We start from the raw sequence: 108433 nt of genomic DNA on the forward strand, positions 1-108433 counted from the left end.
CTATTTCTTAAACCTAACGAGAAAATGCGAAATTAATGTTTACACTAGGTATATCCCGGGATTTCTCTTTCATAATCTGCTGTCCAATTTTTTTAGAATGAGAAAAAAAAAATCGTGGGGACGAGATTGTATGGAATGCTTTCGAAATCGAGGGAATTGTTGACAAAAAGTTTGAACAACGTTTGTTGGTATATTACAAGGTGGCCAATATATAATCCAATATATATCGAGGGGGGTTCAAACCTCATTTTACTAATGTCATCACTTATTTTTCTGATATTTTTCGATAAAAATGCCTGACTTTTCCCTCATTTTTTCACCTTCTTTGGAACGGAACAGATATTCTGTTAGAACCTTGGGTTACCCCCAGGCCCTGGGTTCCAGGTTGAGGAGCAACGTTTTTGTTGTAGCACGTTTCCTGGATTTAATGCTGTCTCTTAAATACTGATTGGGTCAAGATTGATCCACAGTTAATTTTTTTCGCTATCTACAAAATTCCGACACACTGAACAATGTTTACAATAAAATTTAAATTTTTTTTTGGTCCATCCCCAACTCTCTTAATTTTCAGAAACATATAACAGAAATTGGGCGTGGATTTAATTCAGCGATCGACCGAAATGGTATTTCGTCACGTGGGTAAAATTTCGCGATCAGTTTTAGAATTTAGCGTCAAATTAATTTAGGACTGATAAAAAGAACATTACATTTTTTGCAAACTAGTATTTTTTTAGAAAGATGCAAATAAAAATATCTTCAATATTATATCGAAAGCATTTCGCTCAAATCATCGAGTCTAAGTTCCTTTTCTATTTTTGATTTTAGCGTCGATATGTAATTGCGCGAATGGTAAAATATTTTTTATTCAGCGAATTTGTGGTATTTGTCACAAATTCGCCACATTTTGTCTACGCACAAGTTTGTCTTTGTCTTATTATGTTTAGTATTTTATCTCTAACCTGTAAAATAAAATTTAGAAGCAGTGTGAACATGCCAATCTGGGCGTTGGCGAAAGCTTGCTGAAAGATATATTTGGATATGTCGTAGATTTTGTCGTTCTTATTATTTTTTAAGTTTGTCTTTATTAACCTTTTTATTGCTTCAACTTTCCTTGTGTTTAAATTTGGCAGCGTGTTATTGCGTCAATCATTTTGTACACAGTGTAGAATAGCAACTGCTCGCCAAACACAATTTTTTGCGCCAAAAGTAAACTTTCATTACAAAATATATTAATTTTCCCTTACCAAAATTATTATATTATACTTCCGTTTTAAAGTTAATGTTGGCCTGGCGAATACATCTAACAGTTTTTTTTTGTTACACGACCAATGAAAGGTTTCTTTTACTTTTGTTAGAAATGTCAATAAATGCACGTTAAAAGATAAAACCCAAGTTAAATCCACTTCAAGTCCATAAAGTGTTCGCCTGTGCTAAATTAAACCCAGGCAAACATTTGTGCAAATAAAGTAGCTTGCTAAGTATTCAGTAGAACTTCTTTCCATAGCTTGCATCAGAGCAGGTCTTGTTCGTGACAAAAAGATTAACAATCAAATTAAATGGCTCAATTTCATAAAAAAAAGTCATTTTGAAACAACGATAACAATCTATTGGATATATATACACTAATCTTTTTCCTACTTCAGCTCCTTTCTTAAGAGATACTCAGTACATCACCTGGAGCAGCAACTTTCAACCTAAATAAAAAAAGTTATAACAACTAGTTTGTTTTGAAAACATCGCCATATTGGATTGATTCACAGCTTTGATTAAAGAGGGGTTGTTTTCACAGTTCTCAGGGGTTCTGTTTGCTTTTGTTTAGCTCAGATTTCATGCTAATGATGAGGAAGAAAGATGAGATGACGATAAAATTTTCGTGCTTTTACAGATGTTTAAGAAGAGCAACAACTCAAAGTTTACCTCCTATTTTAAAAAAACTTAATCACATACTTTCCACTTCACAACTTCAACTTACTTTTCTGCTGCTATCATACTACCACTCTCACCACTGATTTGCAATACTGTTGGTGTCATCAGGGTAGGCGGTCCATGATCACGCCGAGTGTCGCGTGTCAACCCGTAATAATTGTCACTTAGTTTGTGTGCAAACCCATCCGGTAGATTAGGATCTGGCATTGTCCTATAAAAAAACCCCACACGATGACATTTCAGTAAAATAATTACCTGAAAATGTTTCACCTAAAAAAGAAAACTTCGAATTGATACATCGGTTTCCCACTTTAGGATCAAAGCATTCGCGAATAGAATGGTTGTTACAAAGGTTTACGATTGACGAAAATCTTCAATTGGCGGATTCATTTTACCCCATTACAAGGTTCTTGTGAGAATTTACTGATGTTTTCATTTTCGTAAATAAATATTGCAAACACAAAAGTAAGTTTCTTAGTAAGTAGATTAGCTTTTTTTCCTGCTAAAAATATTTTTCAGACTTCTCAATACCAAATTAAACAAAAAATATACTCTGAGGTCAACGTTATTTTATTGCTTACTAGCACATTAGACATTAAAAATACTGTGGACCACCCAAAAAATTATTATTAATGGTGTAGAAAATCAATCCTTTTGCGTTTATAATCGTTAAATGCAAAAAACCTGTAAATTTCACAAAAACTGGCACCAATTTATTGTTTAACAGTAAAAAAAGCACGTGTACCTCTTTTGAAGTTCATATGGATATCTAACAGCGATATTGTATTCTTTCTAAACAAAGGAAAAGTAATAATAATAAACAGGTGGTCAAAATTGTTTCAACTGACAACATGCTGCATATATATATAAAACATAATTTTATTTAACCGATACAAAAAGAACAAAAATTGCATACTTTCGACCAAAGTTTTTAAAAACTGTTTATAAAAATTATCTAAAAAAATATTCAATTTCGCAAGTTTTTAAAATCATATGCAATTAAACAAGTCATAACTTAAAATAAAGCCAGCAATTGTCACATAGAATCGTCATTTGCACTTCTCGCTTGCTGGCATAGTAAAAAAATACAAAATCAAGGAAGGTACAATCTGTAATACTGCTTTTATTTAAAAAGACCTGTGCATAATCATGAAGCAATATCTACATCACCCTATAGCTACACAATCTTGAAATCAGTGTACCATCTCCTTGAAATTCTTTTAGTGAGGGATTGATCTGAAAAATCCCATTACTTTGAATTCTCGGTAGCAAAGAATGCCAAAAGTGTGAAAGTAGAGGTTCTTTTGAGAGATTTATTGCCCATATTGGCAACTTTTTCAGATTGCATCAATGTCTTGTCGATTAAGGCGTTTTAATACATCAAGTAATTTTGCATAAAATAGCTAAGGTTTTATCCAACAATGGTTTTTATTAAAATTTAAATAAATTTTTTAGAAGCACGTAAACCATAAAATTAATTAGAATCATGACAAGGTTGGTTGAGTCACAAAACATGTATACATAGAGAGAGATATCCGTTTTTTAGAAACAATAAAAACAAGTTTAAAAGTATATATCTTAACAACATTTATAACAGCGATTATCCTTAAGAACTATAAATATTGCTATTGATGACCAATGTAAGATGTATATTGTGCATAATTAGGGTGAAGTGGCCAGGGTTGGGTATTTTTTACCATATTGTTATTTTCGCTGCATACCTAGGGTCTATTTATGCCAACAAGATCTGTAGTCAGTGATTTTGGAAACACTGGCCTTACAGTACTGTGAAAAGGTTTGTTAACAAACAAACATTCAAACATTATATCGTGGTCACCACACTAATATTATTATCTCCACGAAGAATCGTGTGTCCCACGATTTTTTCACGAGCTCCACGATTTCTATATCCAGTATAACTTAATTTTTTTTCAAAAAGTCTTTCATTAAAGTTAATTTGTTTGTTTCAGGTTTTATCAAGTTCAACAAAGTTTGTAGTTCTTGCTTGGTGATCTCATTATAAAAGTTTAAGAACGAAGAGTGGCGATAGAAATGCTTTTTTAGATCGCGTTTTGATTCACGAACGATTAAAATCTATTATATATAGCTAGCCTTATGACAACGAATTAAAACAAAAAGTGTTAATTTATTTTTTTGCCGTCGGTTTTTGATTTAATTGATAAACTAACGGTCTTTGTTGATTTACAATAGAAGTTATCTATCGTGGATACCACGGTGTAATGTTAATTTTTGTTCGTGTAGTCAACGAAACTTGATCGTGAGCTCAAACCATTGTTAAAAAAAAGGCGTCGTGGGCTGTTATATTTGATCTCATGTCAAAAGCGTACCCGCTGCCCCGGTCTTTAGCTATGTACGGAGCCGATAAACTCTAGATATAAATATATATACAATACAACCTGGGCTATCGTGGTTCATGCATAACATGAAATAAACACGAACCACGATGTCAAGAAATCTTTTTACAGTACTGTATATGGGAAAACCCACTTTAATATATTGAGGAAAAATATGTCCAATGTTTTATCATATCTGACACAAAGTTTGTTAGAGAAATATTCATCCACTTGCTGACTACCCTACTTCACATTTAATGGCCCCCACTTGTGTAGCTATTATAGACAAGGGTGCTGACTCACCGGAAAAGCGGCAAAAACCATGGGGGCTGTCGGACAAATTCCGGCGTTTTAGAAAAAAATTAAAATTTCGCCCGGAGAAACCCGAATCAACCCGAAACAACATTTTTTTAAACATTTATTTCCATGTAGTGTAGCAGTGGTAGTGGAAGACTGATTTTATATCATTTATTTCATAAATAGCCGTAATAAAATCCCACAAATAATAAACTGTAAGTACGACGGCAAAATAGCATCTCCCTTCTTCTCAACAAAATGTAAATGAGAACCTTCTTCTCATAAGAATTTAAATGAAAACAATGAGCTCGTCCCGCGTTACATTACGGGCGCAATTGGACATGTTCAAAAATATGAGGCAGTTTTTGGCCAATTGTGAACATTTAGGGTGTATGTTAAATAATTATCCTTTAAAGTATCTTAGTCAATAATGTAACAATTTGTCATGTCTATTTCTTCAAGGAAGATAAAACTGTAACAATTAGAAATTCCCATGAAAGTTGGGTAATCTGTCAAAGAGAAATTAAGTGCAACATAACAAAAAAATGATAATAAAGTAACAAGCTTTTCTTTTGAAAAAATGATACTAGTCTAATAAAGTCAAGAAAAATAATGGAAAAAAGACCGGTTTTCGGCCTAATGAAAGTTCCGGTTGTTACTACCATAAATACAACATTATTTGCTTCAAAAACAAACAAACAAAAAATGAAAATTTTCTAACACTTTGAAAGAAAAAAAGTTACTTTTTTATCAACATTTATCCAAGAAAGCATAAATGTTGAATTTAACTAACTGCTAAAATAACTTTTATGAATTCTCACTTTTCAGAATCTTCAAGGGAAATCTTGTATATCAAAACAAAAATGTGATAATAAAGTAAAGCTTGGTTCCCACTGTGGTTTAACTTGGGTTTAAATATACAACCTAAAATGTGGCGCCGTAGATTAGTGGTTATACTCGTACTCTGTGCGAGAGACTAGGGTTCGATTCCTCTTGACGGCGATTCAACATGGGCGAGTGAATGTTACCATAGCACCGGGTGAACCCGAGCCATGTGAGGAAAATTGGGGAGATGGCTCTATGTGTGGGCCGTTGGATGTTGCCGGGACTTGTCTAGTAGAGCGCAGGTCCTAATTGGGTCTGCGTAGTTCAAAATGAGCATTAAATACTCTAGGACTCTCCATCTAAGCCATGGCTCCTCCTGGACATAATAGTCAGGGTATATCCCTCCATATTAGTGAAGCTAGCTTTGTAAAATATGCACATCTATCTCTCTAAAAGGTTTTAAATGTGTTTTTAAAATTAAAATAAAACCTGAGCATTCCCACTGTGTTTTAACCAGTGTGTTTTAAAAGCAAAAACATGTAGCGTTTCTCTCTTTGTCGCCCTGTGTGATTTATCAAAAATCACTGGATATTGGCGAATAAGTTTGCTAAAATTCTCTTCCTGTACCAAACTTGTTTTTTTTTCTGCAATTGTTTATTCTTTTTTCTGTCTTAACGTGAAAATGCGCAAAATGAGCCCTAAAATTGTTGAAAACTTCTTCGGCCTTTGAACTTTAAACCACAATATCAAAAATTTTTGATCTAAGGTTTTATTTTATCTGTGGTTTAAACAGGTTTTATGGCGAAAATTTTAAAACACGAACACGTTCACATTATGCCTTAACTTTAAAATCTTATTTAAAACATACCTAAAACACACTTAAACTACAGTGGGAACCGAGCTTAACAGAAATCACGCCTCGTTAGAAATCTCCAAGATCTGTATATGTTACAAAATCATCATTAAAAGCAAAAGTAGATTGCTTTAATTAAGACATATCTCTTCTAATGGATGCCTAACACCTTGCAGTACAGAAACAAAAAAATCATTTCTGAGTTCTTAAATGACACAGAAATGATAATTTTGTAACAAAAAATTGAATATTGTGTCTTATATTATCATTTTTTGCTTTGAACAAAAAGGTTTTTCCAAAAGCTAAATCTATATTTAAACAAAGCAATTATCAATTGAGACAAAAGCAGAAACAGATAAATTCAAGAACGCAGAAATGATCAGAAAGTACCGAAAAAGATATTCCTGGCAAAGTCCAAAATATTTACTAAGAAATACGAAATATTTTATAGTTCCTTAGAATTCCTGAAGATCTGTACTTGTTACAAAATTGTCATTAGGAAGTAAAAGTAGATGTCTTTATTCTTATTCTTTATTGTATCTTATATTATCATTTTTTTGCTTTTGAATAAAAATGTTTTTCCAAAAACTAAAATTAAACTTAAAATGATTAATGAAAGTTCGGTCCACGAAAGTTTCTACATCTAAAGTAAGGTAACTAAACGCTATCACACAACCACAGGTAATTCTCTATCGATAAACTATCGTCATCAATCATTTCGACAATAGGATTTACCAATGGAGCAGGAAGAACATAAACAACATCTGAAAAAACCTTGTAACTTTTATTTTTCTGAAAATATTGGCATTTGATGTATTTGCACCCGATTGGAACAATGTGATTGTACTATCTATTAACTCTGATGTTGCAGTTCCATAATCAATCACTTTACAAAGGTAAAACAGTTCAAGGGAGTTTGGTGGGAAATACAGAGCAATGACACCACCACGGGAAATTACACCAAAAACACTATCTGCTCTCATTTCATATAATTCGTATTCCTCAGAATTAATGTCCAATGTCATCTGCTTTAAACTCATTATCATCCTCATCATCATCCTCATCACCATACTCATCATCATCCTCGTCATCATCCTCATCATCATCCTCATCATCATCCTCATCATCATCCTCATCATCCTCATCCTCATCATCCTCATCCTCATCCTCATCATCATCCTCATCATCATCCTCATCCTCATCATCCTCCTCATCATCCTCACCCTCATCCTCATCATCATCATCATCATCATCATCATCATCATCATCATCATCATCATCATCATCATCATCATCATCATCATCATCATCATCATCATCATCATCAAACGGTCAAGATCTTCCTGCTTCACTGCCCATGTCTCAACAATAAATGAATTCTCTAATTTTTTATCATTATTAAGCTTTTTAAGCTCACTCAAAAATGCATAGCATACATAACCTTGAAACAAATCATCACAATTTGTATAAGCTATAATTTCATTAAATGTACTCTGTTTCTGTAAAACATTATTCACAACTTTGCCCTTTATAGGTGAAGGTAATTCTTGTATTATATTTCCAAGGTGTTCTGATTTGCGTTTTGTGTCACTATACTTTTCCTATAATTAGTGACTGATAAATCTTGTTTAACAGTGTTTAAATTCCACAGTATGTACATACCCCCATTGAGTATCCTAATACTCCACTCCATGTGGGTCAGCCCTACTCCTTCTAGAAGGTTCCTCCCAGAATCCCTTGCCTCAGAGTATATATATAGTTGGCACATTGTTTTCATTTTCCTCTTCAGTGCTTCAGCCGAATTTGCTCCTCCGCCCTGCTAACTATTTTCTAGATATTCGCATTACCTACTATGTATATATTTGTAATATAGACTCAGCTTTATATTAGCTACTTCGTCTTTATATAGTAGTATGCTCACTCATTTATCGTTGTATATATTTATTTGTTTTTGTGTATGCTCGCTGTTCTTTGTATTTATTTGTTGTTGTTTTTAGTATTCTTGCTAATAGAACTGTTTACTGCATATTTGCGTTTTTACTGTGAGTTGAACTATTTGTTACACTGATTGTTTCCATTGTTTCTTTTGATGGAGTTAACCATTCCAATGGTTAAATTCGCTCATCATTATTGTCCTAATGGTTCTGAAATGAAATGGTTCTTCAGAAATGTTGAAATCAACAAATGATGGGATTAGAGTAGAGCAAACCAATCTATGTTTCTATAAAGGACCTATTTATCTACATATCTGGCTGGAAACTTCACAAGTTTGTTGTTTTTTGTTAGCATGTAATTTGCTGTAGCTTGCAAGTTTACTTTTGTATAAAAACACTTTTTTACATTCTGCGCATTGAAGATTTTTGTCTCACTTTTTGTGCAACCCTCCTTGATGTGCATAAAATGTTAGGTTTGTGCTTATATGTTTTTTTACAAGTACTGCAATGATACAGATCGTCTTTTAGAGTGTATTTTTCAACTTTTGATGGTGTTGGTTTTAAACATTTTTTTTGCATGTCTTGTAACTTGTGTTCTAAATTTGAAACTATCTCTGCAGCCAATATTCTTACAACTAAAATTACTCATTTTCTTGTCTAAATAAAAATTATGAAAACTTTTATCAACTGTCAAAATACTTTCAAGGCTATTTACGCAACTACATTTTATTCTGTTGAGGATATTTTTGCAGTAATATTATAAATTAAATACATTTACAAAACTAATTTAGCAATCCAGATGATAAGTCCTAACCAAAACTAGTTTTCTCTCATTACCTAAATAATTTAAAATCAATATTATATAAACACAGTAGTGACTTCAAGATCAACAGCACAACGTCTTTTTTATGAGAAAAATTTACTAAACATTCTATTCACTATATACATCCTGTGCAATGGCTTCTTTTCAAATACAATGCAACGGTTTCTCTTAAAGATCAAATCTCCATTATCAGATATACTATATTTCTGCTTACTGTTATAAACTTTGTTACATCTTCCTTTCGAATGTTTATAAAAAATAAAAATTATTCTTTGTAATGACTTCTTCATTCATGCAATGCAATGGTTTCTCTGAGAAAACAAATTGATTTCTTCCATCTGTTATGTGTATGTATGTGTCTGTACTACTTATATTTATACTGCACCAAAATATGAAAAATAAGCTACTTTATGAACTTTCCCATTACAGTATCACCTTCTATATACATTTCAATCAATGATTGTTACAAGGTTATATATATCATTCTTACTTACTTATGTTTTGAAGTTGTAGCTTCACACCTGTCGTAGACGACCAACGTCAGTCACTTCTTTCTCTTCTTCTACTCCATCTCTAAGGAGAGGAGGATGAGAATTAGATCAAACTACAGTGACTATACTGTTTTCTGAGGCTTCATTTGTCCGGGGATCGGAGGTTCATCTGGGAGAGTTTTGAGAAACTTGTCGAGGGCTGTTTTAAACTTTAAAACTGGACATGAAGTGATGCTTTTAGGGACTTGGGCAGGGCGTTGAAAGTTCTTGGAGCTTGATAACGGAAGCTGTTGTGTAGTTTAGCGAAGCTTGTGGAATTGTTCAGCACCGGTGGTAGTTGAAAGAAACGCCCTTTTATTTGTGTTGCATGGGTTTGCATGGGTGGGTGAAGGTTTGGGACAATGCCTTCAGCTATTTTCCAACTGTATATGGCTTGATAGCGTTCACGTCGTCGTTGTAATGAGCACAATTTGAGCTGTTTAAGTGCGTTGTTGTAAGTCATTCTGTGTACACAGTTGATCTTTTTCAAGTAGCTCCATTGCAGAGCTTCTAGTACCTTGATTTGTCCTTTACTAGCAGAAGACCAGAGTTGAGAGGAGTACTCGAGTCTAGGGATGACAAGGGATTTCCATAGTGGTAGGAGAACTTTTCGTGATCGCGATCGAAAGATTTGAAGAATCCAGCTTGTAAGTTGTTTTGTATTTTCTACAATTTTATTTATATGCGATTTGAAGGTAGCATCATCTGTCATTAGTATTCCAAGATCTTTGTCTTGTGTTTTTGGTTGGATTTGTGTTGATACTGTTGTTATGTACTTTGACTTCAGATCCAAGTCTTTTCCATACTGCAGGAGTTCAAACTTTGTATTGTTGAACATCAGTTGTTTTGTTTACTCTATTCGTAGACTGAGTTTAGGTCTGCTTGCATTTTTTCAATGTCACTTTCAGACCTAACCTTCATTATATAAGTCTTGAACCTAAAAAAGCTTTCTGTTACTCAAAAATCAATCTGATTTAATTCAAATATTGTATAGTAACCTTCAGGTTTTGGATAATGTTGGTTATATACATAAAATGTTTTAAAATATTTTAAAATTTTTTGCTTGTTACTTTATTATCAGCATTTTGCTTTCCAATGCCGTTACAGATTTGTGCAATGAAGAATAATTGGTATGTTTAAAGCCATTGTATTATGATTATTTGTCTTTTAACCACTTTTTTCCACTATTAATGCAGATTATGATACAAATGTAACATTGTTACTTTTTTATCATAAATGTGCTCTGAAAGCACATATGCAGAATAAAAGTAACTTGACCTATTCATAATGACTAGTTTTACCATTTACAAAACTTCCCTTTATTTTGTTACATAAGTATCATGTTATGATAAAAAGATGTTTTTTCTGATTTTAGCAATGTTCACATTGCTGCCTATCTTTTTGAACATTCACCAATTCCGGCGCAACGGGTCTAGGCTTTTCTCTGGGTAGTTAGCTACAGAAAAAACCCTGAAAAAAAACCCGTTTTCGGCGAGTTGGCACCCTTGTTATTACATCTGCACTGTAGTAGCTCTATTCTGACCCAACTTAGAACATGGCCCGACTTAAGACGGGACGGACCATCTTTGGACACGGTGGCCCATCTTTTGACATGCTGCCCTGTCAATTGACGAGCCAGGACTAACTTGCGACATAGCGTTAAAATATGTTTGCATACTTAAGACCTTGTATTTAACGTAAACTAACTACAATGAAAAAACTGAACTGCTTCAACTTTCGCCGAGGTATTGTTGTATATGGCTTGCCGAGATTAAATCGAGCTATGAATTTTAAGATTGTTGTGGGTAGCAAAAACAACACTATTTGGCAACTCATGCAAGACCATATCTGCGAATGCGTTTTAAAAGCAGTTAGAGACTTCCTTGTTAAATTATCGGAGATGTTTGTGTGCATAATGACTAGCTAAATGACTCAGATATGAAAATATAACATTTAGTTCAGTGTAATTTCATATTATATATATATTCACAGGTAGCTATAGTATAGCTAAGCTGTTGTTTAAGCTATTTTGCTATGTTTAATTTTCAATATAATCTTTGATGGAATTATTGCAACTTGACCTATTAAGTAACTTGAGAGCGAGAATCGTTTTGGCTGGGGCATCCATGAATGAAATATTGTGTTATATATTCAAGAAACAGAAAGATTGACCATGATTTTAAAGAAATATTATAAGTTAATTTATATTTTATGTGATCAGTGAGTCCTTAAGCTGCCATTTGAGCTACAGAATTTTTTTTTAAAAATTCTTTCCCGACTGGACAACAGCAGGATCAAACCCACAACCACTTGGAAAGGAGTCGTAAGCTCTACCGACTGTGCTACTAATATTTGTGAAAATATGTCTGTGTTTGTTCAATTTTTAAGAAACAAATTATGACATTATATTTGTATTGCTCATTACTTTAGCTATATTTGTAATATATTATATTTAGAGAATTTTAGATTTATTTTCTTCCATATATTTTTTGTTTTCTTTTGTCCTCTCCTATAGAGATTAAGTGTATTTGTCCACACCTGTCTTCATTTTTTTCTTAAATTTGAAACATTGTGTTTCCCATGTTACAAGGCTTAACTTAGTCTGGGAGTCTTCAAACTGACCCATGTGTGGTTGTTTCTGAAATGTGTGAAAAGTTGGATCTGTCCCTTTTTTACTACAATTTTTGTCCTTTGTCAATAGTTGGGCCTGTCCCATCCTATGACACAGTCTTTTAAAAGCATGGGAATTGTTTGTCAATAGTTGGGCCTGTCCCATCCTATGACACAGTCTTTTAAAAGCATGGGAATTGTTTGTCAATAGTTGGGCCTGTCCCATCTTATGACACAGTCTTTTAAAGGCATAGAAATTGTTTGTCAATAGTTAGGCCTATCCCATCTTGTGCAACATTTTCTAAAATTGTAAGAGACCTTTGTGTATAGTTAAGTTTGTCCCATCTAATGAAACGGCTTATAAAAGCAAGAGATTCTTTCGTCAATAGTTGGGCCTGTATCAAACTTAAGACATATTACGAGGGTGCCGATAAGCCGCATACACCGTAAAAAGTGCAGGCGTTTTCGGGCGAGTTCGGCGTTATAAAAAAAATTCAAGTATTCGCCCGAAAAAACCTGCATAGGCCCGAACAATGCCCGAACAAAAAACAGACCCTAATATATGATTCAAAAAAACTATAAAAATTAAAATAAACTTACTATGTGGTAGCAAAGTTCTTAGAAGAACTGTTTTTGATGGTTTTTGAAAAAGTTTACTTTATAAATAACTTATAGCTATATAAACTTTATTAACTCCTTTCTCTTCAAGTGCCTTCTTCCCAACCATCGTCCGCGTGGTTTGTTACAAGGAATTGCATTTCGGGAATGTTCCGGGCAAGTTCGGGAAAGTGCGGACGGTTTCGGGGAACAACCGCCAATTTTATTTGAAAATTCACCCAAACTCGCACGTATATATGCGTGCGTTTGTGGCTTATCAGCACCCTTATGACATATTTGCATACATTTGTCCAAGGTTGGGCCAGGTCCGTCATTAGATAGGCTATCCTAATTGCGGACACACCGACCCGTCTTTTGACGGGACAACCTGTGTAAAGACGGGCCAGTCCTGCGTCCAAAGTTAGGCCGGTGTCCGTAGTTGGGTCAGAACAGCTCTACACTAGCTGGCTAGCTAGAGAAAAATGTCTAGCTATAGCTATAGCTAGCTAGCTATATATATTTTATTATATTTTATATAACTGGTTTAGACAAGAACAAGTTCTTCTAGCACCTTTGTTGGTTCGTTTATTATTCAGACTCACTCGATTGAGCGGTCATGAACATAGCATTACGGTATTAAATATAGCTAGCTAGCTAGATAGCTACACACCTTACACTCAACTTAGAAATCCATTCCTTTGAAATAAAAAGTGCTGTCTACAAGCACACTGTTCGAAAATTTTCCCTAGCTACAGCAAGCTAAATCTAAATATTTCAATTCACTATTGTTAATGGTCCACAAAAAAAGAACTTACTCCCATCAGAAAATTTCTGAGACGTTGAATTGTTTTCGTTGCAGTCGCCATTTTTATTTTTGGATGACGAGTGTTTAAAACGTGATGTTAAGATGCGAAATGCTAAGAAGATGTTAATGGATTAAAAACGTTTTAAGGTAAAGATAAGTTCAATTTTAGGCCAGGAAATAAGTTTTATTTTTCTTAACATCAATATCTTTAGATTGTAATTTGTTGTTAATGTAGAACTTTTGTTCCACATTAATTTTTCTACAAACACATGTCTATTTTGTGATGTCTTTATCCACTGTTTCATGTACCATGAAACACGAATTTTAAAAACAAAAATTGTGGCAAAAAAGGAGAAAGAAAGCGACAACACATCAACAAATAAAATTGTTACAGCAACAGCTTACTAACGAATAAAAATGGATGACTGGGACGAAGCAGATTTAGTACCAAGTCTGTTTGAAAATGCAGCAGAAATGAAGCTTTCGAATTTTTGTATCGCTGCACAAGAAGGGAATATTGAAAAGGTAGCTAGCTACACATTTTAATGTAATTTAAATGAGATAAAACATCAAGATAGGTGTGTTTATATTTTTTATATAGACATTTTACCAAAGCAGGAACAGGTTGCACCAACGAAAGTACACCTCTTCACAGTTTAATATTTCTTTTTACGGAAAAATTGTTGAGGCTTTTAACTAGCTAGCTATATCATTGAGTGTAGATAGATAACAAGGTGCTGACTCGACGAAAGCGCCATATATAGCAAGGGCAGCCATGGGCGTTTTTTTCTTTTTTTCAAGGTTTTTGTCTGTAACCACCCAAGAGGGTGTCGATAAGGCGCAAACGCCCGCACTTATTGGCAGGGTTGTCCCCCGAAACCGCCCGCACTTTCCCAAACTCGCCCGGAACATTCCCGAAATGCAATTCCTTGTAACAAACCATGCGGACGATGGTTGGGAAGAAGGCACTTGATGAGTTAATAAAGTTTATATATAAGTTATTTGTAAAGTAAACTTTTTCAAAAACCATCAAAAACAGTTCTTCTAAGAACTTCGCTACGGCATAGTAAGTTTATCATATTAGTGTCTGTTTTTTTTTTTCTTTCGGGCATTGTTCGGGTCGATGCAGGTTTTTTCAGGTGAATAAATGAATTTTTTTCAAAACACCGAACTCACCCGAAAACGCCCGCACTTTTTACGGCATATGCGGCTTATCGGCATTTTATGATAGCTAAATATTTATCGAATAAATGATATAAAAAAACAGTTTTTTTAGAACTCTTCCACTACCACTGCTCGATGTTAAAAGATTAAATTATACATGATAATAAATGTTTAAAAAGAATTTGTTTTGGGTTGATTTAGGGTTTCTCCGGGCGAAATTCATGGGGACGAGGATGATTGAAAAACATAAACATTGTTTTGATTTTTTGTTGTTGTTGTTATGTTATTCATTGATAACGCCAGCCCTGGCTGTGAGAAAAAGTGATGGTGTGTGGTACATCAAACTCCAAAATAACACATGGCTTGTGATGGTCATCGCACTCCATCTTACAATCACGGCGTGTGCCCCACACCATGAAAAAATGGGATGCAAGGTGTAGAAAAACAAAGCTATATGATTATCAACACAGAAATGGTACATGTATACTGCCATAGTTGTCAATAATTTATTTTCTTCATCTCCAAGTTACGTAAGAAAGCTGAGCACCTAAAATAAATATTTTACCCATGACAATCATTATAATTGCTAGAAATGACCGGTGAGAGAGAGAGAGAGAGATTTATTTTTTATTAGGAGTTTACAATGAAAATATATAATATGAAAAATATATTGAACATTTACCTAATAAAAGGATAACTAGCACAAAGCACTTTATGTGCTTAAATAGGCAGTTGGGCAGTTGAAATTTCATGGCAGCCAAAAAAATTAGTGTTGCTCACAATGAGCCAAGTCTGAAAATTTTCCTATACATTATAATAATTTTTTCATTTATCCAGACGAACAATGGGAAAGATAGAACTGTTGTTGAAATTTTGATGGTGTCACCAGTGCAAACCTTTTGTTTTGAAAATATTTAACATGTTGCATCTATTGAAACTCTGACCAAAATAAGGTATATGATCATGTAGATGTAAGGGTTTAAAAATGTTGCTGATCTCAGCAAAAACCTGTCATTATGCAAAAATATTGCCTTTATTGTGTATAGCCTGAACTACTGATCCAGAAAATGTATAGGATTGTGTCCTTTTGACAAACAGTCAAAGAGTTTTATGGCCTGTGTTAAATAAATTGCACATGGATGTGGTATATACGATACAGAGATGTTAATTGGAAAGATGTCCTTTGTGTTAGGCATTTATCTGAAGAAGATTTGATCCATATTGAAGCTTTTCTGAGATGTACAATGATTTAAGCGTAATTGCGTAGTTAATCAGTATTAAACTTCTAAAGTTTAGTTATGTCATGATGTTCGATGTTACAAATGGAGTACCAGTGCTCCAGAGGGAAAGTAACGAGTTTGTTGAAGCAGAAAATCTGAGTGACACTTTTGTTTCTCAATGATGTCACATCGGGTGGTATCAAAAATTGCCAAAGGTTCAAAATTGCAGCCAAACAATTGGAAATCCATGTTTATCAACTCTCTGGATATTGTGCGAGCCATGATTTAGTTGGGATTTAACCCCTTCCCTCATTTAAAATTAGTTTCAAGTGACAGTTTTTCTAAAAACTTCTTGGTGGGCTCTTGGTGTTTTTTGAACATTTCTTCACTCCAGGTTAAGTTCAGAGTTAACTTATACATTGATTTATTCTCTTGTAGCTACAACAAATGCTGGATCAGAAACAAGTCAGGGACATCAACATGCAAAGTCCTAAGAAAAAAGAAACAGCTTTGTTATACGCATGTAGAGGTGGACAATTAAAGGCTGTCAATTTTTTAGTTGAGCATGGTGCTGATGTAAATTTAAAAGGTATGTTTATCTTGAACTTTACCTTGAATATCTTTCTGTTTCGAACAACAATGTCCTGGTCCCTTGCGAGTTTATGTGCAAAAATGCCAAAAATCAGAATATAAGTGTTGGTCTATCTGACCTCAATTGACTCATAATAGCTAGTACAACAAACTACCACAAAATTTGATATATCGAGTTGAAATGTCTGATACATATTAGACAAGAGACAAATGTTTTCTGTTTGATTTAGACATTCGTGGCAAACATAGTCTTCACTTAGCTTCATCAGGAGGATTTTTGGAGATTGTAAAATATTTGATTAATCAAAAAGCAAAACTAGACGTTGTGGACAAATATGGCCGAAGTTGTTTACATTGGGCTGCAACAAACAAACATTACGATATTGCTGTATTATTGCTGGAATCAGGTAAATAAACATTTTTGTTTATTTATTGCAGTCAAAGCAAAAATATATTTTATTTATTTTATTTACAGAAATAAATTAAATTGAACACGCACTTTATTTAAAGGAATCTATTGTCATGCCAAAGAACTTTATTGTCATGCCAAAAATGGTGTTTCGTTACTGAATTGAGTTCTTTGATGCTACTCGTTACTTGTCAGTCACTCTTTAATATTTTTCCTATCTAAGAGAATTTGCTCAGTGTATCTATTTTTTCTTTAACGTGACCAATTTTAATATCAGTTAGGAAGCTGAAATTTTAATCATGTAAACATGCTATCAAACAAACAAGCAAATAAATGGACAACATTGTAAGAAATTGTTTTAAAGTCTCTATCATTGCTTGGGTTTTTAAAATTACCAAATCATTTAACCAGTGTAGTGCAGAAAAAAATGGTGTTTTTTATTAATCATGCTGCAATAGAAAAGAGCTGAAACCGTTAATAAGTGGCCACTCTTGCATAGACAATCTTCTACAGTGTGTAGGTTTGCACTTCCAAACACGCATCAGTATTTTACTATCAACTTTAATATACTTAGGTGCTCCAGTCACATACAGCATATCCAACAATTGGCAACCGTTACACGAAGCAGCGAAAAGTAATGAAGTGCAAATTTTACAATTGTTGATGAAGAATGGTGCACATATCAATAACCCTGTGACAGGTCAGTTTTGAGATAATAGTGTCACATTTAGTTTCAAAGATGGCTGATTTACAACTAGTTTTATAGATGGATTTCTTGGTTAGTGTGATCATGTTCTCTGATTATATGCATCTTATTCGTAGACAATAAGCCTCAGCCATTCAGCCCACTTCATATTGCTGCGCGTGAGGGAAGTGTGGAATGTTTAAAGTTATTGCTGGAGAACAAAGCTGTTGTAAACGCTGTCAACCGGGGTGAGTATTTTCGTGATGAATAAAAGTTATTTTAGGTGGTTAATTCTATAAAAAACCTGTATAAAAAACTTTTTTTCACCTTCCTCCTTGTTATGTGTTTAATGATCAAATATTTTATTTACATATACTGTTTCTATTCGGTCTGGGGCGGAATCCTGATGGTTTTTTTTTAATAACTCCCTACCGCTAAGCTGCATGGCTATGTACTTATTGAGTGTCAATATTTATCTATTAGACACTTGTATGCTAAATTTTTAGGTCCCATGCCTGTCAGAGGCTTTGATATTGGCTATTACTCGAAACTACCCCTAAAAATCTCTTTGAAACCCTTATAATAATATAATAACTCTTGTTAGGATTATAGTTAGAACTTGAAACTTACATACAACATTGTTTCATCAAGAAGAATTATTTTCCATGTTTGGACACGTGATTAATCCGATTTTTTCGGATTTTACCCGAAAATAAAAAAAAACGGATTTTCGGGCAATATTTGGCAATTTTTCATACGACCTATGTAAAAACCGGAAAATATGTTAAATAAATTTTATGTAGGTTTTAGAAACCTCAAACAGAATGTAAAAATTCGCTCTATAACTAAAGTAATTGAATTTTAACCAGCTGGTGGTATTTTGAAGAAATTTCAAGCTTTTGATTGCGTCACAGAAATTGTGCTGACGCAAGCAAAAATTTATTACCGTCATTATGAATTATGTTGAATATATTTTATTTGGTTATTAGAAACTTTAAACAGGATGTTAAAGTAATCGAATTAGAAGCAAACAATGTTTTAACAAATCTTATGCTTCCGAAGACGTCACAGGAAAAATGCTGACATAAGCAAAACGTTTTTCTACCATTCTGTTGCTTTTATGACATACTTAACTCTGCAAGCTTACGTCCAATTGTTTATGGAGGCGAGGGGAAAGAGTAAGGACAGAATCCTCCCGGTCACAAAATGTTCGAAAAAAAACCGGACTGAATAAGGTTAAAAACACTAAATTTTTAAATTTTTTTTTAAATTAATTATCTAACTTCCTTGTTTTCCATTGGTAAACTGGTAAATAAATAAAAATACATCTTTTCAATAAAACAAAGAATTTTCTCTTTTGCCAAAAAGGTTTATATCAAAATAATAGCTAAAGCGATTTTGGAAATTATATTTTTTTTGAAAATTTATTTTCCAACTGATATATGTGTAACATAGTTTTATTTGGTTTCAGGTAAATCAACAGCTCTACATGAAGCAGCTTTCAAAGGATCGAAGGAATGCTGTCGTGAGCTGATTCTACATGGTGCTGATCCGCACGCAAGAAATAATTTAGAAAGAACTCCATTATTAGAAGCTTGTAATCGAGGTGTGTAATTGTTTTCAGCTCTTTTTCACTTTTGGAACAAAAAGTAAATTTTTAATGTCCAATCTGTCTACACTGTATAAAAACCTATCGTTATGCTTTCAACTTATGCTTTCTTTATTAGAAAACACTTGTGATTATCGAAAGATTAAAAGTTGTTTTTACGCATAGGACTTCAAATAATAAATTTTAAAAAGTCTCTATGCTTCATACAATGACCCTTCAATCTTGCTAGTTGTTCCCCCTTCTCCTCGTCCTCCTCCTCTTCCTCCTCTTCCTCCTCCTCTTCCTCCTCTTCCTCCTCCTTCCTCTCCGCAGAAGTGTCACATACAGAGCGAATCTTCTGTCCAACGATAACGATATTATAACTTAATTCGAGTACCGTTTAGTAACTGCTTGTTTTTACCTTTTGTTTTGTCTGTAGTTAACTTCATGTATGTGTGTTTAAATTTCGACTACGTAAATTTTAGGCAACTTACAAGCCGCCATATTGCTGCTTGATGCCGGCTGTTTTGTTAATCGGCCCGACAGAGTGGGAGACACAGCTCTACATCATTTGCTACGTCACAACCAAGAACGGTTGACTGCGGAACAACTGGCAGGATTTACAGACATTTTATTACAATATGGTGCTAAGATGAATACTGTCGGCACCGATGATGAAACTCCGTTGATGCTGACTCAGCGTATGATGGAGAAAGATGTATATGATGTTATGTGCACAGCGATGGGTAAGCAGAGTCTATTATTTATTACAATGTTTTGTTACCGGAGAGTACGGTATGTATTGTATCTGATATGGAAATGAACTGCACAGAAGTTCAATTTTAAAATGCTTTTACTAAAAAAAGAATTCATGGATGCGCAAATGTTAAAAAACATTTGCGCATCCGCTAAAGGTCGTTTTTGCGGGTGTTTTTGTGAAAACAAGATAATAAGCTTGTAGAGAAAAAATAAAACAATGAACAGTGGCAAATTTTTTTTATTTATTTATTTATTATTATTATTTTATTTTATTTTATTTTTTTGCTCCTGCAAGTATTAACAAACAAAAAAATTCGTGCGAAAAATAATCGTTCGAGGAAAAGTAACAAACTGATCTGTAGTCAAGAGAAGAATTGCTTACCTTTAGTACAATACATTTTACGTTTCCCTTTCATCTTTGTGAAAGTCAGATTTAAAACATTTGTTATTTTTTTAGAGAAACCACGTTCGTTACTTCACTGTGCGAAGATAATGTGTCGTAAGATAGTTTGTTGTCAATATGAGAACATCAAAAACTTCCCTATCCCGAAAAATTTACAAATATATTTATTACAAAATTCAAAATATTATTCTGGATGGTAAAATAGTAGTTGTAATTTCGCACGTGTACAATGTTATTTTTTTACTGTTTTTATTATTAATTAGATGTTTTATTTATTGGTATATTTCTAAATATTTTCCTTATTTTTATCTTCTGTTTAACGTTTTGTTTAAAATCTCTCAATATTTTCAAAGTTTTATAAATTGAAAAAGAACATGGAGGGTGAAATGGCTGAAAAAATAAGAACAAAATAACAAGAAAGAAAAACAATGGCGATGGTAAAATTTTTGTGAATAATGCAACAAATATGCGAAAACCTAATGTGTAAAAAAGTTATTAATTGTTGTCTCGATAAGTGATATTTTCATTGCTTTTTTTAACGATTTTTACCAACATTTGTCACCTTTTTTTGCTTCTTTTTTTTTGGTGTCTAAAACTCTATTTGATATGGAAGTTAAATTTTTAAAATTTTCTGAATTACTTGCTCAATTCTTACCAAAATTTAGTGACTGTTAATATTTTTTACGACTGGCATATTTTCTAACAATTTAGACTCTGTCTGTTGACGACGTCATAAATTATTAAACATTGCTCAAAACTACCATAACAAACTATTTGAAACGGAAAATACTATAAATTCTGACCTATTGATCGAGCGTGAAAATTACAAAGTCGTGTGATACGAATAGGGGGTAGTTATTGAATAACTTATAATTTGCTATAAAATTAATTGGAAACCCGCGGACCGCGGATCTATTCCTGCTCACTGCTAGGTAGTGTGTTACTTATGCACAAAGTAGTTCTTCTTCACTTCATATATATGATCACTACCATAAAAAAGTGACGGAGGTGTGCAATCGACCGTCACTTATATTGACCGTTATTGAAATTCACCTATATCAACCGGCATTAAAATTCACTTAAATCAACCGTTATTGAAATTCACTTGTATCGACCGGCATTGAATTTTACTCATGTTTAGATGTATTGTTTTTAACGCAATTAATTTTATTTTTTTTTTACATTTTTTTTTGGTAAAACTTTAAATTATCAAACACTAACACTGCTTGTCAAACGTATTTTATCTGATCAAAATGGCTAATAAATTGCGGCTTTGTGCTAACAATGCTCCAAAAATATACAACTTGTACTTTGTATTACTATATACCAACCTATCCTATATTCAAATATTTCCCGCCCTCTAGTGGGCGCTACATATGTAATCAAAAAGGCGGAAGTTTATTATATGAAAGAGTCGCTTATGGTTCTGGTTTTCCACCTATTATATTCCACTGTTTATATCATCCAGTTTTGTCCATAACTATTTTGTAACCTATTTACAAATGTGTGTGTACGTGTGTGTGTGCAACTTTGTATTGTATCTAGCTTTGATTAAAGGGTTGGGCAGCAGGTTGCGAATCACGTGCCACCTGCTTCGTCAACTGTATTCATATTTTGTAAAACCAAATTGCGTGAAAACTTGTGTCCTTTCGGCGTTTGTAATTCTATAACGAAAAGTGAGAATCCGCTGTATTTTTGAAGATGATAAAGCGAAATTTCATGCATTCAAATGTTATGCTTTTTGTAGGAATGTCACGGTTAAGCCACAAAACTGCAACCTCGTTTCCACGGTCTTTTTTAATATTTAATGGCAAGAGAAAAGACGCTCTGGAAACGAGGTTGCACAAAACAGTTCTTAAATCTGTATCAAAAGAATTTGAAACAAGTCAAACTTGTGATATTATTTTTTTTTTCATTTACAAAAAAACAATTTAAAGCTCACCTTTTCTTTGTTTTCGCCTCTGATTGGCTGCGCATACTTTGGGGACAGTCAAACAAATACAGAACAGGAGAAGAAGTCCTGGTAATATACCAGCAGCAACTATCAAACTTGCTCGTTTCGATTCAAAGTCAGGATCATCTAAAATTTTAAATAAATCACAAATTAATCGTGACTGTACTTGAATCATCGAATCGAATTTTTTTACGGGTCTTTGTAAGTTTTAACTTGCTTAGCATGTGTCTGTAGAGAGGTCTTAAGTTCATTGAAATCTCCTGTTTGAACCACAAAAGCCATGCAAGCACAGCAACTGCCTAATTAAACAATAACTTTTGAAAAGGCACTGAAGATATCAAACCTATTCTGATCGCTAATCAGAAAAAATCGATTGGAACTTTTGCTGTGCGTGGCATGACTCGTCGGGTTCGAACCCAAGACCTTTCGCACTGAAAGCCAATGCTCTACCACAGTGTTACACCGCATATAGTATAATTCTAACGAATGCATTGCAGGTAAATGCATTATCGAATGCATTATCGTTGTAGCATAACCAACTTTATCACATAACTGCGTCAATATTTATGAGTCTTATGCGTTTCTTTTAAACATCATATAGCCTAACCTCACTGCATTGTCCAAGTATTTAAAAATTCGCGCGCTTTAACAACTAAAAACTGATAGAACATTGATATTTAATTGCAGAAAAGAGACTCGTTCATAATGGTTACATCATCGTGTTCTCACATACCTTTACATTTACAAGAAGGACATTTGCTCGTAAAGTTTACGTAGCCGTGTTCACACGAAGAGCAGTCGTACGATGGACACTCTAAAGAAAGCAAAAAAAGAGAAACTGGAAATGAAACGACTTTTAATTTTTTAAAACAGGAGTTAATTTGTGCCTCAAATGTTGTTAGGAGTTAATTTGTGCCTCAAAAATAAGGATGATGAAAACTGATTTTCATCGAAATGGCTATGAATAAACTCTTTTTGTGCAGGATACAGAGTTTTAAAACTTTATGGAAGGAATTTCGAAATACCTTTAATCTTACTGCGCACATAACAGATACCAAGGTGGGGAAGATACAGGATGGAGTACTAATTGTCTTAAGAGCGATATTGTTTCCCCTCTGTTTTGTTTTTCAAAATAACTTGAAACACACTGCAGTTTTTAACGGCTTTCGAATGAATGTCGTAAGTCAATAAAGTTGCAAATGAACAATGCATTTCGTTAGAGACTTTTGAAATAGTTACAAAATTTACCTGTAGGTTTTATAGTGCTGGTTCTTACTGTCTGTGTGGTTTGCGGTAACTGCGTGGTCTGTGTGAACTGTGTAGTCTGTGTAAGCTGCGTAGTTTGTGCTAACTGCGTGAAATATGGGTACTGCGTGGTCTGTGTGAACTGTGCAAACTGTGTAAGCTGCGTGTACAGCGCGCGATGTGTGAACTGTGTGAATAGCGCGGACTGTGTCAACAGTTTGGAATATGAGTTCATTTGATATGTTAATGGTGTTCGTCTCTCTTTTGTGCTTGTGCGTTTAATGTCTGTTATAAAAATTGAATAAGGTACCGGCAACGTGGTTGCTACATTTGACACCGCAACATCTGTAGCGACCACTGTAGACATCGTTAAATTTGTCGCCATCCCTAATAAAATCGTTGTTTTTGTCGTATTAGTTGACGTTGTTTTTGTCATTTCTGAACGCGTTAGTTGCGGTGTCGGTAACACTTCTGTTGTGATTGCCGACGTATTTGAAAGTGTCAAGAAAAATAAGTTAAATAACGCTATAAAATACGTCTTTGACAGTGTATTGAATTTTTCTGACATGTTACTTCGGCTAATGCCATCAATTGCTATAATAAAACGAAGAAGAAGCGAAATACAATTTTTTGCTTCAAAACTATGTGATGCTACAACACGCACGATTACAGCACAAAATATCAGCGCGGGAAATATTCACGATGCGCGAATAACCGCGAATTTTTTTCATGGGCTAACGACAATTTTCTATAATAAAAGCCATCATTTTCTGTTCGCGCGAAAAGACCACGTGGTGCCAACTCATCTCCAGTACTATTCTCCACCTATTATACTTTAACGGGACGGCTATTTAAAATATCATAGGCGTAAAATACCCCAGTGTAACGGGGAAGTAGGAATTCAGGGAATTAAGACCCATGAGTCCTAAATCCCTGGGGAGTTTTGACATGGGGAGTTTTAATACCCTGGTGAATCAGGAATCCATTGAGGAATTAGGACTCTACCAGAAATGCAACTCGTTGGGGCCTTACGAGGTGACGAACTTTACCGACCATGGCTTAGTTTCATTAAAGAAACAAAATGGAACCGTTTTAAAAATGAAGTTTAACAAGCTCCCTCTTAATCTTTATATAGGAGGTAATACGGATTACATCAACGATGACTACGTCATTATAACTGAAAAAGAAAATGATGTTAACTGTGATAATAACCTATTTAAACGGATGTAATGCGGCAAACCATGTCTAAACGACGAGCTAACCGACTCAACTAATCTATGGTATAAATTACCAGATGAAATCGTGGAAACCATATTATTAAACGCAATTTCCAGCTCTAAAAACCCAATACAAGAATACCATTCAATAATTCGAATATGCTTTAGATTTCAAATCGTAAAATAAAAAGGAATACAACTGCTTCCACGTGTTTACATTCAGGCGCATGAAGCATTCAAGCACTTTTAACGCCAAAATCTGTTGTTAGTATCAGAAAATTGAAAGTATTTGGTCAAAATAGCGAACTTATCTTAGACATATCAAATCTTATCAGCGAAAAGAAATGAAGATCAGCTTGCCTTATTCTTTGTTAAGAAAAGTATTTACTGGAATTTACTGAAAAAGTGTTGTTGAATCACTTTCTAAAAACGAAGATATCGCGTTCTGGTTACAAAATGAGTTTTATTACTTAAAAGAAAAAGTTCAAAACATTTTGATATTTAAAGATGCCTGGCTTAACGATAACATGATGGACGCTGCCTAAAAACTAATATGCAAAGCTTTAGGCAAAATAGACCACTTCCAGTCAGGTCTCAATTCACAAAAGAAAACAAATTATCTTTTCAGCAGTTAGTAACGAGCACATACAGTTGCCACATGACGGAAACCAACATAGGCTACTCTCCTTCTGTTCCTGTGACCGTGTTCAAATTTGCGACAGCTTGAAAAACAAAGCTGGTCGGTATACATTGAGGAGTTTAAACGCACTCTATCAAAAATTCAAAGACACCTCAACTAGAAAACTCACAATGTCATTTCATCCTGTTCAAAAGCAAGAAGACGATTTCAACTGTGGGGTATTTGTCATAGCTTACGCAGCCGAAATTCTGGATGGGAAATCGCCCATTAAAGCTCGATTTGATGTGCAACAGATGAGAAGCCATCTAATTTCGTGTTTAGTGGAGAAAGAATTGCGACCATTTCCAAAAGTACAACGAAATAATGTACCTGGAGCAAAATAACTTTCAGTTATACTATTTTTGGAATTCGTTGAAATATTATTGTTTCCATTGTTAATATTATTTTTAAAGCACATTTATATATTTTTATACTTCGAAATGTATGTATACACACACCCAATACTAATATCGAAACCTCTGGTGCATGGAATATAACAAATGAAAATTGAATTAGACGCAGCAGCCGTCAAAATGTACAAATAATTAAAGACCGTGAGGCGCCGATCATAACAATATTATTTTTGTCAACACAGATTTGTATACAACAGTGTATTTTGTGTGCAGCTCGGGTTTTTTCAAATATAATGCTTCAATGGTGTTATTACTCTCTTTGATTCATAAGTACAAGAAACGCGTTTAAATAAAAAAGACTAATTGTTATACAAAGAATAGCATAGGAATGACATAATTGACATTAAATTGAACAAATTGCTTTGTAGTGACAGAAGTAAAAACATTGCGTTGTAGCTCATATCGTGAAAGTCTGAATGAAGAAGAAAAAAGTTAAATAGAATTTTGTAAAAATTAAAGCAAATAATTTCAATAGTTGTAATTATCAACCCATCAACTTATTGAAACTTGCTTGAAAATTTTAACTTCCTAGATTGAGTAAAAAACGCATCCTCTACACAAATCTCCCCATATCATTAATATTTAACGAAAATGTTTTTAGGGCCTAGCCTCCACCCAGCCACTAGGTTGCTACTGCTCTGAAGGGAGATCTCCTTCTTATCAGAAAATGCAAGCCTTGTAATTCCGCTTCGTTTTATCGAACAATCGTTGGAACAAAACTTAAATTTTAATGCATTAAATAGTACAACTTTGAATTTGATAGTCAAAACAAACTTTCAAACCATAGAATTACCTGCTCTTTGCCATTGAAAAGTTATAAAATAACAAATAAGATAACCAACATACAAATTTCCGAGTTTAAAACGCACTCTGTTCTATCACAAGTTAAGTGTCTACTTTCGATTTGCAATACAGCATTATAAAATCGTGTATTGACATGTTGATTTTGTCACGTTTGTTTTTAAGAAGCAATAAAAACAAATCATCACTCTCCTTCTTAGGGCTTTTCCAACTAATTAACAACGTATGTATTTAATACCTATAACTTCTCATAGGGAGAGTCTGTATTTTTAAACAATTTGCTTATGCTGCATCTCGGAAATCCGAATAAAGTCAAAGCTGATACTACACATCCTACTGGACATTTTCCTGGTGAAGTAATATATCAAACAAAAGTTCCCCTTTAACTCCGGTAGAGTATACTTACGGCCATTGTCACAACGCGTTTACAAATGAAGCTAATTAGAACAAGAAAACTGTCCGGTTTGATCACACATTTATATTGTATACATACTTTATACTTCAATATTGGTTATGTTTATATATCTTGTATCTATGGCAGTGTTCTTGTTTATATAGACCTGTTGTATAATTTTTTTTTTACTTGAAAATGGGTGTATGACACCCGAAACGTCGTAAAATGTTGTTTTAATTTGTACACATACACATGATGTCCAAGTTTTAACATAAAATATTGTCAATCAAATTTCTTATGTCTAATGTAAAAAGCGGTTTAAACATTTACACAACACTATGATGATAAAAAATTAAAATGTATTTGCAGTGGACTCTTCATAACTCGAACAGCCACGGGGAATCAGAAACCGTTCGAGTAATAGAGAGGTTCGGGTAATAGAGAGTTGGGAGTTTTTCCAAGTTTTTGTATAAATTTTGTATAAATGGCCAATTAAGCGAGAATTTTCTCCGTTATATGGAATGGGGCCGAAATCTTTCTTTGTACAGGATAAAATCTCGACCTTGTGGGCTAAGAACAGACTGAAAAAATAAAAACTAGAAAATATTTTATCTCAACGATTTATTCTTGGGAAGAAAAGAAATCCGAAATTAGAGTTTGCAAGGTTGACAAGGTACTGGTAGGTACACCGAATCGGGCAGCAACATCTTTTGGAGCAGTTCCTTTCTCCAACTCCTAACGCTTTGTATTTTATTTTGTAGGACTTGTTTTCTGCTTTGCGTTTTGTCCCAGCAACAGATGCCATGATTGTAAAACTAGAAAATATTTTATCTCAACGATTTATTCTTGGGAAGAAAAGTAATCCGAAATTAGAGTTTGCAAGGTTGACAAGGTACTGGTAGGTACACCGAATCGGGCAGCAACATCTTTTGGAGCAGTTCCTTTCTCCAACTCCTAACGCTTTGTATTTTATTTTGTAGGACTTGTTTTCTGCTTTGCGTTTTGTCCCAGCAACAGATGCCATGATTGTAAAACTAGAAAATATTTTATCTCAACGATTTATTCTTGGGAAGAAAAGAAATCCGAAATTAGAGTTTGCAAGGTTGACAAAGTACTGGTAGGTACACCGAATCGGGCAGCAACATTTTTGGAGCAGTTCCTTTCTCCAACTCCTAACGCTTTGTATTTTATTTTGTAGGACTTGTTTTCTGCTTTGCGTTTTGTCCCAGCAACAGATGCCATGATTGTAAAACTAGAAAATATTTTATCTCAACGATTTATTCTTGGGAAGAAAAGAAATCCGAAATTAGAGTTTGCAAGGTTGACAAAGTACTGGTAGGTACACCGAATCGGGCAGCAACATTTTTGGAGCAGTTCCTTTCTCCAACTCCTAACGCTTTGTATTTTATTTTGTAGGACTTGTTTTCTGCTTTGCGTTTTGTCCCAGCAACAGATGCCATGATTGTAAAACTAGAAAATATTTTATCTCAACGATTTATTCTTGGGAAGAAAAGAAATCCGAAATTAGAGTTTGCAAGGTTGACAAAGTACTGGTAGGTACACCGAATCGGGCAGCAACATTTTTGGAGCAGTTCCTTTCTCCAACTCCTAACGCTTTGTATTTTATTTTGCAGGACTTGTTTTATGCTTTGCGTTTTGTCCCAGCAACAGACGCCATGATTGTAAAACTTCAATCAAAGAATCAATCAAAGAATCGTGTTTACATTTTGTTCGAATGACACATGTAGATACAAAACATTCGAATCAGTTAGGACTCTACTTACGTTTACAGAGCCAATACAATGCAAAAAAAACTGGTTGTGTCATATAAAGTTTTAGATACTGTGTCATATAAAGTTCTAGATATCTGATACATGAGACGTCCGAGTTATAGAGAGGAAGTACCCGAAGAGACAAAAAAAAACGCTCGAGTTAAGGAGAGATTCAAGTTACAGCGTAATTCGGGGCAAGACGAGTCAATTAAGGGAAGAAACTTAAAAAAACTAAGAAGACAATTGTTTTTTTTAAGAAAATCTAATACAGGCTTAAACAATGATACAAAACCTAAAAACAAACCAAAAAAAAATTACAGAAGAAAAGCAACATGGCTGCCATTTTATTTGTACACAATAGTGTGCTGACTCATCTTACCCCAACAGTTGGGGTAAGATGGGTTAGAAATCCAGGAACAAAGGAGAAAATATCGAGTTTTTAAACTTCTATTAAATGTCTGACAAAAGTAAAATTTAGTACCACTACTTAGTAGCAACAAGTTAGCAGGTTAAATGAAAATAAAGTACTAAAATATAGCTATAAGAATCCTAACCGTATATAAATCGTGTATAAAATAATTAAAATAAAAAACAAATAAAATTAGTCACAGAAGTCACAAATAGGTTTATCTGAAAACAACATACCTTACTTGTACTTGGATTGGAGTCGTACTATTTTTCACTCAGTTTTAAATTCGCGCGACTTAAATTCGCGCATCCTAAAGTGGAGATATTCGCTCAGTTTTAAATTCGCGCACCCCAAAATGTCTACTCTCGTTAAAAACTCTGCATATTGTTCTAAAACGATGGTCGAAATGTCTTTCAATTGAAATTTATTCGTCAAACTAAAGCAAACGTTGCAAATCAAAGGAGATTTTAAAAGCTATTAATTACAGTACAGTTTGGTAGATCTTTTCTTTTTCTTCAAACAGTTCTTTTCAACAGCATAAAAAATAATACAAAAATTATTCGAAAGGGTCCTCTTTGTGAACTTGCTCTCTAAGTGCATCGATGATTCCCGATCTGCGCCAACCGTTTATTATGATTTCTTTTCTTGTACGAATATGATCATAGTATTTGGTGACCCATTTAGCATGTAGAGGCTTGAGAATGCTGATTTTCAAGTCGACAGAAACATTTTCTGGTGCAATTCCATTAGCGATCTGGGCTTGCACTTGTTCAGCATACCACGTCTGTGCTTGGTCACGTAAAAATGATTTACATGATCGATTGACAGTAAGGTCAAGTGGTTGGAAGTAATTTGTCATATTATGAGGAACTGGAACCATCTTTCCATGATGTTTTTCGACTAGATCTTTGACCTTGTCAGTCCATTGTGCTTTGAATACATCTGCAATCAATAGCCATTTCTTTGATGAACGAAAACCAAGCTCTTTTTTCTTCTTTTGGACGTAAGGTACGAGAACCTTGTTGATGAGCTCAATTGATTTTTCTTCGTCTGACCAATGATTAATGCTATGTAAAGAAGTCTTCCGAAAAATGAAAGGGTTCATGCTCGAAAATTACCTTGAGCCAGAGAAAATCCCGCTGGAGATAAAGGTCGAGGAGGAAGACGAAGACGAAGAAGAAGAGGTTTCATTGTAATTTTAATTTTATTTAAAACAGAAAAGAAGTCACTATACCAGCTGAAAACTATCTCAAATTTTTACTTACAAAAACTGTTACTAAATTACATATCAATTTAGGGTTTCTTAAGCGACTTCCAAGTTTGTGATAGGAAAGCTATTCGCGCGGATTATTTTTCGCTCAGTCTTAATTTCGCGCACCTTAGGTCTGCGCGAATTCTAGTACAGCGCGAATTTTAATACAAGTAAGGTAGTTCATGAAGCCATACTGAACACTTTATACACTGCATCCAGTTTTCTCCTGGCAATGACTCGTGCCACCAATCACCGCAAACTAAACATTCGCAATCTTCTACAACTGGTGGTGTCGTTTTTTTCTTTTTTAATGTTTCTTTTTTCGCCTTTGGTTGTTTCTTCGAATTTGATGGTTCCTTTGTCTCTTTCTCAGATTTCTCCAAAGATAACTTGTATGGTAATCCTGTAATATTTTCTGATTCTTCACTTCGCTTCGTTTTTTTCTGTTTAACAATATCGGGAACTTTAAAATTTCCCTAAAACTCACTGGCGTTGAATGAACAATCATGTCTATGGCATCAACACTCGATCCAGCTTGCGATGAAGATGCAATAGCGGTTGGCTCTTCTGTAATGGTGCTAACATCTGGGGTAGCAAGTGGTTCTCTCGGATCTGACAAAAATTCTTTTTCTGCCAAAATTGATGCATCGTAAGGAACAATTCCAGTGCATCAAAAACCGGATATCGCGTTTTCGATTGTGGCTGCCTTAAGATATGCGGGTGATTCTTCGGCCAGGATGTAGTCGCATCCAAGAAGTACAAGCTGTATTAAAAGCAACTTTGAGCGGTTTAAAAAATGTCCGATCAAGAGGTTGCAATTTATGCGAGGTGTGTCGTGGAAGGGAGACAATCTCAATTGATATCAATCTCAATCTAAATCTCAAATTGTTCAAAGATGGGTGAACGACAATTGTTTGCTACTTAACCTTAAAAAAGGAAAAACTGAATTTGTATTATATGGTTCCCGTCCATCCAAACAACCAAATTGTTTGATCAATATCAATACTGTAGAATTGAACCGACCTGAATCGTACTAATATCTTGGAGTAACATTAGATCAACATTTGAATTTGAATTTTCATTATAAATCGGTTTACAAGAGAATATGCTCACGTGTTACATTGCTCAGTCGAATTCGTTATACTTTACCACCAACGATCTAGAAATCCATGATAAATCCACTGTTTCATTATTGCTACCCTCTATTTTCTGGCTTGAACTTAACCTGGAAAATCAAGTTTCAAGCGCAACAAAATAGAGCAAAAAGGATCATTGGCACAGATTCTGCAATGTCCTGGCCGGAAATTGATCTACAAAGAAATCGAAAAATGGTAACCGATGTATTTAAATCGATTCACAACCTGGAACCAATTCAAAATGTTCAATACGAATTTATAGAACATCGAATCAACACACGTGGTAACAAATCGTTACTCAGAGTACCACGTGTTCGAACCGAAGCTGGTCGCAAAACCACTGCTTATCAAGGAACCTTGCTGTTCAATAAACTTGATTTACCTTTGAGAAACGAAAAGTCATTTATTATTTTTAAAAGAAGCATCAACGTAGTTAATTTGTCTTAGTTATTCAATTTATTTTTACTGTCTGTTTGTTTTTCTAGTTCAAGTGATGTTTATCGTTACTATGTATATTTTGTTTTGATTTTTGGTTTTCTTGCATTGTTTAATTTCTTTCCTCCATAACTTTGTTTGTCTCATGCTATTTGATCCAATTTGAATCACTTTTGTATCCTAATTGCCTTTCATTTTGTTCTAGGATTCTCTCTCTATTGATTTTGATGCCTGTATGTGAGTGTTTTGACTAAGCAGTGTAGAATAATTTTCGTGCTATCCCATTCTTACGTCATCAGTGTACCAGTGTCATCAGTGTACCAGTTTGCTTTTTTCCATCTCACCTATCTAATTAATTTATTTATTTTCGATACCTTATTTATTTATTTGTTTTTGTATAATATGTATAGAAAAAAAAATTTACCTAAATTATTACCTATTTTAAAATTTCATTTATTACTATTCTTTGTTTCAACAGGTCCTACATTGATACCAGGATTGTTATTATTTCTGACGTAGTCAACCTGTAAAATTATAATTGTTAATAATGCCATTATCTCGTGTGAAGTCTATAAGTCCAATATTTTTTGTATGGCTTTTGTGCCTATCTAAAGTTAAGAGGACACGATCATCCTTTGTCGGTTTAGCATGCTCAGCAAAATGGCTAAGGTAGACCATAAACAATTCCGTATTTATCCACCCACTATCAGAAACTTCATTTAGTGTTCCAACTGGAGCACCTTCTGTTAGATCTTGCCTTTTTTCTTTTACGTTTGAAAATCATCATTGGTGGAACATAACTGCCCGTAGCACTGCAACAAACAACAGCGGTTACACCTCTTTCGCCACTTGTTGCGGTGGCTACAATACGCTTGCCCTTTGGTGCCAACACCAAATGAAAACATGTTAAACCAGATTCATGAACATTTAATATTCGGTGTGGCGTAATGTTAAATTTCTCTAAGACTGTTTTAAGATTTTTAAAATATCGGTCGATGGAGGTTTTGTTTAGTCCGAACACTCTCTTTAATGAAACAGCCTCTGGGGTTTCGTAATGACAATGTCTGCCGGCGTTTAAGAAAACCTGACACAAAATCACGTCCTGCCATTTAATGAACTTTATTAAAAGGGTGCTTAATTTTATTGCTTTCACAATATTCATATATAACCCTTCTTAGTTCATTTTTGGATAATCCATAAAAAGAATTGTCTAGAGCAAGTATATATGATCCTAGATCAGTCTCTTGTTCTTCAGTCAGGACAGTACGGATAGGACCCAATTGTTTTTTATGGTTTGAGTAATAGAGAGTCCACTGTATTAAAATATAAAATATACAATGATAAAATTTGGTATAAAATAGTAAGGCATAAACTTAGAGAAAGAGATGATGATAAATTAAATCATATTAAAAGTTGTGACTATTTTTCGATAACTGAGATATAGCTGGAGAGCACACAACTCGAGTCAATTTCGAACATTATAATATTATCAGTATTGATCAGTATTGATTTATACAGTAAATCAAAACAACCAATTTCAAAATGAACACCCTCATTTGATGCGAGATTTCTCGAAATTCAAATAGGATATATATCTACTGGTTTCATTATTTTGGGTATGCTATGTAAAGCTACACGATTAATAAAAAGAAAACAAAAAAACGCTGCTACACGCACAAAACAATACATAAACACAAATTTTTGGTCAATATAGCACGCTATTTGTGGTGGCTTTGATTTTGATACCATTCGCCCTCCTTTTAACTTTTCGTTACCACCATGACAGAACGCGGCCCATACCAAATCACACATTTCTACGAATGTGTGAAATTAAAAAGTTTTTTAATTGCTTCAAAGATAACCACTTCTTTGCAATCTCGTTTCTAGTTTTTCTTTTACACAATATCAAAAATTCAAAAAAAAAGCCCTGGAAACGAGGTATTATCATTAGGACATTTATTATTTTATTTATTTTGTCTTATTTATTACGTCTCCATGAATTTAAAGCTGTTCCTTTTTAAGACGAAACCTTTCTAAGATGTGAAAAAAAATAGCTAAATAGAAAGCAACCCGGCACAAGACTAGCCTGGTATCAACATTCTTTTATATTTAGGGGGTGCAGAGGCGGCAATTCATGTTATGAAGGAAATTTTCAAAACTGTTGCAGTCCTACTTATAGAGCGCTTTTAATTCAATGAATCGCTCAGTAGCTTTACACAATATTAGAATAATATGCCCGGTACTATGTGCTTACATTATCAATACGCATCGTAAACCCTCACGACTATTTATATCAGGTTGTGCTAAAATCGAATCCAGAGAGGGAACCACCCAAGGTGATCCCTTGGTCATGCCATGGTACTCTCTATGTACAGCTACTATCATCAATTATATGCAGATCGCTGAACCCGAAATCAAGCAAGTATGGATCGCTGATAGCGCTGCTGCAGCTGGAAAGACATTGAATTTACATAGCTGGTATGAAAACCTTGTAAAAGAAGGAGAAAAATCAGGATATTATGTTAACGGATCAAAAACATGGTTAATTGTAAAATCGCAGAAACTAGCCCAGTATGTAAAAAGTCTATTTAAGGAGTCCTTAAGTATTACCCTTGATGGAAAGAGACACTTGGGTGCTGTAATTGGTTTGAAAACTTTCAAGGATACGTACTGTAGTGATAAGGTCGAAAACTGGGCAAAAGAATTAGCTAATTTGTCTAAGATAGCTCAAACTCAACCACGTGCAGCTTATACAGCACTCACCAAAGCCTACAAATCGAAGTTTACTTACTTTATGAAAACAATACAGGGTTTCGAAAACCATTTGAAACCAATTGAGAACGTATTGAACGATCACTTTCCGCCGACAATCTTTGCGCAGGATGAACCGCTACCAGAATACTTTAAAGCATTGCTTTCGTTATCACCCAGCGATGGTGGCTTTGTCAAGCAAACTCGTGACAAAGGGGCGAGCTTATGGTTAAACGCCATTCCTATTGAACAATAAGGGCTTGACTTGAATAAAGAGAAATTTAGTGACGCTTTAAGACTGCGTTACAATTTACCATTGAAAGGATTACCAAGTTTTTGTACATGTGGAGATTACTGTAAATTTACTGTACATTTACTGTAAATCATGCTCTTTCGTGCAAGAAAGGTGGATTTGTATCGAAAAGACATGATAACGTTCGTGACTTACTCACATCGTTACTTAATCGTACATGTCACAACGTAGAAGCTGAACCACACCTTATTCCATTCACAAACGAGCATTTTCGTTTGAAATCAGCAAACAGAAGTGACGAATCTCGACTGGATATAAAGGCGAATGATTTTTAGCGACATGGACAAACGGCATTTTTTGATGTTCGTAACACGCACATAAACTCCAAAAAATCAATCCACAACGAAAACCTTTTATGATCAAGAAAGCGAGAAGAAGAGATCATATAATGAAAGGATAATAAATGTTGAACATGGTACCTTCATACCGCTTGTGATGGGTACAAATAGAGGTATGGGAAATGAATGTCACGTTTTTTTTTCAAGAACTTGCAAAAAAAACTCTTCATAACAAAACGAAGACTACCCAACATTGATTACATGGCTCCGAACAAGACTTTCCTTCGAAATATTGAAGTCAACAATTTTATGCGTAAGAGGTTCGAGAATGCCATGGAAATACCAAAAAAAACAGACGTTGGTGTAGATATCATGCTAAATTCTTTTGAAGCAACTTGTTTTGGGATTTGAGCTAATTTTGACACAAGTGATAGTGGTAGTCTCTCTCCTATACTCATCATCTTGGCTTATTCGATTTTTGTTTTTAACTTGTCTATACTTTGCTTCTGTTTTCTTTTTTGTTTGTTTGTTTTTGAATTTCCGCGCCCGAAGGCGTAGGAAGATCTTTAGAACTGTCGTTTTTTTATTTCGGAGCATTTTTCGAAAAAAAAATCGACCCTGGGATTTCACGTTGGTCCGTTTCAGATGTAAACTTCGTACCCAAGCTCCTTAACTACTGGGAAGTCTAGTATTGACGCTTCAGGCCAAAATTTGTATTTGTTTTCGACAAAATTTGGCACAGTTAACAAAAAAGTATGCTGAACATAATGGTGACATAATAATTTTGATTTTTGTCACCTAAATGTCATTTTAGGCCAAAATTGGTCCAAAAATTAGAACTAATTTTTAACAAAATTTGGAACACTTAACAAATAAAGTATGGTGAACATGAGGGTGACATCAAAATTTTGATTTTTGTCACCTAAATGCCATTTTAGGCCAAAATTAGTCCAAAAATTGAAATCACTTCATTTTCGGCTAAATCTGGCACAGTTAACAAATAAAGTATGCTGAACATAATGGTGACATAATAATTTTGATTTTTGTCACCTAAATGTCATTTTAGGCCAAAATTGGTCCAAAAATTAGAACTACTTTATTTTCAACAAAATTTGGAACACTTAACAAATAAAGTATGCTGAATATAATGGTGACATCAAAATTTTGATTTTTGTCACCTAAATGCCATTTTAGGCCAAAATTAGTCCAAAAATTGAAATCACTTCATTTTCGGCTAAATCTGGCACAGTTAACAAATAAAGTATGCTGAAAATGATGATGGTACAAAAGTTTGATTTCTTCTTGCCTAAATGTCATTTCAGGCCAAAATTTATCCAAAAATTAAAACTGCTTTATTTTCGACAAAAATTGACACAGTTAATAAAAAAAGTATGCTGAAAATGATGGTCACATCAAAATTTTGATTTTTTGTCAACTAATGCCGTTTAAGACCATAAACGTTTCAATCGCAAGACTTTCAACCATGAATGATAGGCTGTATTTTTTGTTAGCAATTTCTTTTAAAATGTGAGTTTATTATGACACGTTTCGTTTTGTTTGCGTTTGTTGTAAGATATGTCACTGGTGTGCTTTATCTTCAGAGGTTCATGCACCAAACCCCTTCGAATGTTTGGCACAATAACACAACGAATTAGCAGGTTTTCATCAAATATTTTGGTAGCGCGCGGAAATTCTTAGAGCCCCCAGGGCTTCTTGTTGTTTTTAACTTTGTCTTCTTGAAGTTTTCAAGTGTTTATAAGAAATTTTTTTTAAGTATATTATTTTCTTTTTTTCTTTTTAAGTATATTTTAAATAGGTATATTTTAATATTTTCACGATTTTATTTTATATTCTATATTTTTATGCTACTTGTATTATTTTGTTTTATAAATATATAAAAATCAATTGATAATTTTCAGACTATTGTAATCTTTTATATTTACACCTGTATCCACTACTCCGTGCTAAGAATGCATAAAATAGTGAAGCTCCGGTTATACGACGGACGAACAACGAGTAGTAGAATTAGAATCGTTAGACTTAAGCAGTTGCGACATTTAACAAGTAGATTCAAATGTCACATGTAACACACCTTAATTAAGCGAGCAATGAAAAATATGAAAATAAATGTTGCTGAATTTATTGATTGGACTTTTTGTAAATTGAGCGCCAGTCTTGCAACATTTGCTTTGTTTTATACACATTTTGTATTTGAGAAATAAGTTATTGAACAGAAAGATTTCACAAGCATACGCGGCACAGTTTTATAAATTTTATATCACTGAAATATTAAAATTAAAGATTGTCACAGTTGTTGTTGTTTGTTTGTTATTCGAAAGTTCAACAGCTTCTAGAATTTTCCCTGAACGAAAAACTTTAAAGGAGATTTTCTGATACTTTATGAAATAACACCCAGTGTTAAATTTCTCAATATTTTGTGAGTTAGCAGTTAAAATGATCTCAGTTGTACTAAAATTCTAAAAAATAAAATGGCAGACAACAATAAAATCATCCACTTTTGAATATAAAAAATTAACTTTTAACACTTAGCTCTGTTACAAAAATTATATTCATGAAGAGAAGAAAAGTTTATAAACATGATAATCTAAAATCTATTAACAAAACTATTACTAACACATATTCTTCAACTCTCTTTGCTTACAAATTCATAGTCTGAGTCGGAAATCCCGATATCTTCGGACACCAATTTAGTACCCATAATGTCAGTTGATTCCTGTCTTGGGGCGCTACTTGCACCATCTGCGTATTCCCTATCAGATCCACTGTTCTGGTCTGGGTTTTCATCATGTTCACATGGCACAGACGATAAGCGTTCCATCGATGGCGAAATAGAGGAAACATTGGAGCCTTGCATCGATGGCGAAATAGAGGAAACATTGGAGCGTTCCATCGATCGCAAAATAGAGGAAACATTGGAGCATCCGGGAAAATCTACATCTTCGTTGATGGGTGCCGCAACGTCATTAACTGTGATGGGCGCAGCAACGCCCTCCGCTGTCTCGTTTAAATTCAGACTTTCCAGGCATTCTATCATTTCGCTGGATTCATCAACGCTTTCATTTGTACTGCTTATGGGCGTGTTTTTTACAGATTTTCGCTTTCTCGTTCCGCCTCCAACTCGATCTCTGGGTGGACTTGCTTCGTTGTTATAAGGGCGTTGTCTTACATTTTGTACGCCCCTGTCATATTCGATTTGACCGATCCTTAATTGGTTTTGTTCCAACATATTCTGCTGCAAAGCCAATCGCTCTTCATTTAATTTCCTCACTTGTCCTTCAAGCTGCAATATGCGCTCTCCTTCGTTTCCACGTACGTTTTGTCGAAACCCGACTCTTAAAAGTGGTGAAGAGATCTCAAACCCGGTCATTGCCATGACAACGAACACAACAATGAGAACGATGACAACGAAGAGCACAGGCTGCCACTGCACAGGTACTTCTTTCATTAACAAGCGAAAACTTACACCGAGAGCGCTGCTAAATTGTTTCATCGGTTCGAAAATAAATCGTGAAGCACAAACAGCTGTCGCCTGCGAACGAAATACAAGTATACTTATTTCGTGTATAAACAGGGAGGGAGAAAGATACATACTCCACTGCTAACTATTTTGGATTAAGAGGAAAACATTACCTGTAAGGGAGAGACCTCCCAAACTGGATCCACCAGAATGTTTTGATGATACTTCGCGCAAGCGTCATCAGATGTTGTGAATGTATCTTTAAACCACAGCGTCACTGATTTCCACGGGGTCAAATTATTTGGAAAGCAATCTTCAGGTACATCTTTCATGGCCTCTGATGTTTTCTTTGCTAGCTCAACTTTGTACATACTAAAAATAAGACAAGCTAACTAAAATTAAATAAAAATTCTCAATCCCTTCAACGTTTTATCATTCGTTTCAATTAAATCGTAGCCACTACAAATAGTGGGGATACTTTTTCCTGATCGTATATCGTAGTGGAAATCTCCCCTAACAAGCCGTCATTCCACCTGTAACATGGACACTAAGGGGTGAGTTAAGCTGGCAGCAATACCTCTATGTGACGTGAGATTTCCAACCATCAAAGATAGAATTCGAAACAGGAACCCATACCTTCTAAGCATGATATTCTACCACTAAGCCACTGCTACCTTTTGTGAAGCGACACCGAAACAAATACTACATCAACAACACTTCAATCATTTTTTGTTGATTCCACTCACACTAACCCTAGTTAGCATTGTGGCTTCGCATTATCACAAGGGTCAGTGTGGAAAAGGGAGGTGGTAAAACGAGTTTTGGACAAATATTGCAAGACCCTAAACAAAACGGAAGGCGTGACTTAGAGATGGCGTTGTAAAGCATACACAAATGCAAAACGAGAAGCGCTTTTAACACTGCGTACACATCGTCGAAAACATCACTGCCATTATTGATAGTCACGTAACGTAAAAACAAAGTACCAAAAGTCTTACCGGTGCCATTCCCAGGGTATACTGCACATAAAACAAAGCAGGAATGTGATCATTACTGTTCTCTTCCAACTCTGAGTCAACTGCACCTGTCTTGTCACAAATAATAACAAAAACATGAGCAGATTAATACCGACAGCTCCGATTATAACGCGAGGTGTAATGATTTCTGACGCCTGTTTCCAAGGCGACGTCGATGAAGGCTGAAATGTAACAGAAGACGATATAAAAATCTAATATATGGTAAGTATGTTTTGATTAGAAAACTTGAAATAAAACGACCGCAGCAAAGATAATAACCACGACAAAGACAATAAACACGGCAATAATAACGGCAACTACCACGACAATAACAACGACAACAATAACGACGAAGACGATAATTACGACACCCTACCACAACAATAGCTGGGACGATGACGATAACTTACTTGAAAAGCATCTTGCAAAATATCTAGGATTTTCTTAGCTTCACTGAGATCAGTTTTCCCTAGCAACGACAATGCAAGATTCCGATTCTCTTCACTAAGACTGAAGTAAGCTGCATAAACATCGCCCTGGTCACCTTGCACTTCTGCTAATTTGACGAATGTGTTAACGAGATGTTTAAAGTATGTGAGGTCATTCACTACAGGTGAACGTTCTTCGAACTTGCAGTTCAGTAATTCATTCTTCACTTGTTGTAGCGATTCGCGACACGTGCTAGCCTCATCTTGAAAATCAGCCAGCTTTTTAACCTAAAGTAAAAAAATAACAAAAATATAATAAAAAATGATAAAATCAAATCAATAAAAACAAATAAATATACAAAAAGATACCAAGACAGAACATAAGCTTAAATGTCAGATATTTTATTCGTGGGTTAAATGTTACTTTTTTTCATAATTTTTTTTTTAAGATCATACCATTTGAACTGTTCATAATTTTAGAGACACAAGATCGCAAGAAAGCATTGTGCAATAAGACGTAACTTGCAGATTTACTATTAAAAAAAACCCTTGTGATTCGTATAATGTAATGCAGCATTCCTCGAGGCCAATTTAAGTTCTTCAGTCCAGTAAATTTTTGCTTTGATTTTGGCGCTAATTCGCAACCACTGGGTGTACTGCACTTTTCACACTTATTCATCCAGAAAAATACTCTGCTACTTTGAAATTTATACTTTTTAAATTTATATCAAATGCAATTTTAGGTTTTAAATAAAAGCTCATTACATTTTAAAAAAATATAAATTAAAAACCAACGCCCCTTTCAAAAATAAAAAAAGATTAAAATTAACCGCCACAGGCGTTCCACAAAAGCGCCCTTACGTTATATCTTGACATACCTACCAACTCGTCACTATCCGAAGTCACTCTTTCTTGTTTCTTCGCTGGTCTGCTTGTTGTCAAATCGTACGGGTCCACCCATCCGCTCTCATCGTAGGTGTTATAAACGCCTCCATTCTCATCAACAGTATCACTTGATACAACCACAGTGAGGGAGAGTAAAAAAACAACATCGTGGAGAATATTTATATTTTTTATTGTATACATTCTAAAAATAGAAAATAAATTTTTAGATGTTGATTTGTTTTAGAATAGTTAAAGGGGAGGGGGATGAAAGTAGAACATCACCCAGTCTCAGATCATTCACTGTTGCAAATCTATATTATAATACCCGTATACGTCTGTACGTCTGTCTGTCTGTCACGCAAAATGATAGCTTAGCTAGTAGCGAAACGCGCCCAATGCGGTATAAAATGACGGGCGAACCCGTGGATTTTTCCACGGCTAACGACTAGTATGATTAAAGAATGTTGAACCGAGCTGGCACACAAAACTTGAACGTAGTTGTTTCATATTTTCAAAATTAAATAAAACTAGAGTCAAATAATTCGATTGTGTAGGTTTTATACCTCCATGCAAATCCAGGATTTTTATGAAAAAAATAGAGAAAAACAACAACATTTTCTCTAATCATATGACAATAAATAAAAAGAATCAGAAAAAATATATTATCCCGGACAGCAACTTTTAGCGAAAGTTTAATGGCGACATTAACTTTCTGGTTTTCCGCGCATTTGAATTTAATCATTTAAAATCTGTGAAAATAGTGTTGACGTTTTCAATATTATAAGCAGGAGAAAGAAGCGATATTTCCGAAATGATGATTTTGTGATGAGAAATAAATTGTTTGGAATATATCTAACTTGTCTTCTCTTTTTTAGCAACTACCCATGTCTGCCGTCTCTTTTCATAGCAACCATCGGTGGCTGCCGTCTTTTTCATAGCAACCAACCGTGCCACCTGTCTTTTTCAAAGCAACCGTCGGTGGCTGCCGTCTTTTTTTCATAGCAACCACCCAATGACTGTCACCCACGCTTCTGCACGCACCATAATTTATCCCATCAGGTAACGAATTCAACGTGTCTGATGTTTTTGATATTTTTTTTCTCGATTTGTGATCACCTTTTTTTGTCTTTTACATCCAATCCTTTCAAATACTTTTTCGGGATTTTATAAGTTTCTAAAGAATAAAAAAAAATTCTGTTATAATCGCTCAATGACTATTTAAAAGATCTAAAACAGTCATAATCCAATGTGGACTACCAAATCGACAGAAATCAATCAAGTTGTACCATTCTAACTTTCAACCAATCAGTTTGTACCATTCTAACTTTCAACCAATCAGTTTCACTATTATATTATTTAACCAATCAATTTGCACCATTTTAATTTTTTACCAATATGTTGTAAGTTATAAGTAACGGTAAAAACTTGTCATAATGACGCAAGTTAATTTTAGAACATAATCACCGACATGAAAAATGTCAAAATATTACTTATCAATATATACTAATGTGAACTATCAAGTAAAATTTACAAACAACACCAAATCAAATTTCTATGGACAAAAGCTTTTACCTAGCAAATTCTTAATATGTTTAGTTTGAATGCCTTGCACCAAAACAAAATGGGTGTTGCTATTTTTGCCAGGCGATAAATTCACTACAAAATAAAAAATAAACAATTTCATTAAAAAAAGATAAGGTCAGTGAACTTATTCATCCCCAGTCTTTGTTGTCTTGATTTTTTATTTCAATAGTTGCTAAAAATATTACTTCATACCAACTTTTCCTACCTGTTTCGCAAACTCACGCAGTCGATGATATATCGCTACTGGGATAGCAGCACGCTATTGGTAGGTTTAAGGACAAGGACAAATGAAAATCAAATTACGTCATTGACTTACCTGAAGTACTAGAAGCAGCGGCTTGCTGCAAGTCTTGTGCAAAAGCTTTGACATCGACACCAAATGATTCCAGGTTCTTCACGATAGTTACCTGAGAAAAATATACACTTTAGTTGCCATCACATGTCTTGTTGTGTTGCGAAGCAGAGACTACCAGAATTATTGTGAAGGAGTGATATTACAGTCTCTGTGAAGGACAGATTTTACAGTTTCTGCGGAGGAGATCTCGCCATAGTTGAAAAGAAAAAATAAATCCGTTGCCTTTAAACTTAAGCAAGTACGGAAAAGAAACCTTTTAAGCAGTCTCTGTAGAGGAGCATAAGAAACTCATTGTGAAAAACAGATGCATCCTCAATGGAGGAGAGACTTCAGGCATTCTCAATGGAGGAGAGATTTCATGCATTCTCTATGGAGGGAAGATTTCATGCATTCCCTATGGAGGAGAGATTTCATGCAATTTCTGTTGAAACATTTTCCATATTCTTTCCAGAGAAGTTTTAATCTGAATAATTTACACAAGCCGTGTGCAGGTAAACGAGTCTTTCATCTTACACTGCAATAATGGAAATAACTGACGAAGTATTCTTGCATGAAAAATAAGATAAAAGCAAGGGGAAAAGACAATTACGAAAAGATTGCGCATCATAGCAAAAGACAATAGCCACTTCTGGATAAGTTTACCTACACAAAAGCAAAAAGAAGTAAAAAACAGGGAGTAAAATAAAAATGTAAATAAACACGCTATTGTAACCTTTTTATTTCCCATCCTCTGTTCAACTGAAACTTCAATCATTCCCATCTTTCCTTTTCTAAACAAAATCATCATAACGTTATTGTTTTAAGGCTATATATACACTGTATAATTGTAAAGATAATTACGGCTGGATATACACTGCATAATTGCATTACGGATAGTTAAATTTAGTTTGTCGAATTAAATTTTAAAATAGAAGAAATTGAAACGTGAAAATAAATTTGTGGACAGACAGATTGCTTTTTTATCCCTTCTCTTTTAAATATATATATATTAAATATTTGTAAAATTAAACTTCCACAAAATATGCGCAGCGTAAAAAATTACGCATCTCTTCTGTAAATGAAAAATGTCCCCTTTATTACCAAGAAAAACAAAATTATTTTTGATTAAAACTTTTCATATTCCGAAGCAGATTGTCTTTGCAAACAAAAGATGGCACCCTGTTTACAAGTTGTAACGACTGAAAGAATTACAAATTCGTTGGAATTTCTAAAAAGCAAAAACTTATTTTCACGTTGAAAAAACATCACTTTAAATTTTGCTGTTATTTGACAAGAAATGGTAGCATGTAAAAAAAGGGGAATACCCGCACTGCATACGCACTTCGTCACAAAACACGCTCCCCATTAAAGTTTAAATCTCTACTTCTTATAAAAACTAGTAGCGACATACTGCTAAATAATTAATTTTTTGCTCAGTCATCACAACGATCCAAAATGGGGCGGGGAGTACATTTCAAAACACAGTTGTCTGAATACTGAAGCAAATAAATAGAAGAGAATGATCACGTACATTCATTTTATAAAAAAAGAAACATAACTTAATAGCAACCTGTAGCGAAAATGCATTATTAACATTTCAAATTATTTCCAATATGGTTTTTTCTTAAATTTCTTAACGACAAATACATTTCTTTTACATTTAAAACAAATCTATTTTTACAAAAAATGTCGAAGGAAGAGCGTAAACACATTCCAAGTTTTTCAGAAATATTTACAAAGTTTGCGGACAACACAACAGCGCATGGTTTTGCACATATAGCATCAACGAAGAAGTGTTTCGTCAAGTTTTTTTGGTCTCTCCTCATCATCGGCTGTTTAGCCTACTTATGCTATCAAATCCGAATTTTAATTTTACAATGCTTGAAACGACCAATAGCAACAAAAATATGGCTTGAAAATGAAGATGGCCAAGATTTCCCGATTGTCGCCATCTGCAATCGGAATTCGATTAAAAAGGACAAACTACCGGAGCTTTTGAACACACCGGCGTTCAAACCGAAGTTACAAGTGTTTGCTAAACTACGCAACACAACTCATGTGACGTCATTGGCTCGGCATGAATTGTTCACGCATTTAAACCAAGCCACAAGTTTGATTGCGACACAAAATGGCTCGATGGTTTACCAATATAGTAACAGTTTTAACGAGACCATACTGTCGTGTTCATACGCTCAAACATACGACTGTAAAAAACACGTCCACTGGAGACAATTCTGGCATTGGAAGTACGGAAGCTGTTTCGCTTTTAACACTGGCGTTGACCAAAATGGGAAAAAAGTCAAATTATTCACAAGCAAAGCAGGAAAAGGGTACGCCTTATCTCTAACCATTGGCGTCAATCAAAGTCAGTACATTAATCAAATAACCAATGAAGTGAGCGCTATTATGTACGTGGGGGCGCATGGCGTGAAAGAGTCCTTGTACAATGAAGGTGTTTCCTTCCAGCCCGGTCAAATTTACTATGCGGTTATCCAGAAGAAAAAGCGCATAAGGGTAGATCGTTTTAACAATAAAAGTTGCATTGATCACTACAAAACAAAACGAAGCTCACTTGACGCTCAGCCACTCCTCACAAAACACAGTGTAGATTTGTGTCAAGAACAATGCTACGTCAGCAACTATCAACGATTGTGCAACTGCACAACCACATACAATCCCGCAACAAATAACTATCCCCCATGTGGCCACGGAGAATCATCTTGCATGGGGGACGTATCCGCCATGTTGAAAAACGAATCAATCTCATGTCTAAAGAAATGCCGATACGCGTGTGATAGCACGCATTACTCTGTGGTGTTGACATCTGCGGGATATTTAGTTGGTAGCGAGAAGCAAAGAAATCGAGATGATCTGTTAGACGTGCAGGTTTATTTCAAATCACTCGAAGTGGAAGTTACAGAAGATCACGTGATTTATACGCTGACTAATCTTCTTTCGGATATTGGTGGCCAACTTGGTTTATGGTGTGGCTATTCCGTTCTGACAATCGTTGAAGTGTTGGGTTTGTTGCTGTTGACTCTACTGACGAGTGTGAAACATTGTCAAAGAAACTGTTGCAATAAGAACAAATAAAATACTGAACAGTCTGTTGTTCTGTTGTTTATTAGTGAGGAGCATTAAAAAACAAAACCGTTACAATAAAATTATCAAACAGTATATTGTTCTCTCGTTTGTCTTGCCTAACTTTTTGTTTGTTTTTTTTAAACTATTTTGTGAAAGAAGCAGCCATAAATAGAAAATTTTGTTTTATACTTATCGCCGGAAAAATCACTTCATAATTTCACTATCACTTGATGATATTTCTATTTCAGTTTGCGCCTTAATTTGATTGTTTATAGCCTGGAAATTATAGGGTTTAAATTGTCTTACAGTATACATTGTTACTTGGTGAAACCTACGTCAAAACAGAAAAAAACAAAAACGCCGCCGTAAAGGTGGCAGAAAAATGTCACACCAAAATATACGCGTTCAGAATATTTTTACTAATTTCTCTCATACTTTATTTTTAGCATTGGTATACATGTTACACGGTCATATAGTAGTAGCTGAAACATAACATATTTGACTTTCATAAAAATCCCGGGTAGATGTTATCGGTGACTAAACTGTTAGGGAACGTTTATATAAGAGACCAGAAGGATCGATTGCCAGGGCGGGACGTTTGCTGGGATATCACCCTCACCAATAATTTTACTAAAAATCACTTTGTATTTTAATCGAAATTTTTGTCCCTATACAATTTCGCCCCATCCTGGCTAAGCGGGACAACTTCTCAGAGAGGACGTTTTTCTTCATATAAAGACACCATGCAGAACAAAAGAGATATTTATTGCATATTTTAATGGAAATAAAAAAGAAAACATTCCAACAATTTTTTTCTATAAAAAAGGGCAGATCAAAATCATCCTGGAAAACGTCGTGCCCTCCTTCCATGTAAACTCCCCCCTAGCGTTAGACTTAAACAATGAATTTCTCAAGCTATCCAAAAAGGAAAACCATATGTTACAAAAACATAAAAAGTAAGTTTGATCCGCCCTCGTTAGGTTAGTGTGTACCGGTATAGAATCACTTTCTTGGCAATATAGCGTTTCAAGATGTTACATTAAAAGCAGTATCATGCCTTCTCCGAAAATATAGCTCATTATATTGAAAATTCTCAACGATAAAACCTACGTCCGACAGATTGAATTGATTGGGTAGATCCAGAGTTGTGTGAATAACAAGTGAACTAGTTGATCTTTCATGAAACGCTTAGCATTTTTAGGATTCTATTTTTCGAAATACGTGGTCTAATAGCATAAAAGTTGACTAAAAGGTTGAATTTTTTAAAAACAGACCCACCGTTTTGTTTGAAAAAGCAACGCTTGTTGGTGAGAGACAAGAGAGAGAAAGAAACAAGAGAAAGAAAAGAAAACAAGAGCTTGGAAATTAGGTTGCTTTAATTTAAGTGCTTCTTTTGTCGAGAAAGAATATAAATAACAAAGAAGAAATATATGTAAAAATAAACAAATAAAATCAGATAAAAATATCAACTGTGTCTATTAATTTTTTTTCGCAAAAAAACAAACAAAACATTTTGTTTGGAATTCTGTTTTCCATTGGGCTCTAATGCATTAAGATTTTTTAGTATGCAATACCAATAATTAAAAAGAGAAAAAATATTTATCAAACAGGTGAGAAAAACATTCAATTCATACAACAAAAGAAAAACAGTACGAAAAGCATAGTTTCCACTACAAAAGTAATCCTGATGTCAAACAACTTTCGACAGCATTCGAAACAGAACAGGGATCGTGTATTGGACGCGTATTGTTCTGCTTGAGAAATAATCGAAAGATGAAGAATAAAAAAAGAGAAATACAAGTGAAAATGTTAAAGAAAATCTTCCACAATTTCGCTTCCAATACGACAGCTCATGGATTTCAGTTTATTACATCCACAAAAAGATGGTATGTGAAGTCATTCTGGCTGCTTGTGATTTCAGCAAGTTTCGCCATGTTTTGCTTCCAAGCGAAGAAACTGGTGATACAATACCTAGATGTTCCCATCATGACGAAGACTTATATTGAAGATGCAGGACTTCAACATTTCCCACTGGTTGCTGTGTGCAACAGAAACGCAATTACTAAGCAACAATATCCAGAACTACTGCGTACTGACGCGTTTAAAGAGAAAAAGAACTTACTCAAAGGGTTGAACGGTAAAGATAAATTAAAAAATAAATTAAAAAACTTTTTTCACTTTTATCAAGGAACTAATATGATAATTGCGCACAACGGGACCTCCATCTATCAATACGGTCACAGTTTCAACGACACCATACAATCATGCGTGTACTCTCAAGTAACAAATTGCAAAACAAAACAACACTGGCGACAGTTCTGGCATTGGAAATTTGGGAATTGCTTTGCGTTTAATAGTGATATCAATGAAAAAGGAGAAAAGAGAAAATTACTGCAAGCTCAAGTTGGAATCAACAACGCCCTAAAGTTGACTATAAAAATCAACAGGGATGAATATTTAACATGGTTAGCAGATTCAATTGGAGCTGTCTTGCATGTCAGTCCACAAGGTAAGGAAGTGGACCTCCTTTACCATGGCGTTTCTTTGCAACCCGGTAAAGTGCACTATGCAGGCATTGAAATATACAAGCGCATCAGAGTGGATAAATTCAAAAACAACAGTTGCATAGAAGATTACGTATCTATACAACCTCCAATAAAAGCGCAACAGAAAATAACAAAACATTCGAAAGTGCAGTGCCGAGACAACTGTTTTCACCGTCGGTATGAGTTGCTATGTAACTGCACAGTGGACGTGCGTCACGCCGTTTTTCACCCGATATGCGCACACGAACACGTCGAATGCATGGTTAATGTAAGTATCCTGTTGAAAGAAGAATCTTGCTTCAGTACATGTATGGCTCCGTGTAAGGAGATTAACTACCCTGTCGAACTTACTTACGGTGACTATAACGATCATAATGAGCATAATTTAAGAAAAGACGACGTCTTAGATTTGTATGTTTACTTCAAAACATTTGAAGTGAAAGTTATCGAAGACCAGCTGTACTACACATGGGGAAATTTGCTAGCTGACATAGGTGGTCATATGGGCTTGTGGTGTGGATACTCCTGGCTGACCGTCGTAGAGTTCGTCAGTTTGTTCGTTATAGTTATATCAAGGAGTGTGAAATTACTATTCTAAGAATAATATCCATATTAATAATACCCATATTTGGTCTATTGGCCACAATCAGAAAATCTTGAAAAACATAACAAATGCGGATATATTTTTATGGACACGTTCATAAATTACAGACAATGATGTTGCACCCAAAAAAATAAGAAAATCAGATAGAGATAAAGGTTGTTATACCTCTTCTAGTTACAATGTTTGGACTATGAAGTTTGGTACTGAGTAAGAAACTAGTTGGTATGGCAACAGTAAGAAACTCGTTGGTATGGCAACAGTAAGAAACTCGTTGGTATGGCAACAGTAAGAAACTCGTTGGTATGGCAACAGTAAGAAACTCGTTGGTATGGCAACAGTAAGAAACTCGTTGGTATGGCAACAGTAAGAAACTCGTTGGTATGGCAACAGTAAGAAACTCGTTGGTATGGCAACAGTAAGAAACTAGTTGTTATGGCAACAGTAAGAAACCAGTAGGTATGGCAACAATAGTTTTGATTATTCATAAAAATTTGAATTCAGAGAAGAGATAAAAAATTAACATTGATCTGTTTTAACCAACTTTCGCCCAGTTGGATATCATTTTATTAAAATATTTTGTTGTTAACATGAAGCATCGATGACCAGTTAATATAAATTTGTCTGCAGGACAGTAATTAAATTGATTAGCAAGTTTAGCAAATTTTAACATCAGTTTGATTTTAACATGTTATATATTTTGTTATTTGATAGTTATTCCACCAATATATGGAGGTTGTAAAAAGTACCTCTTAAAACTATGAAGACATATTGTAAGTAGCTAGATTGCCTGTCCTTATTTTATACCGTCTTTATAAGTTTGGAAAATATACGGATACACGACATAGTTTACATGCGCTCAGCCCGGTGCCATGATTAATTTTTAAACCTTCACTGAAACTTATTCCGTAAAATAACAAAAATAATTATTTTTTTCTATGACATGATAAGTACATGTTGTAACGTGTCTTTTTATTCCAGCTGAAATTGTAGAAAAGTTAAATTTTGAAAAATGCCTGGTCTACTGTTTATCATTATATTATAAGCATGCAAAGTTTTAAATAACCTTCCATAAGCTGCGTGTAGTTAACCTGCCAGGGAAATCCGCGTCTAAACGTCACAAGCAACTGAGGAACTGTGTGACCCGGCGTTAAATGCCCTAAATGCGCTAAATAAGAGCCGCAAACTGTGCCACGCATCCAGATGAATCGCTTTAGTATAGGTATGCAGATGTCGTAAATCGAGTAAACATTTGAGTGTTTCGAGTGTAATATATTTTAAAAAAATAACTTTTCACGCAACTGTAGCCCAAAATGGCCTTCGTGGCTCTGCTTTTTACGTTATTTCGTCGGCATGTCAAGGCCAAAATTTTTTTTACAAAATCCGGCGTCATGATTGGTTACCACACGCGGGCAAAAATCAAAACAAAGTTAGTAAAAATATATCGTATTTGGTATTTCGTGCAGATATATAAAATTTGTGCACCCGTGACACGATGATTATCTTGCGGACAGACAGAATACGCCTACTATTATAAAGGAAACGTTGCATAAAAGTTACAAATTATTGGTGCATAATTCATAACACAACACCTATCTCAACAATATTTCTGGATTATTCGGTACTTTTATCTTTTATCTTAGACGAATTAATTAAAGATTTAAGTTATATTACCTTATCTAAAAAAATTCATATGGGTTCAGAATTTTGTTAATTTTTTGTAAATTTTGGAAAGCTTTATTTCTGGCAATGCACAATGCTCTTCGAAATTATTGCAGGACTTCAATTTTCGAAACCGTTATAAACAGTTAAGAGTTTATGACTGAATTGCTTTCCTGCCTAACATTTTGTGTTTTTGTCCATAAACAAACAAACCTTAGATTTTAATACCTGTCTTAAGTAGAACCTGAATATCTTAAAGAGGTAGATACTGGTATCCTTGTGATAGAGCGTTTGCTTGCAGTACGGGAGGTCTTGGGTTCAAACCCCGGACGAGTCATGCCAGAGACCATAAAAGTGTGAATCTATCCTTTCTGCTTAGCACTCAGCATGAGAATAGGATTGATATCTTAGGTGGTTGTATAGTTGAGCGATTGCTGTGCTTGCACGACTTTCGTGTCTCAAATGGGAGCTTTAATTGCACGAGGACGCCATTAGCAGGACCCTTGTTGATAGCAGTAGCAAAAAGAAACTGAAGAGGCTATCCTGGGTAAACAATTTCACTAATTAATTTTTACAAAAAGGCAAACATGAAAATTTTTGGTTACAGGTAGCAATAAAACCCTTGCGGCTTAAACACTTGCTGCGGGTAGAACCTGAATATTTTACGAGATAACACAAGACAAAAGGTTATGGAGGTTTAAAAAAATCACTTCCTTTAACTTGCTTCCCATAAAATCTTTTAAAATATTCTGGTCCTGAAGATCTGCAGAAAATGCTTCAAGTAACATACCACACTGGACAAGACGCGCCAATTTTTCAATTTCTACTAATTTCTAATCAGTTGCTGGCAGGCGTGTGTACATTGTTTTTCGGAAGTATATTATAATTTATTACTTTGTTTACGTTGGATTAAAAAACTAAAGGAAACCACTACAACTTACTTGATGATTGGTTTCTTTCCAGGAAGAGTAACTTCATGACACATATTCATGTTGTCCAACATTCTAAAAAAAAATTATTTTACATATTTTATCTTCGATAAATCAAAAAATTCCAACCAGAGTTAAGATATAATGTATACAAAGAAATCTTAGAATATAGTTGAGTGAACTGAACGCCAGCGTCAATGGCAGTTTTAAGGACAGTAAAAAGAAGAGTAGCTACCTAACTGCATTTAGCATAAAAATTATTGATTAAGAATTGTGTTGTAGCCAAACTGCATTTGGTTACTTTTACTCTTTAGCCAGATAGGTAAAGAGCTAGCTAGCCACAACCCCAACATAAAAATAAATAATGTTGTGGATAAAAAACTCTTATATAAAACTGATTAGCAATAACTAATACTAGCTGGCTTTACAATGCTCCCTCAAAATGTTTGTTTGTAGCTAAAATCCTAATATTTTACATATGGCTAGAAAACGTGACAATATATTTATTTTAACCTGTGAAAACATTCAAAAAAGAAATATCACAAAAGCTTTTAAAAAAGAAATAGGTCAAACAGACGTACAAACCTGACTACGATTACTTTCAAAGTCAAAATTGCCGTTGTCAGCTTGTTCTGCGTCGCCTTGTTCTGCGTCGCCTTGTTCTGCGTCGCCTTGTTCAGCTCACGAAAATCTTAGTTATTCAATAATTGTGATTCGCGATTATTATGCTATGCGCAAGCATATGTTTTTTTGTGCTTATGAGCGGAATCAGCGATTGAGATTACAAGGTTCATATTAATAATGATTTATTGAAACAATAATGCATTTATCTTAATCATTAAATTTATTTACATTTTAACTAACTTACTAATGATAACAACAAAAATAGCGACACATACTGCGCTATACTTGCACATAACTGATTCATAACAACAGTATTACCTGGTAAGTAGTTGATCCCATGTGAGAGATTCTTCATAATCCTTTTTACCAAACAAAACATCGGTCAGTAATGCGTCTAAGTTGACTTTCTTCTTGTTTCGCAAGTTCATCAGTTCCTTCTCTTTCACATATTCAGTAATAAACTTTCGAACTTCAGATGACGACAATGCATTACCTTTACTGAGTCAAGATTGAAGTTAATCATTAAAAAATAAGCTATTAAAAGGAGTTAGCAATTACTAAACACGGAAGCGACAAATCAATTTGAAAAGTAGTGGTTGGGGGTTGTTGTGTTTTCATAGTAACCATTTTAAAATTGGGTTCATAAAAAATGGTGCTTGCCCACCTCCCACTTCAACTCCCCTACAAATCCTTCTTTTAGTTTTACCGGTCCAGAAACAGACTTTTCAGCTAGGTGTAATTTCAGTAGCCGCTGCAATGGAATGCAATGTTTTCAGCATTTAACATCCATCTTTCCTAAACTGTCATAGAATCCAGCGTTCATTATTACTTACTTTTAAAGTTGGATCAATGGTTTGAACTACGTTCTCTGCCAAGTACAGACAAAAAATTTAAAATTTTAAAAGCTGTTATTAAATATTTGCTACAAACTGGGTAAAAATTGATTCTATAGTCTAGTCTATTTTTAACCTCGTTTTTGTCCCTTCCGCCATGCTTATCAAATGTTCATTTTTCAACATCGTCATCAACTGCAAATCAGGAGAAAGAAAATGAACAAATAAAATGCAGGGTTTCCATCTTGCAAGTTAAAATACATCACATCAATTTTTTCAATTTAAGCAAATAAAGTGGCACTTCATGGATACTGACTTTGATCTTGGTTTTGATTTTGTTTAAAGTCAAAACTAATCAGCTGCCATACTTGATAGTGACTGTTCTGAAAATTTAATTTTTCTTACATGTCAGCAAAAGGATTTAAAATTCGTTTTATGAAGTCTATATTCTGAAGTTACTAAGGTATGTATACTTCAAGGAAACAAGATCAAACAAAAAAAGCAGAGCGCTATCCCATATAAAACAAGCTTTAGCAACTCAACATTAAATATAACATACTTCAATCCAACAAGCTTAAAGAAGGGATTCGTTTTCGCAGATACTCCATACAACTCTTTGATTTCTATACTTTTGTTACTTCTTGTTGTTTCTTGCTCCTCTACCAGTTTAAGTTCCTTTGTTTCTTTCATTACATGAGCAAAGTCTGATGATTTATAACAGCGAAGCCTAAACGAAACTCCAGTTATATTTTATATGAATATGATCAAGTGAAATAGCCGTTTATAAAAATACAAACTTTTCCCCAACTTTTTTTCATTTATCAATGCAATTTTAATTTGCTGCACACATTTTAAAATTTCTTTTGCAACTTCAGTTTTATCTTATCACCCTCATTATAATAATATTCCTACAGGACAAACTACAATTATGGACAAAATATAATGACTAATTCCAAATTTCTCCGCCAAAAGTGACTTTCTATATTATAGTTTCAAATTTGAATTTGTCAATGTTTAGGTTATTATCTTAAGTCCATTCTCTTGAAATATGCTGATGTCAGCACGACCGTTTCTCCCGAATTTTGGGAATGCTTAGTCCCGAACTTGATTATCTTGTTGTGCAGGCGCAAAAGAATAACACGAGCAAACTTTAAACACTTTTATAGCGACTTTGCATCTTGCTGGCTGCCAAGTGTTGCCAATAATTTTGCGCACAACAACTTTTACACTGTGATCTTCATGACAGAAGATCACTAGTTTATACAGCAATATGTGGTAGGCTTGTTGTAACAGTTGACTTAAATGTTAGGAAAATTGGCACACTCTTAAAACATATAAAAAAACGTTTATAAAGCGTAAACAAAAGTAAAGCATTACATTTCATTTTCAAGCGTGATAGCAGTTATAGATTCTACACCTTTTGAAAGTTCTTGAACTTTTATCATTCCTCTGCTTTGCATCTCTGACAAAAACTTTGACATCTAAAATGGTGTAAACGTTTTTGAGAAACAAATCCAGCAAAGAAGGTACCTTTTTCAGAAAAACGAACTCAAAATCTCTAAGTTGCAGTAACAATAATCACAACATCTGCATAGAAAAGGCAACTAACAAAGTAGATTAAGAAAAATTAAAATACAGCAACATTCCATGTTAATAACATAACATAACGGAAATAATAAATACCAAAAGAGAAACAAGAAATTACTTTTTTGTATGATGATTTTTTGACTTCAATTCGTTTTCCATCTGGACTGATAAAATAACATAAAAAGGAAAACCAGTGGAATCAATGTATATGTAAACACTAAAGTCTTTAACTTTATATCTAAACTAAAATAAAAAGATTCCACTGAAGAGAAAAAGAAGTTTATAAAAGCCAACCAAATCAGTGTTTTAGCATTGTACACTCCTGTAAACATTTTTGAGGACTTTATGAGAATATAACTGCTCTTACCACTACATAGAAAAAATAAGACCATGAGATTGTTCACAGTATTATACTTACCATGCAGCGTGAAGGTACTGACTTGAAAACGTACTGACAAGAATTGGTAGCTCCACTTTCTTTGCATCCAGTACAGCTTGACAAAAACAATTCTCAATTAGATTATCCATCTCTTCTAAACAAAAGAAACATTAACATCATTCTCGGGTTAACGTCCGTTTTCCATGCTAGCATGGGTTAGACGGGGTATATTAATGAACCTCTTTCAATCTGATCTAGACTATGTTAGATCTAAACTCAACTTCCTCTGTATAAAGTCTGTCCTTATACCCTCCTGCTAAGTCTTTCTCGGTCTGCCTCTGTGCTTTGCCCTAGGAACTATCAATTCTCTACACTTTCTTACATAATTATCCTCCTCCATTTTTTCCACGTGCCCCAGCCAATTCAATTTTCTTATCTGGATAACATCTTTAATTCTACAGACACTTAGCCTGCTTCTTAGCTCATCTGAACTCTTTCTGTCTCTCAGACTGGCGTTACCCATCCACCATCCACCTAACCATTCTCATATCATTCCTTTCTAAACGGTCAAGATCTCCCTGGTTCACTGCCCACGTCTCACTACCGTACAACATAACACTTCTTACACAGGCCCAATACAACCTACCTTTTACCTCAATTGACAAGTCAACAAAGGAAGTAACTCTCTGAACTTTTTCCAAGCAGAACCTATCCTGCAAGTAACCCTTCTTCCAACACCCCCTTCACTGCCCAACATATCACCTAAGTAACAGAACAACTATCTCTAACGAGCCACTGTTGTACATCATTAAAGCTGGAAATACTTCATTCTCTATAATCTCACCTTTGCAACGCTTGCATACAAACTGAATGTCAGCTCTTAACCTTCCACCAATACTACTGCATTTCTTATGTACCCAATGCTTGCAAGTCTGACAAAAAATTGAGTTATTACCAACCCCTTTCCTGCAAACTCCACAAGGCCACTTTCCAACTACAAGATCACACTTGGCTGCAATGCTACTAATCATGACTTTAGACTTTGCTGTGTTCACCCCTAGCCCTTTCTCTTCTAGTCCTTTCTTCTACTTCTCAAACTTTTCAACAATTCCTCCATCGACTCTGCTATGAGAACCAAATCATCTGCATACAATAACTCCCATGGACAACCTGTTCTGAACTCCATCGACAGCACTTCTAAGACTAGAACAAACAACAAAGGACTAAGTACAGAACCCTGATGTACACCAACATTTACACTAAATTCATCACTAAGTGAATCGTTAATCCTGACACGACTTCTAGCATTGCTGTACATAGACTCTACCATCATAACTAGCCACTCATCCACACCTAATTTTCTCATAGCCCACCATATAATTTTACGTGGCACTCTATCAAAAGCTTTCTCTAAATCTACAAAGGCAAAATAGAGAATCTTTCCTAAATACTTTTTCTGAAGCTGTCTGAGTAAAAATATTGCATCTGTAGTGCCACGCCCTGGAACAAAACCAAATTGCATCTTATCTATATCAATTCTTTCTCTAAGTAACTTATCAATCACTCTTTCAATAACTTTCATTACTTGATCAACCAACTTCAAACCTCTATAGTTACCTCTTTCTAATGCATCACCCTTGCTCTTGAAACAATTCACTATTACACTCGACTGCCACTCACTCGGAATAGCACCATCCTTTATAATCTGATTAGCAAGACTTGTAATAAGCTCAACTCCGATATATCCAGATGCTTTTACCATCTCTGCAACAATACATGATACTCCTGCAGCCTCCACTACCCATTCTGTCTTGATCTGCATAGCTGGCCCTTCTACATCATCATCATCAGACAAATTATCCTCATCCCAATCAAACTCAGTGTTAAGCAATCTCTGATAATAATTCTTCCAAGCTACCATTTTCTCCTCCTCTGTGCTAGCCAAAACACCTTCATCATTACGTATACACTTCTCAGCTACAACATCTTGATTAGTCTTCTTCATTTGCTTTGCTATCTTGAATACCTCATTGCGCTGGTCTTCCCTTCTTAACACATCTGCAAATCTGTTTCTCTTCGCTTCTGATTTTGCTTTATACACTGCTGTACCAGCACGACGCTTAGCTTCTAAGTAAATATTTTTACTACCATTGGACTTTCACTCTTTTAAAAGTTTCCTCTTTTCCTTTATACACTGGTCAACCTCATTATTCCACCACCAGGTCTGTCTATGTCTAGCTGGTCCTTTTGTCCACCCACAGGTATCATCAAAAGCTTCTAGAAGACAATTCTTCAAAGTAGTCCAAGTACTTTCAACATTGTCACTATCACATTGACCATTGTGGGCTAACTGCTGAACTTTTGCACTAAATTGTCTCGCTACAATCTCTTCCTTCAGCTTCCAGACTTTACAACGGGGCCTGTACTTTCCCTTGGCTTCTTTAACATTCTTCAAGATAATATCACAAACCAGCAACCTATGCTGGGAAACACACTCTTCCCCCGATATAACTTTCACGTCCTTCACCACTTTCTTGTCTGACTTTCTAACCACCTGACTCATATGTTATCAGCCTACTCTGTCTCTTACTGAATGATGTGTTGCAAACCACCACGCAGACATTTGTCACTTTGAGAGGGATTTATTCTTTTTTAAAAAACAAATAAAGGAGCAATAAATAAATGAAAAAATAAATAAATAAATAAATAAATAAATAAATAAATAAATAAATAAATAAATAAATAAATAAATAAATAAATAAATAAATAAATAAATAAATAAATAAATAAATAAATAAATAAATAAATAAATAAATAAATAAATAAATAAATAAATAAATAAATAAATAAATAAATAAATAAATAAATAAATAAATCTTACCTTGAGGTGTTAACGTTAGATTTTCACTTTGTTCTTCAATAGGACTGTCACATGTATAATCATCATTACAAAGTGCTACTGAAGACTGAATTTTAGAATCTAGAATTTCAAAATAAGAAATATAAAAATAAAAAATTCAAAATAGAACTTTACATTAATGTAAATTAATGCACGTTTATAAAAAACAGACAAAAATCATTTCAGGCTCCTTTAGGGGAGATGGTGTAGTGGTATAGTGCACCTTAAATGCAGTATTTTCAGTCCATTTGGTGCTATCTACTGACCACTAACCAGCTTGTGTGGCAGGTAAGCAAGTTAGAGAAATGCTAGACGTATCTCTGGTGGTAATGTAACATAGTTACAGTCAGAGGAGAGGAAGAGCCAGCCGTTAGGAATCCCCAAATGACATTAAAACTACCCGTTACTTACTTACTTATGAGTTAGTGCAAAATAATACGAAAACAAAAAAAATTGTGTAATTAAAAACACCATACCATCACATGCATCCTGCTCAATGATCGTATCTGGAATTTCTGCTGGTATTTCGGTTTGGTTTTCCATAGAAACTGAATGACCTTCCACACTGACATCAGGTATCACAGGTAAATCAGTTTTGTTTCCAATTGCCCTACAAAAATGTTGCAAGTGTAAGAGCGTATACACTAAAAACAAAATGTCAGGGACTTTCATATTTAATTTTATTAAAATATTATATCTTATTCATTTATTACATTCATCTGTTCACACGGATTTGATTTATGTGTTGATTTAGTTGTTTTTTTCATTGTATGTTTTTTGAATCTTTTTGAGCTGTGGGTCAGATTGATTCATAATGTAGGCATTGTGGAAAGTGCTGTTGGCACATTTTTTATTTTGTTTAGATGTTTTTTACTTGATTTACATCTCTTCTAAAGTTAAACTGCTGCACAAAACTGTTCAAGTGATGCTTTTTCCAACAGTTTTTTTTTATCATCCCCAAGCCTTTTATCTTGAATGAATATCAACTATCTTCTCTTGGAAAGAGATTTCTTTTTTGAATATATTATTGTTGTTGATATGCAAGCGGGAGCTCTCCTTCACTGCTTTTAGAACTTTTCAACTTTCAGCTTGTGCAAAGCGAAATTGTGGAGCTTGTTTGCTACGCGAAGTATACCAAGAAAATTATTGAGATCTTTGAAATTTCGATAGAAAAAAAATTATATAAAATCAGCGTTTTTTTTTTACAAAAGGGTAGGTTATTTTTTTGTCTACTAGAACAAATAAGTTTGGACCGAACAGCTGTTGCAGCAGAAGAAAAGTGAGTTGCGAAGGTATCGATGATTTGAAAGTTATTTTTACATTTTTTCCTTGGTTTGATGTAGCTAGCTAACTAAATTACTTTTTAGTGCCTGTGGCCATCATGAAAAATTATTTTTGCTGTCACCCTTTAATCGAATCATTAGCTAGCTAGCTAGATAGCTGCCTCTAGCTACAGTCAGAAGAAGAAAATTCAATTCATAATGATTAACAAAACTTTTCTTTTTAAACTTTATTATACAATTTTTAAATATTTCCTAAAACTCAAGCTGCTTCTTTTTTTTTATTGCATCGTGGAAATAAATTTAAGTCATCAATCCAAAACAGCAGGGAAAAATACTTCTTCATCCTTTAAGGTATTTGCTCATTTGTGGTTAAAAACTTTTGTACTGTTGTCGCTACTTTTCACTTATATATGTTCTAAATCTGAACTATTTTATCAGTGCCTTTACCTGGAAGTTTTACTTTGTTCACCTACTTTTGCATGTTGTTAAATTCTTTAACACTCGAACCGCACAATACATTTTTCAAAGAAAACTTTGTCAGAGGAACATTGGATTGTAAACCTTAAAATACTTTTCAGCCAAAACCAGTCGATTTATTAATTTGTTTTTTATTAAGTCACAGTTAAAAGTTCTTGATGGGGCTTGATGATTATCAACAGTTCCCAAATGTGGATGGCTCCTTGAAATTAAATTCTAGTGCGGCAAAATTGTATTTCGGCAAAATAAAAAGTACGTTCGAAAATCAGTATGCCGTTTTGCAAAACTGAGTGTCAAATGATCCTATGTTTTGTCCCATCATGACAGGGAGAGGAAGGGTGCTAACAGGCCCATATCCCCGTGAACATTTCTGCCTCTGGTTCTTTGATGAACAAATTTTGTTTGCAACTTGCGAGAATTCTTGGCAACCTTTTTTTAATTTCTAGTTTAACATGGCTCTTAAAATGATTTTGATAAATTTCTATATTCTGTTAATGCTGTTATTCATTGTTTAGTATTTATTTATTTTTTTATTTAAAATATTCAGGTTCTAATTATTATGTGTTAAAAAGGGGTTTTGTTAGCCTTTCTATTATTCTTCACTTACCATAACTGGTCGTTCAAACAATGATAAATAGTTACTCTCTTTCCTTGTGGACCATCATTGAGTATATCCTGACTGGAACATGTGGTGACTCCTACTGCAACAGCAGAACTAGAGAATACAAAACCACCAAAATTATGAACATTCTAAAAGCAGGTTAAAGAGTTTTTGCACAAAGAAATAATACCATAGAAATATAAAAATAAGAATTAATTAAACATATGGTAATGCATTAATTAATAACACTGAGGCTTAATTTAACTTTTAAGACAATTTTGGACTTTGTGTCTTTCTGCAAGAAGGGCGACTTACATAGGAAAGAAGTTAATCAAGAAGGGCTTTTATTTAAAGGGCAGGGCATTTATTCAAAGAAGTAACTTATTTTATTATTAGGAAAAAAGTGGATTAGACAAAGTGAAACATAAAAGATAATATAACTGAATCCGGTAACAAGAAACTTAATTGTTGAAGAAGGAAAGAGTTTGAACATCTGTAAAATTTTTAAAGAAAGAAAAAAACGCAAACCTTTTTTTGTTACCTTGAAGTACTCGGTTTTAAATGCTTTTTCCTTTTATGACCTTAGTAATTAGGAGAAAAATTAACTGATACTTATACTACAGTTGTAAACCGCTTGCATTTAAAAAAGTTGGTTTTTTTGTTTTGGATAAATTAGCTATAGATAAAAACCTAAAATAGCAACATAAAATACATGCATGATTTTTTAGAAATCAACTTCATTTTTAACTTGTCATCTCTTTTTAACATATATATCCAAATTATTTCAGAATATCAGTAGCAAAATTAAAAATCGTTTTTTTCGTCCGAAACAGAAGCCAAATTTTTTTCAGTTACATATAATGAAATTACAAAAAAACAAACCTGTTTCCTTGTAAAGTTATGAAGCAAACAGAATTACAATTAAAATTTGGGATCTCAGCTTTGGAAAAGATGACGCCAGGAAACATTAAATCTAAAGCAATAAAAGATTAATAAAGTTTTAATTTTTACTGGTATTTTAATAGAACGCAACTCTCAAAAAACAAACAGCAAGGCCTGTTTTATTAGCGTAAAAGTTTTCTAATTTCATCTGTTGAAATTAAAATAATAAAAATGAAAATGATATGCTGACATATGACACCTTACCAGCTCCTCCAGACAACTTTGAAAACACATGCGGGAATGTTTTGAGTGAAAGCTTTAAACAGTTTCGATGCTCCCACAGCAAATATACTAAAACATAAAATGGAAAAATATGCTTAGTTCTTTCTTAGTGAGTTTTAGCACACTTGTTAATTTTTTAAGATGTACACTAAAACAAATTTGTTAACTACATTCAGTGTGTAGAGCTGTTCTATCGCCTACCTGCTTTGTTAACATATTTGAGTCAATGCAAATTATTTAAAATGTTTATTTAAAAAGAAAAAAAGAAGTCATGCTTCACCTGTCGGTAATAGAAATCCTTCAGTTTCGAAAAATATTGGATTTTTTTGTAAACAATAACACGTAATATTTTTTTCTGTGTACGTATAGATCTTCATAACTGTCATTTCATCTTTACTTGGAACGAGTTCTGAGAGTTCATTGGATGACAAATGTGGAAACGCTTTAGCAACATTTTCTCGAAGTTTGCGTCTAAAACAAAAGTTTGTTACGTTTGATTTGACAATTTTTGTCAAACTATGATAAGTACAACTAATGCTGTACGTTTTTAGTCTTTTAAATAACTTAAAGGAATTCTAGTTATTACTATTTAATAGGTGCAAAACATAAAAAGAGAAACATTACCTTTCCGATCCTCGTATTGTGGTGTTTGATCGAACTTTAAATGGTTTCCTGAACATATCATTGACAGTGATTGATTGTTTGTAATTTTTTTAGTTTCTAAGGTAAAAAACAATATAATCTTTAATTTTCGTTCAAGTTTTTTCCATTCAATTTTCAAGCAACCTACTTTTAAATTTATATTTATAAGATTAATTGCTACGAAAAAAAAGTTTCTGTATTGAATAAGACATCTTGGATATAGTTTTAAAAACTCAAAGAGAACAAAAGAACACATGCTTTCCGCTTTTATATGATAATTATTTCTTAAAAATAAATATATTAACTATTAAAATAACTTTCGGTTGCAAAACATTCTGGTTAGATAAGTGACACAGACTTTATTTAAAAGGAGACATAATTAAGGTTATACATATATATGACGTGAAAGACAACAGAGGTAATGCAATTTTTTCATAGGTGAAAACATTTTGAGACCAATTTATTTTTAGTAGAAAGAAAGCTTACTGCTAGCTCAATGGTTTATCACCTAGTCTACATAATTAAGGTGTCTGATAAAGCAAATTAACATTGTAATTAACATTGGGAAACAGGGCTCAAAAAAAATAAGTAACTAAATGTTGTATACACATTTTTCTAATAAAAATGGCAGCATCACATTTTAACTATGTAAATTTATTTATAAATACATCCGTAAAAAAATTGTAAATTTAACAAATAGTTGCTAAGAGATAAATAAATACAGAAAACTATCGAAAACTGATCCTGGTCAACTTTGGACTTGGCATACATTTGGTTGGAGTAATCAACTTAATTTTCATGCTTTTCAGAATCTTTGCCATATAGAGGATATATTTTCACATCTATAAACAGAGGAAAGAAGCAACACAAACATTTATACAAAGACAACGTCTTTTACAAAAACCCATTGCATTTTTTGCATACCTCTCTTAATAGTCTGCCAAAGTCCAAAATAAATTATAAATCAGCCTTTGGTTGTATTCATTGACTAACATATAAGAGTCCGTAAATTTTGCAAGCTTTTACCTTCTTTAAGCTTTTATGTTTAATTTGTACGTACAGAGAGTTGTACATGGGAAAAACAAACATCGTTATGATCTATATACAGAACAAAATATTTTCTTTAATCAATCAAGAAAGTAAATTAAATAGGGTAATCATTATTCACCAACACCACATTTAAAAGGACTGCAGTAACAAAGATCTATTAAGTATTATGGTTGCAAAGATGGTACAAACTGTCTTTACGTATTCCACCAAGACAGCCAGCTTATATTACAGATATGCTACCACATTTAGAAACCAAATTCATCTTCTGCTTGAAATACGGTGAAGAATAACAAAATTGTCAAAAATATGAAGAAGTTGCCAGTCATAACAAGTCCCATTGCGCCATACTTAATCTAAAAAATAGAAGAGGGAAGAATTTATCATAACAAAAAATATTTCAATAATTACCAGGTATTTGTGTTGTAATAAAATTTGCCATGTTCAAATGTATTTAAAAAAATATGTATTCCATTTTATTAAAAGTAAAAGCTTTTCGGCTTACACCATCATCAGTACATAACGGGGATGGGATTTAAAATACCAGGTATTCCTTGTTAAATAAATTTTCGACTTATTCAATCAAAGAACATTAATTCTACAAAAACATTGCATGGCAAAAAGCACTTAGACATTAACAAACAAATATTTTAGAACATAATGTTACGTACAATTCCAGCTCTAGCAAGCACTATTGGCAGGCCTAAATTAAAAAATATTTTGTTATATGGTTAAATTATATCGCAAGAATGTAGATTGACACATATCAAAAAACATTTACCAAATGCTGAGACAACGATACCAGCTGTGAAAAACAATGCGATTTCAGCAACTAAACTAAAATAACAAAAAATAAAAAACATTAATAACAACAATAACAGACTGGTTAATTAAAGAACACTGGAAGAAATTTAGAAAGTTGTGCCTCAAACGTTTAATCTACTGCAAAGACTTCAATAAACTTAAAATTGCTGCGAATACGTTTGATGCCTAATGTGATATTACTAATTTCACTTCTCCTGTTACACACAGACACACACAGACACATAGAGTTACAGACACATAGAGTTAGTGTGCTGAAACACAACAGAGTAAAATGTACCAATATGATTAAATATATGGCACCCATTCGTTAGCCCATGGAAAAACCCACTGGGTCACCCATCCTTTAAATTTACTTGTCGCAACAAAGTAGATAAAAATATATCGCATTTGGGTATTTGTGCATATTTAAAAATTTTGTGTTTCCCTAACAAGACGCATTTTTCGCGGACACACAGATATGGCTATTGTTAAAAAGATAGCTCATTCAAACCAAATTTTCAATAATATACAAATTTCTACCATGTTATATGTTTGAATAAAGCTTTTATTAACATGTGAATCATTTACGGGAGTTTTACTTAAGAGGAGTGTTTATTTTGTTTACCTTTATTTCTGTCAAATTTAAATTAAATAATTTCAAAGCTATTTACAGGCCTTCAGACAGTTTTACTTACTTGGATGTTCCTGAAAATGACGAGAAATCACTGCCGACTCTTCTCACAATTAATGCAGGGATAGGTGCCAGAATGTAAAAAAATACTAAAACATAAATTAATGATCTTATAGTAAAAATTAATGAAAAGTTTGAAATTATTATCTTCATTGAGGTAGCCACTCACAGTTAAACATGATCCACCATGGTCTAAATATAAATAAAAATTATAAATTGCTTCCCCTTTTCTTTTCTGTAGGAGTGGCCAGTCAATATTTATTTTTATTTTCCCCAAATTTCTTATCACTAAAAATGTAAATCCCCCTGACTTGCATATCTAAAATTGCTTACTTCAAAAAAAAAATGTTAAAGGCAACATTCAAATTGCACTCAGGTAGTGTTGACAATTGAGTTATACATGACATTTAAAAAAATTACTATAATTCCCTGACTTTTTAAGTTTTCAAGATTACTTTCCATCCTGCCTCTACACAGTGCTTTATTTCATCACATTTTATTGTAAAAGACACTAAATGATATACTTTAAGAACATTTGCTACAAGAAAAAATAGAGTGTACATCTTTTATATAGTAACATTACCCTCGTTCTGTTTTGAATTCATCTAATGCACATCCTAACACTACCATTAGAATCCCAATAGCACATAAAAATGACATACCAACAATGCTAAATGAAGAAAGAGAGATGCGAATATTTCAAGCTGACAGGTTCATACATAGAAATAGCTCATGATAAGCTGCTGTAGTTTACATATACTTCAAGAAACTTTTATATTTCAAAATACGCAAAATGAACAGTGCATGTTAAAATCTATTCAAGATCTATTCTCTTGTCATGTAATAACTAATAAATCAGTTACAGGCTTCCATGCATATTTTGCATTCTCAGAAGGGACTTAATGTACACAAAAATACTAGGTACATGCTGGTGTATTATAGAGATTGTTTAATCAAACAATTCAGTAACAATCAAGCAGTAATGAAAGAAATTAGACAGAACTCCTCTAATTTGACAACTTTGTGTATTGCCAAGTACAGCACAGTCTGAATGTAATCTACCGCGTACACGCTAATATCACACCTAGGCGTGGAGGACGGCAGTCGTTTGTCTATTGTTATAATTAAATCCCTTAATGGTTTTGCGAGTTTATAAACGCGCGTTAAAAAACAATGCGCTCGCAAAGAAACATATGAGAAGCATTGTTCACAACTATAAAACAGATGATGCGTTTTTTAATTAAAAGAATACAAAACTACGGTTTATTTTTGTAAAACAAATGGTGTATATTCTCAAATAAATACAATATCTACATTTCTTGATGAAAATCTTTGCTTCTTAACAAACAATGTAGAATAATCCTTCCGCATACTTTTTTATTGAAAAAAATAAACTCTTTAACCCTTTCCAGACGCATACAAAAACGGCTATATGACACAAATAGAAAATGCGTTTTCTGAAGACCTTTACTTAAATAGAAATAGAAAGTGAACCACAAAAGATATAACAAAAAACAATAGCTCGTTTTTTTCCTAATAAAATAAGCTTTCAGAAAAATAAAAAAATAAAAAATCACAAGGTCACGTGACAGAAAAAACTGATTTTTTTTTTGAAAAAGTGAAAATTTTGATTTTGAGATAAAATATAAATATAAAAAACTCAAGTTTTGACCATGAAATTTAGATATAATATAGACAAACATAAGTCTGAACAAAGAAAAAATTTCAGATCAAAATCTAGCCTGCTAAAGTAACCGAAGAAAATGATTAAAATCTCAATATAGGTCAAAATGTGAAAAACAACAAATAAACTAAATATAAACTAAGCAAGTGTCTTGTTATTTTTCATCACTCCCTCTTCAAACAGTAGTCCACAAGGGTATGATAGTCTTTAAAACATTTGCCAGGATGCAATCCTGGGAGAGACGGGATGTCCTCACAATGGTAAACAGTTGTGATGTCACTGCCTTTTGCGGTTCTGATTTTTCTTGCGTAACATACTCAGCATCTTTTCTTAGGTTTGTAGTTTTCTTGACGTGGAATCATGAGTTTAAAACGTCTGCCAGTAAGGCGTGACAGATCATCATTTCTAGGTGCGATTGGATCCTGTAGGTGGTTGTTGACCATTTGTTTGATGCAGCAGAAGAGAAAATTAATAAAAGAAAGTTTCTTATATTTCTCATTTGGCGTAACCTCGATAGACATCTTTTGAGCAGAATAAGATGAAAGGCAAGCTTTTTGTACCATTTGTACAATTTACGCAAAGCTTGAACTGAATGAAGCTGTTGATCGACTCTATCAACACCACCCATGTGTTGGTTGTAAGCCTTGATCATTGCCGGCTTGATGATTGGGTTCCCGTCTTTATCAGTTTTGCCGGTATCGACCATTGATGCATTGTTTAAAGATAAAAGCATGCTTTGTCTTCATAGCTCTAAATTTACAAGCTAAAAGTTTCTGTGTAGGAACATCAGCATTGTCCCCTACAGCGGGGTTCTCTTCATCAGGGTCCGCTTCAAGTGTGGCCTGACCTTTTTCCAAAGCAACATTCTTGATCGTTTTACAATAATTCTTACGATTGTTCCTTATTGTACCACAAAGGTAAGTTTCATTGTTCAATAGAAACTTTGCAATACTTGGTGTGGTGTAAAAGTTATCTGTGTAGAGAACATGTCCACGATTCAAGAATCAGCGCATGAGTTCGACTGGAATTCGTTCTGTCATTGCCATGCTTTCAAACTGGTTGTCCTCAGCATAATACATGCCTTTACCACAATAAACCAGCACATCTAATTTTATACCATCAGCTGTGGTAAGTTCATAAAGTTTGATTCCAAAGCGAACTCGCTTGGCTTTTATATATTGTCGAAAATGAAAAGTCCACACTGAGATTTCTCCCGGGAGAATAAACGTTTTGAAATCTATCGCAAAGCTTGCTCAAGAACGGTCTAACTTTATGGAGGCGATCATGATCAGGATCTTCAGGATCATAGGGGCTATTATCATTGAAGTGAAGAAACTTTAGAATTAGTTTGACCCGATTGCCGAGCATCATTTGAGGAAACGACGGGCTTTCTAATAACTCATCTAACAACCAATAGGAGTTAACGTTTACCACAATAAACCAGCACATCTAATTTTATACCATCAGCTGTGGTGAGTTCATAAAGTTTGATTCCAAAGCGAACTCGCTTGGCTTTTATATATTGTCGAAAATGAAAAGTCCACACTGAGATTTCTCCCGGGAGAATAAACGTTTTGAAATCTATCGCAAAGCTTGCTCAAGATTGGTCTAACTTTATGTAGGCAATCATGATCAGGATCTTCAGGATCATAGGGGCTATTATCATTGAAGTGAAGAAACTTTAGAATTAGTTTGACCCGATTGCCGAGCATCATTTGAGGAAACAACGGGCTTTCTAATAACTCATCTAACAACCAATAGGAGTTAACGTTTGGCTTGTGAATGGTTCCCATCATAATAATAACACCAAAGAAAACTTTCAACTCTTCCTTAGTAACATCAGTCCAGGAACCAACATATTTAATGTCTTTTTTATCTGGATGAGAGGCAATATATTGAGCAGCAAATTTATTGGTTTCCTGTACAAGCAATCGTAAATGTCATTTGCCAAATAAAGTTTCAAGAAATCAAGTTCGCTACTGTTTGGGTCCAATTGAATATTATATCCTTGTTCTTCCAAGAAAGGAAAGTCCTCATTCTCTGTAGCTTCAGCAGAAATATTTACATTAGTCCACTCAAGGTCTCCCTCAGGGTCTTCCAATTCACCATTGTTGATAGGTTGATCGCCATTTTAAGCACCTGCACGAGGTTGTCCTAGTTGGCCAAAACCTCTTCCTCTGCGCACTCCACTTCTAGAATCCTTGCTCTACCTCCTCTTCTGCTGCCTGCACTTCGTCCCTGTACAAGTAAGTCCTGTCCCTGCTCAGGTACGGTTCCTTCAATTGGAAGTCTCATTCCCTCTCTGATATGTCGTAGTCCTATCGGTCCACCATGTCCTTGTCCACGATTTCGTCCTCTCCACGTCCACAGTTGTTAGGGGGGAACGCTGTCTAAGTCTCGCAAGTGGTTCACTATCCTCATTACTAGATGATGATTCAATTATAAATTCCCCTGTTATTTCCTCAACATTACTTTCATTTACTTCAATGTCTCTTTCTTCCTCTGTAACTTCACTACCATCTCGAGCACATTCTGCAGCATCCTGTCCAACTAGCGGGCCGACCGGATCGTCTAAGTTCTTGTGTAGAGGTTCAAATTGTCCTTCTTCTTCTCCACCTTCATACTCCCAATCACTATCTAGTTCATTATCATCATCCAAGTCAATATCAGAGCTGTCACTCTCAAGTACAACAGCAAGAATTTCATCAATATCATTATAAACACGTTTTGCTGCAGCCATTTTTCAGTTGATTTTGAAATTTCATAACTTTCTTTCAAAACATGATAAAAACAAGCGATTTGAAGCCCATAACGAAAATTAATCTAAAATTCATAATTCAAAACCACAACACCCGTTTTCGGGTGGAAAAATGGCGGTATTCGCTGTGAAATCGATGGCCTTCCCAGTAGCCTGTGCGTCCTTCAGTGACACGCATCATAGGCAACCCATTTAGCGTTTTAACAAGTTGCAATTTGAGAATATTGTGGGCGAAAAGTTTAATTTACAATAATTTTTCATTCCCTTTTAGACAACAAAGAAATATATAGAAAAATAGTTATGTAGTTAAACGAAACGTTCTGTGTCAATGAGGAAGTTTAATTTTAGGTTAGATGTTTTTTTAATTTGTCCACAATTAAAAAAGTAAATAGATATTATAAGTTAGTGACCAGAAGCTCTATATATCGCTATATATAATACATTTCCTTACAAATATAATTAGACTTCCCCCCATATGGCCTAATTTGACTGTTATCATTAGAAATGTAATTATTAGAATTAACGTAACAGAAAAATAAAAACAATAGTGCAAGAACATGTGTTTGTAGGAAAACAAAAAAAAGTTTGCATCTGTGGAAACAGATTTGTAGATTTGTGCTAGTCTTCACAGCTTGATTATAAACTACTTACGCTCCTAGCGTGCCCATTTTTTATTTGATAAAAACTTCAACTACCTAGTGCTCATTTTTATTTCCTATAACAAAAAAAATGTATGATTGTTAGCTACAAGCTGAATATAAAGGAAGATCCTTCTATAGATCCTAACAACAAATCTAGTAAAATACAATATAATGTAAACATTATAAACCTAAATAACATGTTACATGCATAATATGATTCTGGTAACACGTGAAATCAATAAGGGGAGAGAAATTGCTCTGGCTCGCGCAAAGGCTTGCCTAACTCTGAGAAATGAAAAACTAGCTGATCTGTTAATTGCTCCCCCAATTCTAAAAAAGTTTTTCTGGCTGAGCATTATCAATGCTCTCTGTCTTATTATTTACAAAAAAAGAACCAAAATAGATATAAAGTAGATCAAAAAGACTTGTGATAAAATGTGTTTATAAACTTATTCTATTTGTTCAGATTGCTCGCCCAGTTTACATTATTGTAACCTTGTCGCTCGGTCTATTGCTCTGATGTTACATATTTTATTATTGACGGGGTGTATTAAGATATATTACTGAGATATATTAACTTATTTTATTTTAAATCTTACCTCTCATAAGAAAAAGTTAAGCTCATACAAAAACCATTGAAAGTTATCTAGGAACCCTTTCTTTTTGAAAACATAATGGTTATTTTTTCATGAGTTTGATGTTTTTGAACACAGTGAAGACTAAGATTTTTATTAATTAATGACTTAAAACATTGAAATACAAACAATCAACATCTTATGTAATGATAATGCACAACATCATGAAGATCAGAAATGTCACAATGTTGGACCGTAGAGATTGCGATATATTATTTACAATTGATAATGAGTTTTAGGACAATAAAGAATTTTAATATTGTGAGATAGCATTGTAGATTGTGCGTGTTCCACATAATACACAATCTACGACGTCAGATGTCACGAACCAAGTACTGTAGGACTGCTAACGTCAATGTAATGAAGCAAGACTCTAATTTATTAAAACAGACAACGGAATACTTTGATATCATGAACAAGACAGATAGAATTTTATGAGCATGAGATGAAATCCAGAAAAGTGAGTACCCAACCCACATAAAAACGGTCATCAAAACTGAGCCAAAAAACTCTATTTCTTATTATTGTCTATAAGGTAAGGCTTTAAACCCAGATTGCCCAACACTTGCCACTTGCCACTTGTGAACCCATTATTAAATCACGAACAAGCTTACAGAGAAAAAAGGACAGTCACAAACAAATATTGGCATATTTACTGTCTCTCCTTCCCATTACATCCTTTCATTATCTTCAAAAAATGTTATTTCTATAAGTAGCCCATACTCCAAAAAAAGGTCCATATAAAGCTCTACATGGCACTTCTCCTAACAGATAAATGGATAATGAGTACAGGCGGGAACTCAGCACATTTAGAAAACGTTGTTCCTTATACTGGATGGATATGGATATGGATATTGACACAATTGACTTACTTGTACAAAAAGATATCCATCTGTATTGCTAACCACTGCATGCATTGAAAATTTTATAACCCTTTGTGTGGTAATTTTTAGGCCAGTCAACATTTGCAAGAAAAAATTTATATACTCATCATCATCCATCATTCTCGGCTTAACGTCCGTTTTCCATGCTAGCATGGGTTGGACAGGATATATTAATGACCCTCTTCCAATCTGATCTAGACTGCGTTAGATCTTAACTCACCTTCCTCTGTATCAAGTCTGCCCTTATAACCTCCTGCCAAGTCTTTCTCAGTCTGCCTCTGGGCTTTGCCCCAGGAACTATCAAGTCTCTACACTTTCTTACCCAATTATCCTCCTCCATTCTTTCCAAGCGCCCCATCCAATTCAATCTTCTTAGCTGGATAACATCTTTAATTCTGAGGATACTGTTATTTTCAAATTTGCAGAGGCTTTTGGAAAAGCAGGATAGTATACCATTCAATCCCTTGACTATTGAGGGTGATGGTGGTTATCCCTCTTAGCCATTAGAAGGACAACAAATCACCAACAAAAAACTCAACCAACAGTTTCAACATCTGCTCCAACATCAGCATCCATTTCTTCTTTAAAGACAACCATACTTTCCTAGCAGTGCAATTAACACAAAACTTATTTTTAACAGCATTGCTGGCACCGCCAGGTGGAGCAAAAACATAACAAGGGGAAAAAAGAACGTCAGACTAATAATAAAACCAACAATAATTATATACATCTTAAGAGCAAAAGCAGAAAATCCAATCACAACTAGAGAAAAGCAGAGAAGGTCATCATAGGAACAAAAAGCAAGTTCTTCATCACACCATAGGGCAGACATACTCACAACCATTGCGAAACAAGGATAAACAAATTGCATTACCAGCAGTGAAGAGGAAGAAATGATAACTACGAGAAAGGAAGAAAGTGACGAAACAGACACGCATTGCTGTTGTCGTAAAGAAAACACTCTGGTTAATGTGAGAAGGAAAAACATCTGGGGCAAGTGGTTCCATATTTTGTGTGTGAAAAAGTAGTTGCTAGAGCTGATGATGCTGAGTATATTTGTGAGGCCTGTAAGCTGTATTTATTTGTACAACATCATATTGTACATTTTCTTTGTTATTTTTAGCAATTTTACAGAAAAATAAAATTCTCTATGACAATTGAATGTTAACAGTTTGGGTATCCCATATGCAGGATCAAAAACCTTTCCAGGAGATTTTCTTTTTCTAAGGTTATTAAAGAATTTAGGGAGAAGTGATCACCCTGTGTTTAGGTCCTGTTTACACTGAGTTGTATTTTATTTTGTGTTTTACAGCTTATCGGCCATCTGCTAACAGAAAACAAAGTTTCTCAAAACGAAACTGAGAATGTTTAAACAAATCCAACTTTGGTTGAAAAAGAATCATGATTATAAATACCATCCATATACCATCATGATTATAAATGTGAAGGATGGAAGTAACGCTGTAACTGATTTTGATTTTTTACAACTTTTGTTTCTGTAAAACTTAGTTATTTTGTCTTTCAAGATTATTGAACCAACCCACAAGAACGTTGGAGTTCAATGTGAAATATCACTAAGCGACTTAAACAGAAGCTGTCAAACTGATCGGTTAGAATCATGTGACTTTAAAGCGCAAGCTCCTGAGTGTTATTCCATTTCTGTTAATTATGTTGCTGTGGTAAACCATCCCGTATATTCCAAAGAAAAGACTGTTTGCTCCACTCCTTCTCCCATAAATTGCAATCCTTACCAACTGACGATGAAAAAAGACTCTGATTACATCGCTGAAAGTGCAGAAGAGTCAATCAATATTAGTGATGCTCATGAAACTGAACGAAGCATTTTAAAAGAAAACAAATTTGTTGTTTTCGAAAGCATGCTAGATGAAATATTTAACTTACTGCCCTGTCGTTCATGTGATGGAACCGCAACCAGTATCGAAAACCGTGAGCAGGGAGCGTGTGTACTATACAAAGGGTATTGCATCAATGAGCATGTGGTTTTTGACTGGAAAACTCAACATTTAATTTGTTGCTATCCTCTGCAATATTTTGTTCAGAAAAAAAAATCTTCTTTTGCATGCTGCATGATGATATGCAAATATACAGCAGACTATGCAATGTTTTCAAACAGGTTGAAAGCAACCTCAACTCCTGGACATGTTGATTTTTTGTTATTTTCGCTGCCTATTCAGTACGCTGCGGCCTGGATCACCTAAAATCATATATTACCATTTTAGGAAACACATATAAAAGGGTGAAGAAAGCTGCAAATTTTTCTGGTTTAAATTTTTTCAATCAACGAACATACTATGATGTTCAGCAATTACTGATAATCCCAACTGTAAACGAGCATTTCATGAAAAATATTGCCAGTGCAAGAGAGGATAGTCGGAGAGAGAATGAAGCATGTCTTGGCAATGGCAGATTTGACTCACCCGGTAAATCTGCCATTGCATATATATATAAAAAATTGCCTTGAGCAGTTAAGTACCGAAACTATACTGTAGAAAGAGTTGCCACGGACCGAAACAGGCAAATCGCTTAATGGATATGGGTTAGATATCACGCATCGGTATGATCCATGGCATTTTGGTAAGAACATCAAAGTCAAACTTAGACCATTAGTAAAATGAAAAGATAGGTGACTATTACAAGATTGGATTAAACCAATAGGAAATCATCTTTTCTGGTGTGATGAAAACTGCCAAGGTGACCCAGAGCTGTTGGTGCAAATGTGGAAGCCGACACGAAGCCTATTTTAGTGCTGAGGCATGAAAGAAGAAGTGGATTGAGAAACATTCGCCAGCGTATAATGCATTGGAAGAAATCGTCCTTGATAAAAAAACTTGAAGGATATGGAACTTCTTTGAAACCATACCACACATTGGGTGTGGAAGCTTTTCACTCACTGATAACAGCGTACACACAAAAACGGCAACATTTCAAGTTGAATGTGATGAACGCCCTAGCGAAGTTGGCTATCTTGGACCAAAACAATAACGTTGGTCGAAAGCAGGCTGTTGTAAAACGCGCGCATGAAGAGAGTCAGAAGGTCAGTGAAAAAAGTGGAAGTTTTTCTCAAGCAAATTGAATAAAGAGTGGGTCGCGAAACCTGTGAAAAAACCCAAGTCTTTCAATTTTGTTGATGCGATAATGAATGACATAATTGAAAGAAAGGAGAGTGGGGTAAAGGTAAAGATCTCTGGTAAAGAAGTTGTAAACAAGCTTAGTCGACCACGTAAAATTGTTCACACGGCCAGAATTATGCAAAACGATTCAAAAAATCAATTTTTTGTTGTTGTTATTGTTTAAAAATGTTAAGTCCCGTTATATGTCAACAAATTCTTTGAATCCAGTATATTTTCCATCTGAATCAGGAAATTCTTCCCTTGTTTTTCGCACAACACAAGCTGCAATCACCACGCAACATCCCTTTCCAAGGATTTCATAATAATGTACCCAGGCTGTGTACTGTCGGTAACTGGTGTACCTCGTTTCCCTACAACGGAATCAAAGTTTATGTTATAGTGTAAACCAGGATAAAATATTCGAAAGAAATTATTCATTCATAAAAACTTCTTTGAAACAAATTGTTATTTGAGGCACATGGGCTCTCCTCCTTTTTTATGTGATTATTCTTTTTTAAATTTTTAATTTTATTAAATAATCTGCGATGGTGTGTATTTTCACAGCGCGTGGACCTGTAAGATTATAAAGCGAAAACTAAAGAAAATAAGAAGAACGTTTTATTTTGGTGTGACTATGAGAAATATGGTCTGTAAAAATATTTACGAGAAACATATTTTTTTGAAAAAAGACTTACTTATAAGTATAAATATGTGGAGAGTTCGTTATATATTTCTGGTATCGTCGATGTCGTATGCTCGCTGTCTCTAACACTGTGCGGTTAAAACATAAAATTTTAAAATCCTTGTGCATCATGATGCACTTATCATTCAACTTGTCGTTCAATAAATTGGAAAATTCTTGGCAACACTTGCATTCCACAAGAGTGAAGCAATTGATATAAATGCAACATGTACAGCAAATTTTCCAGTCTGCTTGAGTTCAATTCGTCTTCTTCTTCGCTATCACTAGATTTATAAGTCACTTTTTCAAGTCCTGCTTTGGAGTATTCAGGCTCATTCATGTAACATCCTGTTACTGCTGTTTCTCTAGAGTCACTTGAATATTCTACTTCTGAAATAGGAGAGTCAGAGCAGAAACTTGAATTTTCCATATCCTGGTGCTTCCGCTCAGCACAAGCTTATGCTTCTTCAGCGTAAGATACTTCATGATAAATCAGTCTTTAGAATTAGCTGTGACCTCAGAAAACTTAAATGCCGCTTACCCTTTCGCTCAAAGAAGGGGTATTTTTATATTAAAATCAATCCAAATAATATTTATTTTTCAAAATTTTGACCAGTATTTGGAAAACGAACATAATGTTAACCAAAATAATGCTATTTAAGTTTGAGGCTTCATTCCCCTTTAAGTTTCCTATGCAATTTAAAGTTGCACTTAAAGTCTTTTAAGATTAAAGTTGCATGTTTACTCTTTTGTATACTCTTGCACAACGTTTTATAAGTATCCTGCAGTCACAAGGAACAATGTTCCTTTTTTTGCAACAGTTTTTTATTTGAGTTTATTCTGCCCAATATTAAGACACTGCCCAATCTTAGGACATAAAAATGCCCAGTCTTAAGACTGGGCAGGGCATCACAAGATTGGGCAGGAGACCATGTTAGGGCCATCTTCAGATTTTAAAGAAGGGATGTGCCACATAAGCTCTGTTGTTTGCAAGATCCAACAAACATTCTTAAGCACATTAAAAAAAACAAATCATATATATTTGGGGTATTTACACAAAAAACGAATTTGACGGTACTGTTGAATTGGCCAGGCCAGTTTTTAGACACAGTAAAAAATGTAGCCAACATATTATAATTTAGCATTTCTATACAGTTTGTACAGTACAGTCCAGATGTAAGCGTACGCGTACGCTCAACTTGCAAAAATAATTGCTTTCATTAAAAAAAACAATAGGATAGCGAGTTCTTTTCAAATTGCGCGAAAATAATTTCTTCTTGTTAAGAACAAAAGCATAGCAAGAAACATTGTTTAAAAACAATACTCTGCGCGAGAAAAAATTAAACGCGAAGGCCATTGAATTTTAATTTTTTTTTAACAACGAAACTAATTATAGTACCGCGATTTTAATCTGATATATTTAAAAAACACAAGCTCTTTTAAAAAACAAGAAATGCAATGATCTAAATATTTAAAAAAAACTAATGCTACTTTTAAAACTTTTAGTAATATTTCTTTATCGTCGAAATATATTTTTTAACATGCGAAACTTTTAAAAGTTCTTTTTATAAAAAACAACGTTTAGCACAGAAAACAGGAAAACCCTACGTTCGGGACTTTTCCCTTTGCGATAAGATTTCAAAAACAAATTAAATTTTAATACCGCAGAAAGAAAAAATCTAAAAATATAACTTTTGACGTTTTATAGTATCACCTACATTTTATTGTTAAAAACATTGTCTTTGTTTTTTGTCAGCGCAACAGCTCTATCTCTTAAAAGATTTAAACAATGCATCTCGCTGTCTATTTAGTTTTCGCGCAAATCTTTTATTTTATAAAACTATAAAACAATGGATCGCCATGTCACATTGATAGAGTTGATAACATTTTAAATACTTAAAACACTATCTAACGAAGCTTTCCTATCGCCGTTCTTCGTTCTTTAACTTTCTAAAAAATCATTTCTATCGCCGCTCTTCGTTATTAAACTTTTAAAATGTGATATAACGAATCTTTTCTATCGCCGTTTTTCGTTTTTAACTTTTAAAATGCGATCTAAAAAAAACATTTCTATCGCCGTTTTTAGTTTTAAACTTTTAAAATGCGATCTAAAAAAACATTTCTATCGCCGTTTTTCGTTTTTAAAATTTTAAAATGCGATCTAAAAAAACATTTCTATCGCCGTTTTCCCTTTTTTTATTCTTTTAAAATGCGATCTAAAAAACATTTCTATCGCCGTTTTTCGTTTTTAAAGTTTTAAAATGCAATCTAAAAAAACATTTCTATTAAAATTAAAGTTTCAATCTTTGTTAAAATATAATAATTTCTATCTCTTAAAAGCTTTATTTAACCCGGGCAAACAACAATGCCTTCTCACTAGTTTATTCAGTTTCCACGCAAAACATTTGTTTAATAAAAATATTAAACAATGGCTCTTCGTGTCACATTGATAGAGTTGATAACATTTGCAATTATGCTATTGGGAATAGTTATGTTAACACTATTTAACAATAGTTACGCGCAGTTATAATAAGCTATTTTTTCTTCGATAATCTTTTGTTTATTACGCGCAAGTTAATGACTTACAAGACTCGCAAGATAATTAATAAGAACAAAAGACAAACAACTACCGCCACCGAGAAAAAGGTGTGAAACTTGAGCGTACGCATACGCTTACATCTGGACTGTACTGTAGTAGCCAAAAAAATTAGAAGTGATCAGAGTCAGTATAACTTCTCACAGTCAGAGAAAACAGCAAATATCATAAACTAATTAGGCTATTAGCCAAATTAGGTGATGAATTCCTAACCAACTTTGCTATGCTAACCTAATTAGGCTATGAAAAATTTTTAAAAGCAAAAAAGCACTGTTAACGCACTATCTGCATCTTTATTTCACTCTCTTTGTGCAGCCAAATTTCAAAACTTCGATATTCGAAAAAATATTTTGCGCATAGTCTAATTAGCTTATGCAGGTCCTTATGTAATTTTGTTTTCTTGCTTACATGAAATCTTGAAAACCAATCTTGCTGAATTGTTCAAATTGTTTATTTACTGAAAGTAATCTCGATGAAATTTTTCTAAGTGTCGATTTGTGAAAATATAAAACCAAAAATTTTGTTTTTGACATAACAAAAAAAAATTCACATTATTTTCACTTATTAAAGTCAAAGTTGGACATAAAAGCATTTTGTGGACAAAATTTTACAGTTTTTTTCTAGGCAGCACGTCAGTAACCATTTCGAACAACAATTTTTAAATTGTTTTGTCAAATGATCTTCTCAAGGAAATTCTTTTTGACCAAGAAAAATCACTGGACAATTTCATTTGCCTGAAAAAGCACCAAGATGGTAACTCTCTGAATAAAAAAATTAAAAACTAGTATATTTCATCCCTTGTGTCAACTTATTTTTTGGAATTTTAAATATTTTTTTCACCAAATACAATTTAAGATAGAGGCAAAAACATTCCAAGGAAAATTTAAAGTCCAACCTTCCCCACCAAGTCAAATTAGCATCCAATTCCGAAATCACAAATGTGTAAAATGTGAATTTTAAAGACTTCCAAAACTACCCTCATTGGAAAAAAAATAATCGAGGCAACTCAACTACTATTTTAAAACTACAGTCAGTAAGCCTGGCTAATGTTATTTTCACAGATGTTGTTTAAAAATAAGGTACACTCCATAACTGGAGACACAGGATATATACCACAGCCTTTTTGAGGAATATTTGAGGTGTGCGATGATTCGCACGTGTAAATCAGGTAAGGCGTGTAATGTAAAGCGCACGTGCAAAGAATGTTACGCATACGACACGGGCTCTGAGGTTATTTTTGTTGCACATCCATTTTGCGCTAGAAAAGTGGACAACGTTTCAAACTGTGAACCCCAAACACGATGATCAAGCATCTACTGGTATAGCAACTCTCTCAATCTAAACTTTCTTTTCTACATGTCCGAAATAGTATGCATGACTATACTGTGTCATTTTTATATTTATTGTTTACTTTTCAGGTCATCACAAGCAAATAGGCAAAAATATGCTTTGTTTTCAAGTTAAAAAAAATCTTTATCCACATGGCTTAAAACTTCAAAAAAATTTACACCGCACATGGGTTTCGTTTTTACAGGCATAAAGAAAAAATCCATTAAATTCGGACCTGAAGAAATTATCTACAATTAAATCCATGATAAAATGTCTATTCTGCCTGTAAGTTCAGTTTTGCATACTTGCTTCATCCGTGCTCCATCGGCGTTCACCTCCGCATTAGTTAAGAACCGCATGGCTGGATTTCTTGTGCAAGACCTGGTTACAAACGACAAAGGGGCCAGGCAAAAGAGATTTATGTCTACGTAGTTCTTTTAACTAAGTCAGGAGTCGGTGAATTAGCTAGCATGGTCAGGTTGGCTATAAATAGGCTTGCTCATGGATTAAAAGGACCAGGACTATTCAATAATTTCTGAGATCTAAAAGTGTCCAACCATGATGGAAATCTATCAGACGTTTTGTCTGACGAGTCTCCAAAGATTCTTTCGAGGGCTGCCATCGCACACTACAAAATGGATTTTAACGGTTGATTTTGAAATCTCAATATTTATTTTTCAGGTGTGCGACTAATCACACACCTGAAACAATTTGGGAGTGTGCCAAGGCGTGCGCGTGCGATCGCATGCCTCTCCTGAAAAAGACTGATACCAGCAACAAACATTCTCAAGCACATTAAAAAAAACAAATCATATATATTTGGGGTATTTACAAAACGAATTTGACGGTACTGTTGAATTGACCAGGCCAGTTTTTAGACACAGTAAAAAATGTAGCTAACATATTATTATTTAGCATTTCTATACAGTTTGTAGTAGCCAAATTTTAATAATAAAATGTATATAATGTGAAGAATCAGATAAATCGTATTCAACCATTATTATTAGTTAGCTGGCTTGTAGTTACCTTCATTGAATGAGATGTTTAGTTAGGTATAGCTGCAGTAAGCTAATACGGTTGCATAGTTTACATGGTATAATTTCTTGGCCTCTTGATTTGCTAAGAAAAGTATAAATTTAAGTTTCTTTTAAAAGGTACAGTCTAAAATTTTCATTGTTATCTTTGTCTTCCTCAATTGTTCTAAGATTGGACATGTATGTCCATAGATTGGGTAGTCACTGTCAGAAGATTGGCCTGGAGTGTCTTAAGACAGGGTCATTCCAAGATTGGGCAGAAGGTTCATGTTTCACAGATTTTTCATAACTCACGATCACTTTTTTAAATATCCGCCCCTAATTTATAGCAGGCAAAGTCATTTCTGTTATCATCCCAACATACTTCATTGCTGAGAGTTTAGTTGCTTACCTATAGATGAAAGGTCTCTCCTTTTTTGCTCATTCTCCCTTTCAAGTTTTTTAATTTCAACGAAGAAGTGATCAGAGTCAGTATAACTTCTCACAGTCAGAGAAAACAGCAAATATCATAAACTAATCAGGCTATTAGCCAAATTAGGAGATGAATTCCTAACCAACTTTGCTATGCTAACCTAATTAGACTATGAAAAATTTTTAAAAGCAAAAAAACACTGTTAACGCACTATCTGCATCTTTATTTCACTCTCTTTGTGCAGCCAAATTTCAAAACTTCGATATTCAAAAAAATATTTTGCGCATAGTCTAATTAGCTTATGCAGGTCCTTATGTAATTTTGTTTTCTTGCTTACATGAAATCTTGAAAACTAATCTTGCAGAATTGTTCAAATTGTTTATTTACTGAAAGTAATCTCGATGAAATTTTTTTAAGTGTCGATCACCAATTTTGGTAAACAGCTTGAAATTTCACGTTTTTCTGGAACAAGTCAGCAGCCACCCAACTTTGAAAATGATATAAGTAGATCATTTTCAAAGCTAGCTAAAACCTAGCTCATTCAACACCAATAATAATAAATAAAAACATTAGAACGGCCCGATGATCCATGCTATTATCCCATATTATGACCAAATGTTAACAATCTGTATGACAAATTAATTTTGCAAATACTTCAAGTAAACAAACCATATCTGCACTACTTTCGCTACAAACTAAACATTTGCTCATAAATAACCTTGTTTTCATGTTATTCGGTAATTTGGTATGCATATTCCGCGGAACGAAACTTTTGATGTTTTATGAAGAAATTAACCACACAAATTACCTGCAGTGAAAATTTTTCACTGTATATAGTTAGATAATTATGGTCAAACTCTTATAAAATTTAAAAACTTTAAATTACAATAAATCCTGTTCTAATAATCTTTTGGTATTTAAAATTTCCTATGTGTATTAAAATATAACATGTTTAAAATATATAATGTGTATTTTGTTAAGTTAAAACGTTTTAATTTAACAAAAAGTACACATATAGCTATATATTTTAAACATGTCGTATTAATATACATTTACTATGGCAAAAAAGAGGCTAGCTAGCTAGCTACTCGAAATTTGCCATGTTATATAATTTTTGCTGATAAATCCAAATATGCCACTCATTTTTCTCAAAAGTTCCTTGTTTTCTTTTTCAAAATTTGATAATGTTAACCCGAATCCGAGAACAGTTAGCTAGCTGGATTTATTGATGTATATTGTATATATATAGCTAGCTACACGTCATATGAAATCAAGCACTATGGATCGAATGATAAAAACAGCGCTGGGTACTGCACAAAAGAAAGATTATCTCTGGTAAACGGTAAGATATAAACGACTAAAATAATACATCTAAAAAGAGTATCATGTCCTCCCTTTAGAATTTCTGGCCGCTGCTGTACAAGTTATAGCCAGCTCCTAGCTAGCTACTGACTGTACTGCACACAGTGATCAACGCCATACACTTCTCTCAGCAAAATATTTTTGAGCTTACTTATCCGACTCAAGTATATATTAGTAGTAATCGAGTTAAATATGCTGGAAAGAAATGACTGCGGCAAATCGGGGACAAAATTGTTTACAGCCTCGTTCCCAGGAGTTCTTTTCTTTTCGAAATTGCACTCCAGCAGCGAACAAACTTGTTAGCCCCCAAGTAAGCGCTGGCGGCAGCAGACCCTTAAATCAAAAAAGGAACCAGGTAAATGGTTTTAAAAATCGACTCAAAAACGTATACTATAATGACGTTTTGCAGGACTTTCAAGAGCGGCTAAAACAACTTTGGAAAACCCTAAAAAACTGGTTCCTGATATGTCAGGCAATGCTACCTCGATAAAACAAGTAGTCAAAAACGATGGTACGGAAACTTCTCACCCAAAAAAATTTCCAATACATTAAATTCATTTTTTGTCAGTGTTAGTGCCAAACTAGCCTCAAAATTTTCTCTGACACTTCTACACGATTTTCGATGGGCTCCTATTAAGACCAAAAGTGTCGAAAAAACAATTAGTTCACTGAAACTTAATGAAGCTACAGGCTTGGACGAGATTAGTTCACGACTGCTAAAAGCAGGTTCGTCAGTTTCAAGTATTTATTTATCAAGTCTTTTCAACAAATCTTTATTCACTGGTTATGTACCTAAATGTTGGAAGACTAAAAGGGTCTCGCCTATTTTTAAAAGTGGCAATAAAACAGATCCTACTAATTACCGGCCTATCTCCATTGTGCCAATTCCTATGAAGTTTTTTTTTTTAAAAAGTGCATGAGCAAATATCTCATTTTATTTCTGAGCACAACTTCCTAAATTCGAAAACTCTTTTCTGCAGAAACTGCAGTAACCGATGTCTCTGATATTATTCTTACTGAGCTCGACCAACAAAACTTTGTTTGTGCTGTGCTCATAGACCTTAAAAAAGCTTATGACACTGTTGATCATAAAACTTTGTTAAAAAACTATGGTGTTTTGGCATCAGAGCTGCTGCCTTTGACTGGTTCGAGTCCTACTTAAAAGGGCGAACAGAACTCTTGTAAACGACACAAGATCAGATCTGCTTAAGACACCCTGCGCTTTCTTTTGTATATTGATGACTTATAATCTGTCATCAATTCAAACTGCCACCACCTATATACAGATGATGCAATAATTATTTTGTCCCATAAAAACCTGAATATCCTTGTCTCCCAGGTTGAGTTAGAACTTTCGCGAATCGACCTCTGGCTGAGTAATAACAAAATGACTATTAATAAGGACAAAACTAAAAGAATCTTTTTCGGCAACAACAAAATAAGAATAACTTGGTTTGCGTGTTGTACGTGTACAGAGTGCTGTGCGTGTCCAGAGTGCTGTGCATGTCCAGAGTGATGTACGTGTCCAGAGTGATGTAGGTGTACAGAGTGCTATCCGCGTCCAGAGTGATGTACGTGTCCAGAGTGATGTACGTGTCCAGAGTGGTGTACGTGTCCTGAGTGCTGTGCGCGTCCAGAGTGATGTACGTGTCCAGAGTGCTGTGCGCGTCCAGAGTGCTGTGCGCGTCTAGAGTGATGTACGTGTCCAGAGTGATGTACGTGTCCAGAGTGCTGTGCGCGTCCAGTGTCTAGAGTGATGTACGTGTCCAGAGTGATGTACGTGTCCAGAGTGCTGTGCGCGTCCAGAGGGATGTACGTGTCCAGAGTGCTGCAGTATCTAGGATCTTAATTTTTTTACGTACACACGTGCTTACATGGCTTGTGGTGCCATGTTCAGGATGTTATTAAAAACAAAGCAGTTATGTTATGTCCCTTTCCCCGTCTCCTTTCATATCAAGAGGGCTAAAATACCTGGGAAGAAAGGCCACTCTCACAGTGTCAGTTTTGCAGAAAAAGAAGTAGTTTTATCTTTTCGACTGATGTCATGAAATGGGGCACTACAAAGTAGAAACCACCTATGACAAGTTGCCACGAAAGCAGCCTTCGTGCAGGCGAGTTTAAGGCGAGTTTAAAAAACTAAGCGCGCAAAAAAGACAACCATAATCGCTTCACAATTTCGTGAATATTTTCGACATGCGCAAATAAAAATAGGTAAATTTCAAATTTAGAAGTAAAATGATCATTTTTTTACCGCAAGCACCAAAAAAAATTTAAGATTTTGACGTCACCTTCAACATGCATGCTTGTTTGATTATCATGCCAATTTTCATTTCATCGAAGTTAGGTTTTGGTCAATTTTTGGACCAGTTTGGCCAATCATTTTGTCACAACAGGATGTTTTTTTTGTTCAGGACGGTAACGAGTTCCAGTTCACTAAGTCGAAACCAGCGCTTTATACAAACGAGGCATATTAAAAAGTGAGGTTACAAAGGAGATCTTATCATAACTGCAGAAGCATGTTTTAAAAAAGTACTCCCTCGTGGCGTGATTTACCAATTAAGCAGGACACAGAGAATAATGATTGTGTAAAAATTTATATATTTACATTCGAATACAGAAACACAATTTTTTTTACAATATGCTAATTACAAAATTTAACGGCTATAAAATATACACAACTTCGTACAAAAGTGCTTTGCGAAATTCGCACAAAATAAGACGTGACATTAAGATGCTAGTTGTCCAGGTAAACCGGAAGTAACAGTACTTTTAATTTTTCACGTAAATAATGTTGAAATCACGTGACTAACTAGATTTACAACTTATGCTAATTGTGCTGTGCGATTTGTTTTAAATAAAAAATGACGTGTTTTTCACATGTACAACTTCACACAGCTTGGGTATAGCTAAGCGGTAAGCCTGAAAAATGAGTAGGAAGATTTTTAAAACAATTGATTGATAAAATTAAAATATACCCTAAGGAATATATTATAACCTCTAACCGCTAACTGAAATTCGCGGAACTAATTTTCGCGGATATACGAATCAGGGATCAGAAAATCCCTTGTTCAAATAAAAAATAAGCAATCTAACTTAAGAAACATTTTTATTGCGGAAAAAAAATTGAAACATCGAAAAGTATTTGGTAAAATATTTGCTTATAAATGGAATGGAAGCTTTGCTGACAATAGTACCACAAAATGTTCAAGAAACAAAAACTCCGAAAAATAAAGTTGCCTCTCTAAAAGCCACATTCGAAATCATCCAGAAAGTGATACACGAACCGATCGTCAAAGAGTCTACTTACGCATTTGGGTCATCGTCATCCCCCCTTTCCACACCAGTGAAATTTTCCCCACCACGATGAGAACACATGTTGGTTCCATGTCGATGTTGTTGCTCTCCACCGGCGTGATATTCTTTTCCTTCCATGAACAATTCCATACGCGACTTTGGCGCGTGACCATAATCCTGTAGGAAGCAATAAACTTTTTTTCTCAAATATTTTCCTTAATTTACTAGCACTTCTATTTTATTGAGGTAGCCTTTAATTGAACTTGCTCATATCACAAAAGTGGACTATTATTTTTATCAAGCACAAAATCAGTTACCAGAAAAACACATAAGAATAAAATCGAGATTTATTTTACTGAATAAGTTATTTCTAGAAATCTTCGCACAACACAAATCTTGTTTGGCGATTTTAAATCAAAATTCGCTACTTATGCTAAAAATTAACCTAAAAGTCGTACATATATATCTTTGTGGGTTTCAAAGCTGAAGCGAGCCTTAATTTTCTAAATAGACAATGCACAGGAGGGTGTCGAAAACATGTTTAAGCATGCGATGATATGTCATTTAAGTTTGACACACTGTGGTATCGCTTCACAAACTTGTGAAATAAAGGGAGTAAAAACACTGCATTGAAGCAACATAGAGAGACAAGATCACTTTACCCTGTACATGATCACAAGCTGGAACGAAAACATGTTTAAAATGAGAATTTACGAAGCAAATGATCGAAATATATCCTCTTTTTTCTTTATAAAGCATAGTGCATTTGGAGCCCAGCTTCAGTATGCTTACAACTTTTGTCATTCCAGCTTAATGCTTACGGTGTTATAAGGTGTTTTTATTCATTTCCCCATCTGTAACAACTTTTATTTTGATCGATCGCCATTTTAAATGGGCAACAAACACGCATGCGCATTAGTAAACCCTTGTCTCGATGAAACCAACAGGAGAAATCATACGGGGAAATTTTACTCCTGGTATACCGGGAGTAAATTTCGATTGTTTGACGATTTTTTTTATGTAGAAGAATAACATATTCTTAAAAAAAAAATGATGCCTTTTTCTCTAGTGTCAGACTGCGTTTATGTCATGCTTAAATCCTAAAAAAACTCCTTCCAGATTACGCTTAAAAACGCTAAAGCTTACCTCCTGCGAAAAAACAAGTTTATTTCATATGAAAGAGCTTGTAAAGTTGTTTTATTTTTTCGTCATAAATCTTTATTGATTATGTGGAACTATGACATCATCTATCAGATGCTTAGAAACAATTGCTGGTATGAACGATAATCAGGGTAACTAAGTATTAATATTCATGTAAATATGTTCAAACTATCAAACTGGATAGATAAATACATATTTACATAACCACCTTGATAAATATTTATAACAACACCTTATTTTTTCTAATCGATGACGTCATGAATTAATTATCATATTTTAAGTCAAAACTCTTGACTTAAAATATAAGATTTTTCAAAAAGCTCAAAAGATTCATGGATAACTTCTCAAGCTCTTTCATATGAAGCCAACTTGTTTTTTTTGTACAAACTTTGTTGTTTGTTGCATGAAACAATAAATAAGAAAATAATCGAATTGAACAGCATTAAAAAAGGGTACCTACCTATCAAATCTTGTAAAAAAATAAATTAATAGAAACAAAATTATTGCAATTTTGAATAATTTTTAAAAAAGTAAAACACAGCAAGATATAACACGTTCCCTCTTCTTACCTTAATGCGTTCGTACGTATCAGCCATTATACCGATGAATAAACTCAACACAACGAATATAAACAACGAGATGAATGTGTAGAGGTATATTTTACTGAAGTACCAAATCAAACTATCCGAATCATCCATCTCACTGAATGTTGTGAACATATCATCACCGTTAATGAGTGCAAATAAACACTCTGACGTCACGAAAAGATTGCGGAACTAGAATAAAAGAAATTGACCCGCTTTAAAAAACGATGAATTGTAAGAACTTTCCTTCTTTCATTAAATGCTTAAAAACAATTAGAAAATAATATCAAATTTAGTAATACCAGCATTTTGTTTATAATGCTAGTCTGGGTTGAAATTGTATTTGGACGATTTGATGATAGTAAAAATATCGTTAGAGATACAGCTCGAAAATACTTTATCAAGCCACTTTCCAAAGCTCAAGCCGTGACTCTGGATACAATAGATTGTGTAATAAAGGATTCCAAGGGTCAGGGTTTTCGGGGGTTGATTTTATAGAGGATTCACATTCGCATTGTCCAAGAAGAAGGAAGATGTCAATCTGTTAGGGGGAGAAGAAAAGGATGGGGAATGGTCTGTCCAAAGTAGCTGAATGAATTACGAGCGTCCGGGAAGATCAGAATATAAGGGACGGGCGAAACTGTGGATTTTTTACAAGCTAACGACTAGCCTATTTTATTAATAACGCAATTTTGATCAAAATGGCTGCAAAAATTGCTACTTTGAGCCAAGGATATAAAAAATATAAATAATGTTTAAAATTTTCATCCCTTTTATTGACGTATTGAACGTTACACAAACGAACGAACAAACAAACAAACGAAAAAACAAAAACTGTTTCACACCTTTTCGTGGTAAGGACCAAACATAATCCATCCACACACGGTGAATCCCAAATAAATGAAAGAAACACAAAAGACAAATCGAATCATGGTGGGAAAGGCTGTCTTCAACGTCACCAGTAAAGTCTAAATAGAGATATCAGGAAAACCTTAACAGTTACATATACTAACATAAACACAGGGAGGAGCTACAACTAATTTTTTGTCGAAAAAGGCCTTCTGAAGCTTTTATAGAGAATAGCGATAGATAAAAATTTATACGCAAACGACCAAAAGCTTTTTTAACAGCCCAAGCCTCTACTTTACAACTGCTTTTTTCTAAAATGTTCATATTCACTACTGAATACTCGTTTTCGCGTAATACATTATTAATCAAGGCTTACAGAATTCTCGTTGTTCATTCAAAATTCGTTAATTGGGACATACTGAACATTCTCGTTAATCAACAGTCGTTGGCTGTTCAACATTCGGTAATCCCGACATAACGAATGCTGATTGTTTGTTTTAACACTCGTTAATTGCGACATACTGAACACTCGTTGGCTGTTCAACACTCGTTAATCACGACATACTGAACATATTGTTCTTTATTTGCAACTTAGTTCTCTAAACTTACATTATAACCTTGCATGAAGCCAAGATATCTTAAGATACCAATCCAAGAAAACAAAGCAGCCATTCCAAAGAACAGGCTGCACGAGGTGTATAATTCTGGTCGCTCCTAGAACGATAGATGAATCATGAGGTTTTTTTAGCTTAAAATTTTTGAAATATTAGACACGAAACGAAAAATCTTTAAAAAAATTACCAGATAGAAATTTAATCTAAAAATACTAAGTAAAATTTTTTTTTCAAGCGATATCTTAATAGACAACTTTGTAGGCCATGTTTCATTAAAAAAACTACAACCCTAATAAATAAAAAATAAATAAAAAACAAAGAAACACCTACCAGCCAATCCACGAGTAGTTTTATGATTGAACCACAAGTCGAACAGATATCAGACAAAGTAATTAGCATTAACCAAAAACTTAAAAAGTTTAACCGATCCGAAAGAGTAAAGCGCTCATGACGAAATTCAGTGAAAAACTTTCCAACATCCTATAAAATAAAATATAACAATACAACAAAACAAAGAGTTACAGCAGTAGACTCCATATTTGATTCCCATTTCAGTCTCAAAGGTTGCTAAGCATAACATTTAGATTTTAGAGGCAAGTTCTAAGGCACAGTTGCAAAACGTTCCAAATCTTTCCAGCCTGATCAGTTGTTGAGCGGTTTCTTGGTACTCAGCCTTTCACCCCTTACTTTATAAAGAAATAATGTGTATTTAACAACAACAACAATAAAAACAACAAGAAGGAGGAGAAGAATGAGAAGGAGGAGGAGAAGCAACAACAACAACAACAAACAATAACAACAAACAATAGTACCTTAAAAAGAAATAATGTGTAATCAACAACAGCAAGAAGTAGAAGGAGAAGGAGAAGAAATAACAACAACAAACAACAACAACAAAAGAACAACAACAAACAACAACAACAAACAATAGTACGACAGTAAGACAACAGTCATAAAAGTAAATTAGATACTAACCTGGGACAATTTAAAATGTCTTTTAAAAGATCGCACGCAAAGTATAAAGGAGAACACGCATATTATTATGATAAACAGATCAAAAACGGTCCAAAGTATTTTGGTCGAGTTATATTCTATAAAAAAAGAACAACAAACCACTAACAATTAAGTTTGAAGTCAGGTAACACATGTCTCGTGTTAGACAGCGCAATTTGCATGAATTGAACGCACTTTGCATAAATTGAACGTACTTTGCAAAAATTGAACGTATTGTGCATAAATTAACATATTTTGCATAAATTGAATGCAATTTGGATAAATTGAGCGTTTTTTTAAAAATAAAGTCATTAGTTTATTTGTGAGAAACTCTTTAAAATTAAAAGGCACGTGCAAAATGTCTTAACTTAATTCTATTCTTTTTCAGCAGTAACAGTACCAAAGAAACTCTGATGATTTTCCTGTTAAAATTTTGTAACAAAATATTGCATTTTCAAAATTAACTTTTTCCATAACGGAAAAATGATTTAGTTCATGTGCCTGAGATGGTAATATTGTATTATAGTCAAGGTTTAGATAGAATTGAAAAAAATTTCAGTTTTTTTCTGAGTCTTAATGTCAAAAATATTTTCTTCCTAAACATGGTTTAACACGTATATGTTCATCCTTGACTATGAATATAAAGAATTAGACATATAGACACACTGCAAGAAAGAAAACATCCTGTAACTGCTTAACACTACAACGCACTCATAAAAACATTTCTAATAATTAGCAACACGTTCTGTGGGTTTTCATACTTTCTTAAGTCAGAATATGAATATGTAATGCTTTACCACTTTGAATATCGAAGTATTACACATAATCTATGAATACAAAAAAATTACACACAACTTACCCCTTATGTGAAGCTTTCCAGAATTTTGACGACAGATATGAAAGTCTACATCACTTTCTAGCCGCACCTTCATAATACCATCCAAATCAGAATTATCAAATATAACCTAACAAAAAAACACAAAATAAGATGAATTCATTAAAATGTTGTCAGTCAATTCTTTTACTAAACTTTAGGTGATTCTTCAATTACATAACATGCCAGGTCTCTTATGACAACTCGAAAATTGATACCTAGTGAGAGTTTTCTTTCGCTTTGGTATTACACTCTGGTAGGCTTAAAATTTTCTTACCTATACCATAGACATTGTTAAGACATAGACTCTTAAAGGCACTGAAAGTTTTTAAGATGTCATATGCAAATTGTGCCTGCAAGGAGTTTTACGAATTGATAGATAAATTGATAGATCTTCAATTTACTTTAGAGTTCATAGCAGTTACTCAAAAACAAATTCCCCAACCCATAGGCTCTAGAAAATACTAATTTTCGTGACTTTATGCAAATTCACTGAAGCGACTTTAATTTAATGATTTAAAACCTTTGATCTTGGGAAAGCTGTTTTGGCCATCCAAGATTACAAGTTTTACAAAATTGTTTCGTTGGACGCTACTATTGGCTATCCTCTGGCAAACTATCAAGGGAATTCCTAGACCCTAACTATTTAGTTTAACGGTATATGATTGCTAGAGTCTGAACTAAATAGATTGACAAATATTCTAATGCAGTAAAATAAAATTATGCCATTATGAATCCATTTATTTGTATAAAACTGTGAGATGAGAAATGTATTGAAAACGTTTTCGGTTAGTATTATTTTTTGCCTTTGCTGAACTTAAAATACTGAAGAAATATTTTCTCGGATTTTTCAGACTCACTTAGCCAGAGATATTATTTTTCTTGATATTCCAGACTCACTTAACCAGGGATATTATTTTAAACATTGAAACTTGCAAAAGTGTAGTAGAGTTGATGCAAAATGTGTTGTAAAAACATTAAAACAGAGCAAGGCAGACAGGTAAGTAGGAAAAACAAACAAACAAACCTTTAAATCAAATTTGTAACAATCAGGAGAATTAGTGCGATGAACAACAGTGTAATTCATTGTAAATGAGAACTTTAATGTCAAACTGAGAATCCTACACAATAAAAACATGTTACCCAGACTGAAATATATTTCAAGTGTATCTTTGCTTAACTAAAACAATAAATGCTACCGATTTAAGAACAAAGAACTACAATTTTTACATAAAAAAAGGTTTTTAAGAACTAAAATTTTTACATAAAAAAAGGTTTTTAAGAACTAAAATTTTTACATAAAAAAGGTTTTTAAGAACTACAATTTTTACAGGCATAAATTAAGGAAAATTATGAATGTTACTGCTGTTGGAAGTAAAAAGCATAATTGTTATGTAAAAAGAGGGATTTTTTATAGTATTTTTTCATTTTTAAAATCAATAAAAGCTACATAGTAAATCTTCTCAGCTTTAATTTTTATAGAAAACAGCCAGCGGCGAAAAAGATTAAACAACTGATGAATAAATTCTTACCATTGAAAGTTTGATGTCAAGTTATTACCCCTGATAAAATCTTGAAGAAGAGTTTCATTTGCCAATCCGTCTGGTGGTTTCAACTTATGACATGCTAAGAGAAAATTCTAAAGTAAATAAGAATCTAATCGTTTCTTCAACAAGATTAAAACATATTTGTGTTCTATATTTAACCACACCAATTACTTGTATTTATATATCATTATTTTTCTAGTGTAAATCAAATAAAATGAAAACCAGATTCTATAAATCTATCTTGTTGACAAACTTTTGAAGGCATCAAATTTAAAACAAATAATTCTCCATCTATTGCATAGTAATAATCATAGTGATGCTCAAGATAGTTCCACTTCAATATGATGTACAGCAATGATACTGGGCTGTCGCGATCGGACACACAGATGTTCCACGAAAAAGATTCACCTATTTATAAAGGCCAAAATCTGCGTGCACCACATATCGCATATTGCTGTATGTAGCGGAGTGGGTTAGTTTGTGACTTCCAGTTCTGAAGATTGAAGATATATATCACATGTAAACAATGTTCCTATAACATATATACACACCATTTTCGGCACTTTCACTCTTATCAACAATGTAGTAACCATCCTCACTCCTAGAAAAACCATTGAAGTTTTTGTCTCTCTTCAAAGCACCTCGGCTTTTTCCATTTGAATCAATACATAACACCATTGGCGGGTATGTTTTGTTTTGATCTTGTAACTCATATGAACCAATCATAATGTGGTTAAAATTGTAATACTAAAAAAAAAAACAACATACATTTTAAAAGTTCCTTCTATAGCTTCAAACAAAAATGGCGGATGTGATAGATGTGATGGAATTATAGTCTCTTATCATCCCAGACTTTGTAGAGGTTGTATATTGGTCTCAATAAGTGGTTTTTTGATATGATTGCCTCACAAGTTGATGACCAAACAAAAATCAATATTTTTTTATGAGAGAATATTTCAAGCAAAACATTGGCAATCCAAGACCTGGTGCTTGATAAAAAAAACTTTTAAATATACAAGGCCTTATCTTGCAGTCAAGTTTTCTGACTCAAACTCAACCATTAATATAGCCAGGAGACCCAGCATAATTTTTCTTACCACCGGGAAATCGGAGTAGTTAGGGTGGGAAAAATTACGCTGGGTCTCAAATGATTTTTCTGCGGCCAAAATCTGGCCGCACTTTTTTATTGGCTTATTCTATTGTTCTTTGCTCACGTGGTCCATGTCGGGGAAAGCCCTTTTCATCCAAATATTCTAACGAGTGGTTTCACTCACCCTAACAAACATACGTAAACTATAAAGTTTTTACCACAGTAAGATGTGACCAAGCTTGGTAAACAACTCACAGATAAATTAAAATGGCCTCCGAAGGGATTAGTCACATTGTCCAATTTAAACTTGGGGTTTCCGCTGAGTCATTCGTTCGCGTCTGAGCTTAAGTTTGAGAGAAACTCATTTTATCAACTCGAAGAAGAAAGCTTAGTTAATTAGGCTAACGATACTGCAGTTGCGTTACTCGATGGACATTTTAACCCCAAGAAAAACCCTGATTATGAGGTATATTTATTTCGCAGGTTAAAACAAGAACAAGATGAAAACATGCATCAATTCTATGTATGAGTTAAACAGCCAGAAAAAACCAGCCTCCTTAAAAATTCTAGCTGTTGTTTTATTATTAGTTGGAAATGGTAAAACAATAGCCCTAAAAGAGTTTATGTCATCGATACAAATCATAATAGGTGATTGTTGACATTGGCAAAAAAGTCGAAAAGAAACAACATAGTAATTAAGTCTTAAAATCTCTGAATACAATGTTGATCATTTTTTATTTACTTATTTAAACCAATTTTTAGCATATGCCAGGAAGTGGTAGGTCATTGCTTGGGAAAATAGTTTGGTGATCTTTTTTAACATTCAACATAAAGTAAATATGTGAAGGTTCAGTTCTTTTGATATCAAAATGTTTCAACTTAAAGTAAATACAAAACTATACCAGCAAGAAAACTATTCTTTATTATTTCAACATTTTCAAACAACTAACAAAATGAGATGCTGAAGTTAGCCAACCTGTTGCCATGTAAAAAAGATGTGTTCATAAATTTGCTTCTTGGTGAAAAGTTCATGATATCGTTGTCCAGTATAATCTACCAAAAACAAGTTTCGAAACGTTTCAATATTGTCTGTGTTGAATTGCACCACAGAGAATTCGTCTACAGCAAATAGCGTTACCTGAAAGAGCAACAATGACAAGAGAAATCACAAATGTTTGCTGTATTTCATTTTGCCTTGATCTTACAGTAACTGAAAAAAAATTGAAAACAAGATCAATTGAACTAGGATTCTTTTTTTTAAAAATATCATAAAATAGACATTGAGTTTCCATTGCCTTATTCTGTGTCAATCTAGCTTGGTAATTAAACTTTTGGTAAGGATACGAAATTGAGTCCTTTCTGTTGATAGGAAAATCATACTAATCTTGCTTGTCATAAATCCCATCCCATTACATTGTGTATTTTTTTATAAAAAAATACACAATGTAATGAGGATTGCAATACAACTATATGATATACACTATCACGTGTACATGCATCATTAGCAATCCAGCTTGTGTACTGTACTGATTCAAGGACTGTACTTTTCCAAAAGATGTAAAATTATTCCAATGTTTTTTTTGCAAGCGGAAAAAGTTAGTTTTACAGTAGCTACAATTATAGAAATCATTTCCACTGACAAAGTAGCTTTCCAACTAGTTTACTTTTGTGTGAAGAAATGTTAAATTAGGTTAAGCTACAAGTGACTATATAAGGGAGGCTTAACAGTTTGTCCTGAGAATTGAACTTGTTAGCTTTTGAGATCTGAGACTATAGGTGATAGATCTTAGGTGTTAAACGTCCTGTGCTTCTATTGTGAAAGATTGAATGATTACTTGACAAAGTAATATAAATATTCATTGAAATATTTAAGAAATAATCAAATACATACAGTTTTTGAACATAATGTAAATGGTATAAACAAGACATCATTACCTGCACAGTGACCAGTACAATCTTTATAATTTGCAATATCAACTTCACTGGTTTCCTTCCACGATCTTTATACTTTTGATATGGGTTTTTAAAATACCATTTCAGTTTGTTTTTAATTTGTTCTTCCTCATTTATAGCATTGTCAATGCTTGAAATACTCGAAATGCTTTTTGAACGAGCATAAGATGAATAAGAAATACCTTCCCCGAGCAGTGGCTCACTGGCAGAGTATTGTCTGCTGTGGCTCATGTTTTAGAAGAAGCAACAACTCTAAAAGAAACAACCAGATATTCATCTTTTTCAAAAATATAACGTCTCTGGTCAGATGGGACAACTATTGTTTGGTGCAAGATCATACATACTGGGATAGTGCCTGAAAAATGTGATGCTCTTCCACTTCACTGACTATTCTTATTTTTAAAATACAAAATACGAATTTAGTATCTTTAAAACACAGATAATTTTAAAAATATTAATTCCTATTTTAAAAATACGAAATACTTACTTAATACGACTTCTTATTAAAAAAACATAGAAACCTTAGTTTTTACCAAGAACAATTTAAATTATTTAATTTTTCAGAAGTAGCCACCAAAAGCCTTTACAACTTTATAAATAACATGTGTGAATTAATGATCTCGTCCCTACACATATATCTATGACTGACAAAGGTTTAGTGCCTAAATATATTGAAATACCTTTTTTACCAAAAACAAAAAACAAAATTGTTTGCAAGTTTTTAATATACTGCTATTCACGTGTAAATGTTTATGTAAAAATATATTTCACAACAACTATATTTGAAACATTAAATGGTTAAAATGGCAGTTTCGGTTGCATTATTTTTATAACAAAATAGAAAGATTAAGCGCATTCTCTTGCTAGAGATGTTTTTCTAATCATTTTAGAACAAATAACAGCAATATTTAAGCTTTGAATCATTTTATAATGAATAGTGTTCCAGCTGGCCGATGTCACAATTTATTTTTACCGGGCATTGTGGAATTGAAGTGCGGACAAACATTTAATATTTAGTTTGCATTGCGGGGGGGGGGGGGGGGGGGGGAATGGATACTGCTTTACCTCTACAAGAGCTTATTCTAACAGAAGATGATGTTCCTTCTGTTACACAAAACGTTTGAAAGATGTTTGTGAATGTAATTTATGTCATTTAATAACCTTTGTTTTTGTACTCCTGAGTATAGTTAGAGTAAGGGATAAAAAAGCCGAAAATCGAATTTCTTATTTAATGACTCTGTTTTTGCGCTCCTGAGTACAATGACAGTAGGAAATAAAAAAAGTTGGAACATTTTATTTATCATTTAATAACCTTTCTTTTTGTACTCTCGAGTATAGTAAGAATATAAAACAAAGCAGGTAATTAAATTTCTATTATAATAACTTGTTTTTGCACTTCCAAGTACAATGAGAGTAGGAAATAAAAAATGCTGAACATTTCATTTATCCTTTAATAACCTTTGTTTTTGTACTCCCGAGTATAGTTAGAGTGAGAATTAAAAAAACCGAAAATCAAATTTCTTATTTAATGACTCTATTTTAGCACTCCCGAGTACAATGAGAGTAAGAAATGAAAAAAGCCGAAAACTAGCTATAAAAGAGTTCGCTTCTTTATGAATTCATTTTAAGTGTCTTTATTTATCTGAGTTCATTATGGCATCATCGTTTTTCAGTCAAATAAGAGTTAAGACATACAAATATGCATGCGTCTTCTTCAATGAAAATAAATGTATTGGTTCTGCCAAAACTAAAAATATTGTAAATAGGGAAGAAAAGTTACTGAGCGTTGACAACAATTATTTGTGCGATGGGGTAGCGGAAAGAATATAAAAAATCACAAAGCTACAATTTTATTTCTAAACAGTAAGTATAGTTTTGTAAACGACCTAAAGAAAAACTAAGAGACTAAGATAAATTTTTACTGTTAGTAAGAAGGATTTTTTTCTTTCTTTTTAGATGAATGGTCAAATTGCAATAGTTTGAAAGAGATTGGTTGAACAATGAGAAAACATTATCATCGTAGAGGTTGGAGAAAAAAAGAATAAAAAAAATACATTAAAAACAATAAAACGCGGACATCAGGCGAAACATTAGTAAAACCTCGGAAGAAGTTCGTCAAAAAGGATGTTAGTTTATAATAAATTTGTCGTAAGAATCAGCACATAAATTTTATTCTTTATCAATTTATGTATTATAAACTTCTTTTTAGAGTACAGCTGTTGATAAAAGACAACCTTCATTAGTAGAAATAAATTACAAAGTCCCACAACTAAATTACCAAGTTGATTTTAGTGATGTTTTAAGAGATCCGCCGAAGGCACAAAATGGTAAAGTAAAAAACACCGCCAAAGAACCGCCAAAGGATAAAGTGGAAAACACTGCCGAAGAAACACCAAAGACGCAAAATAATGAAGTTGAAAACACATTCTCCTTTTTAAAGTTATTGGTTTCACCCGGAAAACCACTGCCATCATTTTCGCCACCTACCTCGACCCTATCCACTTCTATTCTTCCCGACCTACCTTTTTCTCCGCCTTCACCAGCCAGACCTCTGCAATCAACACCTGCCATTAGAATAACACATTTCTGAATTATCCCGAGCAAACAAAGCAGTGCACGTGCGATTGTGCTGCTATGCGACAAATCATTGAAAGACTAGAAAAGCGAATACAGTACAGTCCAGATGTAAGCGTACACGTACGCTCAACTTGCCAAAATAATTGCTTTAATTAAAAAAAACAATAGGATAGCGAGTTCCTTTCAAAATGCGCGAAAATAATTGCTTCGTGTTAAAAACAAAAGCATAGCAAGAAAGATTGTTTAAAAACAATACTCTGCGCAAGAATAAATTAAACGCGAAAGCCATTGAATTTTTATTTTTTTAACAATGAAACTAATTATAGTAACGCGATTTTAAACTCGATTTATTTAAAAAAAACACAAGCTCTTTTAAAAAACATGAAATCCAATGATCTAAATATTTAAAAAAAAAAACATTTCTATCGCCGCTTTTTGTTTTTAAACTTTTAAAATGTGATCTAAAAAAGCTTTTCCATAGCCGTTTTTCGTTTTTAAACTTTTAAAATGCGATCTAAAAAAACATTTCTATCGCCGTTTTTCGTTTTTAAACTTTTAAAATGCAATCTAAAAAAGCTTTTCTATCAAAATTAAGTTTTAATCTTTGTTATGATATAATCGCTTAAAAGCTTTATTTAACCCGCGCAACCAACAATGCCTTCTCGCTAGTTTATTTAGTTTCCACACAAAACTTTTGTTTAATAAAAATTTTAAACAATGGCTCTTTGTGTCACATTGATAGAGTTGATAACATTTGCAATATGCTATTGGGAATAGTTATGTTAACACTATTTGACAATAGTTACGCGCAGTTATAATAAGCTATTTTTTCTTCGATAATCTTTTGTTTATTACGCGCAAGTTAATGACTTACATGACTAGCAAGATAATTAATAAGAACAAAAGACAAATAACTACCGCCTCCGAGAAAAAGGTGTGAAACTTGAGCATACGCGTACACTTACATCTGGACTGTACTGTAGCTGCGTTGGAAGGGAATGCAATTGCCTTATCCGCAAAATTTATAGACAACAGTGACATTACCTTCAGTCCAGGGGTTGTCTCCACTAAAGACGATGCTGACAACAAATATTTATGATGACGATTTTCAAATTAATGAAAGATTAAAAAGAAAAAAATACAAGGTGGACACATCTCCTACTACAGAAATTCAGACCGATAGCCAATAAAGTGAGACAAGGGGCGACATATTTCAAAAACTTTAGCTATCTGTTGCTGGCTAAATTATTTGACCACAAGGAGCTTGCAGGAAGAATTTGTCAAGTAGTTAAAAAACCTGCGATTGATGGCTACAAACAAGATATAGTTAAAGCTTTTTTTTGGAAGTTTTATCAAATCAACATGGCTGCACCTGGTGCATGGATGGACTGTCAACGTGCAATTGATGAATTTATACGACGTAGCAAAAAATTATAAATCATGCATGTTGCAGTCAACTCTTTCAGTTATTAACTTTTTTGTAAATATTTTTTTAGATGTAAATATTTTTACTAACTTTGCAGTCTTTTTCAGGAATATTTGAGTAGATGTGCAATGATTCGCACGTGTAAATCAACGTGTACAATGTAAAGCGCACGTGAAAAGAATGTTATGCATACGACACGGGCTCTGAGGTTATTTTTTGTTTCGCACTAATTTTGCGGTAGAAAAGTGGGGGACATTTTAAATCGTGAACCACAAACACAATGACAGAGCGTCTACTTGTATAGTGACTCTCTCAATCTTAACTTCCTTTTCTACATGTCCGAAATAGTATGCATGACTTTACTGTAATTTTTATATTTATTGTTCACTTTTCAGGTCACCACAAGCAAATAGGAAAAAATATGCTTTGTTTTCAAGTTAAAAAAATCTTTATCCACGTGGTGGACAAAAAAATTTACACAGCACGTGGGTTTCGTTTTTACAGGCATAAAGAAAAAATCCATTAAATTCGGACCTGAAGAAATTATCTAAAATTAAATCCATGATAAAATTTCTATTCCACCTGTAAGTGCAGTTTTGCAGACTTGCTTCATCCGTGCTCCGTCGGCGTTCACCTCCACATTAATTAACAACCGGATGGCTGGATTTTTTGTGTAAGACCTGGTTACCAACGACGAATGGAAATAAGATTTATGTCTACGTTGGTAAATTAGCTAGGATGGTCAGGTTGGCTATGAATAGGCTTGCTTGTGGGTTAAAAGGACCAGGACTATTCAATAATTTCTAAGATCTGAAAGTGTCTGACCATGACAGAAATGTATCAGACGTTTCGTCTGACGAATCTCCAAAAATTCTTTCGAGGGCTGCCATCGCACGCTACAAAATGGATTTTAAAGGTTGGTTTTGAAAACTCAATATTTATTTTTCAGGCGTGCGATTAATCACACACCTGAAACGATTTAGGCATGTGCCAAGGCATGCGCGTGCTATCGCACGCCTCTCCTGAAAAAGACTGACTTCAGTTGAGTAATCATCATAAGAAGTTGTGAAGCAAAAAAAATTCGTCCTTATTCATCAAACGTGTGGAACTTTTTTTTTACAAATCACATCCTATGCACAAAGTTTCGCCTCTCATCCCGTGGGTCCCAATGTGAGCTTCTAACTAGTGACGTCAGACGCATAAATTATACCGTTAAATGCTCACTCACAAAATGGCGACAAGTGAGGTGAATGCTTTTAAAACACGAGGTAAACATTGTTTGGTTTCTTGAATACTGTAGCGATTATAACAAAATAAACATTAAATTGTTTTTTCTGAAGATGTTATGAATCGATTTAGGTCAACTTGATTTTTCTTGGGAGGTAAGCTTTAAAAAGATTTTTCTTGTTTATTTCACTCGCACTCGCATTGTACTCTCACTCTGAATTATTTTACTCTTACTGAATTATTGTACTCTCAAAGATGTGTAGCTTTACTCGCGATCAGCACTTTTTCTTTCTTTTTGATCGTGGAAAAAAGTATTAAGAAAAGCTAGCTAGCTAAAAAATAATAGAGAATGCCTGACTTTGTTGGGACAAAAAACATTGCTTTGTCGCGACGTGGATTAGTGGTTATAGCTTTCGTACTCTGTGCGAGAGACTGGGGTTCGATTCCCCTTGGGCGCGATTCAACATGGGCAAGTGAATGTTACCATAGCCCCGGGGGTGTGGGCCGTTGGATGTTGCCGAGAGTTGTCCAGTAGAGCGCAGGCCCTAATTGACTCTGTGTAGCTCAAAATGAGCGTTAAATACTCTAGGACTCTCCATCTAAGCCATGGCCCCTCCTGGAAATAATAGACAGGGTATATCTCTCAATATTTGTGAGGCTAGCCATGTGTAATATGCACATCTATCTATCTAGCTATCTATCTTCACATTAACAACAAGTAACAACCTACCAAGCTATTTTCTTTGACCAGCTAGCTAGCTATACTAGCTAGGTATGTATAAACAGTTATCTGCTATTTTCTTCACATCACAACATCAAAATACGAAATCGAAATCATGTGACGCTACTTCTGCCACAATATTTAAGGATCCTCGTTATCACGTTTTTGAAACGAGGCTTGTCAAAATTCTTGGAAGAAAACAAAAGATTTTTGGTCCCTAGGCTCCCTTGCTCCCTTGCCCCGAGATTAATTACGCGTGCGATCGAATGCTCTGGAAACAAGGTTTCTAAACAATCAGGTATAGCGATTAAAGGTAAGTTTAATTTTTCCCGCCTCAAAGATTTCTCTTTCTTTTTATAGAACGTTTCTTGTACTGATAGCCTGGGACAAAACAACTGAACACAAGATGGCATACAGTTGCAAAGGAAAACGTAATCGTTTTTCTAGCAAGTCTAAGAAGGTTTTCTATTGTGAAAACTTTAGCAATTTAGCATTTTAATAGATTAGGAAAAGAGTATAAGTAAGTTTGGGTATAATTCAGACACAACACGGAACCACGAAAAGTCTCCAAGTTTGAAGGAACTTTAAACGGCTGACTTTTTTTGCCACAAGTCAAAGGATGTGCCAGTGAGTTTCGATATAAATGACAACAACGTTCCACGAGAGCACGACGATCTAAAACGGCTGATAAAACTGTTTGTGGCAGATCTAGAAAAAAGACAAGCAGAGATAGAAAGGATGTACAGGATACCTAAATACCTGTTTGTCAAAGAAGACTTACAGGAAGACTCAGGGTCAGAATGAGCAACTCAAGTGGCCATAAAAAACGTCTGCATTAATTAACTTTTTAACATAATTTAAAAAGCCGTGCACGCAATCTCATTGGTCTGTTGTACCAGGGCCTCTTACGCGTTTCATCCTCATATCAAAAAACGCTACGGGCCCTGCGATCGGGGTTGATGAGCACTCTATCGCATAGAGGTTTTTCGATAGACAAATGAGACATCGAGAAACCTTTCTTATAATGTCCTTGCATGACCGGATGTTGGTTATTATAGCTTGACACTGTGGAGAATAGTGATTACGCCTTTCAAAATATGCACAAGGCTTAAATGCACCACCCTGTCGATCAGTCACTTGTCCGTAAAAACTACTAGTAGTGAAGTTTGATCTTTCATTTTCTGACCCCTTAGCGACAAAACAATTTTCAACAGTTAATAACTCTTCTTGAAAATATTTTAAAAATAAATCTAACGTCCAAATTCCTAACCCAAAACGCCGAGAAATTAGGCTACCGTATGAGTTTGTGTCAAATTTGATAGATCTCAAATTTCTGACACAATTCTCCACTTCATTGTGCAGCTTTCGCAAACCTCTTAAAATATCCCTACTTTTGACCTTGCCTAATTTCCACAGAGCCTTCATATAGGCTGAAATTATTACCTGAGGATTGCCATATCGCTCATGCAAACGTTCAATTGCTTCTTTGTACGGGTCCGAATTCAACGCTAACCCGGACACAGATGAGCGCTTCTCCGGATAAGTAAAGCTTTAAATAATTAAACTTATCGATATCAGTTAAGGACTCGTTCTTATTGATAGATAAGTTAAATTGATCCCAAAACCCCCTCCATTCTAAAATCGTTCCCTTGTGAATACTGGGAGTTCTAAATTAGGCAACTTACAATTAGAACTACTCGCAGATGAAGTTAATGACGGGTGAGACCTTTCAGACATACATAAACTTTCCAACTTTAGAGTCAAAGAGGCGAAAATTTCATCAGTAGGTCCATGCAGGTCTCCATCGTAGGTCTTAAGTTGTTGACACTTTCTGAAACATTTGCTTCAATGTCGTCAGCAGAGTCTAAAACGCTTAAAATTTCCTCGTCTATAACATTCAACTGGTCTAAAATCCGCACTAAACCGTTTTTGCAACCTAGCAATCCGGCCTGGGTACTAGTTGTATCATTAACTGCATCTCGCACCGTGACAAATTACACCTAGCTCCGTACGCAAACCCTTACGCCTAGCCCTTTTTCTTGCCACAACGGCTGTTGACATAGTGTCTTATTAAATATAGAAAAATATAGAAATCCGTAACTGAAAAATGTCTCGTTTTAAATTGTCTAAACACACAAGAAACCTGTAACAACAAAAAACATGCCTAAGCTCAACCTCGATCCCAGGGCTCTTTTCTCTCTTTTTAATATAAGGACGATTTCTGTGTCGACATCCTTATATCAAAAAGAGAGAAAAGAGCCCTGCGATCGAGGTTGGCCTAAGCTCTTCCACCAGAGAAAATAAATATCTCTTTTCTGTTTTTTATAGCGGTTCTCTTTCAACCAAAAAATGACAAAAACTCATTTACTGAATGCGATGTTTTCTTCCTCTCTCGAGTCCATCATCGGGCGTCAATTCACAATTCGGAAATTGTAATATAAAATTTATAAAGGGACTCGGAGACAACGGACACATTTCGTTCGTTCAAAACTACCAACTGGCTTCTTCTTCAAAGAACACGAGGTTAAAAAAAATCATGCGGCAATAAATTTACATAACAATATAGAAGAACTAGCCAATCACATTAATAATAAAAACAATATAAACACAATATATACAACATCAATCAATCAAAATAAGCTTTCATTTTTTACGCAATCATAACAGTCCACCTTCTTCTACAGATCAGGCTAGTTATAGCTGGAGATACGGCTAAAGCTGGATTTCCATCAGTGCGAATTCTCTTATCGCTCTGGCTTTTTTGACCCATTGATCTTTTTTCGCACTAGTGGAAATTGCAGAGCGACACATTTTTTGCTCTTATCGCCCAATTTCAGTGCGATAGTCAGAGCGACAATTATCAAAAAGTTTTGATATTTATTGCTCTGAGTTTTCGCCCAAAAGTGCAACTTCAAAGAAATACCGAATGTCCATTTAAAAAAATTGAATAGATTCTATTGAAATTTAACTTCAGCACATGCTTACACGTGTTGAGTACAAGAAATAGTTTCATGTGTGTTGTGAACCGAGCAGTGTTGTAAAAAAAGTTTTTATAAAATGGGAAAAACAAATAGGTGCGACTTAAGGGAAGATGAATATTTAGCAGAGGCTGTTCGAAATTTTTCGTGTTTGTACGACAAAAGTTGCAAAGAGTATCGAGAAAAAGATCGAGTGGCAAATGCTTGGAAGAATGTTGAGGAGGAGTTAGGATGTGAAGAGGGTAAAGTTTATCCTTGTTTGTCAGTTCAATGCGCTACATTTTTGCGCTGTTAAAACTTGACCGTATTCAGCTTGTTCTATTACTTATTTGAAAAAAAAGTGTTGTTAAATTCAAATGTTTTAAGCTGAAGCTATTCGAAGATGGGACAACTTGAAAAAAGATACAGCAAGAAAAAGAATAACCTAAAAAAGAAAATCTGCATCAGGATCAGGTTGGGCTGACGTTGAATCATGTGTCAAAGATTTGAAAGAATACTCTTTTTTATCTTGGCTTAATAAGCATTATCAAATGAGAGACACAAAATCAAATATAGCGGCTCCGGAGGATGAGGAAGATATTGATTCTTATTCGGAGGCAGCGGTTGAAGATTATTTAAATAACGAGAATGACCCTGCTACAAAATCACCAAGTTTGGCCAAGATGACAACTATTGATCCACCATCTGTTACTTCAACAAAAAAGAGCGGGCGTAAGAGTACGAAAGAAGAAACAGAAATGTTTGCTTTGAAGAGCATCGGCGAGGCTTTTGCATTTAAGGCAACTCAACGTGGTAGTGCTAAAAAGGACGCAGATGGCCTGTTTGGGGAAATGGTTGCTGAAGAATTAAGACAAGTATCTGGGCGAAGCAAGATTATGCTAAAGCACAAAATTCAAACCGCAATCTATGAATGTCAAATGGAGGCTTGGAATGGGTCGCAGCCTAAACGACAGCTACACATGATGTCCCCACCCTCAACTCCTAGTTTTGGTAATTCTCTCCATTTCAACGCCTATGGAAGCCCCGTATACCAGCAACAGCAGCTATTGCATGAAGATAAAACCGATCATAAAGGGTATTACACAAATTTGTTGAATGAAAAACAATAGTTTTTTTTTTCATAAAACAAAACTGTAAATACAACATTGTAAAATGTCTTTTCAAAATATTTATGTACGCCTTACATGTCGGTACTGCCATTCAACAGCACCCTCTTCACTATTCACAAAATCCTTGATTGCTTCCCGCATTTCTGTAGCACTTCTTTCTGGCCGGGAGGCCCGTACATTACATAAGTCACAAAGACATCCTTCGTTCTGCCCCACCTGTCTTCTCTATTCCCCAGGCGTAATCTCCCCATTCGTGCCTGTGCTATCGACAAAACCATTTGGACAATACATTGCGGCTTCAGTTTGCCGTAAGTAATTGTGTAAAGCAATTGTTCTGAGCGTAAAATTTTCAACATTTTTTACCGATGCTTTTATTGGGCGGCTAAATATTCTCCATCTAGCCTGCAATAAGCCGAACGCGTTTTCAATAACACGCCTGGCACGAGAGAGGCGATAGTTATATATTCTCTCAGGCTCGCTCAGCTTGCCAGGATATGTGCGCATCATATTTTTCTTTAAGGGAAAAGCTTCATCTCCAACTACAAAATAAGGTAATGGGTCAAATTTACATCCAGCTAGTGACGTAGGTGGTGGGATTTGAAGGGATTGATTTTCCAGTTGCATTCCAATTTCACTCTTTGATAAGACACCACAGTCGTTGTTACTTCCATATTGTCCTACATCTACGAGAATGAAGTTGTACTTAGCATCACAGACTGCTAACAGTATGATGCTGTAGAACCCCTTGTAATTGTAATAGAGCGATCCTGAATTGGGAGGGTTTTACATGGCAATATGATTCCCATCGATTGCCCCTATACAATGTGTGAAATTCCACGTGTCTTCGAATTTATTTTCGATTCTTAACCACTCTTCTTTGGACATAGGGGGTCTTACATATTCGCTTAGGTTCTCCCAAATTGTTGCAGCTGTTTCAGACAGAATTCGTGAAATAGCACTCGCGCTGATGCGAAAGTTGAATGATAGAGATTGTTGAGAATCTCCTGACGCAAGATAACGTAAAGTAAGAGCCAAGCGTTCAGCTGCAGGAATTGAATTTCGAAAATTTGTGTCTTGGATTGATGGACCTACCAGAGACAATAAATGTTCGAATCTATCAGGAGACATTCAAAGAAATCTATGAAATAAAATATTAAATAAAGTTTCAAAGAAAGAAATAATAGAAATGCTCTTCATAACTATGAGAAGGAAGCAAACTTGGAGCTAAATTTACTAGATACCTAAAGTAAAATTCTCTATCGTGCAATTTCATTTCTTGAAGCAGTTGATTATACACTCCTTTCAATTCTCTTTCTCTATAAATTTGACGAACTCAAGAAAATGGCGATTTTCTTCGTCTCTTTTTCCTTATATTTCTAATGACTATTAAGGCAGCTACAGCTTCTTCTTCTTCTGAACTGTCTGCCATCTTGAAATGTGTGTGTTCACATAAGAAAATTTCGCACAAAAAATAATTTGTATTGGCATGCTATCGTACTGAAACTCATTTGCAGCGTAAAAACTCCTGTCGCACTAAAATTTTGTGTAATTTTAGAGCGATAGAAAGATTCGTACTGGTGGAAATCCGCCTTAAGCTGAATCCAAGGAAATAAGATGACAGATGCTTGTACCTTCAAGGTGTTGTCTGGGTAAGCGTTGATTACATAATCAAGGTGAGCACAAATTGAGTAGCTTCTCATACTGGAATTTACTATATGATTATCTCCTCAAATATGCAGACCGTGAGATTTGAGTACGTCTACATGTAACTGATGTGGATTATTTTCCAATCCCAAGAGAAAAACTGTGCCATTTAATGCGCCAGAAACGTCTAAAGGTATATGAAAGCACGTATATAATACGCTTATGAACGAGGAGCTTTCTAGTCGATGATGTGTTTAAAGCAAATTTCATGGACGTTAGAATGATTACCTTGATAGCCAAGTACTACTTAGTAGCAGGAAAAGAAGTCACAAAATTCATATGGAAGGACAAGTAGAAAAGACAAAATGAATTGACTTGGTAGCGGTATGAAAACGTCTTTATGAGGCACCGTGATACTGGGAAAAAAAACAGGTTTCAGTCTACATGATCAAGGTGTGGTTACGCATAAGAAACACAAACTAGGGCTTTCAACCTTCTGCATAAAATGCTTGCTTGTTAATTTTTGGATTTTTGAGTCGCTAGTGCCAAATAGATACGGAAAGAATTCCATTTTATATTGATTTGTCAAATTGTCCATCCAACATCGTTTGAATTTTGTAACAGGCTCTATGGCATATGAACTGTTCTAAAAGATGATATTCACATATATCTCTTAGAGTTCCAAAGTGTCAAAATGAGTTTGTGTACGCCCTTAGTACGCCGTAGAGACAAACACATGTCCCACAAGACGTGAAAAGGCGGCGCACACAATGTATACAAATGTTAAGATGAGCAAACATGCTAAGAGTCACAACCTATTTAAACAACTCCTGCTGTACCGGCACGGGAATAGCAACCTTCGTTTTGCAAATCGCAGACTGCGGTGTACTTTGTGCCATTACTCGTTAAGAGAATCGACAGTGCATTGCACATCTTTCCTTTCGAATATTCTAATAGATCTCCCAAAAAAGAAATCAAGCCCTTGTTTAATTAATAGAACGGTATTTGGCCGGGCCTGCTTACACTTGAGTACACCTTTGAGGTAAAAACCGGCGTCACCTACATGCAGTTTATATATTCTTGGAAAAAACCGCATTGACACATCTACGCTTACTGTCTCGATCATTTATTAAATGCCTAGTACATAATGACAATGTTTATCCATTATTACCCGGCTAAAAGGGCGGCATCAATCGCGCAATGCAATTGGTTAGAACATAGTTGATATTTTTTGTCTATCAACTATGGTTAGAACTTACGTCATAGCGAGCAATATTCTATGGTATTGCCCGCTACCATAGCAACCGTGTTTAAAGTGTAAATATGGTATCATTAAATGTAAATAAACACGAAAAAAAGTAAACAAAACGCGAAACAGAAGTGAAACTTACTTTCATCTTTTAAAGAATTCTAGGTTGTAGCTGCAATAAAAACCTGTAATGTTTACACGATATTATACTTAAAAAAAGTATTTTTCGTTCGAATGTAAAAGTAGAGAATGTAAAGACATGGTTTCTACATCCTGCTTATAATGTTATAGTTTTTGTCGTAAAATGCAGCACCCGGATAATAATCCATATAATAACTGTTTATTTTGTGCAATACCTTCGAATATTGACCTCTCTCACGTATTTCCCTCGCAAG

At 34.2% G+C, this 108433-nt stretch overlaps 7 protein-coding genes across 7 annotated transcripts; 1 reads left to right on the forward strand and 6 right to left on the reverse strand.

Moving 5' to 3' along the window:
* Nucleotides 1-1572: 1572 nt before the first annotated feature.
* LOC130629421 (NADH dehydrogenase [ubiquinone] 1 alpha subcomplex subunit 7-like) lies at nt 1573-13667 on the reverse strand. Its single transcript, XM_057442602.1, has 4 exons — nt 13565-13667; nt 2672-2718; nt 1973-2137; nt 1573-1694 (listed from the first exon to the last, which is right to left on the reverse strand). Exons 1-4 carry the CDS (start codon nt 13613-13615, stop codon nt 1652-1654), a joined length of 306 nt encoding a protein of 101 aa, XP_057298585.1. The 5' UTR covers nt 13616-13667; the 3' UTR covers nt 1573-1651.
* A 205-nt stretch (nt 13668-13872) lies between these two features.
* Nucleotides 13873-21669, forward strand: LOC130629418 (26S proteasome non-ATPase regulatory subunit 10-like). Its single transcript, XM_057442597.1, has 8 exons — nt 13873-14079; nt 16377-16527; nt 16760-16936; nt 17513-17638; nt 17761-17871; nt 19095-19229; nt 19697-19957; nt 20428-21669. The coding sequence occupies exons 1-8, from the start codon at nt 13972-13974 to the stop codon at nt 20571-20573; spliced, it is 1215 nt and encodes a 404-aa protein (XP_057298580.1). The 5' UTR covers nt 13873-13971; the 3' UTR covers nt 20574-21669.
* A 122-nt stretch (nt 21670-21791) lies between these two features.
* On the reverse strand, nt 21792-26846 carry LOC130629419 (uncharacterized). The gene is made up of 5 exons (XM_057442598.1): nt 26675-26846; nt 23576-24166; nt 23061-23141; nt 22316-22453; nt 21792-22037 (listed from the first exon to the last, which is right to left on the reverse strand). The coding sequence occupies exons 2-5, from the start codon at nt 24138-24140 to the stop codon at nt 21952-21954; spliced, it is 870 nt and encodes a 289-aa protein (XP_057298581.1). The 5' UTR covers nt 24141-24166; nt 26675-26846; the 3' UTR covers nt 21792-21951.
* An 11092-nt stretch (nt 26847-37938) lies between these two features.
* On the reverse strand, nt 37939-41690 carry LOC130629424 (chloride channel CLIC-like protein 1). Its single transcript, XM_057442607.1, has 5 exons — nt 41227-41690; nt 40327-40632; nt 39899-40098; nt 39074-39272; nt 37939-38972 (listed from the first exon to the last, which is right to left on the reverse strand). Exons 1-5 carry the CDS (start codon nt 41428-41430, stop codon nt 38067-38069), a joined length of 1815 nt encoding a protein of 604 aa, XP_057298590.1. The 5' UTR covers nt 41431-41690; the 3' UTR covers nt 37939-38066.
* Nucleotides 41691-41843: 153 nt separating this feature from the next.
* Nucleotides 41844-62557, reverse strand: LOC130629428 (eukaryotic translation initiation factor 2D-like). Its single transcript, XM_057442609.1, has 17 exons — nt 62441-62557; nt 62097-62287; nt 61799-61885; nt 61535-61625; nt 60659-60766; nt 58768-58901; nt 58274-58372; nt 55432-55546; nt 55132-55177; nt 54804-54907; nt 53986-54153; nt 52912-53091; nt 51982-52044; nt 43881-43938; nt 43130-43220; nt 42802-42885; nt 41844-42403 (listed from the first exon to the last, which is right to left on the reverse strand). Exons 1-17 carry the CDS (start codon nt 62494-62496, stop codon nt 42342-42344), a joined length of 1737 nt encoding a protein of 578 aa, XP_057298592.1. The 5' UTR covers nt 62497-62557; the 3' UTR covers nt 41844-42341.
* A 494-nt stretch (nt 62558-63051) lies between these two features.
* LOC130629433 (leptin receptor gene-related protein-like) lies at nt 63052-70226 on the reverse strand. Its single transcript, XM_057442620.1, has 7 exons — nt 70094-70226; nt 65584-65670; nt 65170-65192; nt 65005-65089; nt 64287-64342; nt 64177-64208; nt 63052-63861 (listed from the first exon to the last, which is right to left on the reverse strand). Exons 1-7 carry the CDS (start codon nt 70108-70110, stop codon nt 63754-63756), a joined length of 408 nt encoding a protein of 135 aa, XP_057298603.1. The 5' UTR covers nt 70111-70226; the 3' UTR covers nt 63052-63753.
* A 14503-nt stretch (nt 70227-84729) lies between these two features.
* On the reverse strand, nt 84730-101190 carry LOC130629425 (mucolipin-3-like). The gene is made up of 14 exons (XM_057442608.1): nt 101068-101190; nt 95090-95359; nt 94131-94292; nt 92616-92811; nt 92050-92143; nt 91545-91638; nt 90503-90608; nt 89626-89741; nt 88981-89130; nt 88646-88750; nt 88033-88155; nt 87173-87379; nt 85456-85619; nt 84730-85067 (listed from the first exon to the last, which is right to left on the reverse strand). Exons 2-14 carry the CDS (start codon nt 95336-95338, stop codon nt 85055-85057), a joined length of 1779 nt encoding a protein of 592 aa, XP_057298591.1. The 5' UTR covers nt 95339-95359; nt 101068-101190; the 3' UTR covers nt 84730-85054.
* Nucleotides 101191-108433: the final 7243 nt, after the last annotated feature.

Source organism: Hydractinia symbiolongicarpus, chromosome 2, assembly GCF_029227915.1.
Source record: "Hydractinia symbiolongicarpus strain clone_291-10 chromosome 2, HSymV2.1, whole genome shotgun sequence".
NCBI classification, from domain to species: Eukaryota; Metazoa; Cnidaria; class Hydrozoa; order Anthoathecata; family Hydractiniidae; genus Hydractinia; species Hydractinia symbiolongicarpus.

Excerpts from the sequence above, each read along its gene's own strand:
- LOC130629421 (XM_057442602.1), bottom strand. The coding sequence starts at position 13,615 with ATGGCGACTGCAACGAAAACAATTCAACGTCTCAGAAATTTTCTGATG. Across the intron at positions 2,719-13,564 it reads TCAGAAATTTTCTGATGGGA|AAAGAATACAATATCGCTGT; the intron begins GTAAGTTCTTTT and ends TCCTTTGTTTAG. Across the intron at positions 1,695-1,972 it reads AGTATGATAGCAGCAGAAAA|GTTGAAAGTTGCTGCTCCAG; the intron begins GTAAGTTGAAGT and ends TTTTTTATTTAG.
- LOC130629418 (XM_057442597.1), top strand. The coding sequence starts at position 13,972 with ATGGATGACTGGGACGAAGCAGATTTAGTACCAAGTCTGTTTGAAAAT. Across the intron at positions 17,639-17,760 it reads TATCAATAACCCTGTGACAG|ACAATAAGCCTCAGCCATTC; the intron begins GTCAGTTTTGAG and ends TCTTATTCGTAG. Across the intron at positions 19,958-20,427 it reads TGTTATGTGCACAGCGATGG|AGAAACCACGTTCGTTACTT; the intron begins GTAAGCAGAGTC and ends TTATTTTTTTAG.
- LOC130629419 (XM_057442598.1), bottom strand. The coding sequence starts at position 24,140 with ATGTCAGAAAAATTCAATACACTGTCAAAGACGTATTTTATAGCGTTA. Across the intron at positions 23,142-23,575 it reads CAGCACTATAAAACCTACAG|AGTGTCCATCGTACGACTGC; the intron begins GTAAATTTTGTA and ends TGCTTTCTTTAG. Across the intron at positions 22,038-22,315 it reads GAGGCGAAAACAAAGAAAAG|AATTACAAACGCCGAAAGGA; the intron begins GTGAGCTTTAAA and ends TTTTCGTTATAG.
- LOC130629424 (XM_057442607.1), bottom strand. The coding sequence starts at position 41,430 with ATGTATACAATAAAAAATATAAATATTCTCCACGATGTTGTTTTTTTA. Across the intron at positions 40,099-40,326 it reads TTTTGCAAGATGCTTTTCAA|CCTTCATCGACGTCGCCTTG; the intron begins GTAAGTTATCGT and ends GTTACATTTCAG. Across the intron at positions 38,973-39,073 it reads GGGAGGTCTCTCCCTTACAG|GCGACAGCTGTTTGTGCTTC; the intron begins GTAATGTTTTCC and ends TTTCGTTCGCAG.
- LOC130629428 (XM_057442609.1), bottom strand. The coding sequence starts at position 62,496 with ATGTTCAGGAAACCATTTAAAGTTCGATCAAACACCACAATACGAGGA. Across the intron at positions 58,373-58,767 it reads TGAGCAGGATGCATGTGATG|ATTCTAAAATTCAGTCTTCA; the intron begins GTATGGTGTTTT and ends TTGAAATTCTAG. Across the intron at positions 54,154-54,803 it reads ATCACGCTTGAAAATGAAAT|GCTTCGCTGTTATAAATCAT; the intron begins GTAATGCTTTAC and ends AGTTTCGTTTAG.
- LOC130629433 (XM_057442620.1), bottom strand. Across the intron at positions 64,209-64,286 it reads TATCGTTGTCTCAGCATTTG|GCCTGCCAATAGTGCTTGCT; the intron begins GTAAATGTTTTT and ends TTTTTAATTTAG. Across the intron at positions 63,862-64,176 it reads TGCTTGCTAGAGCTGGAATT|ATTAAGTATGGCGCAATGGG; the intron begins GTACGTAACATT and ends TCTATTTTTTAG.
- LOC130629425 (XM_057442608.1), bottom strand. The coding sequence starts at position 95,338 with ATGAGCCACAGCAGACAATACTCTGCCAGTGAGCCACTGCTCGGGGAA. Across the intron at positions 92,812-94,130 it reads TCTTTTTTACATGGCAACAG|TATTACAATTTTAACCACAT; the intron begins GTTGGCTAACTT and ends TTTTTTTTTTAG. Across the intron at positions 89,131-89,625 it reads GACATTTTAAATTGTCCCAG|GATGTTGGAAAGTTTTTCAC; the intron begins GTTAGTATCTAA and ends TTTATTTTATAG.